Source organism: Pagrus major, chromosome 21 (assembly GCF_040436345.1).
Source record: "Pagrus major chromosome 21, Pma_NU_1.0".
Taxonomy (NCBI): Eukaryota; Metazoa; Chordata; class Actinopteri; order Spariformes; family Sparidae; genus Pagrus; species Pagrus major.
This window is the reverse complement of record NC_133235.1, coordinates 29,931,627-30,062,639: the sequence shown is the minus strand read 5'-3', so window position 1 is coordinate 30,062,639 and position 131,013 is coordinate 29,931,627. Positions and strand designations below refer to the sequence as shown.

At 40.7% G+C, this 131,013-nt stretch overlaps 10 protein-coding genes across 12 annotated transcripts; 8 read left to right on the top strand and 2 right to left on the bottom strand.

Annotated features, from left to right (window-relative positions):
* Nucleotides 1–3,809: 3,809 nt before the first annotated feature.
* Nucleotides 3,810–4,667, top strand: rnf182 (ring finger protein 182). Its single transcript, XM_073490426.1, has one exon. It carries the CDS (start codon nucleotides 3,810–3,812, stop codon nucleotides 4,665–4,667), a length of 858 nt encoding a protein of 285 aa, XP_073346527.1.
* An 8,502-nt stretch (nucleotides 4,668–13,169) lies between these two features.
* On the top strand, nucleotides 13,170–32,728 carry ranbp9 (RAN binding protein 9). 2 transcript variants are annotated; one of them, XM_073491227.1, is made up of 14 exons: nucleotides 13,170–13,780; nucleotides 17,376–17,487; nucleotides 19,089–19,141; nucleotides 21,276–21,443; nucleotides 22,941–22,963; nucleotides 26,125–26,309; nucleotides 28,352–28,464; nucleotides 28,582–28,690; nucleotides 29,106–29,260; nucleotides 29,534–29,687; nucleotides 29,876–29,997; nucleotides 30,315–30,466; nucleotides 31,159–31,270; nucleotides 31,381–32,728. In XM_073491227.1, the coding sequence occupies exons 1-14, from the start codon at nucleotides 13,564–13,566 to the stop codon at nucleotides 31,509–31,511; spliced, it is 1,806 nt and encodes a 601-aa protein (XP_073347328.1). In that variant the 5' UTR covers nucleotides 13,170–13,563; the 3' UTR covers nucleotides 31,512–32,728. The 2 variants fall into 2 exon arrangements, with proteins under 2 accessions (XP_073347328.1, XP_073347330.1); XM_073491229.1 differs by having other exon boundaries at nucleotides 13,464–13,780; nucleotides 29,879–29,997; nucleotides 31,381–31,583.
* A 4,215-nt stretch (nucleotides 32,729–36,943) lies between these two features.
* On the bottom strand, nucleotides 36,944–40,320 carry nol7 (nucleolar protein 7). The gene is made up of 8 exons (XM_073491205.1): nucleotides 40,092–40,320; nucleotides 39,524–39,584; nucleotides 39,308–39,363; nucleotides 39,194–39,219; nucleotides 38,995–39,091; nucleotides 38,767–38,888; nucleotides 38,178–38,255; nucleotides 36,944–37,474 (listed from the first exon to the last, which is right to left on the bottom strand). Exons 1-8 carry the CDS (start codon nucleotides 40,274–40,276, stop codon nucleotides 37,401–37,403), a joined length of 699 nt encoding a protein of 232 aa, XP_073347306.1. The 5' UTR covers nucleotides 40,277–40,320; the 3' UTR covers nucleotides 36,944–37,400.
* Nucleotides 40,321–40,877: 557 nt separating this feature from the next.
* On the top strand, nucleotides 40,878–45,024 carry epdr1 (ependymin related 1). Of its 2 annotated transcripts, none has more exons than XM_073491231.1 (3): nucleotides 40,878–41,222; nucleotides 42,946–43,154; nucleotides 43,865–45,024. In XM_073491231.1, exons 1-3 carry the CDS (start codon nucleotides 40,987–40,989, stop codon nucleotides 44,056–44,058), a joined length of 639 nt encoding a protein of 212 aa, XP_073347332.1. In that variant the 5' UTR covers nucleotides 40,878–40,986; the 3' UTR covers nucleotides 44,059–45,024. The 2 variants fall into 2 exon arrangements, with proteins under 2 accessions (XP_073347332.1, XP_073347333.1); XM_073491232.1 differs by having other exon boundaries at nucleotides 40,909–41,105; nucleotides 43,865–44,144.
* A 1,368-nt stretch (nucleotides 45,025–46,392) lies between these two features.
* LOC141016709 (tripartite motif-containing protein 16-like protein) lies at nucleotides 46,393–48,055 on the top strand. The gene has a single exon (XM_073491230.1). It carries the CDS (start codon nucleotides 46,484–46,486, stop codon nucleotides 47,942–47,944), a length of 1,461 nt encoding a protein of 486 aa, XP_073347331.1. The 5' UTR covers nucleotides 46,393–46,483; the 3' UTR covers nucleotides 47,945–48,055.
* A 1,878-nt stretch (nucleotides 48,056–49,933) lies between these two features.
* LOC141016397 (tripartite motif-containing protein 16-like) lies at nucleotides 49,934–52,251 on the top strand. Its single transcript, XM_073490726.1, has one exon. The coding sequence runs from the start codon at nucleotides 49,977–49,979 to the stop codon at nucleotides 51,663–51,665; it is 1,689 nt and encodes a 562-aa protein (XP_073346827.1). The 5' UTR covers nucleotides 49,934–49,976; the 3' UTR covers nucleotides 51,666–52,251.
* Nucleotides 52,252–53,382: 1,131 nt separating this feature from the next.
* Nucleotides 53,383–55,542, top strand: LOC141016399 (tripartite motif-containing protein 16-like). The gene has a single exon (XM_073490729.1). It carries the CDS (start codon nucleotides 53,383–53,385, stop codon nucleotides 55,048–55,050), a length of 1,668 nt encoding a protein of 555 aa, XP_073346830.1. The 3' UTR covers nucleotides 55,051–55,542.
* A 2,140-nt stretch (nucleotides 55,543–57,682) lies between these two features.
* Nucleotides 57,683–60,079, top strand: LOC141016398 (tripartite motif-containing protein 16-like). The gene has a single exon (XM_073490727.1). It carries the CDS (start codon nucleotides 58,106–58,108, stop codon nucleotides 59,786–59,788), a length of 1,683 nt encoding a protein of 560 aa, XP_073346828.1. The 5' UTR covers nucleotides 57,683–58,105; the 3' UTR covers nucleotides 59,789–60,079.
* Nucleotides 60,080–62,175: 2,096 nt separating this feature from the next.
* stard3nl (STARD3 N-terminal like) lies at nucleotides 62,176–74,262 on the top strand. Its single transcript, XM_073491579.1, has 9 exons — nucleotides 62,176–62,289; nucleotides 65,484–65,842; nucleotides 69,291–69,368; nucleotides 69,493–69,570; nucleotides 71,788–71,841; nucleotides 72,787–72,904; nucleotides 72,994–73,092; nucleotides 73,253–73,320; nucleotides 73,407–74,262. The coding sequence occupies exons 2-8, from the start codon at nucleotides 65,639–65,641 to the stop codon at nucleotides 73,315–73,317; spliced, it is 696 nt and encodes a 231-aa protein (XP_073347680.1). The 5' UTR covers nucleotides 62,176–62,289; nucleotides 65,484–65,638; the 3' UTR covers nucleotides 73,318–73,320; nucleotides 73,407–74,262.
* A 28,679-nt stretch (nucleotides 74,263–102,941) lies between these two features.
* On the bottom strand, nucleotides 102,942–130,806 carry LOC141017320 (solute carrier organic anion transporter family member 5A1-like). The gene is made up of 9 exons (XM_073491988.1): nucleotides 129,058–130,806; nucleotides 115,127–115,259; nucleotides 114,280–114,497; nucleotides 113,713–113,877; nucleotides 109,391–109,589; nucleotides 106,594–106,753; nucleotides 105,891–106,135; nucleotides 104,859–104,923; nucleotides 102,942–104,165 (listed from the first exon to the last, which is right to left on the bottom strand). The coding sequence occupies exons 1-9, from the start codon at nucleotides 130,016–130,018 to the stop codon at nucleotides 103,645–103,647; spliced, it is 2,667 nt and encodes an 888-aa protein (XP_073348089.1). The 5' UTR covers nucleotides 130,019–130,806; the 3' UTR covers nucleotides 102,942–103,644.
* Nucleotides 130,807–131,013: the final 207 nt, after the last annotated feature.

The following is a 131,013-nucleotide window of genomic DNA, read 5'->3' as shown; positions in this document are numbered from 1 at the left end:
TTAAATGCCTGAAATAAGGTGTGTGGTTACCACAGGCTGAAGATAGCTACACGTTTTGTTTTACGACATTAAATACATTAATAAATGTCCCACAGTTTAATTATAAAGCTCTTACGTGTGTTAAAATATGTCTATCGTCACAGCGAACACGGAGACTCATCTACTCACTAGTCCGTCTCTACAGGCCGACTTTAGTCACAAATTGTTCTAACTCTGACTTTACAACTTGTACATTGATCAGTTTATAGAAAACCTGGTGATGTTTAAGTCATGTGACCGTGATGTCGTCTGTTTTTTAGCCTAACATTAGCTTTTTACTGCTACACATTTAAATAAGTGGTGTTCATCTGTGGAGATTATCTGGATGAGCAGAACCCGTCAGTATCATGAACTTGTGTTTGTCACAGAGATTATTTTCTGCAATAATCCAAAATCCAGTTTAAAAAATCCTGCAGGTCTTTTGTAAATCAAATCTCTAAAGCGGAAGAGTAAATGCTGGAAATGCATTGAATTTAATTTGCGTTATCTTTTATTGTGAAAGACGAAATCGCCACACTTCCTGTCTCATCCAGCTCAGTTCCTTGTGACTTGCAGCAGCTCCAGACTTCAGCTGCTGGTGTTGTTGTGGTTCAGGTCATTGACGTCAGGTTTGTGTGTGTGTGTGTGTGTGTGTGTGTGTGTGTGTGTGTGTGTGTGTGTGTGTGTGTGTGTGTGTGTGTTTAGCTATTTACTGTGTGTGGCCTGATAAACATAACGTACTATCTAATAAAATGAATGAGAATGAAGGATGTATGCAGAATGTGTAGCTACACTTGCACTGATGAAGCTTTCTGATGTTGAAGTTGAATCAAATGAGTCTATTTAATATGAACGTGTCACTTCTTTTCAGCGTTACGGAGCTTTTAGCATCTTTCAGCTCGTAGTTTTGTCCGGTGCTAAACAGCAGAGTTAGCGACTAGCCAGTGAAGAAAGTGGAACCTCGAGCAGCTAAAGAGCTAAGAGGTATTTTTCGGCCTATTGCTGTTTTCTCTTCTGTTACAACGTGGATCTTCAAGTTGATTCAAGTATTTAGTGTTGTTCTGGTTTTGTTGAAGTGTAAATATTCAACTGTTTGCTAACATGTCAGCCGTAACAACCTGTAGAGTAACTCAGATTCAGAGTCAGACTGCCCCCTAGTGGTCAAAAAACACTGACTGCAGCTTTAAAATAAACTTCTAACAAATCCAGTAGTGTTGCAGGGAAGACGTATTTTTGTAAACTAACCCTGAAAACAGTCTGAGTGTGGCTGAACCCGGACAGCACACATACCTCTTGCAGACGTCGGCCCAACAAATAGAAGTTATGTTGGAAAGATATTGTATAGCAACCGTTTGGAAGAGACTGGCGAGACGTCAGCATTTGGTCGACATCCCGCCAACGTTTTTCCCTTCAGTAAACGCTCTCCATGCTACATCTTTCCAACATAACTCACGCTGATGTGCACGATGTTTGTGTGCTGTTGGGATGAGGAACAACTGAAAACACATTTGATTTCCAATGTGTTTGAATAACACGTACGAACTAGTTCAGTCTTAATGGGGAAATAGTGGACTGGTGAGGAGGAGTGGCTCCGGCAGTGGAAAGTGGACCAGGTCATTGCTGGAGATCGGGGTCTGGCTCTGAGCTCTGATTTTGAATCTGGTCCAGAAAAGCGAAGGCAGCAGCATAAACTGGGTCATTCATCTCTTTGTAGTTCTTAGTTTCCCCGTTACTCCCCAAGATGGGTTCATTCTGACTCTGTCATATGTGGCAACTGTCCCAGTCTGCTGTCCGTCACACACAGGCTGTATTCATCTCGCTGTCGGTTTGTTCGCCTCATTCATCGTTTAAAAGTGTTATGCAATGACCTCCGAGTTTGTAACAGCTATGTTTGCATTCATAATAAGACCCCTGGCAGAGTTTTGTACAGCAAAGTGAATACAATTTTACAAAATGGCAGATTTCTGACCAAAATGATACATAATATAGTACTTTAATAATAACAGGTCAAAACACAGCACAAACTGATTACAAGAGAATGATTTTAGGTCTCTCACAGACAACTTTATGGTAACAAGCTTCAGAAAACACTAAAACATCAGAATTAAATAAATACATTTAAAAATATTGGGTAAAACTAGCAAAGTTGTCATCACTAAAGATATTCATGTTTTTGAAAATGTGTATTTATTTCAAGTTTTTATCAAGTTTGTCAGGACATAATATTTAATGAGGTTATAGTAAAGCATAAAACAAAAAAACCTTCTGTTTTTATTCTTCTGGGATCGTTCTACAAACTATGAATAATAATCATCATAATGTTTATTTCTATGGTTGCATGTCTGCGTTGCTGCTGGCAGTGAGCAGATTGCCAGCTGTGCTTTCCCCTTTAAACATACTGACTCCTTCAGCTCAGGGAGGGTAGCCTCCCCTTAAATACTGAGCTTGAATGACTTGGTTTCTCTTTGAGGGTTTCCAGAGGAGGAGTATAATCCAAGAAGCCGGTCGGTCAGGAGGGACTGTAACAACCAAAAAGTGTGGTGTGTTTACTGGGGAAACTAAAGGCCACAATCCCTGTAGCACCACCAAGCACCAGAGGAGAAGCTGGAAAATGTGAGGCCTGAAAGAGAACCAGTCACATGCAGACGGCGCACCTGCTACCTGCCTCACTCTCTGACTCACTCCTGGAAGTCATAGCAACAGGCAACCAAATAAAACGCCTCGTTGCTTTGAGTGAAATTAGGATTTCTCTGATTTTGAACACAATGAAACCATTTGGGATACAAATGTACACAACTCAGTAAAATATACGACAAAGATGGAGGTATTTTTATGTGTTTTAATGCATAACTTTATTAACAGGCATAATTGAAAAGCTGAAAATATTATTCTGTGAGTTGTTGCGATGACCTTTTGATTAAAATCCAAAATTTAAAAACAAAAATGCACAAGAATACAGGGTTTTATGAAGAACACACACACACACACACTAATTTATTGCCAGCACTTGTATACACAAGTTTGCATACTTAGACACACACAAACACACACGCACACAAATGACCATGCAGACACACACTCGTTCACGTTTTATTGTGCATGCACACACCATTAACAGAGAAGCATAGATGTAAGAGGTTGTGTGTGTGTGTGTGTGTGTGAGTGTGTGTGAGTGTGTGTGTGTGTGTGTGTGTGTGAGCCACTAATTGGACTGAATTTCACTGAGCAACAAAAGATCAGGCTCGAAAATTCCAGCTCTGGTTTGTACAGGCTTTGCTTTGTTGTCCCTTCGCCTCTGTTTGTTCTCTTCTAATGCTGTGTTAACAGTTATCTCTCTCCCTCTCTCACCCCCTCTCTCTCGCTCTCTTTCTCTCTGCCTTTCTTTCAGTCTCTCTCACTTTCTCTCTCTTTTTTTCGTGAGCTCCCATGAAAGGCTTTTTTGCCCCAAACGAAGCACCGTTACCCCAACTGCTCAGAGGCAGGCTCGACCCGGAGGCCAGAACTCGCGAGGGACTTCCCACATCTCTCTCTCTCTCTCTCTCTCTCTCTCTCTCTCTCTCTCTCTCTCTCTTTCTCACACACACACACACACACACACACACACACACACACACGCTGCAGGAGCCAGTTGGACAGCCACAATGAACCCCAGACCTTCAGTGGAGTGGACCATTGTCACCGTCTCCATCTATGGGAAACTTGCCGTGTCCCTCGGTGCTGAGCCTGGACCTGAGCTGTCGGTTGGTTTCCTCTGTTGATCTTGACTCAGGATAGAGCTCGGGGATAGGATGATGATTGATCTGCAGAGCACGGACGATGGTGGAGGTGGTGGCTGTGGCCATTTGGACATACTGAGCACTGAGGAGCTGGAGTGTAAGATCTGCTACTGTGCCTACAACCTGGGGAGTCGCAGGCCGAAGGTGCTCGAGTGCTGCCACCGTCTGTGCGCCAAGTGCCTCGCTAAGATCCTGGACCTGGGTGAGTCGCCTCCAAACGCCGTGGTGTGCCCGTTCTGTCGCTACGTCACCAGGCTGCCCGGGGAGGCCGTGAGCAGCCTGCCGGATGACTGCAACCTGGTGGCGGCGCTCGCCCTCCAAAGCAGGAATCAGAGGAACCTCCACTTCCACCAGGAGGCGACGACGGAGCTGCTCCTCAGCCCCCGGCGCCTGAGCTCATTGATGAGTAGCAACCCACCTCTGACATCCCCTTCCTCCTCCTCCTCCTCCGCTTCTTCCTCCACCACCTACTCCTCCATCCGGAGCTCCCCTAACTTTGTGGTTATTACCATCATGGAGCCTCCGCCGGTGCCGACATCCTCCCAAGATCTGCACCGCCAGCCACGTGGATCTCACACATCGAGCCGGGGCTACCGCTCATCCAGTCTGGACTCCATGGCGTCCATCACGCAGAGGTGGACGTTGTGGAACTGCGCGGCCCTCCTGTGCCAGACCTCGGCCCGGGCGCTGGTGTGGGTGCTGGGGCTGCTGTACTTCAGCTCGCTGCCCATGGGGGTCTACCTGCTCATCATGCAGCGGACAACGCTCGGCGTGCTGCTGGTGAGCCTGGTTCCTGCCAGCCTCATCATGATCATGGTCTACGGGTTCTGCCAGTGTATCTGCCATGAGTTGTGGGACTGCATGCCACCGTAATGGGCCCAGATGAATGGGCAATGGTTTGCTTTGAATATGCTTGACAATGGATCTCTAGAATTCACTAATGGGGATGTTACTGTGTAACTGACCATGTAAACACTTATTTCAATAGGAGAAAAATGTTCCTTTTCTTTATGGAAGAAGAGAGCAAGAACATTGTGTACATTACAAATGGAGCCCCCGGTTTCCATTATTATACATGTTAATTTGTGCTTTGTTTTAGCTTGGTAGCCAACTAATGACCTGTTAGAGCTGTAAGTTTCAGATTTAGCCAAAACTTTACTGCCAATTCTTGTAGAATCCGGTGAATATAATGAATGATGCCTACTGTTGCAGTGAGAAACCTGATGGTATTAAAGGATACTTTAAGGACCTTCATTTCTTGTTGATTCTGGTGGTCTCTTTGGATAAAAGATGACGATGGTGAAACGAAGTAGTTATAGTTTGTTTTAGTGCCGTGCGACCCGACTACAGAGCTTCTTTCCTCAGTCTGTGAGACTCCTCAGTTCACCCTCAGCACTCTGCAATAACTGGTTAAAAGTTCCTGCGTCACAGCCATAAATTCAGCAAATGTGAACCTTGAAGGGGCTGTGGAGCTTCTGTGTTGGGCTGGAAGTTGGTCAGTAATTTATGTTAGCGGACTCAATTTCTAAACAGCTCAGTCTCCAGGATATAATGTTCGCAGTCAACGTTTCTGCAAACCACAGGATTCAAGATTCGTCCAAGCTTGACATGTTTACCAAACGTGGCACATCACGTTCACATTATATGTTAATTAGCTCACTTTCACAGCAGGTGGAGGGGAAGGTGGTGGCGTTATTACAGCCAACAAGGCTGCAAAAAGGACGAAGTCAGTTCAAGTCACACCACAGGATATTTTTAAGGACACCTGGCGATATCTCCAGCCATTTTTGCGGCATGAAAACCGGTGTTTTTAAAGGAGACCTGCAGATGTTTCCAGACATTTTTGTGGCAACCAAAGCATGTCAGATCATCTCCATCCGTAATCGTAGCGATCAAGTCAGGTATTTTAAGCCAAACCGTGATGTTTTCCTAAACCTAACCAAGTGGTTTTTGTGCCTTAACCTCAACAGAGCATAAGCACAGCGTTGTACCAAGAAAGAAATAGAAAATTCAACCTAAACAAACGTAAAGTTGCATCAAAAAGAAACATTCAGTTATCTTATCCTTGAATAAACATACTTAGCTGACATTTATTCTGGTGATTGGGTTGATCCTGAACTAATGTTACCTGCTGCTGCTCTCTGTTCACGGAGCGGAGAGAGGCACTGAGTAAACATGCATAAAGTCACATCCTTTGGTATGTCGGGGAAAAATCCGGTCCGAGTCCGTCACAAACTGGTCCACACGCTTGTATAGACAACTGAGAGTGACAGAGCAGGTCTCATTTTTCCCATGGCCAATAAAAACATGATTAATACATGTGAATGGAGCCTCGTTCAACATCACAAAGTCCAGAGAGTTCTTGAAATCAGCACAAACAGCAGAGTGTCCAGTGCGAAAAACACTTTCTGTGCACTGAAAAGGAAGATTAGTGAGTTTTCTCACCATGAAAGTATCATACGAAGGAGTCACAGATATATAATAGTTTGATCCTGAAGTAAAATGGTTACCGGTTAAAGCCTGTTCAAGATGACTTTTTATTCGAGCTGCAGAACCCCTTTTTGCTTCTGGGTGTGCTGAGTCGTAGACAGTGGGAGTCCAGCAACATTTGCAGGAGATTTCGAAAAATGTTATTTTCATTATTCTTTGGGAGAGAGGTCTGTTTGTTCTCAGGAGACATACCAGGTGCTGCCATAGTGATGCCAGGAAAAGGAAAAGTAGATGCACCTGGAGACCTTCGTTCAACCCCTGGCAGCCAGACACTAGACCAGATCTCTGTCACGTCACGCTAACAACAACAGTTACTTCCAGGTAGATATCTGGCGGTTGATTTGCAGCGTTTATTTCTGTTTTCAGTCGTAACTGTAACGTTTAAAGATATACACTAAAACAAGTTGTCTCACCTTTCTGTTTTGCTTTGTTAGCATCTTTAATCTCTACCCAACTGCAACATCTCAGACAAACTCCTAGTTTTGGGCAAACTCGTTTTTTTTCATCTGTAGCTGGACAGTCTACGACCTAACGTTTGTGAAAGTGTTGTACGTGACAAGACATGAAAGCATCAAACATGTATCTTAGAAGAATGAGGTGTATACATGTCTCTCTATTAGCAGTGTGTCAGGGTGGGAAGCCAGTGAGGGATCACACCTTTGTTGACTCCTGCTGTGCCAGTTCCCTGTGTGGAGGAGATGAAATGTGAAAATATTGAAGTCAAAAATGTATAAAAGTAAACAGTAATGTATGAAGGTCTCCTTTGACAAACAAACGAGCTCGCAGTCAGTTAGATTCAGCTTTGGCAGGACGTTATTAAAGGAAAAGTTCACCCTAAAATTTAAAAAATGAGTCATTATCTACTCTACGCTGGAGCTATTTGATATTGCTGTATATAATGTGTATATATGTATATTGGTTGTTATTTTACCTTTTAAAACGAATCCCCAGCTTCTTTAGTTGTTTAGGAGAACGCTGTTTTGCTGTGAAGCTCCAGTGGACTACGAAACTTCACCTGACTTTCCATCAACATGGAGGTGAGGAGATCATTTTTGGGTGAATGTTTCCTTTAATTAGTCATTTTTTGTTTTGGGGGTTTTACTTCAATCAGTTCTCTACTGTGATGCTTTTATTTATAATATATTTATGATTTTAAAACATGTTAGCCAGAGTTTAATTTCAGCTCAAGTAATTCTGATTAATAGAAATATGATAATAAAAAGTGGAGACAGGAGATGAGGGTCTGTGTGAGTGAAAATTAGGATGTGAGAAATAGCAATTAATGAAAGCAGAGTGAGTTCAGCCCCGCTGCAGAGTACTTCACTGTTTCTCATCAGTCTCTGTGGTGAGGCTGATCCTGAACCACCAGAGGGGGCTGTGACAGCTCTCGCCTCCTCGACAGTTGATACCCAGAGTCTTCATTCAGTTTGATAGTGTTTGTTTTAAATGACTAGAAAAGGTCTGATGACACAGAACGACTGATGATCCTTCACTGCTTCACCAGAGTCTCTCTGTGTCTGTCAAAGAAGAGAGAGACTCTGGTTTTTAAAGCTCAGAGTCAAAGGATGATGCAAAAGCTGCTGCAGGTGTGTTTACACAAAGAAAACTGATGCCGTATATACTATCACTTATATTTGATAAGTCGGGGCCGGAAAAACCTTTTCAGTGGGTAAAAATGAGCTGTGGGCCCCAAACGAATAAATAATAATGATACTAATAAAGCAGCTGTAGCTGAAAGGGGCCCTGTGGGCTTTTCTTGTGAACAAACATCAGTTCAGTTCATCACAGTGTCTTCAGACATGCAGGGCTCAGGCTCCCATAAATATGCTATGTCTACTCAGATTTTCAAAATAAAGCTTGCTGAGAAACATTTCTCATATTGTGATTGCATATTAATTCTTTCGGCCTGTTATAACTGTGAAATGGTCACGTTAGTGAGGTTCAGGCACAAAAAACTACTCAGGTAGGTCTAGAACATTCATGTTTTGGGTTAAAATAACTCCTTACTGTACATAACATCTGTCACATCACTTACATAACTTTCATTTTGTTATCAGTGCAACTTACCTGAACTTAAAAACATATCGATCTTGACACTCGCACACGGGACTCGATCCAGGTATCACAGACGTAGGACGTAAAGTATTTGCAAAGCAGATTTTTTTTAAAGTTTTGAATAGTTTACTAATTTTTACTTCCTCTTCATGTCTTGTTGGCTCAGTTTTACCATTAATGATAACGTATAGCAACGTGTATCGCGCCTGCATACAGACTGAACAGGCACCTGCTCATACAAACTTTGCTTCATAGCACCACAGGTGGTCACAGCTCAACAGGTTACCATCAAAGAACGCTGTCATCGATGGTTTTCCAGCCTTGACAGACGTAACTAGTGCACCAAGAGTCAAGAACAACTTTTTATTTTTACAAGCTTTAATTGTTTTAATTTCTTTCACTTGTATTCAGTGTTGTTTAAACTACCCAATAGTCTCACTCTAACAATTTCACTGATATTAATTGTGTATCAAAAGTTATTTTCTGACAATAAATGTACTTAAATATTAAAGGTACAAGTAAAAGTTTATTATACAGATATTGACAGATTATGTATATGTATAATGTATTCTCGGGGTCAGTTTATCCAAGATTCAGCATTTTTCAGTGTTTAACTGTTGATAATTAATTTTAAAATGCCCTCCTTTGGCTCTGATGCAGCATGTACAGTAATCTGCTCAGTAACTACGAGCTAAATCTAACATATACTTGTAGTAGAGTAAAAAAGTACAATATTTGCCACCAACTATGTAGTGAAGTGGGAGTATAATGTAATAAAGTACAAGTACCTAAAAATCCTACTTAAGTACAGCACGACACTAAAACCTATGCCAGACTTTGCAGAATAACATGTAAAAGCAGTAAAGTATAAATTTAAAGAGCATTAAGAGCCTTTACTGAAGTAAAAGTATCCATATGTTCATGTTAAAATGCTCCATTATAAGCTTCATTGCATTAAAAATCTTACCTCAGTAAAAGAAAATAAATATTATCTGCAAAATGAACTTAAAGAATCAAAAGTTAAAGTATCTGAGGCCCAGTTAACATGATTACAGTGTTGATATTGATGCTCAGGTGTGATAACCACTCGTACTTTCACAGTTACGTAGTGCAGGTGCCGGTTTACAGCCTCCGAACGGTCGCAGGAGAAATCTGAGAGGTCGTAAACTGATTAATGTGGCAGGTAAGAAGAGCTGGAAAAAGTTCTGCTGCATCAATCTGGACTTTTCTCTCATCCTCACTTTGTGTGAAATATTGGTGGATTTTATCTCTTCGATCTTCAAACAATCAAATTAAACTGATAACTTTAAAGTCGCCAAATAAACAGCTGGGAACATCTGGATTAATCAACAAGAGTTGAACTTTAAGGTTTACTCTCATGTGTTTGTTATGTAAAACCTGAAACTGAAGAAACAAGCAGCTGTCAAATAAATACGTTATGTTTAAAGTTGTATATAACAGAAAAACTCAATTAACTACATTAAATAGATGATTTGAATCTCGTGCTGCAGTGATATGAAGTTATTGTTTTCAGATTCACACCATGACACGCCGCTGTTAAACTCCACCCGACCGGCCGTCCAAGCTGGATGTAAAACAAACACTGCGGGTCTGTTCCCAGAACAGTTTGTCCCCGTTCTCCTCCTGCAACACGCGTCTGGCTGATGATAAACAGTCCAGGCCTTCTAACATTTCTGTTTTCCAGGAGACTCTGAATCTCAATCTGAGCAAGTGCTTCCCTACAGGGAGCGTAACATCATTTCAGATTCCTTTTTCCTGATGCAATGAACATTCCCACATGTTGCTGTGCGGGACTTTCACAGGCTGCGCGAGCCAAACTGAAGAACCTCCCTGCAGCCTGTAGTCTGGATTGTAACCCGGGTCAGAACGAGTGGAGGCAGAAACAACCGGAGGAAACGTGCTGGTTTACAGTTTAATTTCAGTTCTTCCACTGGGAATCATTAATACTATGATACTGCCAGCTGCTCATTACAGGTCCCGAGTGATGCTCAGTTTCAGGTTCACACTTTAATTTTGGGAAACTTCTAGAAATGTTGACGTATTAATGTTAAAAAAACACATTATTTTTCTCATACTGTCGCTGCAGCACCTCCATTCAGCCTCCGTCTGAAGCGCCCAGCGTCATCTTTAAAGTGTGGCCGCTCCGAGCGCTTCGAGTTGAAAATCTCTCAACTTTTCAGAAAGGTGCTGGTGCCGTCGCTGTCGCTGTCGCTGTTCTTCTTTTCCTTCCCGAGGTGAAAATATTCACTGTATTTTTGCCTCCTCTGGATCGAGTCATGCACCCACATGCTCCTCGCTCTGATGTCCAGTAGTGAACCAGTTGAGGGGGGCGGGGTCGATCACACAGCGCTGGTTGTCAGGATATTGTTGTTTTTTCTCTCAGTGCTCAGAAGCTTCATCTCTGAGCTCCTGAGTTCACAGCCTGAAAAAATGTGGACATGAACCCTGAGGTCGTTTTCCCCAAAAAGCTCCATCTGTTCTGGTTGGTCAGCGCTCACAGGCCTGAGCAGGAACCACCATGTTTCTGCACCTCTGCAGGTGTTTTTGCTATCATGGGGGCGTGGCTAAGATACAGACTGTACAGTTGTGACATCACAACCTTACGGATGTCCTGACGGCTCGTTTGAGGGAGCAGCTTCTGCGTGCATTTCACTGTGGATTGATAAATGTGACGCTTTTACTGTATTTATATAAAAAAAGACATTGAAATCTTACTTACTCTGCATTATGGGACATTTAAATGATGTTGTAGTGTTTTAGATAATTGTTATTACAGTGTGTTTTGGCAGCGTGTTACCTTAATGAGCACAGGTGGATTACCAGCTGTGCCCAAACTTCTTTTCCTTTGAGGGCAAAATCTGATATTTAATGGTGACCCACAGACATTTTAAAAGGGCAAAGTGGTCCTTGGATCACATGTTTCCTGCTCAAGGTGTTTGCCATTCTCAGATTATGAAAAATAATTAATAGTAAAGGCTCCTGGATGTTTGAAGAGCATTTTACCTAACACAAAATGATTATTTATGTCGCGATTAAAGAAGAATTACTTTACCCACAGGTCCGACTCTCAGGGGTCTTAAATTTCAGTTTGTGTTGACGAGTTTGGGGAAATATGCTCCACAACACAGTGTTGACTGAAGAGGTGAGGGGCCGTGAGGTGAGCTGACTTTTACTTCAGTTGGGATGAAATATTGCAGATTCCTGGTTCACTGTGTTTAAGCAAATGAGGAGAAAGTCACTGATGACACATTAGAAACTTGGGGAATTCGAGCACCGAGGCACTAATTGGTTTCTGCAACCCTGTCTCCTCGAAATTTAATTTATATTCTATTAATTAGTTTTCAAACTGTCAGGGTAATGTCTTGTGGGAACGTTTTTTTCTTTTTTTCAAGGGCAGGAATTGCCGGTTCTTGAACTTCACAGACATTTTGAGGAGGTTGACGGGTTGGATGCTGGAGGCCGGTGGGTTCAAGGTTCAAGGTTGATTTATTCATTATTTACAACACAAGGGTTGAAAACGATGATGACTGGAGTCTCACAGCCTGAGGAGTGAAGCTGCTGTGTAGTCTGGAGGCACGACAGCAGATACTTCTGTACCTGTGGTCAGATGGCAGCAGGGTGAACAGACTGTTTCTGGGCTCTGCAGACGTCTCACTTCACTGATGTCACCGATGCTCTGTAGATGGTACCAGTGATGTTCTGTTTTAATCACCGGCTGCAGAGACTTCCTGTCCAGGACCGGTCAGGATGATTTCTATTGCTCCTCTGTGAAAGTTGACCCAACCCTTCCTAAGTTTCCGAGCCTTGTCTGTGCTTTTTGAACCAGGGTGGTGTCGTGTGATGACCAAGATACGTTCTCTATTTATTATCATTTAGCATTTAAAAATTATAATATATTAGGATTTACACTTCCAAATGAAACTTCAGGTCCTTTTAAACTTTTATGAGACTTAATCTGATCAGACAACCTTCATGATTATCGTAACAAATTAATACATAAGTGCTAATGAATAGAGTCATAAAGGATTGATATATAAACTCTATAGGATAAACTATTATAGGACTGGTTTCAAAAAAATAATTAAATAAATAAATAAATAAAATAAAATTTCTTATCGGAAGTTCCTATTAGAATCCTATAGGGCTTTTTGACCAGGGGAGAATAAATGACACTGTCATTATATTAAAAAAATATTATTATTATAATATAAATACTGATGACTCACTGTGTCGACCTTGTAAACCTCCTGATGAGTTAGTTCTGGTCCTTCTTTGGCCTCATAGTCGCTCTGCTGTACATGTACAGAGTGAAGAATAATAACAATTATAATAATAATAATAATAATAATAATAATAGTTGTTGTTGTTGTTGTTGTTGTTGTTGTTGTTGTTGTTGACACTGGACTGTTTTAGCCCCACAGTCTCTCTGCTGTACATGTACAGAGTGAGTAATAATAATAATAATAATAGTTAAAACAATACTACTAATAATAATAGTTGTTGTTGTTGTTTGTTGTTGTTGTTGTTGTTGTTGTTGTTGTTGTTGTTGTTGTTGTTGACAACACAGGACTGTTTTTAGCCCCACAGTCTCTCTGCTGTACATGTACAGAGTGAGTTATAATAATAATAATACTGCTAATAATAATAGTTGTTGTTGTTGTTGTTGTTGTTGTTGTTGACTGGACCTTCACTCCTCATCCTGTATGTATTTCACATTCCCATAGGAAGTGAGTGGGGCCGCTCTCGGCCAATCAGATGTGCGGATCGCGCTCCGACAACAAACAAAAGATCGAGCTAGCTGAGCCCGTTAGACTCTGTGGACCCGTGTAGCCTCACGTTAGTTGTCACTTTGCTCTCAGCAACGACCTCCTTCCTCTGTCGTTTAATCACTTTTCTCCCGACCCTGCGCGGCGGACAGTCTTCTTCTGGTGTCTCTGTTCGTGGCTTTTGTGTCAGCTAATGTCAACCTGAGCAACATTTCGGCGATCGCTTCGCCTTTGCTGGCCAAGCTAAACGCGCTAGCCAAGGTTAGCTTCTCGGCTAACCAGCTCTGGCTGCCTCTCAGCGACCAGCGAAGCCAGTTAGCCTAGCCTGCTAGCTAGCTTTGCTAAACCCTCCCCTTTAAAAACTTGACACTGACTGACACAAGTGGCTCTGGCTTGTTGCTGACAAGCCGATTTACTAAAAAACTCGTGTCGTAGCCATGTCTGGACAGTCGTCGGGCTGTGGGTTTCTGATGTCGGTCGTTGTCCACGGAGACTCTGTTTTGAACGAGCAGGAAAAGGAGCTCAACCAGCGGCTCCGGCGGCTCTATCCAGCCGTTAACGAAAATGAGACCCCGCTCCCCCGCTCCTGGAGCCCGAAGGACAAGTTCAGCTACATCGGGCTCTCTCAGAACAATCTCCGCGTACATTACAAAGGTATGACACCTCGACACGCTCGAGTTTTTGCACTTTACTTTTTGCCCGATGCTAACGCCAACTTAGCTAACGTTAGCATAGCATAGCTCGACGGTTAGCGGATCAAAGCCAGCTGCCGTTGTGGCTAAAAACAAAGTATGCTAGGCTAGTTAGCTTCGTCAACAACAAGGCAGAGGACATCTTGCAACCCGACCAGCTGGCGAGGTGTAACCACAGCCAAAAAATTGACCTACTAGCTCGTTAGCTTCCTTTGCTACCCTGTTAACCAGGTTGTCAGCTTCGTGAAGTGTCACCAGGAGAATAATCTGTCAAGCTATCTACTGAAATATGACAAATAACACGCAAATGGGGGATCAATCCTTTAGACAAAGTGCTCGATGTGAGTCACATATCCAAACCGTTTAACGTTGGTCAAAATGGACCAGGGCTGGACAGCTCGTGTAGCATTATTAGGTGATTAAATGAAAATACACAGCGTCGAATATCATGATTAGCTCAACCTGCTCAGACCAGCTGAGTTATTGATGACAGGCTGGGTTTTAGCTAGTTCACTGCTGTGGAGGGTTTTTAGTATCAAGTGTCTTGCCTGACATTCAGGTTGACTAGTTGCTTAGCAAAGCTATGAGGAGGATATTTGGTGCAGGCCTACAAGAAAAGGCTAGATTAAAAAAAAAAAAAAGGTGTAACTGTGCTTCCTGGGTGTGTTCTACTATTCTGGGTCTGACCGGCCCTCTCTACACACACTCTTCCTTGTTACAACGAGAATGTTCTGTCTTTGTTTCAGAGATTCACCTGAACCTCTTACGGCAGGTGAACTGCAGACTGTGTGAGACACTGTGAAGTTTAAATGAAACGTATCCATGGAGCGAAAAGCAGATCACCGCTTTAAACAGGCACAGCGAGGCTAAACTGAACATGTTAGGCCGTCTGTGTGTTAACTAGGCTGTACTATGTTTGTGTTACTATGTTTATACTGTGCATCTGATGGCATCTGAATCATAACAACTTCAACTGTGACATTGTGTTGAAAAGAGTCTTGGCCTCATCTGTCATCATATCATTAAATGCCTTGTCATATACCCACTTAACAAGATCCACAATAACCTGCACAAAAACTACATGTAACCTGAGTTTAATTACCAAAGCCTGTTAAAATGTGTAAATGCAACATTAAGGCTTACAGCGGATTGTCCAATTCATCTTCATCTAGTTTGATTATCCGTTAATCACTTCAAAAACATAATAAACCGGTAACTTTGCGTTAAACGAGACAAAACAAGACATTTGAATATGTCAGGTTCAGAGACAGGCTGTGCTGGAGTTTTGCAGCTGATGCCAAAACAGATATTCGGTAGTAAAATTTCCAAATATTGATTTATCAGCCGATATTGTTTTATTGACAGACTGTACACATAAACACACATTTCTGCAATGATCCCATAAATGTGGTTATCAAACACTTGTGACAAAGATTTACATGTAATGGAGACCAGATATTTGACAGCTTAACGATAAACTTATAACTTTATATAAATATAAATTATACTGGACTGAGTATTCAATATCATCGATTGATTAGTTGACACAATATTAATCGTCAGCATTAATTTCCTAACGTTTAATCATTCAAGTCTTTATTTTTAAAAGATGCAAAGATTTGCTGCTTCCAGCTTCTAAAAAGTGAAGATTTTCTGTTTTCTTTTAAAGTTAAAAGTCTGTTGGTTTTCCACTGTGAGCTGCACAGAGGACATTTTAAGATGTTTCCTTGGACTTTGGGTTTATAAAGGGCATTTGTCACTATTTTCTGACATATTATAGACTCAATTATGCATTTAAAAACAATGAACTGATAAAAATGGTAATTTTCCAACCTTCAACCGTAGTTTTGACGACCGGCTCTGTGGGTGATGTGTTTCTTGTGTTTTCCTCACCTGAATGGTGTTTTCATGTGTCAACCATTTTGTCACAGATGTAAAATGGAGGTTAAAATATTTATTTTAGTGTCTACAGCGGTTCATTTTCCAGATTTGAAGCGATCCTAGGTGTTCTTAAGCAATATCATGCAGAGCTCTAATTAAACCTGCTTCTCTGCGCAGACTTTAAGGTGAGATGATCGACAATTTGAGGAAAATGTCTGGCTGTGATTTAATTTCTTCATAAATATTGCACTTACACTCACTTACATTTTGCAGTTGTGGATTCAGGCCTGTGTTGGTGTGTGCATGGTATTAAATAAGGTTTGTTTTACATCCGGGATTTAATGACAAACTTATCTTGTTTCTACATAAAAACGATTAGATAATCTGATGCAGTTACTCCTCGTTGATTAAGTCCCAAGGGCTCCTTTTTCCTCAAAAGCAACTTCTCAGTAAACATAGTTTGTTTTCTACAGAAATGCTGACTGCTTTAGCTTACGTCTGGTTAGATAGTGTATCAGTGATTTACTTGCATTACTCAGTATTTCCATCGACAGTTATGATACTCAGAACTTTATGCTGCGTCTGCAGGATCTGACTCACAGTGATGCTGCTGACAGCCGTCCACTGTAGCTGTTTAAACTAACGTTAGCTCTGCAGGAAGGGTTTGGCAACATGGCCCTGAAAATGATGTCACATTACAAGAGTATGTTTAACAATATTCTTTAGGATATAACAAAAAATGCTCAAAACTGTCTTTGGTTTAATATACATAGATCTCATCATCTGTAACCAAACCACTGCTGAAGTCGCTCCTCCACCGTGGGACTGGTGTTTCAGCCTGTTCTTGCGTAACATCATGATGTCATTATGTCAACAAGTTAGAATATTGCCATTATCCTGATATACGCTGTTTTTCCTTTCCTATTACACATTATATCAACATTGTTTTGAGCAATATGATATGGCAGCATCCCAGTAGGTCGATTCAGAGGATTTAATTAAGTGTATAATCTTATAACCGCTGACACATCTTGTGCTCAAGGGTACTCGTAAAGATGTCATCAAGTAAAACAGCATCATATGTTTTGGGATCGCTGAGCCAACGTACTTACTCGTATAATGCTGTTTCTTTTCTTTTTCTTCACTTTAAATCGAGCACATCCCCACATTGTATTTCGCCTCAACACTCTGGTTCATGTTGAATTGTGTCAAGTATGGAACGTAAACTTACAACCTACTATATTTACCAGAATAAACATTGGGACAGTGACTAATTTGCCTTCAGGCGCTGCGACATGCGAGAGTAACTTTGACATCATCTGCTCAGAGTGTGAGGAAATAACTGACTTTATATTCAGTGTTCCCTTTTGGGTTAAAACCTCAAACACAAGACAAGAAGTGGAGAACATAAGAAACCCAAAAAGACTTGACTCACTCAGAAAACCGCTGGCGAGGCCTCAGCTTCTTAAACAAACTGTCAACATTGATTGTCGGGGTCGTGGGTTGATTCCTCTCCATATTCACTCGTGTTTAAAGTCTTCACACACTCCTGCACCGTGCGAAGAGTTATAGTGAATCAAAATGGATGACGAGACACAAAATCAAAGTTGGTCGTCATCAGCCTGATCCAGATGTTCGTTCGTAACGATCACATGTGTTTCATCCCTCACCTGAAGGTCACGGAAAAACCCCAAAAGATGCGGCGTCTGTACGGGCCACCCACCCCATCCCAGCCGCCTGCGGGGTCTACTACTTCGAGGTGAAGATCATCAGCAAAGGCCGAGACGGGTAAGAAACTAAACACTTCAGAAAAACCACATCACTTCATTTATGACACGTTTAGCTTCGCATCCCGGCTCGACGGGAGGCAGTTCTCCAAGACTTAACCCCGAAGTAACATTCAGCATCCTGCATGCTAAATGTTTATCTCCACTTGAGAGATGTTCTTAATGTTTGCTTTGTAGCTGCAGTGTAAGTTTACAGTATGCATGTAGAGAGAGAGAGAGAGAGAGAGAGAGAGATGCACAATATGCCAATGTAAGGATGTTAGCATGCTAATGTTAGCACTAATGATAGGATCCACAGCCTCACCAACAGGCCTGTGAGGTTTTCATGTATTTGATTCACCAGAAAACAAAATGGAGGGACGACTTTTCTACAGTTGTTTGATTTCAAATTGTGTTAATCCTATTCATGGTTTAGAAATGTAACCATCATAACAAATAAGCTGCTTGTACACAGAACGATACGCCATCTTTTCACACGGTGGAGAGTTACTAAAAGCTTAATTTGGTCACAATGAAAGCCCAAAAATATCAACTAGTCTAATCTGGATTTACATCTTCTGAAACCCTGCAGCACCGTGACCCGGGTTGTAGCTGGTCGTTGTTTAAGACATAAACTTACATAAGCATTTTAACCAAATCTGTGTAATAGTTGATATGAATTTATTATGTTGATTGGGGTGAAAGGTCAAACTAAAGCAGTTCGGCTTTTCTCCTGGAGGAAGCTCTGATTTCTTCCTTCTTGTGGTCAGAAATCATCTGAAGAAAAGATGGTGGCTCACAGGAGATTAGTCGTGTTGTCGTCCTCTTCATACTTGAGATTCTTATAAAATGTCTTTCAGCTTGTTGCCTTATTGTGATGTTATCAATACCTAATCGAAACGCAGGCGCTCCTGTGAATGCAGATTAAGGTGACGCTTTGTTAACTCCGCAGCACATCATCATGTCAAGAGTATTCAAAACATGCCCCGTATAGCAAATGAGGTTTTTAGAAATTCAGATCAGCAGACTGAATAACACAGAAACATCTAATGAAGTGAAAGCCTGATTAAAATCTTCACGGGGGCAGAGGACAGTTTGTAATCCTAAATTGAGGTTTAAGTCATCTGAAGGGTTTAATTTTACAGTAACGACATCACACGAGTTCACTGGTCGTATTCACTCCTTGACCCAAGATGGCTGATGACCATGATACTCCAAAAACAAAATACCCTGCATTTAATTGGCTTCTATCATGGTTTAGTGTCTGTTAGACTTAGCAAACCGAATTCATAAATTATTTTATTCAAAAGTTCAGTTAAATATTACAACATTCAGCCACACTAGTTGTGGTCACGATGTCCACAGTTTAACCTGAAGATCACACACAACATGGCAGCTAACAAACTGTCCACCTTGACAACACGCACCTCTCCTTCTGGGGCACTGTGAAACCGAAATTCTAACGTAGTATGCTAACCTTAGCCTGCTAAAGATTACATAATCAATCTTAGCACTTTGACATGCTAACTGTTAGCACCACTAGTGACTGGATGTGCGCTGAGTATTGCAACCTCACACTTTTCTTCTTCTTCTTCTTCTTCTTCTTCTTCTTCTTCTTCACAGGTACATGGGCATCGGCCTCTCAGCTCAGGGTGTAAACATGAACAGGCTCCCTGGTAAGTTGACACTGTGTGTGTTTGTTTCGTCTCAGTGTTCATTGCCGCTGCCTTTGGGTGTGGTGAGAAAGAGTTTGTGTGTTTGCGTGTGTGTCTGTGTCTACTGTATATTATACCAGATGATCTTTTTGGCTGCATTTGTGTGGGTGTCATTTTGTCTGTGAACTTATTGTCTGGTAGAGGCTGATTTTAGATGCCTGTGGTGTAGGTGTGACTGAGTGATAGAGTATTCATTTCAGTGAGTTATTTGTCAATTACCCGGCCCGTATGCATGATTTATTGCTTGAGAGGCTGATATACAGGATTTCTGCACGTGTGATAAACACGGAGAAGCAAGAAAAAAGCTTGTGGCGTTTCTTCAGTGAAGGTTTCCCTTCTCCTTCCACATACACTGGAGGAGAAACAAAACGTTGTACATTCCTGATGCAGCCAAAGGACTGTTTTGAACGACCTGTGTGGGAAAATTAAAAATAAAAATTTCCTGATATATTCACCTGAGAAAAAAAGTGTGGAAGAAAGTATTGAGATGGAAGACTAACTAAAGTGCAGTCTGTTAGTCAGGACGCAAAACATTTCTGCTGCTGCTGCTTGTTGTCTTGGCCATGACATGGTACCATTAAGACGGCGCTGGTCGCTGTGAAGCTCAGCGCTGCACAGAGGTTATCAGGCCAAACAGGACACCCCTCCACCAGTCTGTACGAAGAGACTGGAGCTGCTGGGTGCGTCCACTCAAAGATAACGGGAGGCCCCGCTCAAACTGCAGAGCCCCAGCTGATGGATAGATGCTAATGAAAATTCACTAATTGCGAGGAACTGATGCCAAACGGCTTCAGAGTTGAGTGCTCTCCTCCGGTGATGAATGTGGCAGGATTACCTCTGCAGCTCAGCAGTAACTCAAAGGATCCTCCACTTGGTTTCTAATGTTAAAACAGCCCTGAGGATGTCAGAGCCACAGCAGAGGCTGCTGCTTCCTCCCCTCTCCCTGACAAATAAAGCTCAAATACTCCCTCCACAAACACATGAAATTACTTGTGTGATTTAATTCTCTTAATATTTTACATAACTAATACGTTGGAGCCACTAATACCCACATTTCCAACTTACTTAGTGTTCAAGTCCTGCCTTTGGCTTTGACTTCTATTCTTCTCTATGTTTTCAGAAGCATAGCTTCGTTCAAGGTCTCCAATTTATGATTATTTTCATTGTCGATTAATCCGGAGATTATTTTCCTGATTAACAGATTAGTTGTTTCGTGCCCAACCCAAAGATATTGAGATTTCTGTAACAGAAAATAGTCACATGTAAGTAGATCGAGCTAGTGATGTTTGACTCTGTTATTAAAAACACACTCATACCGATGAATCAGTTATCAAAGTAGTTGGCTATTAATGTAATATGTTCTAGTTGATTAGATTAAACAGTGCAGCCCTGTCGAGGGGAAAATCTCCATTTCTTGGGAAACATGGATGAGATTGTGCCTCTTGTTGCACTGAAAACAACGAGCTTCCCGGTGATTTCAGAGGTTCAATCCCCATAGTGCTCATCAGCAGTCGGTCATCTGTTCTGCTGCGCTGCCTTGCTCAAGGTGTTGAACCCCTTTCAGGTGTCTGCTTCACAGCCCTCTTGAGTGACCGCCGCTTGTTGCAGGTCTCCATTACTGAACACACCTGTATTTACTGAAGGTTTAAAATAATGACAAAGCAGTTATATTTCTCACCTGGTTTTAAGTTTTAAAAGCCAAAGTTTTATTTCAGACTCTGATCGAAACAGGAACAGGCGGTCGATAACTGTGTTTGTGCAATAATAAGCAGTGAGACCGACGGCACACATCAGATGTTTTGGTTAGCGAGACGTGATTTATGGTTGACATTTGTCTTGAGGACACATTCACACCACATTTCAGTGGTGTTGCCGAGGGCTTCGTTGCAGCCGTAAATTCCTCCTCTGGTGTTGACCTGGTGTTGTCTCTGTCTTATCAGTCACAAATAAATGAAGTTCAGAAAAACATTAGATGGAAAAAAATATTCCTGAATAGTTCGTTGTTTGTTTGAATGTGTGTTGTTGTTGTTGTTGTAATCTAAGAGTGAGCCATCTGTTGTGTTATTAAACCTTTCTGACACGTCACATCCCTCAGGTTGGGACAAGCACTCATACGGTTACCATGGAGACGACGGCCACTCCTTCTGCTCGTCCGGCACTGGGCAACCCTACGGACCCACGTTTACAACAGGCGACGTGATTGGCTGCTGCGTTAACCTCATCAACAACACCTGCTTCTACACAAAGAACGGCCACAGCCTAGGTAACGATCTCAGAAATTCTCATTTCTACAGCTTCTCAAACTGTCTTCTCCCGGGGCAGTCATACCTAATTGTTCTATTTGAGTAACAGCTCACATTTTTATTTGTCAAATTATTTGGCGTAAGTGTGGCTCATCTATATTGTCAGGAAATTACTTAGAAATACATGAAATATCATAAAAATGCCAAAATACACTGGAGTGGAGCCTTGAATGCATTAATAAGAAGGGAGCTAACTGGTGTAATTATGTAATATAAGTAACTTTCAATGTCCAACTGAAAATAAAATTTGAATTTTACCTAAAGATTAGTATGGTTTCGTGATGGCGCCCCCTATTTCTGCACTACTTTCGCTGGAGTACCATTCAGCCTCGGTCTGCAGGGTGGAGCGCTCGACGTGCAGATTTCAGGCAGCGATGCTTTAAATGTTTTGATGACTACCTCTTGTTCCTTATTGGTTGAGGAGCGCTCCATCATTGGAACAGACCAATAGTGTGCAGAGCACCAGAACCCTCCCTAGTAGTTGCATTCACCAATCAAATTCTGCATTAAGCCTTAAAGTCAGGAAGTAAACTTAGCTGTAAATATCACTTTGGTCCATTTAGATGTTGCTGTGGTTCTTACAGCTCAACCCCACTAACAAGACGCAGTCTGCCGCTGTGTTTGTAGCTGCAGTAGAAGGTTGTGTACCGTTTCCTCTCGCTTCCTGCCGACAGTCTGCAGGCTGCCGTCAGTCGAACACCGACGCTTCCCCGCAGCTGTCTGAAACAAAAAGGAACATTTCCCCAAAAGCCTTAAAAAAAATGTAGACATTATTCTTGAGTGCAAAAGAGGGAAGACTAAAGTGACATCAGTTAGACTTGTATGTAGTACTTGTCAGGGTGCTTCAGAAGGTGCCCCACTTAAAGCAATGCGTGCAATCTAGACCGAAAAGGATTCAGGGTCCCTCATGCTCACGAGAAACCAGGTTGTCTGGAGAGATGACGTTGGCTCAGGAAATCAGATAATTTGTTTACATGCACTGAAGTAACCTGGATACTGGTTAACCCACATTTACATGGAGCTCGTCAGTCGTCACATTTCCTCCCAACTGCCTGCAGTATTGTTTTACTGGCTGTTCAACTGTATTTGGATTTCACAAAAGCCACTGTTGAACAGTAGAAACTAATGTATTTATGTAATGTAGTTTTAGTCTTATTATTTTGATAACTTTGTTTAGTCTCCGTGTTTTTTTTCATTCCTCTACACTGTAAAATTCAACCTTTTACCTTGTAGCTGCTGCTACAGCGACACTTTGCCTCTCCTGGTAAATCGATCCATGTGAACCAGGTTTATCTGACCCAGATAAAAGACTGTGAAGAAATCAGGTTACTGCAGAAAGGTGATAGTAACCAGATTACCTCAGTACCTGTAAACACACTGACTGTGGCCTCCTGATGAGCGCAGACACAGAAATGACTCTTGTGCTTCATGCTGACATTTTGTCTCTTCCTCTGCAGGTATTGCCTTCACAGACCTACCAGTAAGTACCACATTTTGTTCACGCCTGTGTTGTAACAGAATCCTTCTTGTTTCCATGATTAATCAGTGCTGTAGGACAAGAGGGTATTTATAGAAATGAAATGTTTCATTCAGACGCTCCACTGTAGTCGAAATGTTTACACTTTGTAAAATGGATTGGAGGTTGGAAAACTTGGGATCTTCAAAAGCCCCTTTTTCTTCATCACTTCTAATCTGATAAGTTTATCGTTATTTTAATTTTGAAATGAGTTTTTAAATTAAATTTCCGCCATCACTGAAAGGGGCTCTGTGGAAGACAGTCGTCAGCTTATGTTAGCGGACTCTTTTTTTTTTTTTTTTAAACTGACATTAGCCACTGTTGCTCTCTGTTAGCGGACTGAAGAGAAGCACTGAGACGATGTGCATTAAGTCCCATCCTTGTGTCGTGGGAATGATAAACTCACGCGTTGTCCTGTGTTGTTGGTAGCTGCAGCTCTGTGGAAAACGGAAAGCGATCCAGTTTTCTTTGCGACAGCCGTGGCAACAGTAGTACCACTTGGAAACGCCAGTGGGGAAAGTTTTCTGTTTCCACTTTAGATAAAACTCAAACTACTGTTTGTATGTGAACAGAACGCCACTTGTTTTGCGAGTCTCACTCCCGTCAGCTCCCTGCGCTTCATTATGTGACGACTCCCACAACAAACGGACATTAACTCTAATGGGATACATGAACGTATTCGCTGCGTCGAGATGTGAGCGAGACACTTGTTTTTAAGGGGTTTTTTTTTTCCTCCGCTTCTTGCTTGGTTACAAATTAAATCGAGGCTGGCTGTTTTTCGTGGGAGAAGAAAATAAGAGTCTTAGCCACAACAATAATCCATTGAGCAGCAAAACGGGCTTGGCTGTGAGCCAGACATTCATGTTCCTCCAGAGTTGAGCAGTGAAGTGCGTCACCTCGGCACAGCTGACCTCTGTGGTTATTGGACCATGACAAAAGGCAACTCTAGGAGACACACACACCTATTGTACCACTGTTGTTATGGGGATTTAAATCGATTTATATTATTCCCTAACCCCGAAACTTCTCCTAACTTAGATAAAAGGTTACTGATACGTCAAGGTGTCTTTAAAATCTAAGACTAGACCTGATCGAACCCTACTGGATCACACAATCAACTTTTTTCATCACCACATTGTGTCCTGGAAGTATCACTAAAAGTTTTAAATCTCACAATCTCTCTCACACACAGTCATCGCACAACGCAACACCTCTCGTCAGTCACCACCTCCTCTGATCAAATCAAGGCTGCGATTAGATTGGTAGGAACAATGTGCACATACGAACTTCCTCACCTCAGATTTCTGTTTATCTTGTCATTCTGTCATCACAGATTTCATCAGGGACTTGAAAAAGCAGAATGGCTGTTCCTAGGAACAAGCCATTGACTTGTGCTTAACCCTTAGGCATCGGCATGCAGCTTGTCAACAACTCGCATTGTAACATAGCACAGAGATGCTTCACCGCGTCACACCCCAGCTGTTACAGTTTCATGTCCAGGTCGTAGCTGTCTGCGTGCCTGTCAGAACACATTTGAACTGGTCCTTAATGATGAGGAAGCAGATCATTAATTTAATATTCAGTAATGCCTCTACACTCAGTGTAGGTGTCCCTTCTTGTCCCACTGCCCAGATTTGAACATTTGGAGTTGGTGTCAGGTCTTTGTTCTGTTGTGGTGTCGTCAGCCGGCTGCTGTTTAGCTGAGCTTTGTTTTGGATGTTGTCAGACGGTGCCTGTAACCTTTTAAAGGTCAATATTCTACATTTCTTTTCCTGACAAAATTTTATGAAAAGACCAAAATCAACAATAAATGTAGGAATGTGACAAAATAAGTTTTTATCACAGATTGCAATAAAAAGCATTCGAGGAAAATTCTGACTGAAAGCTCAACTTCAACACCCAAAAAACCAGCTAGGTTTGATTTGAGCTTTAAATATCGAATATCGCGATATTTGCTGTATAGGTGATATTTTTCAGAATATCGAATATGGAACAGCCGTGTGATTGTTCACCTGAGACAAACTGCTTTCTGTATTTTAATTTATCACAGCGTTATTTCTCACCTGACTGGACCTCTACAGTTTAGAGGGAAGACCAGCTGCTCTCAATATATTACACTGTTCCACTTCCTGTACATCTGATTCAAAAGGTTTTTTATTTTAAAAGTGTCGTATGAGTTGCTGCAAAGGGAGAAGTAAAGAAGTGATCAGCTTAAGACAAAATCATAATTATATATTGTAAGAACAACCTCCTCCACTGGTTGTTCAGAAAGTTGCATCCCTTTACTGTAATGCAGCCTTTAAAAGACAACACTTCACTATCAGCATATAACGATATCAACAATTTAAGACGATATATAATCCCATCTCACAGTAACTATATAATATCGATATCTTGCCCAGCACTTCCACCATCCAACAGGATCACAGTTGCAGTTTTTAAGCATATTTTGATAATTATTGGGATGATATCGTGAATCACAATTATTTTGTCTCAGATAATTGTGTCATGTTCACGTGCCTGATTAATTGCATCCTACAAACAATTATTGTGTCGGTGCAGCCTGATATATCTGCGTCCTCTGTGCCACAGAGCTCCACTGCTGCCCAGAAACTATTAAAGACACATTAATGAGCCACTCTGTTGCACTGGAAGTTCTTTCATTGCCATGAACACAAACACCATGAAGTTCACTTTGACTCAGTCCACACACTGTATGAGAGTCGAGTGCAGGTCAGAAATTAATGCAGAGAATCAGAAATCTCAGCACCTGGCAATACAGCCACTGCGTCAGTGGTTCTTAAGAATGAAGCGGTACATTGGTCAGCTTGATAGATGTATTATGGTCACTCTGTGCATATAAATCTTACTTACTACCCCTTTAAGGTCTGAGGAGTTTAAACCCTGTTGGCCTGCTACAGCACTTTGATTAAAGAATCTTTTTCCAGCTAGTGAAATCAAGTTTTAAGGGATAATTGTAGACAAAAGCTTATTTCCTGAGATTTTCTGTTTTCCTGTTTTTCCTCTCATTGTTTCCTGTTTTGATTTATTGTCCAGATTAGATTCCCAGACTCCCTTTCCTCTGTCATCCTAATTCATTATTCTCTCATCTCTCTCTACTGCAGCCTAACTTGTACCCGACCGTGGGCCTTCAGACTCCTGGGGAAGTGGTGGACGCAAACTTCGGCCAGCACCCCTTCGTGTTCGACATTGAGGACTACATGCGTGAGTGGAGGACAAAGATCCAGGCCCAGATCGACCGCTTCCCCATCGGAGAGCGCGAGGGCGAGTGGCAGTCCATGATCCAGAAGTAAGTTCACCGTGGAATAATGGGGTTCGGACGAGAATACGAGCAACGGCGGCAACTGCTGCTGACATGTTTACTGACCCCTGACCCCACCTGGCACTACAAATGTGAACGCGTAGCAATAATTTCTAAAGATGTGCACAACCGAAGCTCCAAACAGAGACCGGGTGCAGCTTGACTCCACCAGGAAAGAGACCAGCTCTGTTACCCGCCGTGTGTGCCGCTGTTTTGTTGCGTCTTCCATGCGGACTCATATCCCCTGATGTTGTCAACTTGACTGTTTATTTTGTAATTTTTCCTTGAGTTTTGTGCTTCTACTGTGGTTGATTAGGCTACATTAAGTAGTTTTGTTGTTTATTGTTAATATTTGCTTTGTTGTGCTGTAAATCCTGAGTCACCACACTGCATTTTTATTTGAGAACTGAGCGGGTACTCCATGCCGTACCGCTGTCTGCCTTCCCGTCTGGCTCGATCTGCTCTGTACAGATTGACGCGGCTGCAGCCAGCTCGTGTCAAAAATAGACTTGGCCGTATTCTCCGCGGAGCAGAGTGGACAGCCGCTTCTGGGATGCTGCTGAAACTTGCCGTGGCAAACGAGCATTGTCTAGAATGGCATGCGATCTGCTCCGGCGACAGGATCGTGGCTGTAATGCGGCAGAGGCTCCGGGCTCGTGCGTTCTCAAACGAGTTGATTAAAAGCAAGTGAATTTACTTTTTATTGTTCTGAGGTAGGTCGAGGGTGAATTCAGCTTCTGAGCTCATGTGATGTTTTGGATTTACTGGAGACCTGTATCATCTTCATGTATATTTGGCTGTATTGGTTCTATATATTAGTGGATGTTGATTTATTACAGTGTTGGAGTTGTCAGGATATCGTAGGTGACCGGAAATCACTGCCGACATGACGAACTTTAATCTCAATAAGGCCCAGATGGATCACTTCCCCATCAGAGAGCAGGAGCTGGGATCCAGAAGTGAAAGCTGCGGGACTCGGTTTCTCTTCATGCCATGCCCTGATGGGATTAGCTCTCTGTTGCTATGATTACTTGTCCTGAATGGATTTAATCTCCATTTGATGGGGATTGGAGGGTGGAGGGTTGGGTGGAGTGGAGGGAGCCATAGACTTTATCCTGGAAAGTCGCCTCGCAGCCTGGGATTGAAAACAGGAAGTTTTTAAGCTCACGTCATACTGGTGGATGAGAAGAGTTAATGTCTTTGTAGAGCAACAATGACATGATGACGAGTCGAGGAGAGCAGAGGCCTCCGATCACAAATCTCCTGCAAACATTGGATATTTAAAAGTGGCCGTGTGCAAATAATAAGCGGTCAAGAGGATTCATCCTTGAAACACTTTTAATGAAACGTGGGAATATGTCATCTTAGCACTAATCGGGACGGTTAATCGCGATTTATCGCAACTTGGGTCATTTTTATTTGTAATAATATCATCGTGCTCACAAAGTTAATTAATCAGATTTGGGAACGCAGTCAGACGACTGAAGAGGCTGGAAACAAGCCAACAGTTTTAAACACAAAACATGGAAACATTTGGACGTCAAAACAAACCTGAATGATACAATTATTACACAAACTGTTTATAGGAAAACACAAGGTCACCTCTGACCTTCTATACTGACTGTAGCTGTGATCACCAGTGATGCAGAGGTTGCAGTTTTATCTTCTGGCCCTTCGGATAGTCTGCGGATTGATGAGGCTGATTCCTAAAATAACAGTCTTTCTGGGCTGCAGGTGCAATAATTGCCTCCCCCCCATGAATATGAATATGAAGCATGCTACTGGGAGTGCGTAACCCTCTTCAGTACATTATACACAGAAACACCACAACTGATTAGATGTTTCTGTGATAAAGTTATAGTCTCCTGGTCAACAAAGTACATACATTTACCATGTTCATTATATTTAATGACAGAAGAAGATGATGTTCTGTTTTTGCTCTGATATGTTCAGTCTACCGGTCTGTCTGATGTCTCCTGCTGCTGTGTCTAATCAGTGTGTTTTGGTATTAATTGTCTGTTGTCTGTCAGGATGGTGGCCTCCTACCTGGTTCATCACAGCTATTGTGCTACAGCAGAAGCCTTCGCCAAATCCACAGACCAGGCCGTGCACGAGGAGCTGGCCTCCATCAAAAACCGACAGAGTGAGTCCTTCCGTGGTGGCGTCTTCCTAAATAATGCTCAAACTAACTTCGGTGCCAAACGGCATCACTGAAAAACCCGGTCTAAGTGTCACCTGTGTGTTCACTGTTGGTCTGCAGAGATCCAGAAGCTGGTGTTGTCAGGTAGAATGGGCGAGGCCATCGAGACCACCCAGCAGCTCTACCCCAACCTCCTGGAGAGGAACCCAGACCTTCTCTTCATGCTCAAGTAAGACCTGCATTAAACATGGTTTCATAGCTAAGTGACTGAAGGAAATCACACGACGGATGATTGAAAGCCTCTCATGTCTTGTGTTGTTGTTTGTTGCTTCTGTAAATGGACTCTTTTCATGTTCATGGCTTCATAATTTATATTCCACTTAATTTGATTAATTTTCTGTGTTGTTTTCTGTCATCTTGTCCTTTTTTGAACTGGCCTCTGCTCCTTTTATCTTAATAAATCTCCTTTTTATCCTGCCTTTCCTCCCTCTCTTCTGTTCTCTTCACGTCTTTGCTTGTTTCTCCTCCATCCATCTTTACTTAATCTTGTTTATTTCTTTCCTCTTTTCTTCCTGCCTTCTCCCTTTCATGCTCTTCCCTTCCTTCCTGTTTCCCTGTCCTCCCTCCCTCCCCTGCGTCCTCAGGGTGAGACAGTTCATAGAGATGGTGAATGGGACGGACAGTGAGGTGAGGTGTCTGGGAGGTCGCAGCCCAAAGTCTCAGGACAGTTACCCCGGCTCCCCTCGGCCCTTCAGCAGCCCCAGCCACAAAGCCAGCAGCTCCCAGCCCTACCTCCCAGGTACAGTCCAGCTGTGCTCTGCACATTCACATCTGGAGACTAGAACACGCTAAGTTTCCTTTGTCAAGTGCGATGCAATCACACGAGTTGAAGTTCAGGACGCTGTTAATACTTTTCCATCCGTCTCTGTTCAAGCAGCACTCAAACATCATTCAGTCGACGAGGTTGACTGCCATCAAACTGCATATTCACTCTAATTTTGATGTAAAAATGCTATAACTTTACTTGTCAATGGTTAAAACGTGTCCTTCTTCCCCTCTGCTGTTGTTTTAGGGTTCGACAGCAACTGCTGTAATGGTGTGACGTCTAATAAGAGCCACAGCTCCTCCCCTCACAGTCACAAGCCCTGCCCCCCAGGCTCTGGCTCCACCCTCCCAGCATCTGACATTAGCCTCAACGGGAGCCGCAGCCAACAGCCCATAACCAGGTACTGCAGCATAAAAACACGCTCTGCTGCCAGTAAGTCATTTTATAAATGCCGTATTAAATCAGCTGTTCTCAGTAATTGTATCCTCCATCATGGTTGCTAGAAAGGGGTTCACAAGAGTTAATTTTCTACCTCCAGTGAGCTGTTAAACATGCCGACTGTTTCCTTTTCTTCACGTCCTCCCTCAGTAGCGATGTGGATATGGAGGTTGACCACTTCACCAACGGAGTGACAGAATCGTCCTCCAACGGTTTCCTCAACGGCAGCTCCAAACACACCACCGAGCCCGAAGACTGTGATGCAGACATGGGTGGGTAGAGGTTTTAGTGACTTAAATGAGCATTCATCAGCAACATACCCCCGGTTGCCATTTTTGCTGTTATGGCAGCTTCTTTATAAAAACCTAGTTGGCTGTAATAATTCTGGGGTGAACTGATGAACTGGTAAATGTTATCCCCAGCCTCGTCTCTGTAATACAAACAGTTTATTCTTCCTGTACACATTTTTTAGCGCTTTTTATATTATTGCCATCATTGCAAGTCACTGGGTGAGTGCTCCAGCTAAATGCCTGTTGTAAATGTTCATAACATAACCATGCTGCATGTCAAACTGGCCGTGGCTCTGCAGAGGTGGAGTCAGCTCAGTCTAAGCGGCAGCTGTGTGGCGGGAGCCAGGCGGCCATTGAGAGGATGATCCATTTCGGCAGGGAGCTCCAGAGCATGAGCGAACACCTCCGCCGCGAGTGTGGCAAGAACTCAGCCAACAAGAAGATGCTCAAGGTAACACGGAGATCTCTGAGCTTACTTTGTCCATGCAGTGTTGAGTATGATTTAGTATAATAACCTGGTCAGATGTCTGTCAGTCCAGATGTTTTGGCCACTAGGGGGCAGAAGAAGGCACTAACATGCTGACAAATGCACAATAAGATATAATGTGTTGTTTGAGGTTCCTGAAAAGCATTTGTGGAGACTTGAAGTGCACCTCCTACGCTCACCTTATTCCCAGCCCTCTTGATAACTTGCCTGAATTATGGGCTGGACTTCTGGCAAGTCCAGTCACTGAACCAGAACTGGTGTTTTCCAGACATCAGTCCTCTTTCTAAAGCCCAGTCCAGATCAAGAGGAAACCATTTCAGAACTTTGCAGGGAAAGTTTGGTGTGAACTGTCAGAGTTTTCAGGACGTTTGAGATCAGCTGATTCAAGTTTTAACTTTGGTCTGAACAAAGCTTGAGAGCGTTTGTTACGGCGTATCATATATTCATGAAGACACAGGTTAGAGACTTTATTGAGTAAATACTACGAACACTATTATTGCTTAGCCTACCTAGCTAACACGAGTCAGCTCTATTCCTTCAAGTGCGAAAGACTTCAACAAGACAGAACAATTTGAACCTGTGACAGAGTAACTTAAAATGCAGCAGTGTGTCTGTTGTGTGATCAGTGTGTTGTTGTTGTTCGTCTCCTGCTGCAGGATGCATTCAGCCTGCTGGCCTACTCGGACCCCTGGAACAGCCCAGTCGGCTACCAGCTGGACGCCATTCAGAGAGAGCCGGTCTGCTCCACTCTCAACAGTGCAATATTAGGTAGGTCAACGGCTGCGGATGCTGTTCGACAGCCCAACAAGCCCCCCTCATCCCTCCTGTTCGTTGTCGTCTCCGGTCCTGACAGTGTCCTTCCTCCTTTTTCTCTCCAGAGACTCACAACCTGCCCAAGCAGCCCCCCCTGGCCCAGGCCGTGGGTCAGGCCGCCCAGTGCCTCGCCATCATGGCACGAACTGGCAGCGGCTCCTGCGCCTTTGCCTCTGTGGACGATTACCTGCACTAGCCCTGTACACACACGTACATACACACACACACACACACACACACACACACACACACACACACACACACACACACACACTCTCTCTCTGACGACCTGTCCAGAAATGGCTCCTTTCACCTCCTGCATCAGTGTAGTCATATTAGCCGAGGAGACGCTCCTCCGCACGATAACAAGTTGTAGAAAGTTTAACCACCTCACTCGCTTCTTGTTCTGCTTTTACAGACCGGCACGAACATCACCGAGGATCAGGAGTCGTTTCTGGGCAGATCGTTAGATTGCGAACACACAGCGCACACATTCATAACACAGACAAACACACACACACACACAACCTCCCTTTCCATCGTAAATATGAAAATACGCCTCCACCTTGGTTGGCCTCGCAAACCCCCCCCACCTCCAGCCCCCCGAGGCTGCGTCTGCATCATCCTGACTGACGGCGGGGGACGCCAGCCAAGAGTAGCCGACTTGAAAATACTCGGAGAGCCGAACTCGTGTGGACTCGCTGCAGACACCCTGCCCCCGTATACGTGGGGGCCCTCAAACCAGGGCGGTGATGGACAAATCCCCCTGGTCAGATATAAATGGAAAATAAGAAGAAAAAAAACAACAAAAAAAGGATACAGACGAGTGACCGCCACGGCCGACCACCCTTTAACGTGGTCCCTGTAAACCTGGCTTACCGGGCAAACGCGCACACACATAACACACGCAAACAAGCGCACACGGAGGCTGATGCTGAAACCAGGATTGAGAAGTCCTTCTCCACCGAGGCTTGCTGAGCGCTCCAACTCCGGCCAACGCGAGGCTCCATTAGGGACGGCCCACCCCTGTTCACCCCCTGCACCGACTCCCCTCCCCCCACTCACTTCAGGACATCGGCGGAGATTTGTGTGACGCATGTGGACTCGGGACTTTTCGAAGAAGCCAGAGAGAATTTACAGTCTCGACTCAACGTTCCCTGTTTTTAATCTTTTGTTTTGTTTCTCATGGGCGGAGCGGGGAGGGGCGGTTACCTGGCTTTGTTTTGTTTTTAGTTTTTCCAGGTTTACAAGGCATGGTGCAGACGATGGATTATTATTATTATTATTATTATTATTATTATTCTAATTATCATTATATTAATTATTGTTACTTGCATTCACAGTATATTTGTTGAGCGCCAGCAAGAGCAAGTTCCACCAACTTATTATAATAAAGGTCCCGATTCCACCGATTACCAGTGACGAGCGTGTGTACATGTTAACGTTTATATATGAATTTAACAAAATGGAATTATATCAATAGAGTGAGATATTTAGTTATCAAATGAAAGGAAATCTTTGGAAAAAAAAAACAATCCTTTAATGCTTTGTACTGACACCAGTGACTCCTGGTTGTTCCTAGTCTGTACAAGTTTTTATGTTTCCTGTTTCGTAGCCTCCGGGGTTCCTGCGCAGGTGGAAAGCTGATATTTGATCTTATTCAGGTCTGTTGGGGGAAAAAACTGCTCTTAAGTCCTGAAACAGAGTTTTAGCACTTACATGTCACGTTGTTTTACTGTCATAGCAGCCGAGCTAAATTTAGCCTTTAATGGGAAAAAACTTCGAACACTTCTGGACAAAGTCTGGAGCTTGTGAAACCCTGCGCAGGAACCCTGTGATGATCTCTGACTCCGTTTACTTGTTACCCCCCCTGACCCCCAGCTGCACAGCAGGTTTGATGCAAACATTGTTGATCTTTATTTTCGTATCGATGTCTATGCTAATCCTTAACCCACAAAGAACTCAGGAGCCAAAATGTCCCTTTGTTCCTCCTCCTCGGTTTAGAATAGGAAGGTCCAACCGAGCAGCCGACCAACCCCGGGCCTCGATTACAGGTGGACTCGCCCTTTTCTGTTTTTGTTCTTTGATAGCAGCACAGCGACGGGCTTTTCAGACTTGAACTCGGACCAAAAAAACAAGCAACAGCAAAACTGAGCTGCGTTTAAAGTCAAACTGAATTTTGAATTCTTCTCACTATAACGATAAAGATACTGCAGCTGTCAGCATTTCATTCTTCAAAAGAGGATAAACATATTTTTGGACATGATTGTGGAAACTTCAAGCCTCTGAGTGGACGTTTCTAACTTTTGACTGACAACTGTCAGCGTCTGTGGGGCGCTACTGAACGGAAAATAACAACACTATAGCGTTAAATCTCCTTAACGCGTTCTCTTATTTGTCCTTTTAGTGTTGGTTATCAGCCTTTTACAACATTTGACTCGTGCTTTTAAGTTTGTATTGGGAGTTATGCAGGAAAGGTTCCCAAACGTTCTGAAGCTGCGTCACCCCTTCAAAGTCCTATTATTATTTTCATGACAACCCGTCGGCCAAGTCACCAGCTTAACTGCGTATGTGCGAATGTATAGTTTTAAAAAGTGGTAATAAATCTGGAGGCAGTCCTCACGGTACCTGACGTGTCTCTCTACACACTTCGGTAACCACTGAACAAAATCACGGCTATCGTCGGCCCTCGGCTGTTTAACTGACTGCGTCGTCGTTACATGTACATATTAAATGAAACAAATTGCCTGTAGCGACTTCAGTATTCGGGACCGAAACGTCAGACGCCCCTGGAGAACTGTAGGTGTACAAGTACAAATCGAACACAGAAGATATAGAAATGGATTTCTTGCAACATAGAAATTAAAATTTCAGTTTGCTTTAATGTTGTGAAGTGAAAGTGAAATTTGTCACTTTGTTTTTATTTTCAGTTGTCTGATAATTAAAGGAACAGTTCACCCAAAAACGAAAATGAATTTGTTATCCACTCCCCACCGCACTGATGGAAAAGTAGAGTCGGACCGATATTAAGAAGTTAAAACTTCTAATCTTGACATATCGGCTGACGTACTCAGCCAACGCTTGTGATGTAACGGACGCAGGATAGTTTACAGTTTAACAAAGAAAACTTAATTGTCTAAAGTGACGCCAGTGCACTGAAACAGTAACATTCACTGGGAATTTGGGTTGTTTAAAAGGATATTTTCTGCATTATAATCTCTCAAAAGAAAGATTTCATATTGGACTGGAAACAGATATATCTGCACCCATAATATCAACCAACCGATAGATTGGTCGGGCTCTCATGGAAAGTCAGGTGAAGTTTCGTAGTCCACAAAACATTTCTGGAGCTTGGCCCGGCTCCATACGGATTATCTGATGTGATCCAGGTGTCCGGAAGCCCGAGATCCCTGATTGGTTTAAAAAGACATAATTTACGCTCTTGTCAATGTTGTTGACCCACTTCAGACGGTGTGCGCTAACACATTTAGCTTAGCAGTTACAGAGATTTCAGTTTAAGTGTGCACTGTTTTTCCTTCAGTCAGCGTTGACTCCACGTTGCTCCCTCGTAACATTTTGCTTTCAAGTTATTTTTTTATTTCTAAAGCTGCTGTAGAAAAAGCATTCAGGTATGAAAAGCCCTAAAGTCCACGTGTCCACCTGCCCATGTCCACCCATCATTCCTCAGAGGCGAGCTCCCTCTCCCCATGAGGCTTTTGTTGCCAGATCCTTCTCTGGCTTTCACGTTTCTTAGTGCTCAAAGCATCGACGAGAAAATAACACAAGAATAACATTAAAAAAACATTTCAGTATTGTCAACTGCACTGTGGCTACCACATTTATAAAATAAAGAACCAAAAACTTTAGGACGACGACATCGCAGCTGTGTGTTTGAAGCCTGTGTGTTCGTGCTCGCCACTTGCAGAGAAACAGGAATGCCGAGGCTTTTTTCGCTAAACACGACCTCCATCTTTTCCTCTTCTTCCCCCCCAGGGGTCCGGAGTTGACTTCTCTTCTCACGGTGGAACCGAGCTTTTCTGTACCTTGGTTTGTTTCTTCTTTTTCTTTTCGGATCGCAAGCAGTCACGGCATCGTTTAGCAAACTTCTTAGACAAAGTGTCTGTTGTCTCTTTCTGAGTAAGGTCTGAAACCTATGCATGCCATAGTAAAGTGGTGGTAAGATCAAGTTAGATGTCTCTTATTTTATTCTTTTTGTTTCTCCTTCTTTTAGCCAGTTCACGGTGTATAAGGAAGATGTCAACCAGTAAGTTGTCCACTGCTGACTGTGTGTCCATTTGGAGAAAAAAAAAGTGCAATTTGTGTGAGGGTGAAAAGATTTATATTAAAAAATGACAAATGACGAAGGCACTTGTCTGGATGCTGCATGACGCCCGGAGCTGAAGCCTCCAACCAGGTTTATTCTGCTTTTCAATGAATTCACAGACTCGGTGTCCAGCTGAGGCTGTAGAGTTCAGTTTAAAATGACTTCTCTGCAGATAAAACACTCTGCAAAGTGTTTTATTTCATTCTGAACAGACATTAATATGAAGCCTGACAGAAAAAGTCCACCTTCAGAAACGGTTATCGTTGTTTTGGTTCTGAGCCCTTTAAATAGCTAACAGACGTCGCCGGGCTGCATCTGAAAATACATTTAATAATTGAATCTTTCAGAGGTGATGATTTCAAATGAAAGCTTGACCGATGAATTTAGGGCCAAAGTTGATATTAGAGTTCAAAACATCTGAAATCTTTATTAAAATGCATAAACTCGCTAAAAGATTTCCGCTAATTATACAAACTAATTTGGACATTTTACAGTAAAATATGTTAGTGTCGACTCTGGTGGACAAACTTTGGAATTGCGACAGTTTCTAAATATACTATAATAATAGTACTCAAATAATTTATAAGCTAATGTCAGCCTGTTTTTTGTCGAACAGTCCAGACACCAAAGGTTGTACAAGCTTCTTCTTTGGGCTTTTATTGTGAAATGTTCCATGTGAGTCTGATCTAAGAGGCTCATACCTGTGCATACTGCCTCACTGTAGGTATCAGTGGTGATTCGTTTTAATCTATTGGTTTTCAATTCAGCACTAAATAATTAATTACATGTCAGATATTTTAAACATGTACAACAGTGTGTTAGAAAAGAAAGTGGTTCAGTAAGGGCTGCAACTAACGATTGTTTTTTTAAATCTACAAAATGTCAAAAAATAGTGGAAAAAAGCAACTTAAGACTTGTTTTCCAACAGTCGCAAGGTATTTCACTCACTGTCATACATGACAAAGAGCAGCAGCAGCAGCTTAGCCCGCACATTGGGAACATTGTCGTTTAAGAGTCTTTCTTTGGAGAACAGTAGTGTTATAAAAAAACTAACAAGCTTCTTTCAAAGCTGTGAAATGTTTTGAGTTCAGAAAAAGCTGGTCAGTAGTCGTTGAGTTAAGAAGGAACATTCACGATCAAGTTAGCGCTGATGTCGTGACGCTGCTGAATCAATTAGGCGATCAAAGAAAATGAAGCACTACATTTTCTAATGGTTGTAAAAACAGTCTCACTGAATGGTCGCATAGAAGTTGTACTATTTAAGTAACAAGGCTTTCAAGAGTGTGTACACATACTTCCTCTAATGTGTTTTAAATATACCAAGACTTTATTTATACAGTCATTAAAAGAAAACAAAGAGCAGGTCATCCGAGTCTCACGTCTCAGAAATGAACTTGTTAAACTTAAAGTTATTAACATCCTTAAACACTGCTCTTTAATAAACACATGAGGAAAAGTCCTGGTTCATAAACAAAAGGACGAAAAGTTAATGTGAAAATCCACTTATGGTTGTTAAACAGCCTCATTCTGCTGCACCGGCACACCGTCCTCATAAGTTTCTATCATTTGCGTGAATCCTGGTGACGAACTGGATCCAGGCTGTGTCCACTCAGTACGATTCATTGTCCAGCTTTTCCCGACCATGGAGCCAACATGGCGTCTTCCAGGCTTCGTATGCATTTAAATCCAGGGTGCAGAAGAAGAAGTCCATGCTGCTCGGGCCGGGCCGGGCCGAGGTCTTTAGAGACGTCCGACCGACGGTCAGCAGGAGGGAATCTGTTGCTTGTGGATCCACCTCTTCTTCAGCTTCTCTGCTTTGGCTTTTTGTTCACAGGCTGAAGCGTCAGACAGAAGAGAAGATGAGAGAATATCAGAACTGATACTTGAGATTTTTTTTTTTTTAATCTGGCAATTTTCCATAAACTTGAACTCCTAATGTACATGTGATGGTTGCTGCAGCTTAAAAGGTTCATACATTTATTTTGTGCATCTACGATTAGTTTACATGGTTTTGGGTTCAAAAAACACAATTTTCTCTCCATTTTAGCTCCCGTCTCAAATGAAATCATTTTAATACATCTTTACTTTTCCTCAAGTATGACTCGTCGGTACTTTTTACAACACTGATGCTTAATGTTCACCATCTTACTTTAGCATGTTAGCACACCAATCTTTGCTAATTAGCACTAAAGTACATCTAAGGCTGATGGGAAAGTCGTTAGTTCTGCAGGTATTTGATCATACATTGTGCAAATTAACAAATGCTAGCAGCGACCCGGAGACTGAGCTGAAGTCTGACTTGGATTAGCGTGGAAGTCTCAATATTTGGACTTACTTCCTGTTTTACCCCAGTGCCTCAGACACAACATCAGGTGCACTTTGGTTCACTAGAGCTTTTTTTTTTTAGTGTAAAAAGAAGCCAAAGTACACCAAGTGACGAGACTTCAGTCAGAAAATGCCTGTAGCCTACATACTGACATTTTGGTAAATGTTTAGTGTCCACAGTTAAAAATTCTTAGTTTGTCTTCCTGAACTTACCCCAGTTGTTCTTGACAAACTGCACAGCTGCACTCTTGTTTCTGCCCTTCTTGTTCTGGAGTGAGAGCATCTCGTTACCTGAAAGCAGACGATCATTAAAGTGTGTAAAACTGTTCAGCCAGAAGACGAACTGACAGTCGGACAGGACGCTCTGAATGTTGCCGTCGTCTCCGCAGCAGGAGTCCCAGGAGAGCGGACGCCTCAGCGGGACGAGACGGGACGTCACTGTAGCAAAGCTCAAATTGAGACAGATCATTGTCTTTACAGACTACTGCCACAGAGTGTAGCCTGCAAGTTTTTATTTACGTCTTTTCACCAGAAAATAATGAGGACAAAGAGCAGCTTCAACTCAAGAACATCAAGTTTAGGTGGAAGTTCACTGGTCTGGTATGAGGAGGAGAAAACCACCAGTGTGTACACCACAAAATATTCATGTAAGAAGCTGGAATCAGAGAATTTTTACTTTCTTTTACTCTTAAAAAATGACAGAAACTCTTATTTGATTATCAGAATCTCTGGCAATTAATTTAATAGTTAACAATTAATTGATTAACAGCAGCAGAAGGTGATACAGTGAATATGTTCTTACTCGTGGTCCTGCAGCTTCCTGGTCCGTACAGCCTGGACTTGATGAAATCCTCGGCCACCTGCTGCTGGAAGGACGCCTTCCCTCGCTCCTTCACCGTCGTCACCGTGTAGCTTCCCTTCACACTGACAAACAGGAAGGAACCAGTTTATACTTTAATACATCGAGCTTCGTCCTTTTGGCCCCAAGAAGCTCAGAGTGTTCAAGTTGTGGGAAAGTGTATTTACATACTTTCTGGCAGGTGCTAGCTTCCTCTTCTTCTTGTTCTTCTTTATCTTCTTCCTGCTCCCGTCCTCTCCCTCCTCCTCCTCCTGCTGCTCCTCTTCAGCTGGGTGAGGAGAAAACATGAGTCGTACTGAAGCTTATTCTGCTGCTTCACCGAGCAGCGTCCACCCTTAAACCCCCTGATCTGACAAAAGGTTTCTTTTACCTTCATCCTCGGACTGTTTCTGTTTCCTGGAACATAAAACAGATTCAAGTGTTCAGTAGGCGGAGATGGAAGACGGACACATACGATGTGAATGAGTCAGACCACTGAACTTACTTTGAAGGAGACGAGGCGATTTCCTCCAACACGTCAGCCGATAAGAGTTTTCTTTTCTGTGGGAAATGAAGGGAGCCGCTTTATCGAATAATAAAACCACGTAGATTACCTTTTTAACTGTCTGGTCTATAAAATGACACAAATATGTATATGACACTGGAGCAGAAACATGCTGTCATGAAGTGGACTCAACCATTTTGAACACAACACACCGACCTTCTGCTCCTGGAATAATTCCTGTCTCTTCCTCCTCTTCTCCTTCAGCAGCTCCTTTTCTCTGCAAACACAGATCAAACTTGAACATCTAATGGCTGTAATCCTGGTTCAATGTCAGACTGTTCTTGGCAGCAGCAGGCAGCGTTTTTTGCTCGGGCAAATCGTCACACCAAACTCCATTTAAGAATTGTTATATACAGTTTATCCCGCTCACAGTTAAACGTACACGCTTAACATTTTGAAGAGATATAGATTCAGAATTGTTGGGAGCAACTCTTCATATCGGCTGTCATAGAGTACAAAATTAGTGCCTTATTACAAGAATCAATTCGCTTGTCTGTCGTCTCTAAACTAACTACGCATTGTGGTCGAGGTAGTAAGTTGTGAGCCACTTACACATATTTGTCACATTTGCACGCCGATATGAAGAGTGTTACCCCAAAAATCTGAATGTGTGATATAAAATTCGCTGTGGTGTATTTATGCTGCCTATTAGCACGACATCTCCTAAATGCGGACTGTTTTGAATGGAGTCTGGCGTAGCGGAGAAGAACTAGCCGCTAGCTACCTCCGGGCCGTGTCCAGCGCCTCCTTCATGCTCCGCAGCGCCTGAGTCTTCGAGTCTTCAAACGTCACCTCGTCGGGCGCCTCGTCGTCGCTGGACGCCAACATTAAACTGAAATGTTCCGTCTGTTCCTCCGTTTCCACCATGTTTGAAGACGAAGCTGCTTTCCCACGTTGCTTCTTCGCCATGTTTGCTAGTCAAGAGACGTCATCGAGCCGAGCCGCGCCGCTTCGTGACGTCAGAAGAGTGCGACTGAGAGTGGAAGAAAGGAGAATCACAACAAGAGAAATAAAATGTTGTGGATGTAAATATTTCTATATTTAAGCTATATTCAAGCACCGAACTTCAGTACAATTTTGAGGTTCTTCTACTTTACTCATTTTCTTTTTTTATGCCACTCTCTACTTTTACTCCACTACAACTACATCTGACCTCTTTATTTAGACTACTAGTAACTTTACAAACAAATATTTTTGCATTCAAAACGTATAAGGAGCTAAAATTCAGTGTTTGTTTGTTTTTTTAAGAAATTGAACTACCCAACAGTTTATACAAGTGCAGCTGATGTAAATTAACATTAAATTATTTTTAAATTCAATTATTATTATTATTATTCATGTGTACTTTATTTATTATTTGACCCTGCGGTTTTATTTATATGTGTTTGTTGTACTTATTTATCTATTCTTACTTAAAGTTCTGGAGAAAAAAAAACGTTTTTGACTGTGAAAATGTAGAAAGTCCAAACGAGCTTTTATTTTGAAAACCACAACCGGAAAGCCATTGACGTGTAAGCGGGTCCAGCTTGTAGCAGCAGGTGGCGTCATCATCACCACCATCATCATCATCAACAACAACAACCGGATCCGTTAACTGGACCCCGGTTCTTCTCGGAACAATGCACCGACCGCTGCTCGTGTTTCTGGCCGCCGCCGGAGCGTCTGTCCTCGGCCTCCCCGGGCTGGAGGCCTCCCGGGCGGCCGTGCCCTGCCCCGCCCCGCCGCAGTGGGAGGGCAGGTGGGTCCTGTACGACCACAGCACCGGGAGGAACAGCCGGGCCGCCGTCTCCTACGACGGCCTGAACCAGAGGATCCGGGTCCTGCAGCAGAACAAGAAGCACACCCCGTGTCAGAAGTAAGAGCTGTAATCAGCTCGTGTGTGAGCGAAATAGATTTAAATCTCAGCTTAACTGTCTTAATAATCTAATAAGCCTTTATTATTATCGCGCACTGACAGGCCTGTGTGTCCTCCAGTGTTTACTTATTAGAAATATCCATGTTGTAGGTAACTATGTCGTTTTTGGAGAATAAATTCAAACTCAGAATTTTGATATTTGCAATATTATTCAAGTAATAATACAAATGCAATATGAATCCTGATAAACAAGCTGTTCTCAGAGGAGAATAAGGTCCCAGAACACTGTTTGAAGCTGGAAAGGTGGCAGGGTCCGCCACATATAAACAAAGTAAAACAGTATAAACTGTGTTGTCCTTTAAGGTCAGTTTGTTTATTCAGTCATGAAAACAAAGGGAGTTTATTATTATTATTATTATTTTTACTCCTTTAAGTGTTAAAGTGCGTTAAAAAAATACAGTTAAATAAAATATAAAGATGGATTAAAAAAAAATCTATGGTTGGGCTTTATGTAATAAATAATGACAACAATAGTGAGAAAAATTAAAGCATAATGGTGCCATGTTCTGATGATAAAGGTTAATTAATGGTCATTCTTGAGAAATAATTTACTAAAGTTTTAAAGATCAAGCCGTTAATAACTTTTCTGGTTGCCAGCTGGTGTTTACACTTTTTGTTTGATCATAATATTGTTTTATTGTCGGTATTATCATCAATAAACCGTAAGAGTTCCTCTGCAGCCCTTTTCTAGAGCGAGTCAAAGGGGCTTTTTTTACTACCTGGCAACCCGAATGTTGTCAAGTGTCTTTATATAAAACAAATAAATGTTTCTTTTGGTTTTACACCAGAGAACAACAGGTGTTCTTATTTATGGCTTATAGCTGATCAGTCATCAATAATAACCTGAACACAGGGTCTCAGATTGTTTTATTATTATTATTACTTTATATATTTACAGGATGTTTCTGTTATTTAGTGTCCCGTCTCCATTTTTCTCTCCTGTTGGACTTTGAATGGACTCCTCTCTAATAACCTGTAATAACCTGCAGTGCAGCTCTGTCGCTGCCTGTGTAAAGTGAGGATTATTTGCTGTTGCGAGAATAAACCAACACTGACCGTCTGCCAGGACTGAAGTTGGGAAATATCCTCTGGCTGGTCAACGAGAACAAAGCCTGCTGATGAGTTTGAAATGTGGTTAAAGTCTGTGGATCTGATCTTTAACATCCACTGAAGTCTTCCTGCTTCAGCATACAGGGATATTTTAGACAGCAGTGTTTCTGAGATGCTGCGGGAACTCTGAAAACATGAAGCCTCTTGTGGCTCCAGAGGAAGCGGCGTGTAATCTGATACATGAACAGCAAAGCCTTCGACTCTACTGGTTCGTTCACGTAGCACAGATCTGCTGGTGGATGAGGTTCTGTGAAAGTCTGGAAACAGAAGTCAGAGGACGTTAAAGACAGATCGAATATTTCTACATTTAAATGTCTAAAAATAACTAAACCTTTGCTCTAAATTTTCTTGAGTTGTGTACTTATACGATCCCAAATGTTTCCCACCAGTCCCGTAGCCGCCGTGGAGGACACCGAGGTGATGTCCTCGGTATTTCAAATCAACCTCATACAGTGATGATGATATTCCAGTTGTGTTCTCAGCTCTTTCTGCCAAAGATCAGTCAGCGTCGCTTTAAATTCCTCTCCTCTCTCGTTCTCTCCGTCTGCTCCAGGTTTTTTGAGTACATCTACTTGTACCAGAGCATGGTGATGTTTCAGATTGACCAGAAGACCAAGGACTGCTCAAAGGTCGCTCTGACGGAGGCGTGGGATCCCTTCGACATCCCCGACAACTCCACCTTCGAGGACCAGTACATCATCGGAGGCCCCGGGGACAATGTGGAGGTTCAGGAGTGGTCAGACAGGAAGCCGGCACGTCAACGTAAGTCTGGTTAATAACGCTAAATCACAGAGAACGAGCCTGGAATAAAAAAAACATAAAGCAAGGGTTGCTGCTGGAAATCCTTTTTACATAATAATAGCGTTAGAAGGAAAATCAGACCTGGGGACGAACGGACACAATGTTATTTTCCACAAAGAGGAATATCTTCATGTGAAGTGTTTGCTGAATTTACAAGAAGGTCCAAATAATTAAGAATTTGTTGTAGACAGCGTTTCACAAAGTTCACTTAGTTTCTTCTGACTCAACAACTCTGAAATCTTGTGATTTGTTAAAGGAGTCTGGTGATGTTGTGGTCACTAGTTCAATGGTTGGATCAGTTGAAACAAACAGTGCGTTCAAACATCTGCTGCTGACGTCGACAGGTTAACAGAGACCAAACGTGTCATTTATATTACAGTGAAGCACCTGGAGATCACTTCTTCTTCTTCTGCTGCTCCTTCTTCTTCTTCTTCTTCTTCTTCTTCTTCTTCTTCTTCTTCTTCTTCTTCTCCTTGTCATCAGATCTCAAACGTGTCCTCATTGTGTCATACGTTCAACACTTCCTGCTCCATAATAAAAATAAACCTTCCAGTGAGGCTCCTTCCTTCATGGCAAACAAGTTTGTAGCAGATTTAAAGAGAAACAGTTGGTGGATTAAAACCTCCAGTTCCTCTTCGAGCTTTCATAACGTCTGTTCGTCTGTCCTCCAGATGAGACCTGGGTGGGCGTTTACACCGTGGAGGACTGCTACCCGGTGCAGGAGACCTACACCAGGAACAGCAGCGTCACCACCTCCACCCGCTTCCTCAGCCTGCAGCTGGGCATCAGAGACCCCAACGTCTTCACCCCGCCCAGCACCTGTCAATCAGCTCGGCCCGAGAGGATGGCCGAGTCCGACTGCTGAGGCCGAACCAGCCCTGACCTTTGACCTTTGACACTTAACAGCATCCTGAGTCTGAAATCACTCCCTCGCCCACTCATTCACTACTACAAAGGTGTAGGGTAAATATGATCACTGTGTAACAGGAGTGATTTCAGATGCAGCTCTTGTTTAGTGTTTTATAAAACTGTTTGTTGATTTGCTAAAACTGCTTTCAGGACCAATGAGACCTGCGAGCTGTAACCTAACAAATGAGCTCACTTCAAGTAGTACAAAGTGGTTTAAAAAAGTGCAGTAAGCGCTCCTCGCCGCAACCAATTGATAATATCCACGTCCAGCATATGCTTTTGGTTTCAGAGAGGCCTTCAGCTGGCTAACTGCTTATTTCTTTGCCCAAACGAGGCAGTTTGACAAATCCAAACGTTCCATCACACAAATGAAGTGCCTCATAAACACGAGCAGACACGTACAAATCACACACCACGTTCTGACATGAGACGGGGAAGTACAGTGAGAAACAGTAGCTAGTAGCGGTGATAATGTTAACAAGGACAGGAGGCAGCATTAATGTAAGCCAAGACCCATATTTATTGATTCTGATCGGTCCAACAGTCACATACCTGGACCTAAAATAAAGAAGTGAAGGTGTTTTAATGACTGAAGATCAGATCTGTCTGAAGAAAACGCCCCCAGAATTCAGAATTGTCCAACAAACCTGATTAAATTATCTCGGGACATTTTGTTTGAGATGTATAACTTTAAATCTTAATTAGCGACGGAAAGATTTGTTTGCAACAGCGAGAATTTGGGTCCCTTAAAATCCTCAATGAGTTTATTTCACCATTACGGGTAAAAAATGCTGCACTGTTCACATCAAACACACACACACACTGTAAGAAGAACTGTCTCTTAATGTTATTAACTGTATGGATTGCTGCATTCATTCAGAGGGAATAAACATCAGAGGGACGTGATGTCCAAACTCAACAAGATGTCCAGACTTTGTTTCCAACATCAACATGAGTGACGCAGTTTTAACAACATGCTCAATGTCAATTCATTTAACTCAGAGGCTCAGTGAAGTTTCTACACGTCTTCCTGCAGTGAACATCACAGCAGGTTAACAAGAGGACGCCGTCATCCTGCTCACCAGAGACGCAGTGGAGGTTAAAGTTTTAGACTGATGGATACGATTCAAAATGAAAATGGTTGACGGTGTGAAGCTGCTGTAAGTCATTAGACATCAGGTGTTTAACAGAAATAAAGTGAAGACATATATTTTCTTTCAGGTTTTAAGAGACTGATTGATTTTATGTAGCTTCAGTTTGTTTCAGCTGGACTCTGCTCTTATTTTAAGGTCAGTAATCTTCAGTGTTTGACACTTTTTAAGAGCGATTCTTCTCTAATTTCAGTTCAGAGACCTCGAAGGCCTCGTCCACCGTTGTTACATGGGACCATGGTCTTATAACAGATCTTATATTACATTTATATTTATATATATTTATATTTATATTATATTAGGTCTTATAATAGATCCATGTAACAGATCCATGAATGGGGCGGTCTTGCCGTCGGAGTATTTCCTGGTTGCGTCACCAGATGTACCCGCCCCTTACCCTTACGTCACTAATTCATTCATAATCGTGACGATTATGAATGAAGAGATGCATTAAAGTCTGTTTTGGTTCAAATCTATCAAACGTGTACATTTATTAGTGTGTGTGTACAAAAAATAAACGACAAAATCTAAATTGAATTATCAACATTACAAAATAGACATTAACCCGTTGGTGAATAACAACTATATTTACCACAGCGTCACGTATTTTAACTGAAAGTTAAACTTCGGAGGTTTTATAGTCCCCTGAAGTTTAACACATCTGGCGTTGGATGTTCAAATGAGTAAAAACCGAGTATAACCCCATTACTTAAATTTGAGTGTCGTGTCTGCGCCACTTGATGTCGCCATTTTCTCTTGCTTCCTCTTCTGTATCGGGACTGAGCAGCGGCGGCGCGCAAAGGATCTTGGGATATGTGAGGCCGCGAAGGGTAGTAGCGGTGCGTCCTCCAGAGAGAGCGAAGGGCAGGCTGCGTTTGAAGGAGCCTTTGAATTTGGACAGCATACACGCGGCGTTGGGACATAATTGGCCTTCAAACGTGACCTTCGTGAATCTGGACACAGCCATCGTCTCTCAAACCTCCTCTTCCTGGAATGAAGCACAGCTGGATCAGCCCTCCTTCTTCTTCCTGTTCTCAAACACAGCAGCTCCACTCTGTCACTATATTTCCTCGTTCCCTCCCCTTCAGATCTGCGGTTTGAATGAGGGTGTAACCAGGAAGTGAAGGAGCTGACAAGACCTCATTCACTGCAGAAACACATCTTGTTCAGATCAGAGCTCAGACTAGTTTCAAGTGAATCTGAGACGGTTGTTGCGACTCAGAGGTGAAAATGGCGCAGCAAAGCAATCGGCTGGACCGAGTAAGATTCTCCTGTTCCATCTGTTTGGATCTACTGAAGGATCCGGTGACTATCCCCTGTGGACACAGCTACTGCATGAACTGTATTCAAAGCTACTGGGACACAGAGGCTGAGAGGATAATCCACAGCTGCCCTCAGTGTAGGCAGAGCTTCAAACCGAGGCCTGTCCTGGTGAAAAACATCATGTTAGCAGATTTAGTGGAGGAGCTGAAGAAGACTGGACTCCAAGCTGCTCCTGCTGATCTCTGCTATGCTGGACCTGAAGATGTGGCCTGTGATCTCTGCCCTGTGGACGAACATAAAGGCCACGACACAGTGTCAGCTGCAGCAGAGAGGACTGAGAGGCAGAGAAAGCTCAAGGTGAGTCGACAAAACATCCAGCAGAGAATCCGGGACAGAGAGGAAGATGTGAAGGTGCTTCAACAGGAGGTGGAGGCCATCAATGGCTCTGCTGATAAAGCAGTGGAGCACAGTGAGAAGATCTTCAACGAGCTGATCCGTCTCATGGAGAAAAGACGCTCTGATGTGAAGCAGCAGGTCAGATCCCAGCAGGAAACTGAAGTGAGTCGAGTCAAAGAGCTTCAGGAGAAGCTGGAGCAGGAGATCACTGAGCTGAAGAGGAAAGACGCTGAGCTGAAGAAGCTCTCACACACAGAGGATCACAACCAGTTTCTACACAACTACCCCTCACTGTCAGCACTCAGTGAGTCTACACACTCATCCAGCATCTATATCCGTCCTCTGAGATACTTTGAGGATGTGACAGCAGCTGTGTCAGAGGCCAGAGACAAACTACAGGACGTCCTGAGAGAGACATGGACAAACATCTCACTGACAGTGACTGAAGTGGATGTTTTACTGTCAAACACACAACCAGAGCCTGAGACCAGAGCTGGACTCTTAAGATATTCATGTGAAATCACACTGGATCCAAACACAGTAAACACAAAGCTGTTATTATCTGAGGGGAACAGAAAAGTAACATACATCAGTCAACAACAGTCTTATTTTAGTCACCCAGACAGATTCACTGACTGGTGTCAGGTCCTGAGTAGAGAGAGTCTGACTGGACGTTGTTACTGGGAGGTGGAGTGGAGAGGGAGAGGAGGTTATGTAGCAGTCGCATACAAGAGTATCAACAGAACAGAGAGTGTGAGTCGATTTGGACGAAATGACAAATCTTGGTCATTATATTGTGTCAATGACAGTTATTACTTTTATCACAACAAAGTCAAAACTCCCGTCTCAGGTCCTCGGTCCTCCAGAGTTGGAGTGTACCTGGATCACAGTGCAGGTATTCTGTCCTTCTACAGCGTCTCTGAAACCATCACTCTCCTCCACAGAGTCCAGACCACATTCACTCAGCCTCTCTCTGCTGGAGTTTGGGTTTATTGTTCTGACACCAGTGCTGAGTTCAGTAAACTCAAATAGACAGAAGTCATTTAAGGGTTCATGACCTCTGACAACACTGCTCATGATGACTTTTGTTCAGCTGAACTGACATTTGTCTGCATGAAGATATAAACGTGTCTGTGCTCTAAATGTGTGTTGAATATTTGTACTGATGTGTTTGCATGTTGTTGTTTCTCTCCCACTGCATGAGTCTAAAGAGAGAAAGCAGCAGAGCTTCATTTATCCTACATATTTAGTTCTCATCACTTTGTACATGTTTAAATTCATCTATAATCACATTTACATTTATTTGTTTGGCAGAACAAAAGCTGTCGTTGTTCCAATCATCACACAAATTCAATAATATATGAGGAAGATTATTAATTAGTCCTTGCATATTTAAGTCGGTGTTTTCCCTCACTTGTCAGTCATGTCAGCGTCTCAGTCCTGCGTTTGCTCCCAGTGTATCTTCACAGTTCCTGCTTTTGTCTACTGACTTTCCAGTTTGTCTCAAGTTTTTGTGTTTGCCTTTAGTTTTTTCTCGGATTCTTATCAGCCTGCTTTTGTTGCCTTTCTGGATTCAGCTTGTTCAATAAAGTTCGCTTTTAGTTTGTTAACCTGTGGCCTCAATCTTTTGCATTTGGATCCTCAGTTTTCGTTCTCAGCCAGACGATCCTGTGTCGTAAAGTTTGAATCCAGACTTTGATCAAAGTCGTTGTGACTCATTTTGCCCAGGCTGTAACCTGACGCTCCACAAAACAGCTGCTGCACTCAACAGTTTGTCTCATTTATCCTCAACTGGCATCAAATAAATGCATCTACAACAGTCATGATCAGAGTTCCTGACAACTGTGATTGATTTATTGCACCGTCACAGGTGAAGTTACTTCACCTGGTTCAGTTCAGAAGGACTTTAGGAATGATTTAATAATCATGACGATATCAATAGAAGGACTCGACGTCTGAAAGCAGAACGTGATGAGTCACATTTGAAGTCGTCACAACACAATAAGTTATGGTTGGTGGAGATTTACGTTGTTCCTGAGAAGTTTTCTCAGTCGTCACTCAACTTTTAAGACAAGTTAAATATTTGAACTTCAACAACAAATGGAAAATGTGCAGCCTACATCAGGTCCAGTTCTGAAATCATGACATGAACATTTGATTCTTTACATTTAGTTTCAGGTATTAATGTGGTTTAATCAGAACTTAACACGTCTGAGACATTTAAACCTGCAGCCTCGAATCTCACATCCCTAAATACTATTTACAACCTGAGAGCTGATGTGAAGAATATTTGTAAAGGTGAATCTCTTCTCTCCCATCTTTCCCGTGTGACCTGAATGCAGCATCAGTGTTACAGGCTGTGACTCCTGTGAACAAACTGACACAGTGTGATGTCACATATATTTAAATGTGTCTTTACTGATGTTGTTTGAAGCTGCCAAAGGCTCAGTGAAGTTTCTACATGTCTTCCTGCAGTGAACATCACAGCAGGTCAACAAGTGAACTGTGAAAACTGATGCAGGACACAAGAGGGCGCCGTCATCCTGCTAACCAGAGATGTAGTGGAGGTTAAAGCAGCTCCACTCACTTTGTCTGCATGTTTTAGTTCAGAACATGTTTTAGACTGATGGATAAGATTCAAAATGAAAATGGTTGATGATGTGAAGCTGCTGTAAGTCATTAGACATCAGATTTTCTTAGAGAAATAAAGTAAAAACATTTATTTTCTTTTTTGCTACAAACAGACTGGAGAGTCGTCATCAAACCCTCTGATTCTAAGAAGAGTTCACCTCCTAGAAACTGAAGTGATCAGTGCTTTTAACAGAGAAATGATCTCTGTTGTAAACAAGTGTTAAACAGTGTCTCTCTCAAACCTCCTCTTCCTGGAATGAACCACAGCTGGATCAGCCCTCCCTCTTCTTCCTGCTCTCAAACACAGCAGCTCCACTCTGTCACTTTATTTCCTTGTTCCCTCCCCTTCAGAAACACGTGTTCAGATCAGACCCAAAATAGTTTCAGTTATCAGGAAGTGAAACTCAGACGGTCGTTGACACTCGGAGGTGAAATGGCTCAGAAAGGACTTCAGCTGGACCGAGAAACTTTCTCCTGTTCCATCTGTTTGGATCTACTGAAGGATCCGGTGACTATTCCCTGTGGACACAGCTACTGCATGAACTGTATTCAAAGCTACTGGGACAAAGAGGATGAGAAGAAAACCCACAGCTGCCCTCAGTGTAGGCAGAGCTTCACATCAAGGCCTGTCCTGTTGAAAAACACCATGTTAGCAGTTTTAGTGGAGGAGCTGAAGAAGACTGGACTCCAAGCTGCTCCTGCTGATCTCTGCTATGCTGGACCTGAAGATGTGGCCTGTGATGTCTGCACTGGGAGGAAACTGAGAGCTGTCAAGTCCTGTCTGGTCTGTTTGGCCTCTTACTGTGAGAAACATCTTCAGCCTCATTATGAATTATTTGAAAAACACAAGCTGGTGGAGCCGTCAGAGAAGCTCCAGGAGAACATCTGCTCTCGTCATGATGAGGTGATGAAGATCTTCTGCCGTACTGATCTGCAGACCATCTGTATTTTGTGCTCCATGGACGAACATAAAGGCCACGACACAGTGTCAGCTGCAGCAGAGAGGACTGAGAGGCAGAGAGAGCTGGAGGGGAGTCGACAAAACATCCAGCAGAGAATCCAGGACAGAGAGGAAGATGTGAAGGTGCTTCAACAGGAGGTGGAGGCCATCAATGGCTCTGCTGATAAAGCAGTGGAGGACAGTGAGAAGATCTTCACCGAGCTGATCCGTCTCATGGAGAAAAGACGCTCTGATGTGAAGCAGCAGGTCAGATCCCAGCAGGAAACTGAAGTGAGACGAGTCAAAGAGCTTCAGGAGAAGCTGGAGCAGGAGATCACTGAGCTGAAGAGGAAAGACGCTGAGCTGAAGAAGCTCTCACACACAGAGGATCACAACCAGTTTCTACACAACTACCCCTCACTGTCAGCACTCAGTGAGTCTACACACTCATCCAGCATCAATATCCATCCTCGGAGATACTTTGAGGATGTGACAGCAGCTGTGTCAGAGGCCAGAGACAAACTACAGGACGTCCTGAGAGAGACATGGACAAACATCTCACTGACAGTGACTGAAGTGGATGTTTTACTGTCTAAGCCACAACCAGAGAACATGACCAGAGCCGGACTCTTAAGATATTCACGTGAAATCACACTGGATCCAAACACAGCACACACAAAGATGATATTATCTGAGGGGAACAGAAAAGTAACATCAGTGAGACAACAACAGTCTTATTCTAGTCACCCAGACAGATTCACTTCCTATGGTCAGGTCCTGAGTAGAGAGAGTCTGACTGGACGTTGTTACTGGGAGGTGGAGTGGAGAGACAGAGGCGTTGGCGTCGCAGTCGCATACAAAAACATCAGGAGGGCAGGGAGCTCTGATGAATGTAGATTTGGAATTAATGACAAATCTTGGGCATTAAGATGTAACAAAAACAGCTATGAAGTTTGGTACAACGATGTTCAAACTCCCGTCTCAGGTCCTCGGTCCTCCAGAGTTGGAGTGTACCTGGATCACAGTGCAGGTATTCTGTCCTTCTACAGCGTCTCTGAAACCATCACTCTCCTCCACAGAGTCCAGACCACATTCACTCAGCCTCTCTATGCTGGACTTGGGTTATCAAGTTATGAAACCACTGCTGAGTTCAGTAATCTCAAACAGACTGAAGACATTTAAGGACATTTTCTCACTTCAGAGATCATCTGTCAATCAAACATTTTGTCATCTTCTCACCTGTTGTTGTGTAAATGTTTGAGTGTCTTTAGGTGGCGCTCCTTCCTGTGTCTGTTTAACCATGGAGGCTCTCACTGCTCATGATGACTTTTGTTCAGCTCAACTGACATTTGTCTGCATGAAGATATAAACGTGTCTGTGCTCTAAATGTGTGTTGAATATTTGTACTGATGTGTTTGCATGTTGTTGTTTCTCTCCCACTGCATGAGTCTAAAGAGAGAAAGCAGCAGAGCTTCATTTATCCTACATATTTAGTTCTCATCACTTTGTACATGTTTTAATTCATCTATAATCACATTTACATTTATTTGTTTGGCAGAACAAAAGCTGTCGTTGTTCCAATCGTCACACAAATTCAATAATATATGAGGAAGATCATTTATTATTTTCTTGTACGTAGCTGAGATTCAAACAAACTGATTGTGTGGATGAAGTGAAATCATTGAACCAGAGTCATTGAACAGACTTTACTGATGGGACGTGTGAACAAACTGAAGCTTTACATGGTGAATAAACAAACACGAACAAAGTCTTTTCTTGTCGTCTTCATTCCAGGGTCTCACACAGAGCTGATGGAGAACATGTGACACTAATATGAGAGTATAACTGAGGCACTTTTCCTCCTCAAACACCACAAAGTTCACAGTTCATGTTCAGAGCTGAAGCCGTCAGAAAATCATCAAATGAATAAATTATTCTTCACGTTTGGTTTCAAGTATTTCCATGTTGTTGAATCATAATTCTAGAAGTCAGAGAACTTAAAAAGCCTCAAATGTCACATCCCTAAATACTATTTACAACCTGAGAGCTGATGTGAAGAATATTTGTAAAGGTGAATCTCTTCTCTCCCATCTTTCCCGTGTGACCTGAATGCAGCATCAGTGTTACAGGCTGTGACTCCTGTGAACAAACTGACACAGTGTGATGTCACATATATTTAAATGTGTCTTTACTGATGTTGTTTGAAGCTGCCAAAGGCTCAGTGAAGTTTCTACATGTCTTCCTGCAGTGAACATCACAGCAGGTCAGCAAGTGAACTGTGAAAACTGATGCAGGACACAAGAGGGCGCCGTCATCCTGCTAACCAGAGATGTAGTGGAGGTTAAAGCAGCTCCACTCACTTTGTCTGCATGTTTTAGTTCAGAACATGTTTAAGACTGATGGATAAGATTCAAAATGAAAATGGTTGATGATGTGAAGCTGCTGTAAGTCATTAGACATCAGATTTTTAAGAGAAATAAAGTAAAACGTTTATTTTCTTTTTTGCTACAAACAGACTGGAGAGTCGTCATCAAACCCTCTGATTCTAAGAAGAGTTCACCTCCTAGAAACTGAAGTGATCAGTGTTTTTAACAGAGAAATGATCTCTGTTGTAAACAAGTGTTAAACACAGTGTCTCTCTCAAACCTCCTCTTCCTGGAATGAACCACAGCTGGATCAGCCTTTCCTCTCCTTCCTGCTCTCAAACAAAGCAGCTCCACTCTGTCACTATATTTCCTTGTTCCCTCCCCTTCAGATCTGCACTTTGAATGAGGGTGTAACCATGAAGAGCTGACGAGCCTCATTCACTGTGGAAACACATCTTGTTCAGATCAGAGCTCAGACTAGTTTCAGTTATCAGGAAGTGAATCTCGGACAGTTGTTGCGACTCGGAGGTGAAATGGCGCAGCAAAGCAATCAACTGGACCGAGCAAAGTTCTCCTGTTCCATCTGTTTGGATCTACTGAAGGATCCGGTGACTATTCCCTGTGGACACAGCTACTGCATGAACTGTATTCAAAGCTACTGGGACACAGAGGATGAGAAGAAAACCCACAGCTGCCCTCAGTGTAGGCAGAGCTTCACACCGAGGCCTGTCCTGGTGAAAAACATCATGTTAGCAGATTTAGTGGAGGAGCTGAAGAAGACTGGACTCCAAGCTGCTCCTGCTGATCTCTGCTATGCTGGACCTGAAGATGTGGCCTGTGATGTCTGCACTGGGAGGAAACTGAGAGCTGTCAAGTCATGTTTAGTCTGTTTGGCCTCTTACTGTGAGAAACATCTTCAGCCTCACTTTGAAATTCCTGCCTATGAAAAACACAAGCTGGTGGAGCCGTCAGAGAACCTCCAGGAGAACATCTGCTCTCGTCACGATGAGGTGATGAAGATGTTCTGCCGTACTGATCAGCAGTGTATCTGTTATCTCTGCTCTGGGGACGAACATGAAGCCCACGTCACAGTGTCAGCTGCAGCAGAGAGGACTGAGAGGCAGAGAGAGCTGGAGGGGAGTCGACAAAACATCCAGCAGAGAATCCAGGACAGAGAGGAAGATGTGAAGGTGCTTCAACAGGAGGTGGAGGCCATCAATCGCTCTGCTGATAAAGCAGTGGGGCACAGTGAGAAGATCTTCACCGAGTTGATCCGTCTCATGAAGAAAAGACGCTCTGATGTGAAGCAGCAGGTCAGATCCCAGCAGGAAACTGAAGTGAGTCGAGTCAGAGAGCTTCAGGAGAAGCTGGAGCAGGAGATCACTGAGCTGAAGAGGAAAGACGCTGAGCTGAAGAAGCTCTCACACACAGAGGATCACATCCAGTTTCTAAACAACTACCCCTCACTGTCAGCACTCAGTGAGTCTACACACTCATCCAGCATCAATATCCGTCCTCGGAGATACTTTGAGGATGTGACAGCAGCTGTGTCAGAGGTCAGAGACAAACTACAGGACGTCTTGAGAGAGACATGGACAAAGATCTCACTGACAGTGACTAAAGTGGATGTTTTACTGTCACAACCAGAGAACAAGACCAGAGCTGGACTCTTAAGATATTCACGTGAAATCACACTGGATCCAAACACAGCACACAGACTGCTGTTATTATCTGAGGGGAACCGAAAAGTAGCATTCATGAGTCAACAACAGTCTTATTCTAGTCACCCAGACAGATTCACTGTCTGGTCTCAGATCCTGAGTAGAGAGAGTCTGACTGGACGTTGTTACTGGGAGGTGGAGTGGAGAGGGAGAGGAGGTTATGTAGCAGTCGCATACAAGAGTATCAACAGAACAGAGAGTGTGAGTGGATTTGGACGAAATGGCAAATCTTGGTCATTATATTGTGTCAATGACAGTTATAACTTTTATCACAACAATGTCAAAACTCCCGTCTCAGGTCCTCGGTCCTCCAGAGTTGGAGTGTACCTGGATCACAGTGCAGGTATTCTGTCCTTCTACAGCGTCTCTGAAACCATCACTCTCCTCCACAGAGTCCAGACCACATTCACTGAACCTCTCTATGCTGGAGTTTGGGTTTATTGTTCTGACACCAGTGCTGAGTTCAGTAAACTCAAATAGACAGAAGTCATTTAAGGGTTCATGACCTCTGACAACACTGCTCATGATGACTTTTGTTCAGCTGAACTGACATTTGTCTGCATGAAGATATAAACGTGTCTGTGCTCTAAATGTGTGTTGAATATTTGTACTGATGTGTTTGCATGTTGTTGTTTCTCTCCCACTGCATGAGTCTAAAGAGAGAAAGCAGCAGAGCTTCATTTATCCTACATATTTAGTTCTCATCACTTTGTACATGTTTAAATTCATCTATAATCACATTTACATTTATTTGTTTGGCAGAACAAAAGCTGTCGTTGTTCCAATCGTCACACAAATTCAATAATATATGAGGAAGATCATTTATTATTTTCTTGTACGTAGCTGAGATTCAAACAAACTGATTGTGTGGATGAAGTGAAATCATTGAACCAGAGTCATTGAACAGACTTTACTGATGGGACGTGTGAACAAACTGAAGCTTTACATGGTGAATAAACAAACACGAACAAAGTCCTCTTCATCCACCAACCTCGGTGTCAAACTATGGCGTGGTCTTGTTAGTGAAATGAAGTTATATAACTGAGGTTCAGGAACTGGACCACGCCACTCCACCCCGCTGAAGAAGCCATGCCGACCATGACGTGCACCCATCAAGAGGTACCCCCACTCTGAGTCTCAACCTCCCTGGTTCCTAGACGGTCAAGCCACTCCGTCACCCCTCTTCATCTACCAACCTCGAGCCCCCTTTTCTTTATCCACCAACCTCAGTGAAGTTTCTACATGTCTTCCTGCAGTGAACATCACAGCAGGTTAACAAGTGAACTGTGAAAACTGATGCAGGACACAAGAGGGCGCCGTCATCCTGCTAACCAGAGATGTAGTGGAGGTTAAAGCAGCTCCGCTCACTTTGTCTGCATGTTTTAGTTCAGAACATGTTTTAGACTGATGGATAAGGTTTAAAATGAAAATGGTTGACGGTGTGAAACTGCTGTAAGTCATTAGACATCAGATTTTTAAGAGAAATAAAGTGAAGAAAATATATTTTCTTTCAGGTTTTAAGAGACCGATTGCTTTTATGTAGTTTAAGTTTGTTTCAGCTGGACTCTGCTCTTATTTTAAGGTCAGTAATCTTCAGTGTTTGACACTTTTTAAGAGCGATTCTTCTCTAATTTCAGTTTCTGCTGCCAGTTGTACAGTTCAGCTTCACTACAGTGTGTTTCTGTGTCAATAACTGTATTGACACTAATCATTAAGACTTAACGTCACTGGTGTGATCAGAACGTAACTGCTATCGTTGGCTCGTTGTGACAAAACTCAACATATACGTATAAAAGTGTAGATTTCCCAGATTCATCCAGTCATCATGACAACTGGCTATTGAGCTGATGTTCTGGACGTCATATGATTTTGAGGCCTGTTCAAACATCTTGAGCCATTTGGTTTCTGTAGGCAACATTTTCCTTCTGAGTTTATATGGAAGTTTGTTTTTGGTGCTTTGCCAACAAACCTGTTGGATGAGTTGTCTTTTAGTGGGGAGGTGTTCTGGACAGAGGTCAGAGATTCCCCGAGGTCCTGATGTGAACAGAGATTTCTCCAGATCAGGTCTCAGGTCATCAGAAGCTGTTGGGTTCAGCTGTGATGTTCTCCCTCAGCTGGCTGCAGTCAGTCAGCTGGGAGACTTTATAAGAGCTGCAGTTCCCTGCTCAGCTGGTCGTGTGTCTTCAGGGAGTTGACACCATCAGTCGGCTTTCTGTGTTTTCTGTTTGACTGAAAATCTGAGTTGAGTGTGTTTGAGATTTTTTTCTTTTGTCCAGTTTCCGTACATTTTGTTTCCCCCTGTTCAGTGACTCCCACTTCACCTTTGGTTTTTGGGTCCAGTCCTTCTGTTCGTCCATCATTGTGACAGGATCAGTGGGTGGCTGTGTGTTTTATTCCCACCGCCTCCTTTTAGACACCGAGGGACCAGTTTGCTTCGACCCTCCAGTGATTTGTGCAGTGCTTTGTTAGTGTCCCAGCCTGCGACCCCTTCAGGTCCTTCAGGTTTGGTTTTCTGTGGAAACGTAACAGACGGCACCAACATCCCCGAGCCGGCCGCCGGGCCCTTCGCTTAGGTTGACCGCCACAAACAACAAACAGCAGCAGCTGTCTCATGTATTTCTCATGACGTTGGATCTTTAACACGTCCATAGATTTCATTTAAAAACAGAGAACATAAACTTTATTTATACTTCTGACACATTATCTTGAGTCTCCACAGTGTCGGTCCGTCAGCTGGAACAGTTCATCAGTTTCACTCTTTGTCCTGAACGTCACTTATTTATTTCTCAGCTACATTTTTTATTCAGAGTATCTGGTTTCCTTTTTTGTGAATATGAACATACAATACATTTTTATTCCAACAATAATTTCTGTCTTTGTTGAAGTTGAATTTGTTCTGTGAACATTTACTCTGAGCAAAAAGGCCACGAGACGTCAGCAGCAGAGAAACTCCTGAACCTGATGAGGTTTAAATGACAGAATGAATCCAGGTCAAATGTTAATCATTAAACGTGAGAACATTATATTCCAGCAGCTTCAGTGTTTTATGACAGGCTGGTTTGATGACTCCCTGTTGAAGGTCGACTGTTTTTATGAGCAGCAAAATAAAACTGAACACAATCTGAGGAAGAGTTAGAGAACTATGGAGCCGTCAGCAAAGCCTGAGGAGCCCAGAAATATTTCACAACTAAAAACTTTGATGTTGTCAAATGTGGAGCAGGTTTTAACTGAGGCTTCGTTGTAAACGAGCGAACAAAGTCCAGAGTCACAGAGCGGCTCCTCGTCCTGGAATGAAGCACAGCTGGATCAGCCCTCCCTCTTCTTCCTGCTCTCAAACACAGCAGCTCCACTCTGTCACTATATCTCCTTGTTCCCTCCCCTTCAGATCTGCACTTTGAAAGAGGGTGTAACCAGGAAGTGAAGGAGCTGACGAGCCTCATTCACTGCGGAAGCTCATGTTGTTCAGATCAGAGCTCAGACTAGTTTCAGTTATCAGGAAGTGAAACTCAGACAGTCGTCGACACTCGGAGGTGAAATGGCTCAACAAAACATTCAACTGGACCGAGCAAAGTTCTGCTGTTCCATCTGTTTGGATCTACTGAAGGAACCGGTGACTATTCCCTGTGGACACAGCTACTGCATGAACTGTATTCAAAGCTACTGGGACAAAGAGGATGAGAAGAAAACCCACAGCTGCCCTCAGTGTAGGCAGAGCTTCACACCAAGGCCTGTCCTGGTGAAAAGCACCATGTTAGCAGATTTAGTGGAGGAGCTGAAGAAGACTGGACTCCAAGCTGCTCCTGCTGATCTCTGCTATGCTGGACCTGAAGATGTGGCCTGTGATGTCTGCACTGGGAGGAAACTGAGAGCAGTTAAGTCCTGTTTGTTCTGTCTGATCTCTTTCTGTGAGAAACACCTCCAGCCTCACTTTGAATCTCCTGCCTATGAAAAACACAAGCTGGTGGAGCCGTCCAAGAAGCTCCAGGAGAACATCTGCTCTCGTCACGATGAGGTGATGAAGATGTTCTGCCGTACTGATCAGCAGTGTATCTGTTATCTCTGCTCTGTGGACGAACATAAAGGCCACGACACAGTGTCAGCTGCAGCAGAGAGGACTGAGAGGCAGAGAGAGCTTGAGGTGAGTCGACAAAACATCCAGCAGAGAATCCAGGACAGAGAGGAAGATGTGAAGGTGCTTCAACAGGAGGTGGAGGCCATCAATGGCTCTGCTGATAAAGCAGTGGAGCACAGTGAGAAGATCTTCACCGAGCTGATCCGTCTCATGGAGAAAAGACGCTCTGATGTGAAGCAGCAGGTCAGATCCCAGCAGGAAACTGAAGTGAGTCGAGTCAAAGAGCTTCAGGAGAAGCTGGAGCAGGAGATCACTGAGCTGAAGAGGAAAGACGCTGAGCTGAAGAAGCTCTCACACACAGAGGATCACAACCAGTTTCTACACAACTACCCCTCACTGTCAGCACTCAGTGAGTCTACACACTCATCCAGCATCAATATCCGTCCTCTGAAGTACTTTGAGGATGTGACAGCAGCTGTGTCAGAGGCCAGAGACAAACTACAGGACGTCCTGAGAGAGACATGGACAAACATCTCACTGACAGTGACTGAAGTGGATGTTTTACTGTCAAACCCACAATCAGAGCCTGAGACCAGAGCTGGACTCTCAAGATATTTACGTGAAATCACACTGGATCCAAACACAGCAAACAAACATCTGTTATTATCTGAGGGGAACAGAAAAGCAACTTTAATGAGAGAAGAACAGTCTTATTCTAGTCACCCAGACAGATTCAGTGTAAAATTTCAGGTCCTGAGTAGAGAGAGTCTGACTGGACGTTGTTACTGGGAGGTGGAGTTGAGAGGGAGAGGAGTTTATGTAGCAGTCGCATACAAGAATATCAACAGAGCAGGGGACTCGAGTCAACATGAATTTGGATACGATGACAAATCTTGGTCATTAGATTGTGACAATAACAGTTATAACTTTTATCACAACAAAGTCAAAACTCCCGTCTCAGGTCCTCTGTCCTCCAGAGTTGGAGTGTACCTGGATTACAGTGCAGGTATTCTGTCCTTCTACAGCGTCTCTGAAACCATCACTCTCCTCCACAGAGTCCAGACCACATTCACTCAGCCTCTCTATGCTGGACTACGCTTTTATTATGTTTTTGGAGACACTGCTGAGTTCAGTAAAGTCAAATAGACAGAAGTCATTTAAGGGACAGTGAGTTAAACTCTGAGTTTTAACTCTTAAACTTATTCTGTCTTCATGTTTGTGGCTGATTGTTGTGTCGTGCCTTCACCTGTCAATCAAACATGATGGGCGGGACTTTGACATCTTCTCATCTGTTGTTGTGTAAATGTTTGAGTGTCTTTAGGTGGCGCTCCTTCCTGTGTCTGTTTAACCATGGAGGCTCTCACTGCTCATGATGACTTTTGTTCAGCTGAACTGACATTTGTCTGCATGAAGATATAAACGTGTCTGTGCTCTAAATGTGTGTTGAATATTTGTACTGATGTGTTTGCATGTTGTTGTTTCTCTCCCACTGCATGAGTCTAAAGAGAGAAAGCAGCAGAGCTTCATTTATCCTACATATTTAGTTCTCATCACTTTGTACATGTTTAAATTCATCTATAATCACATTTACATTTAAGATTTAGTAATGTCACATATATTTAAATGTGTCTTTACTGATGTTGTTTGAAGCTGCCAAAGGCTCAGTGAAGTTTCTACATGTCTTCCTGCAGTGAACATCACAGCAGGTCAACAAGTGAACTGTGAAAACTGATGCAGGACACAAGAGGGCGCCGTCATCCTGCTAACCAGAGATGTAGTGGAGGTTAAAGCAGCTCAAAATACATAGTTTCCTGGTGGTGGTTTGTTTTATGACACTAACCAGGGTATTTACCGTTTACAGTCCTTCATATTACCACAATACAATCTGAATCTATATGTTTTAACACTGTTTTTCTTGTAAATTAAGTTTGTTCTACCAGCTACTGGACTTCAGTTTGACCATGGTGTGTTTTGGTTGTGTGCCAGAAGGTTGTTCTCTATCTTTGAAAAAGCAGAAAAAAAGGTAATTCAAGTTAATCAAGTTGATTTAGTTTTATGTTTTTAACTGTTGTTTTGGTTTAATTTCCCTCCATGTTAAAGTTTGTTTCTTGAAATGACTGAGATGTGTGTAACAATGATAACACCTGTTTATTATTGCAAGATGTTTAATAAAGTTTGAGAAAAATACCAGAAAATTATTTTTGATATTTGAATTGTCTCCATTTGATATCAGGTAGGCTGAATTTAACTTTTTCTTCTAAAGTAACCTCACATTTTAACACCAGAGCCAATCTCTATTTTTACTTTTTTGCATCACTGCTAAAAAAAAAAGAAAAAAGTAATTGTACTTAAGTGGACTTGAGTCGGCCTAAATGTAAATATTCCTTCATTACCTGAAATTGTGTGCAGGGTTAATGTGACGTTCAAACAGGAAAGAGACACGAAACTGTTGCCAAAAAGTTGGAAGAACTCAAAATAAGAATTAACATCTGAATCAGTGTAGAATTATAATTTTATAATTTCATTTCATTACGTCAGTTGAAAGCGGAAATGATACGCTGGCTGTCTGCTTTTTATTTCAATTATTTGTTATTTAAATTCTATATTTATAAAATGCAATGGTCAGATAAAAAGCCCAACTTTAATATTTAACTCAGTGATATAGGCCATATCTTTATACCAACTCCATATCAAACCTTCAAAAACAAAAAGGCAACAAAACCCCCTCTGCTCAAAATTATCAACTTATTTCCAGACTTCTGGCCTACATTTGTTTTAAATGTATTAATCTCCTCTTCATTTCATTTTTATTGAATGTATAATGATTGCAGCACATCTCTTCATTTATTTATTTGTCTATTTATGTATTGTTCTGTCCTCTGGCACTGTTTAGGCTTTGTTGTTGCTGTTTGACCTACACACATGAGGGACAAAAAAATAATAACATATGTATAGATAGTATGGATAAATAAATAAATAAATAAATAAATAAATAAATGTATACTATGTTGAATAAAGAAGAAAAAATTATATTATATTATTTTATATATTATGCCGGTTGCCAACTGCCGTGAAAAAACAAGAAGAAGAAGAAAAGACGAAGAGAAGAAGAAGTAGTAGAACAACAACAACATTAACAAGCAGAAGAAGAAAAAGAACAACTATAACAACAAGAGAAGAAGAAGAAGAGGAAGAAGAAGAAGAAGAAGAAGAAGAAGAAGAAGAAGAAGAAGAAGAAGAAGAAGAAGAGGGAAAAGAAGAACAACAATAACAACAAGAGAAGAAGAGGAGGAGGAGGAAGATGAAGAAGAAGAAGAAGAAGAAGAAGAAGAAGAACAACAACAACAACAACAACAACAAGATGAAGAAGAAGAAGAAGAAGAAGAAGAAGAAATAGAACAGCAACATTAGAATGAGACGCAGAAGAAGAAGGAGAAGCAGCAGCCATTGGTCCGGTCCAGCGACAGACTCCATGTCCCAGAATCCTTCGCGGCAGTGAGTTCATATCCCGCCTCCCTCCATCCGGTCCGAGCAGACGAGGAGGAAACAGATGACTCGTCTGCAGCGTTCAGGTTGAAACCTGCCGACTGAAACCTTCCGAGGACGGATTCAGACACATTAAAACGCCTCCAGGAGCGAGTTTAAGGGTAAGAACCGAGATGGAGACCGCGAACAAACGGCTTTCAGTGCGTGTCTTCAAGCTAACTAGCTAGCTAGCTAGCTGACAAACGAGCTGGTAAACACGTCGGTGTTATCATGGCATCCTCGTTCAGCTGCACCATGACTGTCTGAATCTCATCATTTTACATGTAATATCTGTTAACACGCCGGGTTTAGTCGCTGACGTGTACGCTGAGCGGTGCTGCTGTTGTTGTTGTTGTTGTTGTCGTCGGTCGGTGTTGTTGCACTTTGCGTTTCCTGCTGCAGCACATCTGCTGAACCCATCCTGTGTCTGCAGCTGCAGAGGAGGGCCAGGCGGCACCGCACACCCATTTTAACCAGCTCCTCAGTGCAGTGTCACGGAGGGTTTGGGCCCTGGAGAGCCAGACACAATGTGCATGATCTCTGGTGTCACAGTTTTCAGTCTTCACCTGAGCACGACATTGAAACCAGGTTAGTTAGCTCACCTGTACGTCGTCATCATGACATTATGCAGGTTTATCATTACCTGTTGGTGCAGGTGTGTCTATACTGTGACATCCAGACAAAAGTTTATTCAAAGTAATGGTACGTTTCATGTGGCAGCCTGTCACTGTAAAACCTCCAGGAAGGAAGTTGGCGAATCAGACACAATGTGAAAATACACGAATGCCCATGAACATTTGTGCCTGTTTTGTTCCTCTTCCTTTTTAAGTGGCCAAAAAAAAACCACACACACAAAAGAAATCAATTAATGCAGCTTTTCAGAAATGTAATCTGATTAATCGGATGCTGTTTTAATGAGGAATGAGCTGGTCCTGAGTCGTGCTTAGGGAGTGACAGCAACAGAGCTGATTTCACAGTCATAATCACAAATATGCTTTGGTCTTAAACAAGCATACGATTGAAAGAGCTTCTTCTGCACGACCGCTTTCATCTGCACAGAGAAGATTACACAGGAGAAAGTGTTTCAAGAATGTCTCGGTGAAATCCACTAATCTGTAGAAATCCTGTGACCAGTAAGTCAACGAGCACGTAGGCGGAGACCAGTCTGAAAGGAATTTAAACACACAGATCAACAAGTAAAGATGATGAGGATGAAGTTATGCTGCTGCATGTCACAAACTGTGGTCATTTCATAGCTTTTTCCACCAAACAAGTTTATTTCTCAACTGTTGTGTCTTACCCAGTACGTATCGATGTTGTAATTCTTAAAATGAGAAGCTAAATGCTTTGTACACTGCAACTAAAGGTTATTAATGTGTCGATTAGTTGTTAGGTCTCTGATAAATGTCAATCAGTGTTTCCCAAAGCCCGAGATGACGTCGTCAAATGTCTTGTTTTGTCCACAACCCAAAGATTTTCAGTTTACTGTCACAGAGGAGGAAATAAACCGGAAAGTATTCACATTTAAGAAGCGGGAGGGTCTGTGTTTCAGGGCAAATGACAGTACATGACATTTCTCCCTTGAGTTGCAGTAAATTGGTTTATTGCTGTATTTTCCTATAAAAATTTCCCCTTGTTGCTAAATCATTTCCAGTATATCAGTTCCTTTACAAATCATTTACAAGCTGAGTTTAGGTGTCAGTTGTTATGTGTTTACTAAAGCTGAAACTTCAAATTTCAGCTTTGTATCTTTTTTTTAAATGATCTATTAACTGTCTCGAACAGAGGTTTTGCAGTTAATTTAAAGTCGGGTAAAGCTGAAACAGTTGTTTTTTGTGGTTTAACGAGTGACGCTGAGAGGAAGCTGGTTTCCCACTTAAATATATGAAAATCATGAGATCACGTGCGACCACACAACAAGTTTATAATGAGGAGAGAAAATCTACTGGAACCAAAGTGCGTCAATCACAAGTCTACTTTTACTTTAGTTTCTCTGTGTCAGAGGAACTTAGTGCAGCAGTATGATTACTTCCACTTCCTAAAACATAGACATCATAAAACACAAGTGGAGAATATGGTCAAAGGTCATAATCCAGGCGGCAACAACACTATTGTCTGGGTCATGTTAATCAGTTGTGTTTTATTCCAGTAGAGTCCTGAAGTTACACACAAACATGAAAACGACCTCAGCAGGTTCAACATTTTGGGGGAAAGCCTAAAAACCAGTAGAGTGGAGGCTGTAAGAGCAACACATTAATGCCTCTGGTGTTTTTGTTCATTGTTAGCGTGGTTGGTTGCCGTCCACTGTAGCGGTGAGACAAAATATTGGTACGTTAATGTATCGTATCGCTTACTCTGGCGATGTGATCACCGATACACTGGCACCAAACATCGATATTTGTATTAAATCATGCAGCTCTGAACAGATTCTCCTGACAATTTGACCTCCCAGTGACACTACTTCATAACTCCTTGTGGTGTAAACTTGTGTAAACTTAATTTACACAGATTGAAAGGAATCTGGCAGGTCAGCCGTGTATCAGTTTATGGCTTTTTCACACACGCTTTTTTATATGTTGTTTCATCTCAGTTCACGCCAGATTTTGTGAAACTGACTCAATGCAGATATCTTGTAACTGAGGAGGAATCATGTATCGTTAGATGGTTGTCTTGCAATTTGTTTCACAGTGTCAGGCAGCTCTGATCTCATGTGCACTGTGTTGACGTAGGAGATGAAGACGCTCGTCTGAAATAGAGCTGTTTGAGGCCCTGGTCATCATCATCGTGCTCGCATTATTTCAGCGTGGAGGCTGCTGGACTTAACGTGCAAAACTATTTTATTAGTATAAAAAAATGTGTATAATAATGTAGCTGTAAAATAAAAGCAGTTAGCTGTTTCGCTTGCAGTCGGCGCTGAGGGAAAGCTTTGGTTGTTATGATAAATGTGCAAACAACTCATTTCATATTTGTCCTCTCAGCAGCCGTGTGTTTGTCATTGGTGAATACAAATCCAATATTCACTCTTCACCAGCTCGTCACTAACTTTGTCTAATCTGCAGGTTGATGTTGGATAGTCAGTGTACGGTGGATTCATTAGAGATTTCTTGGTGAAAAACGATATTGATGAGAGCACTGAGAGTGAAGTTAAGGGCTGAAAGACTAAAACTCTCCAAAGAGCGGAGGCCAACTGAAGATATTTTACTGTGTGTTACTCAAAGTCATTTGATTAACTGTTAACATCGAACTGACGATTAAATATATAAATCTCTCAATCTGAAATAAAACTTTATCATCTTGTGCTTCTTCCTCCCTGCAGATGCTGTGATGAAGTTTACCTCCACAGTCCACATCCACTAAACAAACAGGTCTGACTTCCTGCTCCGATGACCTGCCTCCTCCTTCTCCACCTGTGAGTCCACCTTCTGTTGACCAGTGGGCCGGGCTGGCCCTGCTCAGGGGGCGTGACCGGGGATGGACAGCCGATGCAGTAGCAGCGCCGATTCGCGGCTGACCGGCAGAGGGGTGGGGTCAGTCATCACCACGCCCATCTGCGCGAGGGTGGAGTCGTACGATGCCGGGGAGAAGAAGTGCATCTCGGACGTGAGGAGGACCTTCTGCCTCTTCGTCACCTTCGACCTCTTGTTCATCACCTTGCTCTGGATCATAGAGCTCAATGTAAGAATATCCTGATGCAGAGATGGTCATTATTTTAGGTGTGTGATTACAGATAGGTGTAGAAATAAGTTTCAAAATGTTTTCTATGCATTTTGAAATGTATGTTTAGGTGTTTAGGCGACAGGAAAGGGAAATATTCTTTTGTTTTCAAACATTCATCATTGCTGCAAGCGGCCGCCAATTATATAGAGAGAAAAACACTATTTAACAGGGAAACTAACTGATGCATAACCCGGTTCTCTGACTCTCCCCTCCATCTTTTATCTCGTCCTGCAGCTGCTGTCAAAACTGAGAAATTGACTGCAGCTCATTAATAATCAGAATTATCTGTCCCAGCTCTGTGCAGCTGTTAAACAAAATGACTGCATCCATAATAACACTGATGTGGCTAACAGCTGGGAGCTAAATGCTAAAATAACAATGCTAACATGCAGATGTTTAGAGGGTATAATGTTAAGTACATCTAGCATTTCAGGTTAGCATACTAACAATGTGGGGATTTCTCAGGGTTGCATGAATGCATGGATGGATCCTGATGGGAGAAATCTGGTGCATTTAGGTGGCTGGTATCTACGAGTGAGCACAGAAGTAGACTGTTTTCATTCAGCCGTGGGGAGATTCGTGTCATGGGAGAATCATAAAGTGGACTTTTATTGTATTTTATGGTCAAATAGTTTTGTTTGAATTGTGTCAAGGTCGAGCAGACGCCGGTCAGCTGCTGCTGCAGAAGTGAATCGAGGTCATGAAGCTGTAAAACGCCCTGAATGAGGAAGCGATGTGATTGCAGCACACATTCCCACAATGCTCCAGTTTCAGCAAAGTGAACCTTGAGCGCTGACACAGACGCGTGTACACTGACGCGTGTACACACTTTTTGTGTTACTGTATTTGAAAGGACGTTCCAGTGACTCACATGGAAGAGTAAACCTGCTCACATTCATAACGCAGAGCTTTTCCTCCTGTAAACCCGTCGGACTGGAACTCGTGTGTGTGCTCAAGATTTTCCTTCCTTTTTGGAAATCTTCCTGCCGTCCCACTGTAACTGTACCAGTAAATGTGAACAGTGAGGTTGTTTCGTTTCTCTGTTCTGACCTGGTTCAGGCTTTTTTAAATTGTGAAATGAATATATATTCAGATTTTGGTCAGACTGAACAATCAATTTGAGACATTACCTTGGGAGCTTAGAAATTATTATGGCAAATGATCTAAAAGTGAAGAAAAAATAATGAAGATAATCTCAGTCACAGTTCTGCAAACATTTCATATTTCCCAATCCTGCGTCACTGCACTTGTTGTGGACATGACTAATGCAAAACTTTGACTTGAATAATAATTAATCTCTGGTTAAGGATTAAACCAAAGATAAAGACTTTATAGACACACGTTGGGTCATCGCCGGGCCGGGAAATTCCAGAGCCGAGTTTAGTCACCGAGACATTTTCAACAACAAGTGGAACTTCCTGCCAAACAGGTCGTTCCACTCACACCGCTGACACCGCTGGAGCTGACGAGGCAGCTGAATAAACCTCATCCAGTCAAGCAAAGGCTGAAGTTGACATTTCCTCTCTGTCACCAGAGGTGGGAAGTAATGACGTACAAATACTTTGAGTGTTTATTTTTATCCTTCTCTCCACATCTGAACACAAACATCTGAACTTTCTCCTCCTCACATTTTCAAAACAGCCTCGTTACTTTAGTTTGATGCATTTGAGGTGAATTATGGATTATTGTTATTTGGCGTCATCGCACGCCGCCTTCCCAACATCACGAGACTGATGTCGACCTATCAGAGCACATCACACACGGCAGACGCAGCGAGACGAAACAAAGACGTAAGAAGACGTAAACAGACAGAGAGGGAGGCTGAATGGGGAGAAAAGGCGTGTTAGTGTCTCGTATCTGCAGAGAGTTTCTTATTTTCTCTCTTTGTTGCTGCTCGGACGCTTTACCAACCCAACATGTGGCTGTTTGACGTCCTGGGAATGAGACTCAACAATCAACTATCTTTGTGGTGCGTTCAGGAACAGCTGGGACAAATCCTACTGACTCTACCTTTAACTTTAATAGTCTTTGAATTATATTAATATGACGTGAGCTTCAGTTAGCTTTGACCACAAATGTCCTTCAGAGGGAGACTTTTTACTCTGATACTCTGAGTACATGTCAGAGCCTGTACTCTATTACTTTTACTGGAGGAAAGAAGCTGAGTCAGCACTTCTACTTTTACCAGAGTCTGTTTTTTACACAAGTATCTGAACTTCTGCTGGAGGAGAGGATGTGTGAACTTTTGACACCTCTGGCTGTTACTGAAAGGTGTGAAAGTTTCAGTTTTTTGGTCAACAAAGAATTGAGCCTCCTACATTCCTTCAAATGATAAAACTGCTGTAATTCTTCAGCTGTGGGAGGAAAATAGTGGCTGTTGTCCCAAATCCGACCTTTAAACAAAAATATTGGCCCCCGAAAGAAGCTGAAGCCTTTTCGTTAGTTTATATTAAAAGTTATACATGATTTTATTTTTAATTTGTAGATATAAATATGAATACAAGTCTCACAAATCTCAGTGAATATGACCTGGCTACATGAACATTTTACGCTTTCTTAGCAAAAAATGTTCAACAACACCCACAAAGCTTAAAAGCACCACATGTGGGAAAAGTCATTTATTTAGCTTTAGTGTTCCTGACATTGATTTTAAATCCATTACCTTGAACTTCAGTATTATAATGGTCTTGAAAATACCTATTGAAAGATATAATATGTAACATTTATTCATTAAAAATGTCTACAAACAATTATCTGTACTTTCATTCAAGGAACAGTGCGTTTGATTTCGTCGCCTCTTGTGATCCGGAGAAACATCAGATGATACATCAGAGACGTAACGTCAATAAAAACTAAATACTTTATCTCGTCGTCCGTGAATCTGAGTCACGTCGATAGATTTTCATCAGCAGTTGTTGTTGTCTGACAATAAAGACAAAAAAACTCCTATAATCCCTTTCTGTTTACGCCTTTTAGGTTCGACTGAGGGACCCCGAATGGCAGAAATTACGTTCTATGCTTTTAAACGGTTAATGTGGCTGAAATTAAGTCTAACAAACAGGTTAATCACATTATTTGGCACTTTTTTGTGTCGACATCAATACTTTCTAAATTTGATGTTACCATTAATGAAGCAGGCCTCTGTCTTTGTGTGGATTACTGTTTATTGCAGTAAATCAAATGGTTAAATGAATGTTATTCTTAATAAATGAACAGAAATGTAAATAAATACAACATCACATTGTGTTGCTGAGGCAGCTGAACCCACTAAAGCATTTTCCTGCCAAATCCTTCTTATTTTCAGTGGATTAAAACCAGTGCAGGAGTCTCAAGTGATAAAAAGACACAAACAGAGGAACGTTATCGGAGTCGAGAGTCATTTTAATCAGTGTTTTGTGTTTCACAGGTGAACAGTGGCATTCAGAACCAGCTGAATAAAGAAGTCCTGCACTACGACTACCGCGCCTCCTTCTTCGACATTTTTGTAAGCTCATATTCGATGACCTCGTTACTCCTTTGTTGTTAATCGCCCATTCTTCCCGTCACTGCTCACGTTTGATCTTTCTCCTCTCTGTCCTCCTCCACTCTTCCTCCCTCTCGTCCGTCAGCTCCTGGCTGTTTTCAGGTTTGCCACGCTCATCCTGGCCTACGCCGTCTGTAAGCTCCGTCACTGGTGGGCCATCGCAGTGAGTAGACTCAGATTTGACTCTTGGTTTGTATCAGCAGAGGGTAGAAAAGCTTGCAAATAAGACTTGTGGATGCTGTTATTTCAATTGTCAATAGTTGCACAGCTTAATATAAAGGATATAGATCAGATTAAAATAGCTTTAATGTCCAGTCGGAGCATGTTCACAAGATTAAAAACAAAAAACAAGACGCATCACATCAATAAAACAAAGATCTCTCGACTTAACGGTGCATTCACTGTATGTATTTCTCTATATAGTGACTGACTGATAAATATAACAATTTAAATGTGATATATAAATATATAATTACATATGTATGTTAACTATAACTACACAGTGTCAGTGTGTCGCAGCACTGACGGTGAACACAATCTAAGTGGAGCACAGTCTGTGCAGTTCCTCTTGAGAGACTCAGACGTGTTGATTTAACTTGACAGTTATTTTTGAGGCTGGAGGTGTCGTTAATCAGACATCCTGTTTCACGTCTGGGCCGTTAATGTTCGTTCCTCTTTGTCGACGCGGTCGTTCAGGGCTCCTTGTCGTTGATTCTTCACCTCTCTGGATTTCTGCTGGAGGGATGAACAGTGAAGCCTCGTGGAAGTGTCACACTTTGATTCTCATTTATTCAGGTTTTTAACTTTTAATTTGAATCCCTCCCGTCTGTGTCAGCGCTACGAGACGGTCATTGGTTTGTTTTGTGTGTAGTCAGTGGTTATTTTCAAATTATGTTGTGTATCTTAATAAAAATCATCTCGGCACATGTTCCAGCTGTGCCCCAAATCATCCAAGTTTGGGACTTTATATTTATTACTATCTGTGTGATATTCTGGGGCAAACAGTCGCACCTGATCCTCTTAAAGGACTCGCCTCAACTTTGAGCCTGCAGAAAACACACGTGCCAAACATGAGATAAGTGAAGTGGCAAAGAGCAGCCGTGTTCTGAGGTTTACCTGTGTTTGATGTTGTTTCTAAAAATCAATAATAGAGAATAATGGATATGTATGAAAGCAGTGATATGTTGGTGGTAGCTCCACCTGGTGATACACAAGAGCATCGCTGAAATTGAACACCAAACAAAAGTTACAGACAAAAGTTATTTATACACTTCACGTTAAAAAAGGGTGTTATTCGTTTAAATATTCTTAATTTTTGAAATAAAATTCACGGGTGTTTAGCCACGTAGGGTGAACGTGACCCGTAATGTCTGTGGACGTGACGGGACAGCTGAACAAACACAGTGAGAGTCGGACTCCTCAGCTGCTGTTTAAAGAGCTGCAGGATTGAAACGGCTACAAAGTCAGTAAAAACAGTCGAGAGGCGAGTGACAACGCTGACTCCGACAGGTCCGATGAGTTTAATGCCGAAGAGAAGAAACAGCAGTTGAGCCGCCGGCGTCACTTCAAGCAAGACAGTAAAAAGACGTCACCAGGCTGGTTAGAGCTGTTCAACACGAGGAGGCTCTTTCATTGTTTTGTTGGTGTTTACTTGGTCTGAAAGGTTCAGGAACCTCAATTTTGGGAAGTGTCTTTGTTCAGACTCCACTCACAGACGGAGGATTGAACTGTAATTGTAGTTTCTGTTCGCGTTGTTGATCGACTGAGTGGGAAGTGAACCGAAGCCCCTGACTCGACTTTGGTTCGCTGATACTCTGTTGAACGGTGTTTCTATTAATTTGTCCACCTGAAGGTCGTCATGTCGGGTGGTTTTCAGTGAAGTGAAATCAAGAATGTTTTTTAAAATAAAAATCACTCACGCAGCTCGAAGGCAGAACAGATTCAGACGGTGAAAAGTTCACAACATAATTTCCTCGTCGTGAGAAACGATTTTAAACCGAGTGTTCACATCGTGGACCGACGGCAAAGGTCACGTAACGACAGACTGTCCTCTCTGTCGAGGTTTATACTGATGGTGACATAAAAACGTGATATTAAAGGAGCAGTCTGTAGATTTGTGGAAGAAATGTGAATGAGAAGAGAAAGATCTCCACTGACTGAGTTTAAACAAACTAAATAAACAAACTCTTTTTGTTTTCATGACTGAATCAACTGAACAAACAAACTGACCTTAAAGGACAACACACTTTATGCTGTTTTACTTTGTTTATATGTGGCGGACCCTGCCACCTTCCTAGTTTCAAACAGTGTTCTGGGACCTTACTTTCCTTACTGTTGATACCTCTGCAGTCTCTGATCGGTGTCTCCTCTGTTTGCACAGATCACCACTGCGGTCAGCTGTGCTTTCTTGATCGTTAAAGTCATTTTATCAAAGGTGAGTGATGACAACGATTGTTTACAATGTTTAGTTTTCAGAGCAGAAGAAAGAACAAAACAGCTCAGAGGTGAAGACGTCTGCCTCCACCTGCTGCTCGTTATCTGAACTACATTCGTTATTCAGTCATATCTGAACTGTAATGTAAAGTTTGGAGACGTGTCGCCTCAGTAACAGCTCAAAGATAAACCGACATCAGCCTGATACTTCACGACTTTTGATTTCACTGGGAATGACACTCAAAAATCAACTTTTCTTATAAAATAGCATCTTTTTAAAGGTTTTCAGTTCAAACACCTGGTTCATTTTTGGCAAACTTTTAAATGTGACCCGTGTAATAAAGTGATTTTTGATGAAATAACAACATTTTAAATTTAGATTTGGATATTTTTCTTTACAGGAGCATTTTCAGTACGTGATTAGTTCAAGGACCGTTGGAAATTTTAAAATCCCTCTTGCTCTTTACGTGGATCCTTTATTTTATTTTGTCCCTTTTTAAAAAACCAAAAACAAATTAATTCATTATTATTTCATCTCATCGTGCTGCTTTTATCCTTATTTTATGAGAAATGTCATAATTCTATGTATATACATGGATGTTTTTATTTTAAATTTTCCTTTCATTTTTAAAATATCTTGTGTTGCATTGCATCCAGTTTATATTCACTATTTTCATTAAATACATTAGATTTTGTGATGGGTAATAAATGTGATTCAGTCGGCAGATAAATCTTATTTGGACCTCATTATGTTTGATAAACCGCTTTAAATTTTTATATTCTGTACGATTTTATTTGCAGCACAGTTCAAACATGTTCGTGTAGAAATAAGTCAGAAATATCATGAAACACTGTTTTTCTTTAACTAAAGTCACTGTAAAACATAACGGTATTTCGTGTGTGTGTGTGTGTGTGTGTGTGTGTGTGTGTGTGTGTGTGTGTGCAGCTGCTCTCTCAGGGGGCCTTCGGGTACCTGCTGCCCATCATCTCCTTCGTGTTGGCCTGGATAGAAACGTGGCTGCTCGACTTCAAGGTTCTGCCTCAGGAGGCCGAAGACGAAAACAGTGAGTCACGGTCGCAGGAGCGTGTCATCGTTCTGTTGCTGTCATCACACCTGCCGCTTCCTTCACGAAGCCTCCTCTCTGTGTTTCAGGATATCTGTCCATCATGGACGCCACAGAGCGAGCTCCTCTCATGTATCCGGGGCCCGTGTCGGACGGACAGTTCTACTCTCCACCAGAGTCCGTGGCAGGTCTGTCGACTCTCTGACATTCACCCCAAAACATCAAGATATTCTCACACTTCCCTCGAGCTGCTGCACGTTCGAAGAAACAACCTCACACGTCCGCATCGTGCGTGAATCAGTGTATTTTCAAAATGTGTCATAATCTTTGTTTCTCTGTCGTGTTCAGACTCTGATGAGGAGCTGGATGATAAACATGATCCAGAAAAAGGGCTCATACAGCAGCTGACCTAACAGGTAACAGTGTCGTCACATGTCCTGATGATGACGGTCACAGTGTGTCGTCACGTGTCCTCCTCATTCGTCTCGTTGTGTCTCCTCAGGATCTTCTGAAGATGAAGCGTTTCTCCTTCCTGTCGTGCTACTGAGGGAAACTTCTGCCTTACACATGCAGCCAGTTTGGTTTTTATTTGTCTTTGTATATTCGAACCTTACGAATGCACCTCAGTTTCTGATATCAGCCTCCTGCATGTACACTGGGACTGGAAAAGTGCTGCTTAAAAAGCCGTTTCTGTGTCGACACTTTGGAGGATATTTATACACAAAATTGCACATTTTGTCCGAGACTCCGGACGCACGAGAAGAATTCGATCGAACGAAAGTCAAATATTTGAGGTCGATTTCAGAACGCGAACGTAATTAAAAGTCTTGTGCTCCGGTGACAAAAGAAACTCTTATCTCCAACGTCATGTTTACTTTTAATTTGTTGTTGATCATTTTCACTGTAAGAGGAAGATAAGCTTCCTTCATCGACTCTGCTTTAAGAAAAGAAGGATCTTTCGGCCAGTATTGAGCTTACGGACCATAATTGTAGCAAACGAGTGGAGGAATATTTACAGTTTACTGCATTTATAAAAGGGTTTGACTACTTCTGGGTCTTAAACACAGTGAGACAACTTGCACAGAACACTGGAACGACATTACAGGATAAAAATTGAAGAATACGTCTGAAGTGTTATTTTATTTAAAAACAAAATGAGCCATGAAGAGCAGCAGTTAAACAGGTTGAGCTGCACTGTGTGAACTGGAAACAGCTGCTGTTAGACACGGCTGGAGCTCATTATGAGCTGAAACAAACACGTACGCACCGGGACCTTCATGCATGCCTTGCAAGCCGAGTGTTTTTGTTTTTATGGAAAGCTTGTCTGTAAAATAGAATCATTAAAATGTGAAATCTTGTGTGCTCGTCTTTTTTATTTCACGTTTTATTCACTTGGAAGTCATTTTTTCACTGTCGAACTGTCGGAGGAGAATTTTCTTTTTCTTTTAAATTTTTCATCAGTGAAACTGAAAAAATGTTTTTATTTGTTTTTGTTTTTTTCCAGATTATTTTTTTCTCAAAATGTTCAGGAAATCTTTTTTTTTTTTTTTTTTATTTCCTAGTTTTGCAGGATAATCTTCAAGTTTTTAAAAAATATTTTCAGAGGAAAATTTTCTTTGAATTTTTTCATGTGTGAAACTGAAAAAAATCTGATTTGTTTTTGTTTTGTTTTTTTTCCAGATTTTTTTTTCTCCAAATTTTTTTTTCACGTGTGAAAAAAGTTGTGCAGGTAATCTACAAGATTTTTTGTTTGTTTTGTTTTCAAATTTGAAAATGTGGAGAAAAAAAGTGAAAAATGTTTTTGTCATGTGTGAAACTGAGTGTTTTTTTTTCCAGGAGAATTTTTTTTAAGAAAAGTTCTGATTCAAAAATATTTTTTCAAAATATTTTAAGAAGGATTTTGTATTTTTTCAGATTTTTTTTTTCTCAAAATTTTCAAGAAAATCCTTTTTTTTCACGTGAAACTAAGAAAAAAAAAAGTTTGCCAGGAAAGATCTTTTTGTTTTCCTCAGTTTCACACCTGAAAATTTTTTTCCGAAAACAAAATTTTTGAAAGTTTTCTTTTGAATGTTTTTTTTCTCTCCTGATTTATTTCTGCTCAGTTTCAAGCATGATTTTTTTTTCTCCTGAAAATAAATTGTTTTCTGAAAAACAAAGAAATCTGAATTTTTTCCACCCAGTTTCACACATGATAAAAAAAGTTGTTGTTTTTTTTGCTGAGTTTCACACTAAACAAAATCTCCTGAAAACATTTTTTTTCTGAAAAACATTTTGAAAAAACAAAATTCTCCAGATCTTTTTCTCGAGCCCTTTTCACACAGAGACTCTTCATTATCTCCGCAGAGGAGGTTCAACAATTCTCCGCCGTTGGTTGTTCACACAGAACCGAGCAGCTCCGGCGTGAAGACGCACCACAGTGTAATTCACACAGCAAGCCGGCGCTGCTGATCCAAGAGAGGCGTGACGGTACACGTCATGATGACGTCTGTGTGTTTTTCAACGTGTTTCCCGGTGTCCTGTTAATCTAAACGTACCTGCTGACTGTTTATAATCATATGGATGCAGTTATAATGTGTTGTGATTGAGATCCTGACCCACCAAACATCCTGGAAAGTGACAAAGTTACGCTTTTACTCTAAATTACATAATTACATAATCGCCATCAGTAAACTGGACGCTGTCTGACTCTCACTCACGGGGAGGGAGGCTGTTTTCTGGGGGAAAGTTCACTGAAGTCTCGGTGGAGGACTGACCGTCCCCGTGAGACAGTAACTACAACAACACAATAGTGAAGGAGACAAACGTTTTTTGCCGGGGACAGACGCTGTTTTTCAGGCAGAAATGTGAGGAAGAGTCGGTCGGACAGACAGGATGACAGACACTTCTCCACGTATAGCTGCGGTATTATTTCCCTCATATAAGTTGCCAAAGACACGACCAGTTACTACGTTCCTGTTGTTTGGTCCTGTAACGTTGCTTTGTGGGACATTTCTCTTTATTTTGTTGAGTGAAGGATCTGTACAGTTATCAGACTGTCAGACCGACACGCCCTCGCTCCGCGCCGCCGGCTTATCCATTCACACTGGTTCGGTTCGCCGATACCAGGCCTCTGATTTCACCGCTCGCCACATCTGAGACTTTCACACAGAGAAGGATGCACTCAAACGGCAGTGTGACTGGGGCAGCTGTCTGACCAATGAACTTTATTTTATTTTCTCAGTTTCAGTTTTTATTCTTTTTTTCGTCCTGAAAATTTTTTTTATACTTTCAAAACAAAGAAAAATGTCTCCTGAAAAATAAAATCTGAATTTTTTTCAAACTTTTTTTGAAAAGAACAAAAAATATGAAATTTGTTTTCGTTCACACAAAAAAATTCTCCTGAATTTTTTTTCCACCCAGTTTCACACAGAATTAAAAAAAAGCCAGATTTTATTTATTTTTTTTTATTTTTTTTTTGCTGAGTTTCACACAAAAAATTTCCTGAAAACATTTTTTCTGAAAAAACAAAATTCTCCAGATTTTTTTCACCGTTTGACACATGAATTTTATTTTATTTTCTCAGTTTCAGTTTTTATTCTTTCTTTCGTCCTGAAAAAAAATGTTTTACACTTTCAAAACAAAGAAAAATGTTTCTCCTGAAATTTTTTTCCCACCCGGTTTCAAAAATGAAATTTAAAAAAAAAAAAATTCTCCTGATTTTTTTTTTTTTTTTTTTGACTCGGTTTCAAAGTTTTTTTTTTCTCCTGAAAAAAAAAAAGTATTTCAGTTGGTCCAAAAATCAATAAATTTCTCCTGATTTTTTTTCTTCCACGCTGGTTCACACATGAAAAAAATCTTCCAGTCAAACAGAAAAAATCTTCAGGAAACTGCAGGTGCACATCATTTTGAGAAGAAATTCTGAAAAAAAAATTAGCTGGGTTTCACACAAGCAAAATGAAATCTGAATTTTTTTCAATTTTTTTTAAACGAACAAAAAAATCTGCAATTATTTTTCAGTTCACACAAAAAAATTCTCCTGAAATTTTTTCCTGCTCAGTTTCACAGCTGCTTTTTTTTCCTGAAAGTGTTTTCTACCTTAACACGTGAAAAAAATATTTCTCCTGAATTTGTTTTCCACGCTCCTGATTCTCAGATTCACAAAAAAAAAAATTGTCCTGAAAATCTTTTTCTTCTCATGTTATTAATGAAAAATAATTAAGGAACTTATAAAGCTTTTCCTTTTAATAACACGTTTTTTTCCGCTCAGTTTCACACGAGAAAAAAATTACTTCTTCTGAAATTATAATGATAATGATTTATTTTTTTTAATTCAGTTTCAAACACAAAGTTTTGAAACTGAGTTTTTAAATTTTTCAGTTGGATCAAACATGGAAAACAAAATTTAAAAAAAAACATTTTCTACTGTTTTTTTCCCCAAAAAAATCCCCTGAAAATCAATTTTTCTTGAAAAAAAAAATGTTTTTCTCGTGTTTACAATGGAAAAAAATGAGGACTTATAAAGATTATTCTGGCAAAAAATGTTTTTTTCCACCAGTTCTCAAGTCATATCAGATCTGTTCACACAACAGTTTTCTTTCACTCCGCTTCAGTTTTTTTTTTCTTTTACTGAAAAACAAAATTTCATTCGGTTCAGTCATGAAAAAAATTAAGAGCACATGAGATGTTTCTTTTTTTCACTTGATTTTTATTTAATTCACTTTCAAACATGATTATTTTTCCTGCGGAAAAAAATGTTTTCAGTTGATGACATTAAAAAATAAAAATAAAATTCACCCGAATTTTCCCCCATCCAGTTTCACACATGGAAAAAAAAACATCAAAAACACGAGGAGAAAAAAAAAACAGATTTACAGGATTTTTCTGTCAGAATATTTTTTTTTCAGAGGAAATGTTTTTCATGTGCAAAATCAGACGGGAAAAAATTCAGGAGAACTTTTCTTTTGTTTTTTCTCGTGTTTTCAATGGAAAAAAATAGGAACTTATAAAGATTATTCTGCAAAAAATGTTTTTTTTTCTCCACTAGTTGTCAAGTCATGAACAGGAGAGAGAACAGTTTAGGTCAGACTGAGAAAATGGATCACAGGAAAAATAAAAATCCTTCGCTTGTCCCTCAGGGCTTCTGTAGTTTTCACAAAGGAGAAAAAAATGTTGGATTTTTTTTTTTTCACTCAGTTGACACATGAAAAAAATAAAGAACACACATGAAATGTTTCTTTATTTCTCCTGATTTTTAAAATTCACTTTAAAACATGATTTTTTCCCCTGAAAAACATGTTTTCAGTTGATTCGCACATGAAAATAAAAGTTCTCCAGAATTTATTTCCCATCGATTTTACACATGAAAAACATTTCTTCTGAAAAAAGAAAACAATTCTGAAAGTAAATGTTAATTTTTTTTTCCCCTCGTGTTTTCGATGCAAAAAATTAAGGAACTTACAAAGATTATCCTGGCAAAACTTTTTTTAACCAGTTCTTGGAAAAACTTTTTTCCCTGCTTAGTTTCAGATGTGAAAATAATAATCCTGGGAAGTTTTTTTTCGCTGAGCTTCACACAAGAACAAAAATGTTCTCCTGAAATTATAAAAAAAAGAAAAAAAATTTTGTCCCAAAAAATGTTTCGAGTCGGTTCACACATGAAAAAAAATAATAAAACATTTTCTCCTGATTTTTTTTACGCAAATCTTTTTTTTGTGTGTGTTTTCAATGGAAAGAAAAATGAAGGAACTTATATATTATCCACCAGTTCTCAAGTCATAAACACAGGAGAGAATTTTTTTATTAATTTAGATCAGACTGAGAAAATGGATCACAGGAAATTTCTGATTTTTTTTCAAAAGAGAAAAATGTTTTTCACTCAGTTCACACATGAAAATTAAATTCTCCTGAAAATCTTTGGTTTCCTCGTGTTTTTGATGGAAAAGGAAATTAAAGAACTTAGAAAGATTTTTCTGGAGTTTTTTCCACCAGTTCTCAAGTCAATTTCTCCTGAAACATCTTTTTTTCCCGCTCATTAACACATGAAAGTTTTTTTTTACTCCTGAAAGAAAATATTTTCACTGGTTCAGTCATGAAAAAAATAAAGAACACATGAAATTTGATCACTTTTTTCACTTGATTTTTATTTCACTCGCTTTCAAACATGATTTTTGTTCTGCGGAAAAAAATGTTTTCAGTTGATGCCATGAAAAAAATAAAATCGGATGGGATTTTTGTTTTTTCTCGTGTTTTCAATGGAAAAAAATAGGAACTTATAAAGATTATTCTGCAAAACATTTTTTTTCTCCACTAGTTGTCAAGTCATGAACAGGAGAGACAACAGTTTAGGTCAGACTGAGAAAATGGATCACAGGAAAAATAAAAATCCTTCGCTTGTCCCTCAGGGCTTCCGTAGTTTTCAGAAAGGAGAAAAAGAAATGTTGAAAAAAAATTAATTGTTCAGATTTTTTTTCACTCAGTTCACACATGAAAAAAATAAAGAAACACATGAAACTTTTCTTTATTTCTCCTGATTTTTTTAATTCACTTTCAAACATGATTTTTTTTCTTCTGAAAAACATGTTTTCAGTTGATTCGCACAAGAAAATTAAATTCTCCTGAACATCTTTTTTTCCTGCTCGGTTCACACACGAAAAAATAAATAACACACATGAATTTTTTTCTTTACTTGCTTTCAAACATAATTTCATTCGGGGAAAAAAAATGTTTTCAGTTGATGCCATGAAAAAAATAAAAACTTAAGGAACTAATAAAGATTATCCTGCAAAACCTTTTGTCACAAGTCCTGAACACAGGAGAGGAAACGGATCAGATGTAGAAATGGATCAAAGAGAGATTTTGTTTTAATCTTCTGGGTCATTGAGGTGAACTTCAGCCTCTTGTGGGACATTTTTTTTTCTTCCAGTTTCACATGTGAAAAAAATCCTGGGAATATTGTTTTCACTGAGCTTCACACAAGAAAAAAAATCTGCTCCTGAAATAAAAAAATAAAAAATCCTCCTGATTTGTTTCTTTATTCACTTTATTTTGTTTCACCAGCTCTCAGCAGAGAAACAGCTGAGATCAGACTGAGAAAATGGATCCAGAAGAAAACAACTGTCCCTCAGGGCTTCCGTAGTTTCCATGAAGGAAAAGCATTAAACTCACAACCGCCTTTTCTTCAGTACTGTTTTATTATTTCCCCTAAAATGTTCAGGTTTTTTGTTCCACGTGTGAAACCAAGAAAAAAAAGATTTGGCAGATTTTTTATTTTTTTTAATTTTCTGGTTCATTTGTTTCAAAAAACATGTTTTTCTTTTAGTCCCGTTTAAAAAAAATGAGTTTGATTTCTTCCTGAAAGTTTTATTCCGCTCGGTTCACACACGACAGTTTTTATTTTTCTCCTGAATAAAAAAGATTTTCACTTCGTTCACAAGTGAAAAAAATAAAGAACACATGAAATTTTTATTTCTTTCACTTGATTTTTATTTTACTCATTTTCAAACATGATTATTTTTTCTGCGGAAAAAAAATGTTTTCAGTTGATGACATGAAAAAATAAAAATAAAAATCTCCTGAAATTTTTTTCTCCTCCCAGTTTCACACATGAAAAAAAATCCATCGAAAACACGAGAAAAAAACAGATTTACAGGATTTTCAATGGAAAAAAAAATAGGAACTTATAAAGATTATTCTGCAAAACATTTTTTTTTTCTCCACTAGTTGTCAAGTCATGAACAGGAGAGAGAACAGTTTAGGTCAGACTGAGAAAATGGATCACAGGAAAAATAAAAATCCTTCGCTTGTCCCTCAGGGCTTCCGTAGTTTTCAGAAAGGAGAAAAAGAAATGTTGAAAAAAAAAATTAATTCTTCAGATTTTTTTTCACTCAGTTCACACATGAAACAAATAAAGAAACACATGAAACTTTTCTTTATTTCTCCTCATTTTTTTAATTCACTTTCAAACATGATTTTTTTTCTTCTGAAAAACATGTTTTCAGTTGATTCGCACAAGAAAATTAAATTCTCCTAAACATCTTTTTTTCCTGCTCGGTTCACACACGAAAAAATAAATAACACACATGAATTTTTTTCTTTACTCGCTTTCAAACATGATTTCATTCGGGGAAAAAAAAATGTTTTCAGTTGATTCGCACAAGAAAAAAAATCTTCTCCTGAAATAAAAAAATAAAAAATCCTCCTGATTTGTTTCTTTATTCACTTTATTTTGTTTCACCATAATTCAATACCAGGCCTCTGATTTCACCCCTCACCACATCTGAGACTTTCACACAGAGGAGGATGCACTCAAACGGCAGTGTGACTGGGGCTGCTGTCTGACCAATGAACTTTATTTTATTTTCTCAGTTTCAGTTTTTATTCTTTTTTTCGTCCTGAAAACGTCTTTTTTTTCAAACTTTTTTTGAAAAGAACAAAAAAAAAAGAAATTTATTTTCGTTCACACAAAAAATTATCCTACATTTTTTTTCACCCAGTTTCACACAGGATAAAAAAAGAGGCCAGATTAAAAAAAAAAAAAAAAATTGGCTGAGTTTCACACAAAAAAACATTTTTTTCTGAAAAAACAAAATTCTCCAGATTTTTTTCACTGTTTGACACATGAATTTTATTTTATTTTCTCGGTTTCAGTTTTTAATCTTTCTTTCATCCTGAAAGAAAATGTTTTATACTTTCAAAACAAAGAAAAATGTTTCTCCTGAAATTTTTTCCCCACCCGGTTTCAAAAATTAAATTTTTAATTTTTTTTCTCCTGATTTTTTTTTAATTTTTTTTACTCGGTTTCAAAGTTTTTTTTTTCCTCCTAAATTTTCCTCCTGAAAAAATCTTCAGGAAACTGCAGGTGCACATCATTTTGAGAAGAAATTCTGAAAATTTTTTTGCTGGGTTTCACACAAGCAAAACGAAATCTGATTTTTTTTTTTCAATGTTTTTTTTTTTAAACGAACAAAAAAATCTGCAATTATTTTTCAAAAAAAAAAATGTCCTGAAAATCTTTTTCTTCTCATGTTATCAATGGAAAATAATTAAGGAACTTATAAAGCTTTTCCTTTTAATAACACGTTTTTTTCCGCTCAGTTTCACATGAGAAAAAAATTAGGCCTCCTGAAATTATAATGATTTTTTTTTTTTTTTTCAACTCAGTTTCAAACACAAGTTTTTGAAACTGAGTTTTTAAATTTTTCAGTTGGATCAAACATGGCAAAAAAAAAAAAAAAAATCCTCCTGTTTTTCCCCCAAAAAACGCCCTGAAGATCTTTTTGTCTTGAAAAAAAATGTTTTTCTCGTGTTACAATGGGAAAAAAAAACGAGGATTTATAAAGATTATTCTGGCAAAAAAAATGTTTTTCTCCTGAAATTTTTTCCCCACCCGGTTTCAAAAATTAAATTTTAATTTTTTTTCTCCTGATTTTTTTTTATTTTATTTTTTTACTCGGTTTCAAAGTTTTTTTTTTCTCCAGAAAAAAAAGTATTTCAGTTGGTCCAAAAATCAATAAATTTCTCCTGATTTTTTTTCTTCCACGCTGGTTCACACATGAAAAAAATCTTCCAATCAAACAGAAAAAATCTTCAGGAAACTGCAGGTGCACAGCATTTTGAGAAGAAATTCTGAAAAAAAATTGGTGGGTTTCACACAAGCAAAATGAAATCTGAATTTAAAAAAAAAAAAAAAAAATTCTCCTGCCAAAACCTACATTTTCACTTGGTTTCACAAATGAAAAAATGAAAATTCTGCTGAAAAAATTAAATTTCTCCTGAAAAAAAATATTTTTTTTCTCTGATATTTTTTTTCTTGAAAACTAAAAAAAATCTGTAATGGCAACTGAGTAAATGTTTGAAACAGCATAAATGTTTGAAACAGCGTAAATGTTCGAAACAGAGTAAATGTTTGGGGGTTTTTGTTGTTTTTTTAAAGAAAAGAAAATCTGCAGGAAAAAACGTTTTCCCTCGGTTTTTTTCACACATGAAAAAAAAAATTCTCCATGAATTGTTTCCACCATAATCCTGCCTAGAAACTCTTTTTCCTCCTGGGGAGAAAACGGATCAGATGTAGAAATGGATCAAAGAGAGATCTTGTGGGGAAAAAAAATTTTTCGTCCAGTTTCACATGTGAAAATAAAAATCCTGGGAATATTGTTTTCACTGAGCTTCACACAAGAAAAGAAATCTTCTCCTGAAATAATAATTTTTAAAAAATCCTCCTGATTTGTTTCTTTATTCACTTTATTCTGTTTCACCAGCTCTCAGCAGAGAAACAGCTGAGATCAGACTGAGAAAATGGATCCAGAAGAAAACAACTGTCCCTCAGGGCTTCCGTAGTTTCCATGAAGGAAAAGCATTAAACTCACAACCGCCTTTTCTTCAGTACTGTTTTATTATTTCCCATAAATGTTCAGGTTTTTTGTTCCACGTGTGAAACCAAGAAAAAAAAAAAAATTCTTTTTCTTTGAATTTTTTTCATGTGTGAAACTGAAAAAAATCTGATTTGTTTCTGTTTTTTCAGATTATTTTTTTCTCCAAATTTTCTGGAAATATTTTTTTTTCACGTGTGAAAAAAGTTTTGCAGGATAATCTTTGAGATTTTTTTGTTTGTTTTGTTTTCATCTTTGAAAACGTGGAGGAAAAAAACTCAGGAAAAAAAAGTGAAAAATGTATTTGTCATGTGTGAAACTTTTTTTTTTTCCAGGAGAATTTTTTTAAGAAGAAAAGTTCTGATTCAAAAATAATTTTTCAAAATATTTTAAGAAGGATTTTGTATTTTTTCAGATTTTTTTTTCCTCCAAATTTTCAAGAAATCCTTTTTTTTTCACGTGAAACTAAGAGAAAGAAAAGTTTGCCAGAAAAGATTTTTTTGTTTTCATCTTTGAAAACATGGAAAAATAATAATTTAGGAGAAACCTGCAAGCCTGCGCTGCTGATCCAAAAGAGGCGTGACGGTACACGTCATGATGACGTCTGTGTGTTTTTCAACCTGTTTCCTGGTGTCCTGTTAATCTAAACGTACCTGCTGACTGTTTATAATCACATGGATGCAGTTATAATGTGTTGTGATGAGATCCTGACCCACAAAACATCCTGGAAAGTGACTAAGTTACGTTTTTACTCTAAATTACATAATTACATAATCACCATCAGTAAACTGGAGGCTGTCTGACTCTCACTCACGGGGACGGAGGCTGTTTTCTGGGGGAAAGTTCACTGAAGTCTCGGTGGAGGGCTGATCAGGGCCGGCCCTGGGCATAGGCAGTATAGGCGAATGCTAAGGGCGCCGTCATCCACGGGGGGCGCCGCAAACGGGGGAGAAAAAATAATAATAATAATAATACTATTTTTTACCAGCGCTATTACTTATATTATTTCGAAATATAAGCCCACAGTAACATAACTTCATAGCAAAGCCTATTAAATATTGGAGAGGCCTTTCTTCTGGGTTCCTGGCTCATTGCACTGTACCTGCCCTCTGCCCTCGCCTGCCCTCGCCTCTCGACCCCGCCCCCCTCAGAGGCGAGCTGCCTGAATCCGACCCGACCAAGAGAGAAACCATCCGGCGCCCAGGGAAGGAAAAGAAGGAAAGCAGAGGAAGAAACACGTGAAAAAGAAAGAGGTACAGTAACGTCAATGTGATGAAGTGAATGAATATAATAGTTTAATGATCGTAGTTACCGTTGTTGGAGCAGAGTGTTAGCTTGCTAGCTTACTTCAGACGATAGTAGCATTGTTTAATAATCAGTAAATAGCTGAGTCAACGTAAGTTAATGTTACTCCACCTTAAAGTCATCAGGGACATTTGGAAAGTTAACGTCAGGCCTGTTCAGGTGTTATTTTAACCTGTTGGCTGTGTTTCCCTGCTTGTATGTCAGTTAAAATGCTGTTAGTTTTCCATCCCCTTTATAAGTAATAGGGCAGTTATAAGCCTTTGGTTTATTGTGTCACAGTTTGTGTTTGTTAAAGTTTACATCAGTGTTAAAGTGCAGTTAAAGTGTATTACTGTTAATACTCCATACCTTAGCTTTCCCATATCATTCATAGGCTACATATATATATATATAGCTATAAGTTTCACTGCACTTTACTTTAGTCTATATTAGTCTTATGTATAGCACACACCAAGCATCTGTTTTTTATTAAAATGTAACATCCAGTGGTCACATATACTTCTCTTCTCTCTTCAGATGCACTTTTAAAATATTTCACCACCACCCCCAGTGACACAGCATCAGGTGCTCCTGTCCTCTACCTCAGCACAGAGAGTGACACAGCATCAGGACTAAAGGCTGCACCAGTAGACCTGCTGACTGGCCATCTCTTCTAACTGACACAGTAAGAAAGGAGTTAGTTCACAGACGACCATTTCAAATGAAAAACAGTTACACATATCCCAAAAACAAAGATGGGAGAAAGTGTCCACATGACTTTTTTACCAGAGTCTTAGTCAGTGGGGAAAAATCAAAAGAAGCTGGCTGATGTACTCAAAAAAGAATGATAGCTTGCACTGCTTCTGCTGCAAAAAGGTTTCCTCCCAAAGAATACAGACTGTTTTTATTTTGTATGTAAATAGAATATTCTTTAATATGTTTGTGCAATACCTTATTTATGTTATATTTTTAATTTATCACTTGATTCTTTCTTCAGTTTTTATTTGGTGTGATATTTTTGACTTAAAAGAAATACAATCTTGAATACATACATGTAGTTTCTGTGTGAGTGTATGAAAATTGATTGTCAAATTGACTGCGATGCAAGGGGGCGCCAGCCACAATCTTGCCTAGGGCACCAAATTGGTCAGGGCCGGCACTGGGGCTGATCGTGTCTGTCCGACCGACTCTTTGTCACATTTCTGCCTGGAAAACAGCGTCTGTCCCCGGAAAAAAACGTTTGTCTCCTTCACTTTTGTGTTGTTGTAGTTATTGTCTCACGGTGACGGTGCTCTGTTCACACACGACAGTTTTCTTTTACTCCACTTCAGTTTTTTTTTTCTACTGAAAAAAAGATTTTCATTCAGTTCACGCATGAAAAAAATAAAGAACACACATGAATTTTTTTCTTTACTCGCTTTCAAACATGATTTCATTCAGAAAAAAATGTTTTCAGTTGATGAAATGAAAAAATAAAAACTTAAGGAACTAATAAAGATTATCCTGCAAAACCTTTTGTCACAAGTCAACAAGTCCTGAACACAGGAGAGGAAACAGATCAGATGTAGAAATGGATCAAAGAGATTTGTTTTTAATCTTCTGGGTCATTGAGGTGAACTTCAGCCTCTTGTGGGACATTTTTTTTTCTTCCAGTTTCACATGTGAAAATAAAAATCCTGGGAATATTGTTTTCACTGAGCTTCACACAAGAAAAGAAATCTTCTTCTGAAATAAAAAAAAATAAAAAAATCCTCCTGATTTGTTTCTTTATTATTTCCCTTAAAATGTTCAGGTTTTTTGTTCCACGTGTGAAACCAAGAAAAAAAAGATTTGGCAGATTTTTTATTTTTTTGAATTTTCTGGTTCATTTGTTTCAAAAAACATGTTTTTCTTTTAGTCCCGTTTAAAAAAAATGAGTTTGATTTCTTCCTGAAAGTTTTTTTCACGTTTTCACAGATAGAAAACAAAAACAAAAAGATTATTCTGGCAACACTGGTGGAAAAACAGAAAAAAACTATTTCTGCTGACACGTCTTTGTTTATTCCGCTCGGTTCACACGACAGTTTTTATTTTTCTCCTGAAAAAAAAGATTTTCACTTTGTTCACACATGAAAAAAATAAAGAAACACATAAAATTTTTATTTTTTTTCACTTGATTTTTATTTTATTCACTTTCAAACGTGATTATTTTCTCTGTGGAAAAAAAATGTTTTCAGTTGATGACATGAAAAAATAAAAATAAAAATCTCCTGAAATTGTTTCTCCTCCCAGTTTCACACATGAAAAAAAATCCATTGAAAACACGAGAAAAAAAACAGATTTACAGGATTTTTCTTTTAGAATATATTTTTTTGTTTTTCATGTGTAAAATCAGACGGGAAAAAATTCAGGAGAACTTTTTTTGTTTTTTCAATGGAAAAAAATGAAAGGAAAAGGAGAAAAAAAAATGTTGAAAAAACAAAATCAGATTTTTTTTTCACTCAGTTTCACTAAAAAAACCCTGAAAACTTTTTTTTTTTTTTCGTGTTTTCAATGGAAAAAAATTAAGGAACTTTTAAAGATTATCCTGCAAAACTTTTTTCACAAGTTGGAAAGTCCTGAACACAGGAGAGGAAACAGATCAGATGTAGAAATGGATCAAAAAAGAGCTTCAGCAGTTTAATAAAGGAGAAGCATTAAAAACACAAACCAGCCTTTTCTGTGATTGTTGTTTTGTTCCTTAACATTTTCAGGAGACGTTTGTGTGAAACCAAGTGAAAAAAAGAGATTTTGTTTTTAATCTTATGGTTCGTTGAGGTGCACTTCAGCCTCGTGTGGTCAACATTTTTATAACAAAAAAATGTTTTGGTAGAAAAAACTTTTTCCCCGTTCAGTTTCACACAAGAAAAAAAATCTTCTCCTGAAATAAAAAAAAATTTGAAAAATGTTTCTCCCGATTTTTTCTTCTTTTTTAATAACTTTCAAACATGATTTTTTTTCTTCTCCTGAAAAAAGTTTCACACGAAAAAAAATCTCCTGAAAAGAAAAAAAAATGCCCTGAAAATCTTTTTTTCACGTTTTGTCATAGATGAAAAAAAAATGAACTTTTAAAGATCATCCTGGCAAAACTTTTGTTTCACCAGCTCTCAGCAGAGAAACAGCTGAGATCAGACTGAGAAAATGGATCCAGAAGAAAACAACTGTCCCTCAGGGCTTCCGTAGTTTCCATGAAGGAAAAGCATTAAACTCACAACCGCCTTTTCTTCAGTACTGTTTTATTATTTCCCCTAAAATGTTCAGGTTTTTTGTTCCACGTGTGAAACCAAGAAAAAAAAGATTTGGCAGATTTTTTATTTTTTTGAATTTTCTGGTTCATTTGTTTCAAAAAACATGTTTTTCTTTCAGTCCAGTTTAAAAAAATGAGTTTGATTTCTTCCTGAAAGTTTTTTTTTCACGTTTTCACAGAAACAAAAACAAAAAGATTATTCTGGCAACACTGGTGGAAAAACAGAAAAAAACATTTCTGCTGACACGTTTTTTTATTCCGCTCGGTTCACACGACAGTTTTTATTTTTCTCCTGAATAAAAAGATTTTCACTTTGTTCAGTCATGAAAAAAATAAAGAACACATGAAATTTTTATTTTTTTCCACTTGATTTTTATTTTTACTCGTTTTCAAACATGATTATTTTCTCTGTGGAAAAAAAATGTTTTCAGTTGATGACATGAAAAAATAAAAATAAAAATCTCTGAAATTTTTTCTCCTCCCAGTTTCACACATGAAAAAAAATCCATCGAAAACACGAGAAAAAAAAAACAGATTTACAGGATTTTTCTGTCAGAATATATTTTTTTTTCAGAGGAAATGTTTTTCATGTGTAAAATCAGACAGGAAAAAATTCAGGAGAACTTTTTTTTGTTTTTTTTTAATGGAAAAAAAATGAAAGTAAAAAGGAGAAAAAAATGTTGAAAAAAATCAGATTTTTTTTTTCACTCAGTTTCACAAAAAAAAACCTGAAAACTTTTTTTTTTCTCGTGTTTTCAGTGGAAAAAAATTAAGGAACTTTTAAAGATTATCCTGCAAAACCTTTTGTCACAAGTCCTGAACACAGGAGAGGAAACAGATCAGATGTAGAAATGGATCAAAGAGATTTGTTTTTAATCTTCTGGGTCATTGAGGTGAACTTCAGCCTCTTGTGGGACATTTTTTTTTCTTCCAGTTTCACATGTGAAAATAAAAATCCTGGGAATATTGTTTTCACTGAGCTTCACACAAGAAAAAAAATCTTCTCCTGAAATAAAAAATAAAAAATCCTCCTGATTTGTTTCTTTATTCACTACATTTTGTTTCACCAGCTCTCAGCAGAGAAACAGCTGAGATCAGACCGAGAAAATGGATCCAGAAGAAAACAACTGTCCCTCAGGGCTTCCGTAGTTTCCATGAAGGAAAAGCATTAAACTCACAACCGCCTTTTCTTCAGTACTGTTTTATTATTTCCCCTAAAATGTTCAGGTTTTTTGTTCCACGTGTGAAACCAAGAAAAAAAAGATTTGGGAGATTTTTTTTTTTTTTGAATTTTCTGGTTCATTTGTTTCAAAAAACATGTTTTTCTTTCAGTCCTGTTTAAAACAAAAATGAGTTTGATTTCTTCCTGAAAGTTTTTTTTCAGGTTTTCACAGAAACAAAAACAAAAAGATTATTCTGGCAACACTGGTGGAAAAACAGAAAAAAAACATTTCTGCTGACACGTCTTTGTTTATTCCGCTCGGTTCACACGACAGTTTTTATTTTTCTCCTGAAAAAAAAGATTTTCACTTTGTTCACACATGAAAAAAATAAAGAAACACATAAAATTTTTATTTTTTTTCACTTGATTTTTATTTTATTCACTTTCAAACGTGATTATTTTCTCTGTGGAAAAAAAATGTTTTCAGTTGATGACATGAAAAAATAAAAATAAAAATCTCCTGAAATTGTTTCTCCTCCCAGTTTCACACATGAAAAAAAATCCATTGAAAACACGAGAAAAAAAACAGATTTACAGGATTTTTCTTTTAGAATATATTTTTTTGTTTTTCATGTGTAAAATCAGACGGGAAAAAATTCAGGAGAACTTTTTTTGTTTTTTCAATGGAAAAAAATGAAAGGAAAAGGAGAAAAAAAAATGTTGAAAAAACAAAATCAGATTTTTTTTTCACTCAGTTTCACTAAAAAAACCCTGAAAACTTTTTTTTTTTTTTCGTGTTTTCAATGGAAAAAAATTAAGGAACTTTTAAAGATTATCCTGCAAAACTTTTTTCACAAGTTGGAAAGTCCTGAACACAGGAGAGGAAACAGATCAGATGTAGAAATGGATCAAAAAAGAGCTTCAGCAGTTTAATAAAGGAGAAGCATTAAAAACACAAACCAGCCTTTTCTGTGATTGTTGTTTTGTTCCTTAACATTTTCAGGAGACGTTTGTGTGAAACCAAGTGAAAAAAAGAGATTTTGTTTTTAATCTTATGGTTCGTTGAGGTGCACTTCAGCCTCGTGTGGTCAACATTTTTATAACAAAAAAATGTTTTGGTAGAAAAAACTTTTTCCCCGTTCAGTTTCACACAAGAAAAAAAATCTTCTCCTGAAATAAAAAAAAATTTGAAAAATGTTTCTCCCGATTTTTTCTTCTTTTTTAATAACTTTCAAACATGATTTTTTTTCTTCTCCTGAAAAAAGTTTCACACGAAAAAAAATCTCCTGAAAAGAAAAAAAAATGCCCTGAAAATCTTTTTTTCACGTTTTGTCATAGATGAAAAAAAAATGAACTTTTAAAGATCATCCTGGCAAAACTTTTGTTTCACCAGCTCTCAGCAGAGAAACAGCTGAGATCAGACTGAGAAAATGGATCCAGAAGAAAACAACTGTCCCTCAGGGCTTCCGTAGTTTCCATGAAGGAAAAGCATTAAACTCACAACCGCCTTTTCTTCAGTACTGTTTTATTATTTCCCCTAAAATGTTCAGGTTTTTTGTTCCACGTGTGAAACCAAGAAAAAAAAGATTTGGCAGATTTTTTATTTTTTTGAATTTTCTGGTTCATTTGTTTCAAAAAACATGTTTTTCTTTCAGTCCAGTTTAAAAAAATGAGTTTGATTTCTTCCTGAAAGTTTTTTTTTCACGTTTTCACAGAAACAAAAACAAAAAGATTATTCTGGCAACACTGGTGGAAAAACAGAAAAAAACATTTCTGCTGACACGTTTTTTTATTCCGCTCGGTTCACACGACAGTTTTTATTTTTCTCCTGAATAAAAAGATTTTCACTTTGTTCAGTCATGAAAAAAATAAAGAACACATGAAATTTTTATTTTTTTCCACTTGATTTTTATTTTTACTCGTTTTCAAACATGATTATTTTCTCTGTGGAAAAAAAATGTTTTCAGTTGATGACATGAAAAAATAAAAATAAAAATCTCTGAAATTTTTTCTCCTCCCAGTTTCACACATGAAAAAAAATCCATCGAAAACACGAGAAAAAAAAAACAGATTTACAGGATTTTTCTGTCAGAATATATTTTTTTTTCAGAGGAAATGTTTTTCATGTGTAAAATCAGACAGGAAAAAATTCAGGAGAACTTTTTTTTGTTTTTTTTTAATGGAAAAAAAATGAAAGTAAAAAGGAGAAAAAAATGTTGAAAAAAATCAGATTTTTTTTTTCACTCAGTTTCACAAAAAAAAACCTGAAAACTTTTTTTTTTCTCGTGTTTTCAGTGGAAAAAAATTAAGGAACTTTTAAAGATTATCCTGCAAAACCTTTTGTCACAAGTCCTGAACACAGGAGAGGAAACAGATCAGATGTAGAAATGGATCAAAGAGATTTGTTTTTAATCTTCTGGGTCATTGAGGTGAACTTCAGCCTCTTGTGGGACATTTTTTTTTCTTCCAGTTTCACATGTGAAAATAAAAATCCTGGGAATATTGTTTTCACTGAGCTTCACACAAGAAAAAAAATCTTCTCCTGAAATAAAAAATAAAAAATCCTCCTGATTTGTTTCTTTATTCACTACATTTTGTTTCACCAGCTCTCAGCAGAGAAACAGCTGAGATCAGACCGAGAAAATGGATCCAGAAGAAAACAACTGTCCCTCAGGGCTTCCGTAGTTTCCATGAAGGAAAAGCATTAAACTCACAACCGCCTTTTCTTCAGTACTGTTTTATTATTTCCCCTAAAATGTTCAGGTTTTTTGTTCCACGTGTGAAACCAAGAAAAAAAAGATTTGGGAGATTTTTTTTTTTTTTGAATTTTCTGGTTCATTTGTTTCAAAAAACATGTTTTTCTTTCAGTCCTGTTTAAAACAAAAATGAGTTTGATTTCTTCCTGAAAGTTTTTTTTCAGGTTTTCACAGAAACAAAAACAAAAAGATTATTCTGGCAACACTGGTGGAAAAACAGAAAAAAAACATTTCTGCTGACACGTCTTTGTTTATTCCGCTCGGTTCACACGACAGTTTTTATTTTTCTCCTGAAAAAAAAGATTTTCACTTTGTTCACACATGAAAAAAATAAAGAAACACATAAAATTTTTATTTTTTTTCACTTGATTTTTATTTTATTCACTTTCAAACGTGATTATTTTCTCTGTGGAAAAAAAATGTTTTCAGTTGATGACATGAAAAAATAAAAATAAAAATCTCCTGAAATTGTTTCTCCTCCCAGTTTCACACATGAAAAAAAATCCATTGAAAACACGAGAAAAAAAACAGATTTACAGGATTTTTCTTTTAGAATATATTTTTTTGTTTTTCATGTGTAAAATCAGACGGGAAAAAATTCAGGAGAACTTTTTTTGTTTTTTCAATGGAAAAAAATGAAAGGAAAAGGAGAAAAAAAAATGTTGAAAAAACAAAATCAGATTTTTTTTTCACTCAGTTTCACTAAAAAAACCCTGAAAACTTTTTTTTTTTTTTCGTGTTTTCAATGGAAAAAAATTAAGGAACTTTTAAAGATTATCCTGCAAAACTTTTTTCACAAGTTGGAAAGTCCTGAACACAGGAGAGGAAACAGATCAGATGTAGAAATGGATCAAAAAAGAGCTTCAGCAGTTTAATAAAGGAGAAGCATTAAAAACACAAACCAGCCTTTTCTGTGATTGTTGTTTTGTTCCTTAACATTTTCAGGAGACGTTTGTGTGAAACCAAGTGAAAAAAAGAGATTTTGTTTTTAATCTTATGGTTCGTTGAGGTGCACTTCAGCCTCGTGTGGTCAACATTTTTATAACAAAAAAATGTTTTGGTAGAAAAAACTTTTTCCCCGTTCAGTTTCACACAAGAAAAAAAATCTTCTCCTGAAATAAAAAAAAATTTGAAAAATGTTTCTCCCGATTTTTTCTTCTTTTTTAATAACTTTCAAACATGATTTTTTTTCTTCTCCTGAAAAAAGTTTCACACGAAAAAAAATCTCCTGAAAAGAAAAAAAAATGCCCTGAAAATCTTTTTTTCACGTTTTGTCATAGATGAAAAAAAAATGAACTTTTAAAGATCATCCTGGCAAAACTTTTGTTTCACCAGCTCTCAGCAGAGAAACAGCTGAGATCAGACTGAGAAAATGGATCCAGAAGAAAACAACTGTCCCTCAGGGCTTCCGTAGTTTCCATGAAGGAAAAGCATTAAACTCACAACCGCCTTTTCTTCAGTACTGTTTTATTATTTCCCCTAAAATGTTCAGGTTTTTTGTTCCACGTGTGAAACCAAGAAAAAAAAGATTTGGCAGATTTTTTATTTTTTTGAATTTTCTGGTTCATTTGTTTCAAAAAACATGTTTTTCTTTCAGTCCAGTTTAAAAAAATGAGTTTGATTTCTTCCTGAAAGTTTTTTTTTCACGTTTTCACAGAAACAAAAACAAAAAGATTATTCTGGCAACACTGGTGGAAAAACAGAAAAAAACATTTCTGCTGACACGTTTTTTTATTCCGCTCGGTTCACACGACAGTTTTTATTTTTCTCCTGAATAAAAAGATTTTCACTTTGTTCAGTCATGAAAAAAATAAAGAACACATGAAATTTTTATTTTTTTCCACTTGATTTTTATTTTTACTCGTTTTCAAACATGATTATTTTCTCTGTGGAAAAAAAATGTTTTCAGTTGATGACATGAAAAAATAAAAATAAAAATCTCTGAAATTTTTTCTCCTCCCAGTTTCACACATGAAAAAAAATCCATCGAAAACACGAGAAAAAAAAAACAGATTTACAGGATTTTTCTGTCAGAATATATTTTTTTTTCAGAGGAAATGTTTTTCATGTGTAAAATCAGACAGGAAAAAATTCAGGAGAACTTTTTTTTGTTTTTTTTTAATGGAAAAAAAATGAAAGTAAAAAGGAGAAAAAAATGTTGAAAAAAATCAGATTTTTTTTTTCACTCAGTTTCACAAAAAAAAACCTGAAAACTTTTTTTTTTCTCGTGTTTTCAGTGGAAAAAAATTAAGGAACTTTTAAAGATTATCCTGCAAAACCTTTTGTCACAAGTCCTGAACACAGGAGAGGAAACAGATCAGATGTAGAAATGGATCAAAGAGATTTGTTTTTAATCTTCTGGGTCATTGAGGTGAACTTCAGCCTCTTGTGGGACATTTTTTTTTCTTCCAGTTTCACATGTGAAAATAAAAATCCTGGGAATATTGTTTTCACTGAGCTTCACACAAGAAAAAAAATCTTCTCCTGAAATAAAAAATAAAAAATCCTCCTGATTTGTTTCTTTATTCACTACATTTTGTTTCACCAGCTCTCAGCAGAGAAACAGCTGAGATCAGACCGAGAAAATGGATCCAGAAGAAAACAACTGTCCCTCAGGGCTTCCGTAGTTTCCATGAAGGAAAAGCATTAAACTCACAACCGCCTTTTCTTCAGTACTGTTTTATTATTTCCCCTAAAATGTTCAGGTTTTTTGTTCCACGTGTGAAACCAAGAAAAAAAAGATTTGGGAGATTTTTTTTTTTTTTGAATTTTCTGGTTCATTTGTTTCAAAAAACATGTTTTTCTTTCAGTCCTGTTTAAAACAAAAATGAGTTTGATTTCTTCCTGAAAGTTTTTTTTCAGGTTTTCACAGAAACAAAAACAAAAAGATTATTCTGGCAACACTGGTGGAAAAACAGAAAAAAAACATTTCTGCTGACACGTCTTTGTTTATTCCGCTCGGTTCACACGACAGTTTTTATTTTTCTCCTGAAAAAAAAGATTTTCACTTTGTTCACACATGAAAAAAATAAAGAAACACATAAAATTTTTATTTTTTTTCACTTGATTTTTATTTTATTCACTTTCAAACGTGATTATTTTCTCTGTGGAAAAAAAATGTTTTCAGTTGATGACATGAAAAAATAAAAATAAAAATCTCCTGAAATTGTTTCTCCTCCCAGTTTCACACATGAAAAAAAATCCATTGAAAACACGAGAAAAAAAACAGATTTACAGGATTTTTCTTTTAGAATATATTTTTTTGTTTTTCATGTGTAAAATCAGACGGGAAAAAATTCAGGAGAACTTTTTTTGTTTTTTCAATGGAAAAAAATGAAAGGAAAAGGAGAAAAAAAAATGTTGAAAAAACAAAATCAGATTTTTTTTTCACTCAGTTTCACTAAAAAAACCCTGAAAACTTTTTTTTTTTTTTCGTGTTTTCAATGGAAAAAAATTAAGGAACTTTTAAAGATTATCCTGCAAAACTTTTTTCACAAGTTGGAAAGTCCTGAACACAGGAGAGGAAACAGATCAGATGTAGAAATGGATCAAAAAAGAGCTTCAGCAGTTTAATAAAGGAGAAGCATTAAAAACACAAACCAGCCTTTTCTGTGATTGTTGTTTTGTTCCTTAACATTTTCAGGAGACGTTTGTGTGAAACCAAGTGAAAAAAAGAGATTTTGTTTTTAATCTTATGGTTCGTTGAGGTGCACTTCAGCCTCGTGTGGTCAACATTTTTATAACAAAAACATGTTTTGGTAGAAAAAACTTTTTTTCCCGTTCAGTTTCACACAAGAAAAAAAAATCTTCTCCTGAAATTAAAAAAAAATTGAAAAATGTTTCTCCCGATTTTTCTTTTTCTTTTTTAATAACTTTCAAACATGATTTTTTTTCTTCTCCTGAAAAAAGTTTCACACACGAAAAAAAATCTCCTGAAAAGAAAAAAAAAATGGCCTGAAAATCTTTTTTTCACGTTTTGTCATAGATGAAAAAAAAATGAAGAACTTTTAAAGATCATCCGGGCAAAACTTTTTTTCACCAGCTCTCAGGAGAGAAACAGCGAAAATGGATCCAGAAGAAAACAACTGTCCCTCAGGGCTTCCGTAGTTTCCATGAAGGAAAAGCATTAAACTCACAACCGCCTTTTCTTCAGTACTGTTTTATTATTTCCCTTAAAATTCTGTGTGAAACCGAGTGAAAAAAAAAGGATTTGGCAGCAGATTTTTTAATTTTTCTTCCAATTTTATGGTTTATTTGTTTGTTTGTTTTCTTGTTTTGCACAAAACATGATGTAGTGGTGCACTTCAGACTGTGGTGGTCAAAATTAGTATGATTTTTCCCCCCAAATTTTTTTCACGTTTTCACAGTTGGAAAAAAAACCCAAAAAGATTAGAAATAAGAAATTATTCTGGCCCAAAAAATCCTGAACATTTGTTTTTTGTTTTTTTTGCTGGGTCTCTAGAAATTTTATAAAAATAAATAAATAAAAAACTTGGTTCACACATGAATTTAGTTTTTTCAACAAAATTCACGTGTGAACCAAGCGAAAAAAAATCCTGGGAATATTGTTTCCACTGAGCTTCACACAAGAAGAAAAAAATGTTCTCCTGAAATTATAGAAAAAATAAAATTGTCTTTATTTTTATTTTACTCGCTTTCAAAGATGATTTTTTATTCTCCTGAAAAAATTCAGGCAGTTCACACATGAGAAAAATTTTAAAAAATTCCATGTGTGAAACCAAGTTTTTTCACGTATTTTCTCAGCTGAAGAAAAAGAAAAAGATTATAATTATTCTGGCAAAACTTTATTTCGATCAACACATGAAAAGAAAAAGAAAAAAAATCACCTGAAAATCTTCTTTTCTCGTGTTTTTGCTAGAAAAAAAAACTTAAGGAACTTAAAATGGATCCATAAAATAAAAGTCCTCACTTTTGCCCCTCAGGGCTTCCGTAGTTTCATGAAGGAGAAGCATTAAACTCACAACCTTTTCTGTAATACTGTTTTATTATTTTTTCACATTGTCATTGACAGAAGTCAAGTATCCAAGGCAGCTGTAAACAGTGTGTCCACACATCTACATGTTGCCTCTCATCAGTGTGGCCTTTCAGTCAAAAACACTGTTCTTTCCAAATAAATACAATACTGATTTTCTTTTTAAAAAACAAAAAAAAACAAAAGAAGAAGAAGAAAGTAAACTCATAATTTTCTAACCTACATCTGCCTGAAGGAGCTCATACAGATCCAGATTCAGTCTTCGTCCGTCGTCACAGTCTGGAAACGATGCGACGTCACAACATGAAACGACGACATGGAGCTGAACGACTCCTCGTTTCTGCCCCGAGGAGGCGAAAGGAGCAGAGGAGGATAAAAACAAAGCGACGCTGTAAAGTCCTGGAGCTGGTGTCCACAGGTCAACGGCCTCAGATTAAATCAACAACGTGAGGATGAAATACTGAGACCGCCTGCACGACGACTCATTTCAAATGAGGCTTGAAAACTCGGAGTCGTGCGAGTTTCAGGATATTTTGGGTCTTTAAAGCCGATAAAAAACAAGCTTTTTTTTATTTTAAATTGCAAGAATTCAGAATATCTTCAACCTAAACTACTTATTTTTTTAGCAGCTCTTTTGTTGCCACTTTAATTTGACACAATATTTTAAATAAAACTGATCCTAACCCTAATTTTTTTTGCAAGTCTCGTCACAGTTTGAGACTTAAATAATCAACAATCTACACAAATATCTCATGACTATTTTTTGACTAAGACGAATCTCTCATCGGTTTTACAAAAACAAAAAGTACAGTTACAATAAGACGTCCCCTCTTCATGGTAAACCTGTTAATCAATTAGATTACTTAGATTACATTTTACAGGGCTGCAGATTTGATGGTTAGTGGATGGTAACATGAAAGTCCTTTGAAATCAGCCCAAAAGTACGACAATAATTTAATCAATAACACTATTTGATAATAATATTCTGCTATTTTCCAAGAAAGCAGTTAATAAAATCTGCTAGTTTCTTCAACTTCCATCTGGTTTCTGCTTCTGCTGATTGTGACATTTTAATTTCTGCAGGTCAGTAAACTGAAGTATATTTATATATATTTTAACCGTTTACATTTTCACCAGTTTCAGTCATTTCTGCAGGTCAGTCCAACTGTGAAACACTTTTCCTTAAACGTCAAGTTCGCCATCGTAAAATGCTCGTCAGAGACAAATACGACTTCAGAGTCAACAATCACGTGAGGGATGTTCAGGGAAAATGTTCAGAAGTTGGACGTAATTAATGTGATAATTTGGAGGTGATTTAAGAGGAATTTCAAATATGTTACTTAGTAATCACCGTCTACTTACCATGCAATTTCTGGATCTGTAAAATGTGTCACCGAAACATTTAAAAAAGATTAAACTATGTATTTGTGAGGTGTATTTTTTATTTGTTTTAAGCTTTGCATCGTCAGTATGAACCTCTGGGCTCCGAGCTGCCAGAAACACACAGAAAGTACTGAGAGATGGACAATTTTACTATTTTTTTTTAAAAGTTTGCCACCATAAAATGCTGAAATGATAGAAATTGGTGAAACTAATTGGAAATTAAAAATGTCAGGATCAGCAGAAGTTCAGCTGAAAACAGTTGGAAGTTTGCTGGAAGTGTATTAAAGAAATCACCAGATATTCATTAAGAAACAGACGATCATCATTCAATAATACTGAGTAAACTATTGAGGTAACTTTGGGGTTATTTTAAAAAGAAATTACAAATATGTTGCTTGGTAATTACCACATACTTCCCATGAAAACATCTGGACTTAAAAATTAAGCTGAAGGTTACATCTTCGGTACGAACCAATGGGCTCTGAGCTGCGACACACTGACAGGAAGTCAGAAAGTCGTGAGAGGGAAAGTTTAACAGCGATCGAAGATTTAAGATTTGTTTTGAGGACGGCGGACTCGACATTTCATCCTCTGGACAGCAGCTGAGCAGGAGCGTCACGGAAACAAACTGAAACAGCAGATAAAAGAGTGAAATGTCGGCACGGAGAGACAGAAGGTGGGTGGATGAGTCATCTCAGTGCTTCACCAACACGACACAGATCCACACGGGAGTTCGCTGTGATTTCATTGTCGTTTTCTTTACATGAAGATGGAATGATTGTGTGTTTCTACTCTACTCTACTGTCTCTACTGTGGCGAGTACTGAAACCATGCGTCGACTTTTCTTCTGTTTTGTTTTCTTGTCGGCAGGTGAACTGTTGGATGACCACCGGACTACGTTCCTCCTTTTTCTGTTAAAGGAATTCCTCCGAGTCCCTCAGACCGCTAACGTTCGGTTATTTGTCTTCTTCCTCCGTTTTTTCATCTTAAAGTTAGTCTAGATATCACAAACAAACATCTCTGCATCAAACATGAGCTCTAATCTACATCTGCAGAACGTTCAACACTGCCCGACAACGTTTCAGATTTGAAACGCGTCTGAACATCAGCTCCAGCTCGTGTCTCTCGGATTTAAATAGGTTTTTTTACATTTGAGACTCTTGAACTGTTTTTCTTTTTGAATAACCTGACAGGTCATCTGATAATTAAGACATTTCTGAAATACTTACAAGACAAACGAAGCTCGTACTTGCACACAAAAGTCAAACAAAACAACATTAAATTAGTTTAGATGAAGGATTTTTAAATTAAATCACTCCTCCATCTTTTACAGGTCGATCGACTTTCTGCAGGTTATGCAGGACGCCCTCCTTAATTTTGTTGCCAGTTTATTCCCACTCAAGAACAATAAAGCTTGAAAACAAAACAGTTTTACACATTTTAAAGAATTTGTCTGAACCCTGTTCAACCTTCTCGTTATACGGAGTCGTGGTTCGGTGCTCAAAATGACAAGTATCCAAAAATAGATCAGATAATTTGCGACTAAATCAGGAAGTTAAGAGTTTAATTTAATTTTAAAGTGTTCCTGCAGAGCTGAGCTGAACAGATGAGTCTGTTATCGGTTATCAGTGACAGAAAATGTATCTGCAACTATTTCAGAAAAAAAATGTGAAACTTTACCAACGTCAGTTTGAAGAGCGGCTGTTTTTCTTCGTGTGACAGAAAATCAGAAATGTTTGAGAAATAACTTGCAGATTAATCACTAATGAAAACAATCTGTAGCTGCAGCCTCATTAATAAATGTATTTCATTTTAATGTAATTTTAGTGTATTTTGTTCAATTTAAGACCAACACATTTATATTCCTGAAATTAAAGTACTGAAAACATTTTTGCTGACGTATTGGTACCAATAACTCTGCTACTGTAGCGGCACTAGTATTATTTCTGATTTAAAAGCAGCACATAAACATTTATTAATGTATTTATCAACAAGCTATAACGCTCTAATGCGTCAAGTGCCACCCAGTTTTTATTTAAAAAAGTTGAGCTCTGCTTGATTAAATCGTCTTTTAAGAGTATCAGTGAAACATCGCTGGTTCCAGACATTTTTAAAGACATTAACTGGCTTTTTTCTCTATTTCCTGACATCTGATTTAACGACGATGAAAATAAAATGGACGATTCAAAAGTCTCAAATGTAAAAATCCTGATTGCAGGAGACACCAGCTGCATGTAAACCAGCTAATTAACATTTTCCCTGTTAATATACTGACACAAGTCCGTCCTCCGCCTCTTGATGTCTCTTGATGTCGATGGGCCGTCCTGTCTGTGCACGCTGTTCCTCATCTACCCAGCAGGCGTCCTCAGAGGACAACACATTGCTACTGCATCTTCTCTGCGTATATACATGTAACACTGAGCCTCCGCCGGCAGCACCACAGTCCCAGGCAGCACACAGCGTCTTCACACAGCAGAAATGTAAAATATGATCCCAGCATCAGTGATTCACGCTGCTGTAACACTTCCTGTCTTCACCAAGGAGGCTGTTCTTCAGGAAATAAGAGGATTACTGGGAAATAATGCTGCTTTAGGTTTGAGAAATACATCCTGTGTTACTCTCAGCTCAGAAATGCCGCGGACTGATCCTTTAAAATGTCACATGAATTTGTGAGAGCGATCAAAAAGTTTCACCCTCTGAAGACCGAGGAGGCAAATAAGCACCTGACGAACCTGATTCTTGTGAGTCGCTGATCGTCGAACAGTGAAGCTGAACCATTAATGAACACTCAACGTTTGTTTTGAGTCTTCAAAAACCCAACGTAGAAATTAGAGCAGATTTATTGATGTTTAATTGAGGTCAAAATCAGGTCGCTCAAAGAAATGAGGACGGAAAAATTCAAATATGAACATCCAAGTTTCACAAATTTCAAATTCAGTGCAGTAAATCTGCTCGTGTTTCAGTTTTAACAAGTGTTCAGCAGCGGTTCAGCTTCACAATGAGGCGTTCAGTTGCTTTTTATATCATGACAGCATTTCTCGGCTGAATCTCAAACTATTTCACCATCTAGTAAGATTTTAATGTTGTCGAACTGGAAAACAAAAAGCAGAATCTCTCCCAGCTTTCTTCAAAACGCCAGACTGCCTTTTAAAAATAGAGGATTTTGGTTGCGATGGCTGTTACGCTGCGATAAAAGTCACCTTATCGAGTCCTTTTTGTTTGTTATTGAGCCTCAAAGATCTTAAAATGAGAGTCGTGAGATCGTTTCAACAAATCAACAAGTCTCAAGTCCGTTTTTGTCAAACAAAAACACTTTTTACGACCTTGAAGTCGGCAGCAGACGAAACAATCTCACCTCAAGGTCCATTTGGCACCGCAGCTGTTCTCAGAGGAGGGAAGTAACCAAGTACAAATACTTCATTACCGTACTTCAGTAGATGTTTCAGGTATCTGTACTTTACCTGAGTATTTCTTTGACTTTCCCTCTCTACATCTGAACACAAACATCTGAACTTTCTCCTCCTCACATTTTCAAAACAGGCTCGTTACTTTAGTTTGATGCATTTGAGCCTCAGATGAGATTGTTTTTTATATTTTTCCACCAATAAAAAAAGAATCTTTGGAGCCCAATAACAAGACAAAAACAACACGGTCAGACGGAGGTTGTTTTGCTTGTTGAAATGACTGCAGCGAACATTATTCTGCACATTAATGACCTCGACTGGACCTAAACTAGGGACTGATCCGAGCTAAAACGATTATTCACCTTTAGAAACGTAATCAACGTCAATTATCAAGAAAAAAAACAAAACATTCAACAGTTCCAGCTTCCTCAACGTCATCGTTTGCTGCTTTTCTCAGTTATTTCATCACTAAACACTCGGATTTCTTATTTCTGACTGCAATTCATTGATTGGTGGAGAATGATCAGGTGATTTAAAGATGAAGACAACAATCATTAGCTGCAGCTCCACAGTGAACAGGAGCCTTTTTTCTGACATTACCAGCGATTCTGTTTCATTTCTAATCTTTTCACGACCTGGAAACTGTCGGCTCTCCTCACTTTAACTTCTTGTCTGATCTGGCGTGAGAAAGAAATCTTTCTCTTTCGGGCATGAAGGCCATTACCCACAAATCATTGGTACTGTTAACCAACGTGATGCAGGGCTGTAACTCTCTTTCTAAGATCCGACACAAAATTCACCAGCAGCTTTTTATTTCCAGAGCTGACGGAGACAAGACGACTACACTAGGACTTCTACGTTGATGGTCGTACACGTTCAGTGCGAACGTTGGCGTTGCTGTCGATAAACGATCGGCTGTATCTCTCACTGAGCAGTCAGAACACAGTCTGTCGAGGACGCCAGAGCATTTCCAAGCATAGTTTTTTTCTTTTCCGTCTTCTTTCCGAACGCGTGGAGGAAACCCGGTGCCTCGTTCGGCCGGGAATGTGGTCAGGAGGGGGGAAAAAAAATGCCAATCCTGTTTTTTCCAGGTTAAACTACTTATCAGGGTGCCAGTCAGGAGGGATGTATGGATGCATTGTATGGAAGCTGGCAAAAGCCACACAATCCGACTTCCAGCGGTAATACTACGTGTCATTGTGTCAGCGGAGCGACAGGAATGCATTCTGTGCGTGCCAAGCTGCTTAGCCCAGTGACCTGTTGTCCAGTTGGGTTCTTTTCAAGTGTTTTAACGCCCAAAAAAACCGACCAAAAACAACATAAAAATGGACACTAAACATTGTTTTTTCACATAGCACCATGCCATCGGTTTCCAGTTCTGAACACTTAACTGAAGTGTATCACATTTCCATAGGGTTTTTTTTTTTTTTTCTTTTTTTTTTTACGTTTTCCGTGTGAGCGCTGATATGCAGTGTCCGGAAAAAACAAACAAAAACATCGTTCAAGTGATGGTGAAGAAATAAAAAAAAAAAAACACAAATGAAGAAGAAGAAGCACACAGATGTGAGGTGGAGGGGGAGCTGAGGTATCTGGTCAGGTGACTCTTCTTCCTACAGGGTGACCACAGTCTGTCTGAGGGACGTCCAGTGTGTCTGTGTGTCCGTGTGTTTGCTGTACATGTGAGGACCGTGGTGACAGAAGGCACATATTGCCGAGGTGAGGTGGGGGGGCAGGTGGGGTTTATGAGCGATGAACTCTCCTCCGTCCACGCCGAGCCTTTGTCTGGCTGCTGGATCACAAAGAAAACACCCGGCGGCTTTCAGCGTTTTCACCAACCACGCAGATTTTTTTTGTCTCCAGGCTGGTTGGTCCACAAACGAGTCCAAGTCAAGTCCGGTCGGACAGACCTGGAGGTTCTGAGTGACTCGGGACACCCAGCTGGTGTTTTTTTTTTTGACCCAAACTTAAAAAGCCACTTCATGTGTTTTAGCCGCCAACAAGAGTTATGAGGATGAGAGCAGGACCTCCGCGTGATGACTGGTGCCTTTAACAGCAGCTAAAATCCAGCGGACTGGATTTCAGAATAAAAGAAACGTCAGTGGGTGAGACCTGCCTCATCGCCTACCCCCCCCCTCCCTTTCTGAAGCTCAGACTCGGACTGAAACGTGTTCCAGTGAACGGGCCGGTGTGGGAGCAGGCGTCGCTGCAGGCGACGGCGTGGCGGGAGGGGGAGGAGTATTTGCTTTAAGCTCATTGCCGGGGCAACTCTGGGTGCTGACTCCACGGTTGAGGGCACCAGCGCGCGGCGGAGCGTTAGCGGGCAGAGTGTTGGGGTCGGTTCGGGGGATGTTGACGGGGCAGGAGCGGGTGCGGGCGTGGCCTTTGTGGCCGCCGGGGTGGCAGACGAGGCTGCCCACGGTGTCGACGGGCGACAGGTGGCGCTTGAGCCAGCGCTCCACCCGCTCCTCCTTGTACTTGATGGAGTACCAGGTGAGGAAGATGAAGAGGAAGCCGAAGAACTTGAGGCTGGCGGCGAGGCCGAAGTAGACGAAGCGCAGGGAGGTGACGTCGTACTCCCAGCAGGAGCCGTGGACGCCGCAGTCCTGCTGCCACAACATGCAGGTGGTGTCGATGACGGCGCCGAAGTAAATGGGTGTCGGGATGTAGGCTGAGTGCAGAAGAGAAAAACACAGGAGAGAAGAAGAAAAGTAGACAGAAACAGGAGGGCAAAGAAACCAGAGAAGATAAAGTAAAAAAGGGAGAGATGAGAGGAAAAAGACAACATGGACAGAGAGAAAAGAGGAAACTCGTGAGAATTTGACAAAACTAAGAAAAACATAAATCTCAATCCTGTGAATTTAACTCCTCTTGTTGAGCTTCACACGTTAATAAAGTTATTGAGAAACATGAAATAAAAACAGTCAAAATTACAGCAGATGATGAGAAAATCATTGGCTCCTACACTTCCCATAATGCAAAGCACCTGCTTGGTTAACGCTCACATCCTTCAAACTGTTTCCTGACTGATTCACACCGACAGGAGCTTTCTGAACGTCCAGAGAATCAAATCTAATTGAGCTCCTTCCTCCTTCCTCCTTCCTCCGGAGAACAGAGACGTCGAGGCATTAAACAAACAACATCTTCCTTCCTAACGCTACGTCAGCTCGTAGCTCAGCAGTTACTGAGTGTGCAGCGTGTTTACAATCGATGCATTTAGCTGACGCTCTCATCCTGCGCTCGGCTGCTCGGGTCTCCTCAGATAACCCTGATTTCATTTGGACTTGACAAACGCAATAATATTAATGAATTCAATCTTCTGTGAACATAAAAATATAAATTAAAAGGACGTTTTTTTACTCACCGAGAGTCCTGAGGAGAACAAACTGCATTCCCAGAGCGAACGGCCGCTCCTGCTCCGCTACAGACCTGCAACACACCAGGTAAAAGGGATTTACACATAAAACAATTCAGTGTTTGTCAGCATTCAAAGTGTAACACTTATTCAAAACCACCTTAGAAACTGCATGTTTTTACAGCAGAAACTCCGACTTGTAGCTTTCCGTTAGCATCTGAATCTTCATATCAAACTGCCTTCAACTCTAAAATCAAGTGATAATCATGTATAAGATCAGTCCAGCAGCTTCATTCACCTGTTCACCTTCATCATGGCTGGTTTTCTGTTATCATTTGCCATTGTCATTTATAAGCACATGGTGCATTCAGGGGCACCTCGTAAACTCTGAAATCTATACTTGAACGGCCACGAAGGTTATCCATTCCATCAATAATGGGTGAAGTGCCGCAGAAACGGTGGTGATAAAGGTTCAAACGTGACCACCAGCCTGCAGGTAACAGAGCCTGAAGTCTATTATTCCTGTACGTGTGGGATTTTCTGACGTTGGCGACTCCGAGTTCAGAGAATAGTTTTAAAGATGCGGTAATTAAAGACAAATTCTCCACCGAATAAAAACACACGAGACCGACTTTGACAGATTTTTGAAACAAATCATGTTGGAAGTTCAACAGATCAGTAAAAATAAAATCTGCTTATTAAAATGTCCCAAAAAGTGAAGCAGTAAAATGTAAAGGGGTCGATGAATAAGAAATAATTGGGCTGACGAGTCACTGAAGTTATAAAATGTTTCATTTTGCTGCTAAAGACCAATTTTATTTGAAAATACAAGAAGAAAGACAGATTTTGATGTTGTTTTAAAGCTTTAAAACTTTTAAGGCCTGTTTGGAAGATTAAAGATTTTTTTACGGACATCCTGCTGGAAAAAGAAATCACAATCATTTCCTGGATTGTTTAACGATTATGTTTCTTAGTCGACTGTGTCCGTATCGGCTCGTAATGTCACACTAACCACACCAGTTATATTATGTATATCCCTACCTGAGGGTGACGATGATGGCGGAGGGCTGGGCGCAGGCAGTGATGAGCGTGACGATGAAGAGGAAGATGAGGAAGGGGATGAGCGTGCTGCAGGTGCGGTCGCACTTTCCTGACACGGCGTAACCGTTCTCGTTCAGGTAGGTCTTGACGATGACGAGCTGAAGCTGGTTGCTGCCCTGACCGCTGGACGACGGCGTGATGACCTGCCGGCTCTGGACGCAGGCGCAGTCGGAGTAGTTTCGAATCTGGAGGGAAGTCGGCGATAAATGAAGAGTTTTAGGCATCTTGACTTCAAAATCATCATCAAGAAGACTCTCTCACAGGCTGCACTTTAAATTTTAACACTTTAAATCAACAACTTCGTTAAACTCTTCAGGACTTGAAATCTGAGTTTTTCTAAATGTGTTTAAAAAGCAGCAGCCGCAATCACAAACTTTATTACAGGAAGCGAAGGTGATTCTGGAGAGAGATGAGTCTCTTTCCCAGGTCGTCAAATAACAACATTTTGGGTCAGAATTTCGGGCTCAATATTGATCCAAAGTGTTGGTATTTGACGTCCTGGGAAAGAGACTCAACAATCACCGTTCTCTTTCTCCAGAATCGTCTTCCCTACATTTACAATCTTACAGGATCTTAAGGTATGTGTCTGAAATCTTGAATGTAAAACTGTATTTTCTCGTCCAGCTCGTCCAGCGTCTCTTACCCCGGTGCTGTCGTTGGCCACGCTGCTGCAGCCGGCCAGGCAGGGGTTAAAGTACGTGATGCCATCTGAGCCGCAGACCGGAGCGTACTCGTGGATTTTACAGCCACAGTTCACGTTACAACCTCCGGTCAGGTTCCTCTGGGTCATGGTGAGCGTCGGTCTGGAAGATAAAATTCAAAGCAGCTCTTAACATTTGCATTTTATGACTCATTTTATGTCTACGCCTTATTTCTTTGTTGAGAGTTAGCTGGAGTTATTTTCTGCACAATCGATGTTACTCAATCTCTCCTGAGCCCCGGAGAAAGTGGACATTTTGACGTGTTGTTAGCGCTTGATGATGAAGTCTTTATGGCAATCAGTTGTTGTTTAGATTACTGTAAATGCACTGACCAGGCAACCAGCAGAGCATGGCTCAATATTAATGAGCTGGATAGCAAACAAAATGTCTCATATTGATTAAGCAAAAGTGCTTATTTGTTACTGCAAAAGAAGCCAAAACCTGGCAAGAAATAAGGAAGGAGGGAGGGAAAATGAAAGATGGATAATAAAAAGGGATAAGGCAGAATAAAGAAGGGCTGGAATAAGAAAGTAAAGTGATGGATGAAGACAGAAAGAAAAGGGACGATGATGAGGAGAGACAGATGTCAAAAGCAAAGAGGAAGTGAGCTACAAGGATGAGAGATTAGAGGGTAAAAAGAAAGGAAGGAAAACAGAGAAGATGATGGAGAAGAAAGAGAGAGAGAGACGATCGATAGACGAGAGAGGAGATAAAAGAACAAAGGTAATGAGACAAAGATAAAATCGACAGGAAAAGAAGAACAGAGTTAAAAACGATAACATAAAGAGCATTAAAGAAAACAGAACGACAAATGAAGAGAGGAGGGCAGAAAGGACGGACTGACAGACGGACGGAGGGAAATAAAAACAACCAGAGGAAGAAACACAAGAGAGGAAAAAAAGAGGGCGGTCAGCCAAAGATCCTCTCTTCCAAGCTGTCCTTGGACGTTTTCCATCGTTGCCATGTAATCGCTCACAGGGACACTCCGTCCAAAAGAAAACGCCTCCATTTACTGGCTCGCTATCTGTTATCCTGATCCGAACACTCGCTTCCTCCCCGACATCGACCACAGATGGGGCGATAAAAACTACCACTGACTCCGTCACACCGGGAAATGATTTAATACGACAAAGGCCAAACTGCAGTCGGCAAACGGCTGTTTCTGATATGAGTGAAAGCGTCCAGAGACTCTGTTTACTCCTGGAATTACCACGAGACCTCCTGAGAGGAGAGACCCCAGCGGAGGAGTTTAAGACAGACATAATAAATATGTGCCAAAAATAAACAAACCGTCGAAAAGATTAAAAAAATCACAGATGGGATTCATTTGTGAAAATCTGATATTAGCCATGACGACACCTGTCTGGTGTCAGAGATGAACTAGAATCAGCAGACGTGATCATGTTTGAGCTCATAGTTTATTATTTATCTGCCTTGTTTAAATGGTAATTTAAGAACTGTGTGACTGGTGGAAAACATCAAAGGTCTTTAAAATATTATTGAAGTAAAATATCCAGATTATTTAATGTTAAAGGATGAGGACTGTTTTTTTTTTTCCTTCCTCTCAATGATTTCCAACTTCTCTGTGTAGTTCAGGGATTTCGGACAAATTCATATTTAACCAGCGACACATCTTAATGATTAATCTGGTGCTTATTCTCTTGATTAATTGATTTGTCATAAAGAAAATCCTCACAGTCGAAGGTGACGTCTTCAAAATGCTTGTTTTGTTCGAGCAAAACCCAAAAAAATATTCAGTTAACTACTATTTATAACCGCTGAACTTCCCTCAGTTCTAGTTTTAACCAGCTTATTGGATATCCAGGTAGTGTATTTCTATCATCTGAACCTTTTGCTGAAATAAAGCAACTTTATTTGTTGATTTTTAAGTGATAAGTGAATGATTCACTAGTTCTCACATCATGATTACATATCAGAACCCAGAAACTGAGTTGACGAGGATGTAAAAAACAACGAGTTCAGTGTCTCAAATCTGTCCAGAGTGAACACTCTCCCCAAACAAATCCATAAAGGATCTCTGATGAAGAAAATAAACCCAACAGCTGTTTCCTCAGGCACCAGTCAGCTGATCGTCTTCATCCTCCCAGGACAAGTGTCTCGAAGTGCAGCTGCAGGCTAACGCTAAGCTAGCTGTGATGTCTTCTGAAGAGAGTCGCCTCTCTCTCTTTTGATTTCGATAACTGAAAGCTCATTTCCGTCAGTTTTTTGACTTGGATACGAAATCGTGACACCCATATTCAATATCAGAACCCAGAAAACGCAGCCCTGTTCAGGCAGATGTCGCTTTTGTTTTGCGGTTTACGAGAGAACATCCATCAGGTAACGACAAAGGAGTGTTTAACTGGATCAACATTAACAGCTTGGACAGAGACGGACAACACAGGAGGAAGAGAAACGGACTATTTATGTGTTGAGATGACGTTACGGTGGCGTCTTTCTCCACCTGGCCTCTCTCTCTCTTTCAGCCTCAGTGTTTTTCTCTGTGGGTGTTTTCTTTATCTCTTCCTTCGCAGTCTGTTTATCTTTACTGCTCTCTGTCTTCATCTCTTTACCTTCCTTCCCTCCTTTAACTGTCTCCCTCCATCACTGTGGAAACCACTCCACACAGTGTTCAATTCAGATTCACATCAGCCTCGAACGCTGCGGTGACGCAGTTCGTCATCGTCAGCAGCGTTGCATGACAACAACCCACCACTTCCCAGATCTCTCCCTCCTTACCCGGTGGTGTAGGGGATGTTGATTCCTCCCAGGTTGATGCTCTCGCAGCCCACGATGAACAGCGTGGAGAAGCAGAGCAGGGAGACGCCGCTGCAGATCATCGCCAGCTTGGCCGACTCTCGAGCTCCCAGCTTCAGCTTCTTGATGATGTAGCCGCCCAGGACGATGCCCACGCCGGCGCTGGGCACGATGATCACACCTGAGGGGGGTGAAGAGAAAGACACATATCAGAAAGTCAGAGAGCTCACACACTGTTTTCATTCAAAGCATCTTACAGAGAGTCTAGCGAGCTAATCTTAAAGGAACAATTCTCCTAAAAATGAGAATTCAGTTTTTATCTACCCAACCCTCACGTCAAAGGAAAGTTTCATAGTCCACGAAACATTTCTGGAGCTTCAAAGCAAAACAGCGCTGCAGCTTTCTCCTGAACAACTGAAGTAGCTGGAGACTTGTTTTAAAACGGAAAGAAAACAACAACAAGAAAAACATAAAATGGCTCCACGCAGCTCGTCTGGAAGCCACGAGATCACAAACTGATTTGAAACAACGCTATTTACACCCTCAGCAAGGGTTTCGAGCTCGTGCACCCACTCCACACGGGTCGCACGCTAACGCTTTTAGCTAAGCAGCGACAGTGAAAGTTACATTTTAAAACAAGTCCCTAGCTACTAAAGTTGTTTAGGAGAATGCTGTGACCCTTTTCTCCTGCAAAGCTAATAGATCAACACTGAATAATCATCTTTGGGTGAACTACTCCTTTAACACTGAATCATAAAATCAGTTTGTTCATCCTGCAGCTAAAGAGCCTGACATGTTTCTCTGGAGTAGGTTGAGACCGTAAAACTGTAAAACTGTTGTCTCTGCAGTCTTCACTATCTCTTCAAAGACGAGACAAATCCTAAAGAAAATGCAGCGATCCCAACAACAGCCTCCTCCAGCAGCCTTGCATTACCATGACAGCACATATTTTTAGTGTGGGTGGCCCCGAAGGGAGCGGAGCCTCTAACCCAGGCAGAGTTAGTGTCTTCTCAGTAGGTGTTAGATAATGTTTGTCCTCTCCTGTGCAGCTTTTACGTCCTGTGTTTATGCCTATTATCACTCCAGGAGAACAGAGCGAGAGCTAATTCTGGTCCATGACGTTTTTAAAATGCTTGATATTGGATTCACTGCGTACTTTTGAAGATAAATGTTTAAATGTACACAAAAGTGGTGAATTGGTGCAGTGTAGTGCAGTTTTGAAAACATCTGTCGTTTGGTTTCAGACATTTGTAACTCTTGAAAGGATGTTATTTTCTGTAAACAAAGGTTCAAAACTGATGAGCTCCTGCTTGAGATTTCTCTCAGTTCACACTACAGGATTTTACTCCTGAGCTTCCACTCGCCAACATTTTTTGGAGGTCGCAGACAAAAAGCCCCAGATCAGAGGCAGATCAGCGTTCACTCCCGTGTGCGATGACGTATGCGATCCAGGAGCTCGCTGATGCGTCACCGACGTCTGCCGGATATCTAGCAGGCTAATATCTGATGGTTCAGGGATCCAGGACCGAGCTACAGCTAATGAGAGCAGACACTCCTCTGTTTCCTCCCTCGCTCCTCTGCTGTCATCTGCAGTAGCTCTCTGATGTAATCATGTGTACGGAGCGAGCACAGTCAGAGCTTATAGTTTCTATCATAACACACAAGCTTTTCAGCTTATTTTTTATTTGGCGTCATCGCACGCCGCCTTCCCAACATCACAAAACTGATTTCAGCCTATCAGAGCACATCACGCACGGCAGACGCAGCGAGACGAAACAAAGACATAAGAAGACGTAAACAGACAGAGAGGGAGGCTGGAATGGGGAGAAAAGGCGTGTTAGTGTCTCGTATCTGCAGAGATTTTCTTATTTTCTCTCTTTGTTGCTGCTCGGGACGCTTTACCAACCCAACATGTGGCTGTTTGACGTCCTGGGAATGAGACTCAACTATCAACTATCTTTGTGGTGCGTTCAGGAACAGCTGGGACAAATCCTACTAACTCTACCTTTAACTTTAATAGTCTTTGAATTATATTAATATGACGTGAGCTTCAGTTAGCTTTGACCACAAATGTCCTTCAGAGGGAGACTTTTTACTGTGATACTCTGAGTACATTTCAGAGCCTGTACTCTATTACTTTTACTTGAGCAACCTTTGATTAGTTGTTTGGTTCATAAAATGTCGGATAAACGGTGAAAGACGTCAATCAGTGATTCCTAAAGGCCAAGCTGACGTCCTCAAACATCTTGTTTTGTCCACAACCGAAAGATATTCAAGTTTACTGTCATAGAGGGGGAAGAAACCAGAAACTCCTCACAGTCTTAACGGCTGTGGATGCCGAACTGTGGTCCTGTGACCTTCACACGTCCTTGAGCAGGTTCCCAAGAAATATTTTGATTCAGCCACTAGACGTTGGCATAATGTGAAAATATATAAGAGTGGCAGTTATAATCACAGGCTTCACAGCCCACTCCACCTACAGCTGAGACAGTTATGCAACTCTTCCAAGATGGAATTTCTTTGGACTAAAATCGCACCATTCAGACTTCAGACTATGACTCAAAGCTTTCCAAAACAAGAGAAACGTTGATTTTTGTAGGTAACGTTTGTTTGTTCAGTGTTTAAACACTCGAACCTTCAATAACTGATCCTTCTGTGTGGAAAGTTCAGATGACTCACGCTACCTGAAAGTGTGACTAACAATGAGCTGCACTTTAACGCCAGCAAACGTTTTTATTTCTCCAAAAGGTGAGAGTCTTATTTTGTGATTAAACTGCATTAAGCAAATAATAACTATATGAGATGGGACATCCTATGACCTGGATGACATGTTGTTAGAGAAGGCATCGATTTCTTTAAAAGGAAGCTACGTCACTCTTTCGTAGTTTGGTCAGTTGAAACTAGATAATCGTGCGTCATGATAGTGAAATAATAAAGATTCTGACTATCTGCAAACGCGTCAATCAAACCTATAGACAGAAGCAAAGGTGCCACATAAACCTCTCCATGTGGAAATACTTCTGCTATCAGCCGCTACAGAAAACCAGAACAGTCCTCATCAGTCCAAAAGGCCTTCAATCCTCTCAGCTTCTCGTTATCAGCCACAGCAGTGAGACGCCTCTGAGTGCCTCTCTATCTTTAAAGATCCACTCCTGAAAGACACAGGACTTCTTTGACGCGATGCCATACTCCTCTACGGTTCGTCATTTAACCTCTCTGCGTCCACAAAGAAGTGACCTTTTCTTTAATAAGACTTAAAGCCTGAGTCTGGAGGCTCTGTGAGGCTCCTCTGGTGTCTCGTCCCTGAAAAACAGCCAGCTCTTCCCACAGATTTCACACCAGGTGTTATGATGTTGACGGAAAAACGCATGATGTAAAGATTAATAATCGTCTTCGTCTGCAGTTTGAGCCGTTGTTACAGACACCTCTTTATTAATGGAGGTCTACCGGGATATCCACATCATAGTCAGCTCTGTTGATAAAATCATGTGCGGCGCCAGACGGTGTTGTAATCGGAGGCCAAGCGGTCTATCCTCGGTATGACGGCTAGTCCAGGACACGTCAGCTGCTTAATACTCCAGTGGACTCCATCAGAACCGCTCACCAGATAAACAGATAACAGGCTGCACAACACTGAGACGTCGACGCTGAAACGAGTTACCTTGCAGCCGTAGTCGAATAGCTTCTGAGTCCACTTTGCAAAACTGAAGAGATACTGAAACCCAAATTGCTCTTACATTGTGTGTGAGTGAGTATCAACCGGTTCCCGCTCCTGATGAGCAGGTGGCGCCTTTGCCACCAATGCATGAATGTACATTAGCATGTTGTGTGCGAGCGGTATTAGCTTAAATGCCTGTTTAAGCATGTATCAGGGTGTGTGTGTTTCTAAATGTGTGTGTGTGTGTGTGTGTATGTGTGTAATGCACTCAGTGCTCTGGTTCTGTGTCCCAGGTGCCCCCTTCATTTGAAGACCAGCAGTTTCTTTATTATTAATGTGTGCTGGCTTGATGCTCTGGGCCGACAGCCTCTCCTGAAGATAAAACCAGCAGAGCGGCGCTGAACCGGCAGAAATTAAAGTCCTGCGTGTTGTATGAATATTCTGGTCTGTCTGCATCCTGTCGGAGCTGCTAGCAGAGGTATTAAAGCAGTGTTCAGAGAAGAAGGAAGACGACATTATGTCTTTAAGATGCTCAAATTTGAGGCTTTAATGAGAGATAGATCATGTTTTTGAGGTCAGTAAGTGAAGGAAACAGACATCAGAGATCAGAAACTGGGCTGGACGATGAGGTAACTCGAGGGCTTACCGGTGTAGATGCTGGCGCTGGATGCCGGGATACCAAACTGAGACTCAATGAACTTGGGGATGAAGGTGATGAAAGCGGTGACTATGGCGCTTTCTGCCGTGTAGGACAAACTGACGAACAAGAAGGTCACGTTGCTGAGGATCCTCACCGCTGCTTTGGGCAGGTCTGAGAAGAAGAAGACAGACGGACAGAGAGAAAAGTTGTATTTTTTGTTATCTGTTCCTGACACTTCTCTCTCTCCTGAGAATAAAGGTCTCATTATGTTGTGGATTTTACACATCGCAGTAAACAAATGTACCAATGGAGACACTGGGGGAAAACTGTATTTATAATGCAAAAGTTCAGAGGCTAATTAGATGCTGAAATCATCAAACAATGTCTCCTTCATTCATCCATTGGTACAAGTTAAAGCTTCAGTTCTCTCTGAATCTCTTTCACATCCAAATGAAATTGGTTTTGTAACTGAAATATCCCTAATTGAATCAATATTGGAATAGTGGAGCTCTAAATTTTAGATTCTGTCATCATCTCTGACATCATCACCCTCGCTGACCGTTTTTCTGGTACCTTTAATGTCCTTTCCGAAGCCCATGGACGAGGTGACCGTCTGGCTCTTGTTGTTGCTCTTCTCCTTGAGGACGTCGTCGTCGCTGGACAAGTCGTCCATGCTCACCTTTTTCCTCCTCTTCTTCTTCTTGTGTCGGGGCGGCAGCTTCTTGGGGAAGGTGAACATGGGGAAGATGACCAGCAGCATGGCCACGGCACACAGCAGGAACCCGCTCCACCTGGAGGATTGAAATACAAGAAAATACAAGAAAAACAAAGTGCCGTCTGGAGGTGACTTGGAGTCTGGAATCATTTCGTCTCCGTGCCTCATTATTGTGCATAAATATAAATAAATAAACCTGAGTCAGGCTTGTGCAAATTCACTGGTATCCTCATCCAGCCTCTTCCTGCAATCATCACCTATAATTCATGTAGGAAGCCCGTGGCTGTGCGCGAGTGAGTCACTGGTTATGCTAACAGTTAGAGGATGATATCACTCCGAGCTGTAAATAGATGACTAACCGCATCTCATACACGCCAACAGATTTACAGATGGATGTACAAAAACTTTACCGAAAGAGCAAAAAACATGCATCTAATAAAAAAAGTGAGGTTTCTTCCTGCCCACAGTTTGATTTCAAATGTGCTCGAGAGATTCACTTTTCTGCTGTGAAAACAGCTTCTGAATCACACTTTCTGCACCGAACTGAGCGGGAACAAAATGTTTCCTGCCCTTATAGAGAAGTGTTGTCACAAAACAGTTTATATACTCGTTTCTGCAGTATCGACACACACATCATTTTTAAAGGCCTATTTTTAAGAGAGATAAAAACTAATGTAAAGCCTAAAGCAGACAGATTGTTCTCACCAGTTGCCGATGAAGCGAGGGTCACTCTGATCGATGTTCACTACGGTCTTGGGGTCCACGTAAAACCCGATGAGGACTCCTCCCAGCAGGTAACCAGCAGCTGGACCCAGTGCTCCCATTACATACATGATGGCTGAGGAGAGAAGTGGACACAAGAGGTAAGAATAATGTTCAAACACTAAAGCTAGAAGCAGCAATTTCTTGGCCCTAATGCCTCGAGTTTTTGTTTTGTGCCCCTTATTACAGACGTACACCCCGAGTGTTGAATGCGAGGAAATGTATTTCTTTACAGATGGATCGAAACGCCACCGCAAACATGAGAAAGAAGCTGATTCTGACATCAGTCTGACGCTAATAATTCGTAGTGTGTTGAAAAAAAGACACATTCTCTGTTTAACCATCACCTGTTCGCTCAGGATGGACTCAACATAACTGACAGTAACCTGCAGGATTGGCTGCTCGATCCACTTCCAGAGCTAAAATAGTTTTTTGTTTTTTTTTACTTTTTACTCTGAACTTCCCTCATTCTGTATATTCCTGTCTTTTTCCTGCAGACAGAAAAAGTTGTGAGGGGAACACACATGATGTCAGGAGACAGAGTGACTAACTGGTGGGTATAATTTGAAATGACATGACATATTGAGCAAAACTGTTTCTTCTAGACGTCTCATCCTGATCACTTCCTGGACTGTATCCTTCTTATGATTTCAGATGATTTAAAGAGAGAGAAGCTCTACTGTATCTAAACTTTTTGTGTCAAAGTTATTCAATGATCCAACCTGCCTAACTTTAACCCGTTATGTAAGGCTTTAAATGAAACTAATCCAGCATTAACAGCGGGGTACAAAAGGCCATGTGTGTGGGTCATGTGTGCAGATCATATGATCGAGTAATAAGGGGCCTGCTCGAGGCTGAGAATAAGATTTCTCCAATTAGGGGGAATTAACATCTTAAAGTATTTGGCTGAAGTTGAAAGCGAACACAAAAATTTGGTGGCGTGACATAAAAACTCAAAGCTGGGTTCAGGCACTGGTCCAGACTGAAGGTTATCTAAATGTCCTGGGAAACTCACTGGGAGCTCTGGGTTCATGTCAGTAGTCGTTTCAGAGACGTCTCCTGTACGAGTTTTTATCCGCCAATGTTGCGCTTTTCAAAATAAAGTGACAGGTTGCTAGTGATGCATCAACAGTTATCAGGGCTGCTTCTTTTGTTAAACCAGCAGTCCAAAAACCTAAAGACTCGTCATTTACTGTCATAAACGAGAAATTAAAGCAGCAAATCTTCATATTTAGTCGGCTGGAGCAGCAAATATTTGATATGTTGACAAATGACAAAATAGTCGGTGAAGAGTTGACTAACTGACGAATCGATTAACTCATCGTCGCAGCTTTAAATATATTATCATGTGATAACACAAAGCTGCACTGACTTTTTTCACTATCTATTGATCTAAAAATAGATCTAAAAAAAATTCCCATCACATTTCCAAAGATCATATCTTCAGACTGCATTTGTTGTGAAGATATTAAATTCAAACTGAAATAAAACAGAGAGTCCTTGCCACATTAAGGAAGTTTTACCTGGCAAATGTTATCTAAATTGTCAATTATCCAATAAAGTCAGAACTAATTACCAAAAATAATGTCATATACGAGTTATTAGATATTAGATATTGTCGAGGGCTGAGCAATATACATTTGCAATATAAATTCAAATCCCCGGACCAGCAGGATCTGCCGGTCCGGTCCGGGGAAATCTGGGTGGGAATAGTGAAAGGCACCGCTTCTCCCTCGCTCATTACCACCACTGAAGTGCCTTTGAGCAAGGCACTTAACCCCAACCGCTCCAGTGGAGCTGCTCAGTGGCCAACAGATCCGACTGTGGTTGTACTGGGCAGCTTCAGATCAGGGCGTTCCTTCTGTAAGTGAACCATCTCTGAATAAACAAAGTTTAAAAAAGAAAAATAACACGCCATGGCCATAATGTGATTTTTTCAATATTAAATTATTTGTTCAGCCATAATTTTGTTTGTATTTCATAGTCTGATCAATATGTTTAACTGCCTGATATTTTCTTCTTCAGAGGCCTGTACCCAAAAGAAGTGCCAGCCTCAGTGTGAGCGCTGCAGTTAGTCATCTGCAGAGGATCTTCACAGAAGCATATTTTCGAGCCTCCATCACATCTCTCCACTCGACTATTACGTCATCTGACTGGGATAGCCAGAGCCCGGGATGATAAAGCAATGGGATTGAGGACTTGGGCTTTCCAAGGGGACCCGGCGGCATTGAGGATAATCCCTTATCTAGCAGGAGAGGAGGGAAAACCCTTTGCTGGCGAACGGCCGTGTTACGCAACGTGATGCCGACCATCAGCCGAGGGATAAAAGGCGACCGGGCTGCTGCTGTGCAGATGACCGGGAAACGCTGACATGTGAGGAGCCAGAGAGAGAAAGTGAGAAAAAACAAAAAGGTGGAAGACAGAGAGATGGAGGAGGAGCACAAACACTTTGCTTCATAGAGTAAACTTGTGTGAATCTGTGGCATAAAGTAATATTTATCACTTTTCATTCATTCATTTGTTGCCCTTTAGAGAGTCTGTACACGCCACCGCCCTGTTTGTCAGCCTCTCGATGGGAATTAACGCGATGCGACCCCCGTGATTAACAGAAAAACCGACATGGCAGACTTCACACCCTCTTGTCTTTAAAACTTGTGCAACTTTACAGCAGACTACACGCTGTACAGAGTCAGACATTTTGTGATAAATAAAAGAGGAAAAAGTGCGAAAAATTGTCATAATCAAAAGAAATGCAGGAGAAATGTGACCCTGGGAGGAAACTGGGAGAGGGCGATAAAAAACAGGAGTCTCCAAAGAAAAAATCAGGAGGGTTGGCAAGTATGTGTTTAGGTATCTGTCGCTACCCCCCGCTGCTTTGATTATTCATATTTTGGCATTTCTGGTGGACTGAAGGTCTGAAGTCCAACACCAATTAAAATGTGCATGAAGCAGGTGTGTGGAAACTAAAAGAGGGACAGACAGAACAAAAGAATGAGGGTGAGGGAAGTACAAAGAAAAAGAAAGATGAGGACAAAACGAGAAGGAAAGAGGGAGATGGGACAGGATGAAGAGACGGAGAGATGTTGATGTTGAGGCAGTGTTGTTTGTGCTGATGGAGGGAAATCTTCTGGTATCAAAGCAAACTGATTTTCAGCCCCATCGTTTCCGTCTGTCACCGTTCTGCATTTTTAACCCGTTTACTGAAAGCAGGCCGTGACTCCGATTCCTCCACGTCTTTATCGAGTAAATCCACCACAGCCTGAGGCCTGACACGGTCCGATCCTCCAGCGTGAGGCTTCTTTTCCTGGAAACTTACATGGACAGTATTTGATCCAGAAAGGAAAATATGTGGGGCAAAAAAAAAAAAAAACTGAAAGAAAAGTATTCATCTCTGTCCTCAGCTCTATTGCGTCAAAGCCGGTAACTGTGACCGTAGAATTAACTTCAGTTTATTCATTATGACACCGATAGTGAGAAGTGGATGTACACTTTTTTAACATTTTACAAAAGATTGATCAGAAAATTTAAATAATTGCTGCAGCTCTAATGATCTGTGACACCGATATTGTCCCGCCCATATATCGCCATAGATGATATGATTGTCGCTCATTTGCTCGGCGACTCTGGCCGAGCCAACTGGCTCATGGCAACAACGACATGTAGCATCAAGCCCGAAAATGACATAACAGCTGTTCCTAATCGATACTGTAAAAATATCGCAATATTCGATACCATCTAATATCGGCCAAAGCCAAAGAGTCTGACGTGTGTTCAGATCGTATAGACCGGGGGCGCCAGACTTTTTTCCTTTGACCTTTGGCCACCAAATTCTGATCAGTTCATTTTTTAATCCAAGTGAACATTTGTACCAAATTTGAAGACGTTCCCTCAAGGTGTCCTTGAGATATCGCCTTCACAAGAATGGGACGGACAAACTGGAAAACTAATCCTCCGACCATGGCTGTGGCCTTTTTCATATTAACGCCATCGTCATCCATCCTTCAAACAAACTATAAATCAGCCAAACAATTTCTCGAGGGGAGCCTGTGTACTGACACTTCGTGAGACCCTGAAGAAAGAAAACATGAAGTTTGACATCCTTGACATCGTGTCAAACTGACAGTGGCAAATTCAAAAAGACATAAATGTAAAGTGATCCCTGCAAAATGTCATCCAGTGTGCTGAAGTTACACTGTGTGCCTTTTAATACAGTACGCTGCCTGTTACACAACAGGTAGATTCAGCCGAGCAGTCTGATCTGGTCAGATCTGGTTTAAAACACATTCTGGACTGTGCTGTGAGTCATGTTTCACTGCCTGCAACAGCAGCTCTTGCAGTCGGCAGGTAGCTAATTAGTTATTATATGTTATTCTTCTTATCTGTGCACACAACTGAGAGGCAACTTTCTATTATAATAGTGTGTTGGTAACGGCTGAATGTATTGTAATAATACTCTAATGGCTCATTATACCCTCAGCAGTGATCACAGGCACTTGGTGCTGTCAAGGTGAGCTAACAGAGTACAGAGAGGCCTCTCAGGTGTTTCTGCCTCACTGACAAAAGACACATCTGTAGTTATCTGCCGCTCTACAACAGTGATTAAATGAAGAAAGGTCTGGTGTTGTTTGTATTTCTTTCAAGGTGTAATGTGTAAGAAATGGCCAGAATTCAAAAGCAGCTCCAAAAAAAAAAAGGGGGCAGCATAACTGCTAACTGCTGCTCACTATGTACTCGTTGCTGTAGCTTTTGTTAGCTTTAATGACTAGCTCAGTTAGCCATGGAGCTAAGTGGCGCTATTAGCTGACAGCAGTCGGCCTGGATCACGACCTTGTATGACGGGTGGAGGTCTCAGTTCAACCGGGCTCGACACAGCTGGACACCAGACTGAAGCTGACCGGGGATACAGGTCGGAGGCTCACACATCAAAACACAGCCGTTAAAAAGAGTGATAGCGGCTGTAAATAAGAGGAAAATCTGTGTGAGAGTCACTGCTGCAATAAATGTATAATGTAATTTTGAAATTACTGTTTTTTAAAGGGTTTTGAGAGCCAGAGGAAGACCTGAACCCCAATCAACAACCAAAACGCTTGTGAGCTTTCAATCCATTTAACCTAAACCAAACACATAAAGCAGGATTTGAGTTGCCAGGTTTTATTTGAGGTTTCATTTCCATCTTTCTCCAGTCGATGGATGGCTTTTATTTGTGACATACATCGATTTAAACGCAACAAAACTGCAGCTGCATTCTGTCAGAGCTGAACGCCGGGAGAGGAGCCACGAGACGTCGCGTCGGAGGCAGACGGACAGACAGACAGACACAGCTGAGGCCAGGCCCGGCCCGGTCCGTGGCGAGATGAAAGAGGGCAGACACAATGAAAATGTTATGGGACGACAGCGTTGTCATGACAACCTGCTGACACAGCACTGTCTCGCTACAACTTCCCAACGGGATGCCAGCCCCGACATCGGATCTGTGAGCAGGCTTCCTTACTTCAGTAACGATCGGCTGCAGAAGGGTTGAAATAAAGACAAATATTCATAGTAACTAGTAAAATGTCAGCAAAGAGGCTTATTTCCTTCAATATATTCGACTGAGAGAAAGACAGAACACAGCGTCTGTTTCTAACTCGCCAACTGATTTCTGAACGGTACAATCTGAGATTTGTGGTTCAGTCCGTCTCTGCAGGAATCAGCAGCCTGGAATTAATAACAAAAAACCTCTGGTGTCAATCTCTTCCTGCCTCTGCAGCCCAGCGACAGGAAACCAAACCTGACCCGACACCTTGCTTTTTTAATATAATATAAACACTGACCTGCTGCAAATGGATGACAGAAATAACACCATTCGGTAAATGGTTTCTATCCAAAGTAGCTGGCGTGAGTGCATACATTACGCTATTAGTGACCCTGGCAGGCGTTTAACCACTAACTGCCTGTGAGTGCCTCGCTTTAACCGTTCAGCTCCACGGGACATATTTCACTCCATCTACTCACACCGGCAGATAAAAGCCCTCCGCATCGAACTGAGTGGTGTAAAGACGCTTTGACTCACGTTCAACCCATCGCTGACCGCGGCCCGATCGATATTCGTGAACACAAACAGTTTTCCTGATAAACTAGGAAACATGACGACCGAACCTCAGGACATGTTCGAGGCTGTTGTGAGGACCCGAGGCTTTGAAGAACATCTGAAGCTCTTCAGGAGAGAAAAATGTTTAAATCTAAACCTCCATTAATGAAGGTGTTGTCGTTGTATTACTTGGGGAAAAAACTAAATTCATTATATTTTAAATACACAGATCCAACTAACAGTCTCTGGTTTGAATGCTCAGACAATGAGCTGGTTGACTGACGACGGTTAATTGATGATTTAAGTTTAATACTGTTCCACTGAATATCTTCAGGTTTTAAAATGTTTGTCGAACAAAAGTAAATTGTGACTTTTTATTGACATTATATAAACACAAAGCATCGAAAACACAACCGGAAATTAAGTAGAAAGTGGTTTACTGTTTTTCCAGGCAGACCCTATTTTTGACATTGTGTTTAATCACTCTGATGATGACCTGGTTTCAGAACTCAAAGTTTCCATCATGACCTTAATTTCTTTTAGCATTTCAAATACTGTTGGTTTGGTGGTTTTTGACCACGGTTTCCCCGGTTAAAAAAACAACCAAGCAATCAGCGCTTTTGTTGGCAGGATTGAGAATTCGTACATCATGTAAGTGAAATAAAGCGACAGAAGACATAAAGCTGCACAGGTTGTTGTACGGATCAGCACTAAAGGTTAATGGGGTCTATTCCTCCGTCCAAGTTTCGTGGAAATCTGTCGAGTAGTTTTTGTGTAATTCTGCCGACAAACCAACAAGCAAACAAACAGGCACGGGTGAAAACACAACCGTCTTAGATAAATAAGTCTTAAACAGCTGCCACGAACACGACGTCAGGGCGGTTAAAGAAGGGGTGAAGTAGTCCGATAATCATCAGGCTCCTCGGACAAAACTTCTAACAGGACTTGAACACCTCCAAAGTGAGACCACAGTTTTAAAAAAAAAAAACACCACTGACCTCTGAGAAAAGAGGAAATCAGAACGTAGACATGACTTCGTTATAACTTCTTTAATTAACATCTTGCACAATTTCCTGTCTGGCATGGGCGCAACCAAAAGTGACTGAAAAGCTCATTTACACAATTTACAACCATGTTTCTGTAAGTGAGAAATGTCTACATGTCTGAGTCGACTTTGAACTTAAATCCTGTTGACATCCGTCAAACAATTCAAGCCTCAGTACTGTTACTTTACAGCACTATAGAGACGGCTCTGCCAGTTCTGTTGTACAGAACAAGGAGGACAAACTCACGAAAAACACAAGTCTGAGGTCACGTACGCAGCGCTGTGGCGTGACAAAGCATGCCAAACACAAACTGGCGCTGTTGGACTCAGTGAGGACCATATTGCGTCTCTGAGCTGGCACATTCAAAATTCAAGTGGCAGCAGTGTGGAGCCAAACAGAGCGTCTCTTATTGGGGTTACAAAGCAATATTGTGCTGAATTATTCTAATGGATGTCTGTTGCGCCTTTGGGCATGATCTCATATGTAGGCTAACGCTAAGCAGGGCCAAAATGGACCAGAGTGTTTGTTCTAGAGCAGACAGAAAGTGTGTTACGCCCGTACTGGCACAAAACAGTGGAGTAAATCCAAAAACTAGGCCAGAATCAGGACCTTCGCTGTCTTTACCTTTTCTCATTTGTGTTGTATCAGCAGTTTTGAGTAAATTCAGACAGTCAAGATCATGTTTTGTCCATTTTATCCTTCTTAAACTTGAGTATTGTGTGTTTCAGGACTGAAAAAAACATGTAGTCCAGCCCATTAAACACAAAGACGAATTGACACGTGCGATGGCAAATGAAAGGTGGACTATAAAATATTCCTCGTTTGATTTCAATGATCGAATCCATCAGGGGGTGGAAATGCTTCGTTAACGATAACGTTAACTGAAACCCTACTGGACTTCACAGATGCTCTTTTGGCTGAACAGGAGCAAAAACCCTGCAGCCGGACTGAAACCAGACGAGTGGAGGCTGTCGACACTATCAACTATCACATACGGGTGGAATGGTCATCTGTCCGCATACTTCTGGCCATGTGTTGGACCAGTTGCACCACCACTTATAGCAGCATTAGAAACAGAAGTAGCTACAAAGCTCATGTCTTGTGTGAATATGGTCTTGTCTTCAGCTGGATTCCCTGTTTAATAACAGATAAGCAGGAATAAACCCCATCTTTGTCCCGCTGTGACGTCCTTTGTTCCTAATATTTGAGGGCGGGGCAGGACCCGAACAGAATATGCTGCATTGTGTCGCTCCCGGCGGGCACTGCCATCTGACTTTAGATTCACTAGAAAGTTTAAATCTCCTTCTCAGTTGGCCTTTTATCTCCATTAGCAGCTGAGATAAACCAGAGGACAGCACTGATCTGACGAGGGATTACCAGACAAACGCTGCAGATTGATTTAGGTTTGCATTTAGCTCGGGCCGGTGCCAGGAAATTCCTCCACCTCTGCTTTTGTAAGCGCTTGATCAACCTGCGTTTTAAGAGTTTCTGCAGAGATAAGGCAGTGGGCTGAATGCATACAGCTGAGGTCCATCTCAATGGCATTCCTGCTGAATCCACAGTACAGCTGCAGATTTACTCAAGACATCATCTGTCTGCGCGTTCTCATGTTCTGCCACTAACATAATATCCTAAGTAGGCTAAGTAGCATAAGAGGCCTATCTGTGTACAGTCAGCCCTTTGTGCTCACTTCATGGGCAATATCAGACGCACCGTAGATCCAAACTCAGGAAATAAAGTCAGAGGAGGTCAAATCTGCAAACAAATGCTTCACATAATTATAACATGTGGCATTTTATGCTTCCACGGCAGCAGGTTAGTCAAAGAGAAGAAGAGGAAGACGAAGAGAAGATGAAGAAAGAAAGTAAATGCAGTCTTTCTTGCAAGAAAATGATTAATAATAAGATAATAATAATACTGACAAACTCTTTCTGGATCCAAAGGTCCACGAAGAGGAGAAGAAGAAGAAGAAGAAGAAGAAGAAGACTTTTTTCCGCTTCTCTTCTCGTGCACTGATTTGCTGAGCTGAACAGCCGATCAGAGTGATTTCTCCCACCGCCGGGCTCAGCAGCTGATCCAATATGCTCCATAGGCCGAAAAGTCGCCGACAAGGACTGATGAGCGCTAACGGTGCGGGACACGAAACTGCAAAAACTAGTGCCACAGACACTCTCCAATGTCGGGGCCTGGACCTATTACATAAAACTTACCAGTGTCAAACTGGCAGGACTATTATAGATATTAACACAATGAGATTTCTGATCAATAATCAACAATTAGAACAAGCAGCACTGGTGAGTTCAGAAAATTGCATCATTTTACTGTAGTGCAGCCTTTAAAAGCAGGAAAAGACAACACACGTGTCATAATCATGATATAAAAACATCAAAAATCTATGACCATAAATAGTCTCATATTACAGTAATGATATAATATAGATTGCTGCCCAGTCTTATTTGCTGCTTCATGTTTGTCAGGATTCTGGACTGTGATGGTTTTAAGTGGACGTTGTCCTCATTCCAGTGACTGGAGAAGCTGTCAGCTGCCATTAAACCAACCGACCACAGCAGCATGTTTCTGCAGCCAAACAGCATTTACTCCTGCTGACGGGGACACTCTGCTCTGCTCTGCTCTGACCGTAAACTGTTAATGCCGGGAAACAAACGTCTTCATTCAGCAGCAACAAAAGCAACTGAATACCAGAGTTTACTGGTCAAGAGGGTCTCGCCAGACACTTTTTGGTTACGTGCCAAAGTGGCTGGTAGAGTAGATAAAGTTACAACCACCGGATCGTTTCTTTCTGATAAGATACATTCAAACTTCCCATGATGCAATTCAGTTTAAGCTTTTCATTAGATCTGTCCTGCCTGGTAAACATGCACCACTTTCAAACTGATGGCCCATCATCATCATCATCATCATCATCAGTGCTCCTTTAACTGTTGCACATGCAGTCATGAGGACGAAAACTACAACCAGATTTTTGCCAAATCTTCTCATGACTGTTTGAGCTTCTTCCAAACTTCTAACGACTAAAAAAGTTACTGAAATCATTTTTGACAGTCCTCCATATTTTCCAGAGCCCTGCAGGTAACCCTGTACCACCGACTGCCGGCTCCACTGATGATCAAAAATTCAACAGCTTTTGGCAAGTCACCGGGACGACTCTGACTGGGGTTAGGCTTTAAAAAATAATATTAACGTCCGAAAAAACAATATTCAATTGAATGATCCGATATCGTTTCTTAAAACCCTAATATCGATCCAAACTTAACGCCTTAGATTTTTTCATTTGGTGAGTAAATCTCTGTCGGCCCAGTGGCAATGCCCAGCTCTAAATGTCATCATTTTGGATGCTTTCCAGATCGTGGGGGTTTGTTTAGGTGTCCACATACTTTTGGCCATGCAGTGTACAGTATATGGGAATTTGTTGTTTTCTTTTTTACATTGAAATTAGGACCAATAGGCTCATTTATTTTACTAAACTGCAGCCAAAAGCGATAGATTTATTAAACTTTTCCCATTCATCCCTCCCTTTTTTTGTTTTATACTACAACCTGGAGAGCGTCCAATCACATTTCACTCTCCAGCCTCCTCGCAGGTGACATCGTACCACCAACCGGCAGCTCCACTGATCAAAGTCTCTCTCTTTCTCGCTTCTCTTGTTTTAAAAAGAAGAAAAGCGTTCGGACCAGCACCAAGCAACTATGGGACTTTTCCTTTTTTTTCTCCCCAACGACAGGAATGCACATAAGACCTTCCCCTCGTTCCCTCCGCCCCCCCCCCTCCTCTCTTTCATAACCCGGCTCTCATTTGTTGGTTTAATTAGGCTTTACCTTGTTTGAGTCCACTGGGGCGAGAACTTGTGGGGAAGCATGTGAAAGGGAAAGGAAGAGGGAGCCGTTCGAAGGTCACGTGGTTTGTTTGGCTGCAGAACTATCTGGAGCAAGTTTCTGACGTGTAGTGTGGTTTTCAACTCCCTGCATGTCAGCCTCTCTGCTGACGTTCCTCTGAGCACGGCACAGACACCTACTTAGTAACTTAAAAGGACACGTTCATCCAAAATTGATAATACAGTCATAGTCTACTCACCTCCATGCTGATTGAAAGTCAGGTGAAGTTTCGTAGTCCACAAAACATTTCTGGAGCTTCACAGCAGAACAGTGTTGCAGCGTTCTGCTAAACAACTGAAGTAGCTGGAGACTTGATTTAAAACATGAAAAACAACAGAAAAATTAAACATAAAATGGCTCCATACCGTTGGTACAGTGTAATCCAAGTGTCCAGAAGCCAAGAGATCTCAAAAATTGATTCAGAAAGATGTTTTTTACCCTCTTGACACGCTTGGAGAACGTGCACCCACTTCAGATGGGCTGCATGCTAACACTTTTAGCTTAGCAGCTAAAGTAAAGATTTCAGCTTTAAAAAGGGGAAATTACGTCTTTTCAAATCAGTTTGGGATCTCGGCGCTTCTGAAAACGTGGATTATGCCAGACCAGCTGCATGGAGACAGTTTATGGGGTTTTTTTAGGAGGGGGGAGGTGTTTTTTTGTAGGTTTAAAACAAGTCTCCAGCTGCTCCAGTTGTTAAGTATAATGCTGCAACTTCACCCGACTAGCCACATCAGCAGGAGGGCGAGGAGATAATGACTGAATTTTCCATTTTGGGTGAACTTTTCCTTTAAAATGTTAGGCGATGTGACAAATGTGCTGTCGGACGCTCGCTACAGCGGCATCTTCAAACCGCCACCTGCTGAAATGCACACAGCTGCTGAATGGTGAATGTATGTGCAGTCATACATTGTCCACTCTGCTGACAGAGGCCGACCAGTGTATCTTTGGCCTGCACACAATGATGTTTTAAACAATAGCGCGCTTTAAAACTTTGAGGTAACAGTTTGCGTTCGGCTCATACGACAATGCAAAGCCAGCCGCGTGCACAGCAGCTCCACAAAGAATCGGTTTTCCCAGTTTGGTGTGGAGGAACTGGACCGGGCTGCACGGAGCATCGCCGCTGGACTTCACTAATGCTCTTGTGACTGAGCGGGAGCAAATCCCTGCAGGCAGTTCAACATCTGGTGGAAATCCTTTCCCCCTAAGACTGGAGGCTGTTATAACAGCAGATTAACGCTCGTGATGTTAGAATGACGCGTTCAACAAACACATATGGGGGTAATATATCAGTGTCCGCATACTTTTGGCCATGAGTGAGTCACATGAACACTCAAAGGATGTATTTTTAATTTTGATTGTGAAATTTCTGTTATTAAATTCATTTCTTTTGACGTTTGTTGTTCATAATATGTTCTCATTTGCTTAATGTTACCGCGGTATTTAAATATTTAACAGTTTGATATTTACCTTTAAAACATCCTGTGTACCTCGACTCTTAAAGGAATACTCCACCACAAACCTTGGTCTTAAATAACTCAACACGCAGCTGAAGTCAGACTAGATTCACAAACGTTACCAGAGACTCACTGGCATCCGAGTATCGGTGATCCGTGAAGGGTGGTATTTTTTTTAACCTGTGAATCTTCATTTTTGTTGAACAGTATCTGAACATGTCCAACACTAACCTGCAAAAAGACACCAGGATACAGTCAAGCTGTTACCCTCTTTTTTTTTTAATAAAAGATTTTGAATATGTAAATGACAGTTACGGCTTTAAACCAATGATCTGTTAAGCTTTACACATCCAGATGTGATGGTCAAACAATAGACCGTATTCACAAGGCGGCCATTTTCCTCTCAGGCTGGGAAGCTCGAATGCTGCAATAACAAGATAATGTGATGAATCATATTTTGTAACACTGTCAAACAGTAACATTAGCTAGGAACGCTAACGTTAGCTGTTGTCTGACGGAAGCTAATCATCAAATATGTTGTTTTCGCTTGAAATATGGAACAATGTCCCTTTCACATTTACCCTTTATATTGTCTATTCGGTTGCTGATTGATCAGGAGGAGGTGAAATTATTACAATTACCGACGTTTATCTGACTTGTAACCTGGAGGAAACATTCTGTTGTAATCCAAATTGTAGTCTCTGATTCATTTGTAAAGGCGTTATTTGCTAAACTAAGAGCGTTAGCATGCACCCCGACTGAAGTGAGCGCACCAGTTCGACTGCACATTGAGGGTGTAAATAAAGTCTAAATTTGAGATCTCTGGGCTTCCAGAGACTTGAATTACACCAGACGAGCTGTGTGGAGACATTTTATTTATCTATTTTACATTTTAAAACAAGTCTCCAGCTACTTTAGGAGAATGCTGCGACGCTGTTTCGCTGTGAAGCTCCAGAAATGTTTTGTGGACTACGAGACTTTACCCGACTAACCATCAGCTTGTGAAGGGAGGAGATAACGACTGAATTTACATTTTTGGGTGAACTGTTCCTTTAAAACTTAAGCCACGTGTTGTGTTCACCGCACTGAGTAATCCTGATGTGTTTAGCTAACTGTGACTGAATCCTGCTCTTCTTCTCTTGAGATTACATGAAGAAACAGTTAATTTTGTTCTTCTGGACGTTCTGAACATGAGGAACGATAATTTCTACTGAAGTGTGGAGGGGAGAGACAGATGTTCAGGTGTGAATCGTGCTCAGTGTGAACGTCAACAAACATGAATACAACAACAGAAATTGTTTATCATTCAAACCAATCACTGCAGAACTGATGTCACCGATTGGGTCACATTCAACCTGGGCGGTTCTGACGACTCAGTGACACCGGCTGGCCGGTTGGCGGCGACTCTTACCTAGATACAGCGAGGCGTTCTCCTTCTTGACGTTGTCGTCCAGGTAGGTGGGTCCCAGCGTGTAGATGGGCGTGGATCCCATCCCCACCAGGATCTGAGCGATGACGAACAGCGCCACGTACAGGTTGTGCTCGTTGCCTTCCTGGTCTCTGGGACAGGAAGTGATGTCAACACGGTCCCTGCCGCTGGCGTTGCTGTTCATGCACAGGCCCTCGTTGCCGGACGACGAGTTGACCTCCTGGATCTGGTAGGCCGGCGAGATGAAGTGAGGTAAGGAGAAGAGGGCGGCGCCCACGGCGATGAACACGCCGCCCACCGCCAGCCAGCGAGGCCTCTGGCCCCGCCCACCGAAGTAGCTGATGAAGACGACCACTAGGAGGCTCCCTATGTCGAAACAGCTGACGAGGAGGCCTGACTCGGAGCTCCTCAGGCTGTACCTCTTCTCTATGGTGGTGATGACGCTGCTGAGGTAGCCCGACACCATGAGCGACTGGATGAACGTCAGGTAGCACATGCAGAACAGGAAGCAGCGAGAGTCCTGTAAGAAAACGCTCAGGTACTTCCTGCTGGGCAGACGAATCTGAGCTAGCCTGGAAGCGAAAAACCCCGGGGGCTTCCTCCTCGCCATGTTTTTACTCCTACGGATCTCCGTGTTCTCCATGTACGAGCTCGGCCTGTTCAGCGCCGACTTCCCCGGCTTGGGCAGGTAGTTCGTCCTCGTCGGTGACTCTGCCTGGAAGGACTCGGTCTTGGTCGGGAGCTGGATGAACTCTGCGCTCTCCTCTGCCGTTATGGACATCCGCACAGAACTGGCCAGCAAGGTCTCCTCCTGAGGCCCCTCTTCATTCAAAATAGGCAAACTTTTAGATTTAAAGTCCGTACCCGGCTCCTCCTGCTCGCTGGAAAATCCTTCCTCCTTCTGAAGGGACTCCGACAGCTCTGCGTCCTCGTGGTCGGCCATTATTTCCAGTCAAACCCACCTTTCTTTAGGAGATAGAAGAATAAGCCGAGCCTACATTGACAGTTCAGGGGCTGCTGCCCATTACATGTATTATTGATAGGAACATCTACTCCCACAAACACAGTCTGGCACACAAAGAGGCCCACAAAAAAAAAAAAAGCAACAATGTCAACCAAAGAGACAGTAGACTCACAGCTTCTCTTATCTGCAGCCTCCGGCTTTTGTTTATCTTGTCATGCACATTTGCCTTCTTGCAACCATCTAATCCGGAGGCGGAGGCCGCTCAGGCCTCCTCAGCTGGACCGGCGGAGCTCCCGGGCCGGGGCTCCCTGCAGATGCACAACATTTCCACTCGATGGCTTCTCTCAGCAGGACGCTGCTGCTGCTGCTCGGCGGCTGGCAGGGATGAAATGAACTTGCAGAGCATGCGCCGCATCCCTGACAGCCCTGCCAATGAAGAGCACAGTCACAATGTCACTTCTTTCGGTGCATTAGATGACGGAGCCCCCCCATCTCCTCCTAACTCCTCCTCCCCAAGTCAAGGGCATCACCCCCCCCCCGACGTTATCGCCGCACCAGCTGTCCTCCCAGCGGGTGAGAGAGGCTGTCATTTAGTGATTATATATCTGTTGAAGGTCCCGGGAGATGTGCACGAAAAGACACAAACACGGGGGAGAAGAAAGAAAAGGAGAAGGAGGAGAGAGGTCCGGAGGTGCTCGGATAATAACCGCTGCCCAGAAACACCGCAGTGCTCAGCTGCTGTCGGCCGCTGTTTTCAAAACAACTGCGTCAAGCTGCGCAGCGAGCGGCACGGAAGCGGGAACAGCGCACTTCAAAATAAAAGCGTCAGCGTAGATTAGGTACTGAAAAAAATAAACATCACCTGATTAATATTGTAAATTAGGTGGAATTTATTCTCCAAAACTACACAGTGCCCCTTTAATGTTTCACGATAGCGTAAGTGCTATATTTAAGTTGTAAGTAATATTTAAAAT

What these genes read in the sequence shown, in the direction of transcription:
- rnf182 (XM_073490426.1), top strand. Translation starts at nt 3,810, where the DNA reads ATGATTGATCTGCAGAGCACGGACGATGGTGGAGGTGGTGGCTGTGGC.
- ranbp9 (XM_073491227.1), top strand. Translation starts at nt 13,564, where the DNA reads ATGTCTGGACAGTCGTCGGGCTGTGGGTTTCTGATGTCGGTCGTTGTC. An exon ending in AAACATGAACAGGCTCCCTG is followed by an intron (nt 19,142 to 21,275) that starts GTAAGTTGACAC and finishes CACATCCCTCAG; the next exon opens with GTTGGGACAAGCACTCATAC. An exon ending in AGCCAACAGCCCATAACCAG is followed by an intron (nt 29,688 to 29,875) that starts GTACTGCAGCAT and finishes GTCCTCCCTCAG; the next exon opens with TAGCGATGTGGATATGGAGG.
- nol7 (XM_073491205.1), bottom strand. Translation starts at nt 40,276, where the DNA reads ATGGCGAAGAAGCAACGTGGGAAAGCAGCTTCGTCTTCAAACATGGTG. An exon ending in GCGCTGGACACGGCCCGGAG is followed by an intron (nt 39,585 to 40,091) that starts GTAGCTAGCGGC and finishes CTGTGTTTGCAG; the next exon opens with AGAAAAGGAGCTGCTGAAGG. An exon ending in AAGCTAGCACCTGCCAGAAA is followed by an intron (nt 38,889 to 38,994) that starts GTATGTAAATAC and finishes CCTGTTTGTCAG; the next exon opens with TGTGAAGGGAAGCTACACGG.
- epdr1 (XM_073491231.1), top strand. Translation starts at nt 40,987, where the DNA reads ATGCACCGACCGCTGCTCGTGTTTCTGGCCGCCGCCGGAGCGTCTGTC. An exon ending in AAGCACACCCCGTGTCAGAA is followed by an intron (nt 41,223 to 42,945) that starts GTAAGAGCTGTA and finishes CGTCTGCTCCAG; the next exon opens with GTTTTTTGAGTACATCTACT. An exon ending in CAGGAAGCCGGCACGTCAAC is followed by an intron (nt 43,155 to 43,864) that starts GTAAGTCTGGTT and finishes TCTGTCCTCCAG; the next exon opens with ATGAGACCTGGGTGGGCGTT.
- LOC141016709 (XM_073491230.1), top strand. Translation starts at nt 46,484, where the DNA reads ATGGCGCAGCAAAGCAATCGGCTGGACCGAGTAAGATTCTCCTGTTCC.
- LOC141016397 (XM_073490726.1), top strand. Translation starts at nt 49,977, where the DNA reads ATGGCTCAGAAAGGACTTCAGCTGGACCGAGAAACTTTCTCCTGTTCC.
- LOC141016399 (XM_073490729.1), top strand. Translation starts at nt 53,383, where the DNA reads ATGGCGCAGCAAAGCAATCAACTGGACCGAGCAAAGTTCTCCTGTTCC.
- LOC141016398 (XM_073490727.1), top strand. Translation starts at nt 58,106, where the DNA reads ATGGCTCAACAAAACATTCAACTGGACCGAGCAAAGTTCTGCTGTTCC.
- stard3nl (XM_073491579.1), top strand. Translation starts at nt 65,639, where the DNA reads ATGGACAGCCGATGCAGTAGCAGCGCCGATTCGCGGCTGACCGGCAGA. An exon ending in GTCACTGGTGGGCCATCGCA is followed by an intron (nt 69,571 to 71,787) that starts GTGAGTAGACTC and finishes CTGTTTGCACAG; the next exon opens with ATCACCACTGCGGTCAGCTG. An exon ending in TCCACCAGAGTCCGTGGCAG is followed by an intron (nt 73,093 to 73,252) that starts GTCTGTCGACTC and finishes TGTCGTGTTCAG; the next exon opens with ACTCTGATGAGGAGCTGGAT.
- LOC141017320 (XM_073491988.1), bottom strand. Translation starts at nt 130,018, where the DNA reads ATGGCCGACCACGAGGACGCAGAGCTGTCGGAGTCCCTTCAGAAGGAG. An exon ending in AACATCCCCTACACCACCGG is followed by an intron (nt 106,754 to 109,390) that starts GTAAGGAGGGAG and finishes TTTATCTTCCAG; the next exon opens with ACCGACGCTCACCATGACCC. An exon ending in GCCATCATCGTCACCCTCAG is followed by an intron (nt 104,924 to 105,890) that starts GTAGGGATATAC and finishes GGTGTGTTGCAG; the next exon opens with GTCTGTAGCGGAGCAGGAGC.